The following is a 121,374-nucleotide window of genomic DNA, read 5'->3' on the forward strand; positions in this document are numbered from 1 at the left end:
TTCCTTTCAAGCCAAAGTCTAGAAAATATGATTAAGCATATGTTGCCTTTGGCTTCACCTGCAGAACGGTGGTACCAAGTGTGGGTTTCAATAATCAATTTTCCAATCGATTTATTAAAAACTGAATCGACTTTTGAATATAAATGTATTTTGCCCAAAACTTCAGAATCTCAGGTCAAAGCTCACAAAACTTTTTCAACAACCACCAAACAGCTAAAACAGTAAATGAGAGCAGGTACACGGATTCCACACCGACGTAAACACAAGCGCGAACCCGACGCATCAGAATCAGTGAGATGTTGGCTTTCTCACGCACAAGCCGTCGGTGCTGAAAGCCGACATCTCACTGATTCTGTTGCTGCACGGTTTGTCACTCTCCAATCAAAATTCACTGAACCAGCAGCAAAAGAAGATCATTAATTCCCTCTTACTTTTGCTATTTTGCTTCCACCACAATAAAAATCACACTTCCTGCACAGCTCTCTCTCTCTCTGTGTAATTCAAAAACAGTTTCCCATCTAAAAATCTCAGTTTTTTCCATTATTTGCTTGCTTATTATGCACGAGTCTACCGTTGTGTACTGGGCTGTCGGCCGCTGTATTTTATTTTATTTTTTCAAGAATGACCTCTGACGAGAAAGCCTCATTTCTGCTGTTCAATACTGAAGAAATGTAAACTTTTTAAAATTATGTCAAACAACAAAACACTGAGCTGTGTCTCTAATAAAACTTTGCTCTGCTTCACTTCAGCAGCATCAGGTAATGTTCATGTGTTGATTCATTGTTTTCTTCAGTTTTTCATCTACTGCAGAACATTTTTAAGGTTATCTGCTATAAAAAGCCAGGCCAAGAAAATCTGCTTCAATGTTTTTCTGTTTTATCCTCAGTTACTATGACACAAAGACATCTGCTGTGACGCTTATACCTCTGATGAAATCTCACAAGTGTCAGTCATGATAAATGATCAGAATTATAATATTTCTGACTGTCTGAGTCAAAATGGAATCGAATCAGAATCCAATTGATTATGAAAATCAGTGACGATGCCCTGCCCTAGTGCCAAGGCAGGTCTCCCTGACAGAGAGGCATTTTTTAAGAAATGTTGATAGCAGTGTTGATTATTCTTACACAAAAAAACCCAACTACACGAACAATAATTACACCATAAAGATGGTTTGTTCTTCTGTTATTTAAAAGAGGTAGTGGTTTATTTTATTGCTGTAACTGTAACTTTTTGATTTTCTTGTAAAACAAGGGGGGAGGCTAGCAAGGAAAGTCTGAGAACCACTGTGCTATGATAAATCCTCTCACCTGCCAATATCAATCCAGTTCCCAGCCTCAGTTCAATTACAGGAGCTTGTTGCTGCATCAGCCACTCCAAGGAGTCACGTCTGCCCTTCTCTTCCTCAGGCCCTGTCTCCTGGTGCTTCTGCTCGACTCAATTCTTCAAATGAACATAAAAGAACCAGGAAGTACAGCTATCACAGTCTGCAGTTCTTGCTGCCAAGGCTGGCAAAAGCAGTTATTAGGTTATCTTTATCAGGTTATCTTTCAGAAACTGTATTTTGCATTCGGGCTCTTTCAGTGCTGAGTGTTGACTACAGCTGCTCAAGGCAGAGCAAGCTATTGGGTGAAGGTAAGTACAGAAACCTGCATTTCTCTGCATGTGTACATTTAAAAATGAACCAGCAGCAAGTCCTCCAAGCACACGCACACTAAATATTGCTGTATTTAATAGTTTGAACTTATCCCAGAAGAAAGCACCATTAGGAAATATAGACGACACCTCGTATTTACACCATTCCAAAACAACTGAAGCTGAACGTATAACTTTATACAGAAAAAACCTGTGAGCTTCACATAATTCAGACAGTTTTTTAAAGCTGGAAAACAAAACTCTAAAAGCCCAAATCCTTTTAAGGATCTGCCACAAATGTTTTTTCTTAAATGTTTTCGGAAATCAAACATCTGGTACAATTTGTTCCTGAAGTTTGAACAGCCCAGCTGTTGCCCCGGCCATGACAGAGGCATGTCTCTGTGGATGGCAATGTTAATATCTCAAACTAACACATGGACCACCATGACATTTTCTAGAAATGGGTCCCTTGAAGAATAATCTTACTGACTACCCAAAGACAGGATTTTACCAACATTTTCGCTCATCCAAATTCTGTAGACGTAGTGACACCACATTTTTAAAACTGGCAAAAATCTCCATGCAGCATAGTTAGAGTTAAAGGCTGCGAGAAAGCTCAAAGCAGCAGAATGTCCTCCATCTGGATGTTTTCACAGAGGAGAGCAAAGCGAGAGAGAGCAGCAGCAGCAGCAGCTTTGTTTATGGTAAAGTACTGACCATGGGTTTTGTGCTACATGCTTTTTTGGGAAAGTTAATTAATTTAGTGATGAAACTGTTAAGTTGTGACACTGAGATGAACAATCACCGCTGTTAGTGAGAGATGTGAAGTGATCTAACTGAGATGGCATTTCCAGATGAAAAGTAAAACACAAAACTGGAATCCATCCATCATATTCTGCCGTTCCAAAGTCGGGTTGCAGTGGAAACAGGGTAAGCAGGTATTGCAGTCCTCCTTCCCAGCAACACTTCCTAATAATAGAACTCAAGGCATTCCCAGGCCAGATGACAGATATAATCTGTCCGGTGGGTTCTGGGTCTACCCCAGGACCTCCTTCCGGTTGGGTGTGTCTGGAAAACCTAGAAAGGGATGTGCTCAGGATGCACTTTAATCAGTTCCCCAAATCACCTCGACTGATACGAAGGAGCCAGTTGAGGTGATTTGGGCACCTCAACTGGGCTTTGTGTTAAAGGAAGCCCATACTGGAATATTGAAAGCTTTATACCAATTCACTGATTAAAAGTTTTTTTAATTACAATGTTAGTCAAGCTATTATTTATAGCCTGTAAAGAAAAATCCTTAATATTAACTACATTAAATGACATAACAGGAAGCTCTGTGTTGAAATAGGAGTCATGGCTCTGCAGCAGAGAACCGGAATAGTTGCATGATCCCCAAAATAAACCCCAAAGGTCTGAATGTCTTCGGTCGGGAATGTGCACTATGGACACCCTCTAAGCCCGGGACCAGATTCCTCCTTAAAATAGCATATTGGGTGAAGAGAGACGTTCTGAAGAGGGAGAGGTGTTCTCTGAAGGTATTTACACTTTACACTACTTCATAGCTTTGGTGGACTGTAATGAGACCCGAGAATATTTGTGAGCAGTGAGACTTTAAACTTTGACCAGCTTTTGCACATGTTGTTTTTGCAAAAACAGCAGAAATAAGTGGGATATATTTTATCTTCTATATTGTAAATTAAGTAAAGATTTTGGACATGTCTAACATTGGTTAATAACAACTTTCCAACAAACAAAGCACATGCCCACACTCTACATCTGTATCCAGCTCATTTAAATCCTCTTTAGCTGTAATACCTCTGCTTTCATGAAGCCTGTGAAGACTATGAGGCTGTTAGTCACACAAAGCAGCCTATACTGGAGATCCAGGGGCCACAGGAAGCAACCTGCAACTTAAAGTTATCCTCTCACTGGTTACTCTCAAACTACAGAGACAAAACACTCAGCGTATATGATGTAGGCTTTTGCTAGGTATCTCAGCAATAAAGATGAATGAGCCAGTGTGGGAAATGTCACCTTAAAAGTGGACTGAGAAGCTCTAAAGGCCTAAAAGTCACTTCTATAACTGAAAAAGGGAAGAAAAAAGAATATGTGGTGCAGGGTTAACATTTTATATTTTTATTTTTATAGAGCAGCTTTACATTATGCACATCTGAAAACTAACATTTTTTATCAGATATTTTTCACAGTGCATGTTTGAGGTATATTCTTATATTTAACACAGTTTAGCGGACTACATACTGAACTTAGAGGATAGAAACAAAAATATGGTTAATATCACTCTAGTACTGATCTGATATTTGGTTTGATCTGCTTTCCTGTACTTCGTCTGATTAGCTGACTGTAAAGGACAGTAATGCTGTCTAAACCAGGGACACCTTACGTTCATTCTAATAAACCCCACAAGTTCAATCCATTCGAATGCTGCATGAGATGCAAAAGAGGGGAAACCTGGTCAACCAGTTACCATTCTGTGCTGCTCAGGATACAGATGCGTGTGAGTATGGAGTCTTTCTCCCCAGAGTTTTTATTTTTTTTATTTCTTACAATCAACTGTATAATCTACTTTAACCCTCTCAGGCTCAAATTAAGTTTTTGTTGCTAATGCACAAAAGAATACATGCAGTGGTACTTCTGAGTAAAAAAAACTCATAAAATATGTATGTGGGGTAATCAGGTTGTTAGTTTTTAACTGTTGCAAATCTGCAACGCCTGCCTTGAGAGGGTTAAAATACCTGTCAACAGTTGTCATGAACAGAAGATTCTAACAGCAGAAAAATAAGTGACTAGAAGAAGATTACACAAACCCTGTACCTACACCGTTGCCTTAAATGAAAAGTTGAAACTTTCCAGTGACTCCACCAACCTGATTTCTGTGGTTTCAGAGCCTGACTGCAAACACCTGTTTAGTTTTCAGCTGAATCAGACAAAAGACCTCAGCCAGAAGATGCATGTGGTAAAGTTATGGCTACAGGTTCTCTTGCCGCTTCCATACACTTGCACACCAGCAAAACAAACAAACAAACAAACAAACAAACAAACAAACAAACAAACAAACAAACAAACAAACAAACAAACAAACAAACAAAAGACAAACAAACAAACAAAAGACAAAACAACACTCATTAAATAAAATTATAGATGAATTATACAGACAGCTTTGCCACTGTTATTATTTTTTCAAATCAAATTCTCTAGAGATATGATGATAATTCACTACGTATATACATAATTTACATGTGTCTATCCATCAGGATCAGTCAGGGCTGTTAACGGCTCACAGTGAATCAGAGCTGTTATATGTTTCACAGATGGGCAGACACCTGTTATACCGAGACAGGGAGCCACTGTTAGCAGGTCAAAGGTCATAAGGAAATGCAAACACTATGAATGACTTCTGAACAGACAGAAATACAGGCATACAAATATAATTCATCTTTACTGAATTAAGAACTCAGAAACAACACAGAGAATATTATATGTCATATATATGTTAGACATATACTGGATAGTGCCAGATACTGTATATTTGCACAGAATAAAATAATGGGGCTGCTAGAGGAAATCATCTTTTATGATGTTACTGCACTTTTGTCCACATTAACTTGGGAACTTTCAGATTTTTGTCTGGAGGCATTCTTATTATACATTCTTGCATATGCACAAGGAATATGGATATCTCAAAGTAAATAACTGATTTTATGACAAATAAATAGAACAATCAGCCTCAGCTTGTCACTTGTTGCACAGTATGAACGACGGAGATTGTGTCAGACCAACAATATAAAACCCTAAACTGAGGATTAAGTGCACACAAACAGACCAAAGCTGCAGTGTCAGCAGTCCAAACACTGGTGGAGCATCTGGAAACTTCATCCACTTCCACCTCTGACACTGCTGCCAGCCTGCAAACACCCACCACCCCCTTTACAGGCTGAAGGCCGCAGGTTGAGAGCCTACAGGGAGGGAAGGGGACAACAGTAAGCTTGAGGACCCGAGGGAAGTGTGCAAGGAGGAAACTCCCATGGGAGGCCAAACGATCGTGCCATGTTACCAATCAGGGTGACGTGACCTGGAAGTCTTGTTTTCTACATCAGACTCAATATGGTAGACCACTCTCTCCACAACCAGCCTGGGAACCCAAAACATCAGCAAAGCACAAGAGAAAGTAGGGATCCTACAGGGGGAAAAACTGGACACAGCACAGAAATGACGGCAATTTATTTCATTTTTTCATTTAATGCCAGTAAGAAAACGAACAGTAATTTAATAAAAGGTTCAAATAAAGTACAAAAAGTACTAAAGAAGAAATAACAATGAAACACACACACACAGAGACACATATATTCCTACTGGACCCACTGTATAAAACACTTAAAACTGAACTTCATGAAGCGCTATCAGTGAGTGAAAAGCAGAGACCAGGCAAATTTTTTAAATATATATATATACATATATATATGCTTGAGATAACAAAGCACCAAAAATAAAAAGCACAATAAAGAATTTAAACAAGGTCAAAGGTGTGAGCAGAAGTAAAAGGGTAAAATTAATTCAAGCATCCTTTCTGCTGTAATCATGAAACAATAGAAACCAATAAAACAATCTTGAAATCTATTCTGAAGTTGACAGGAAGCCAGTGCAAAGACTTTAAAACTAGTGCTATATGTGCTATAATGCAATGAATAAAATCCTCCTGATACTGATCAGTATTTTTAATTACAATCAGCTTTCATTTACAGGTTTATTTGTTAAGTTTCAGTACTGATGCTTTTTGACTCACTGTATCTGGACTCCATGAAATAAAAATGCCTTGTTGATGTCAGAGGTCAGAGGCGACTGTTGTTGTGATTTGGCGCTATATAAATAAAATTGAATTGAAATAGTAGAATGGCCAAACAGTTTCCAGCTGATAGGAAGGCAACAATAACTCAAATAACCACCTGTTACAACCAAGGTGTGCAGAAGAGCATCACTGCAGCAGAAGACCACACCAGGCGCCACTCCTGTCTCCGAAGAAAAGGAAACTGAGGTTTGAGGTTCACACAGGCTGACTAAAACTATTGAAAACTGGAAAAATGGGATTGAGGGTTTTTTTTTTCTGCTGCGACATTTGGATGAAACAAGTGCTGTCCTCTGTCTCCTCACATTAAAGAGGAAGTTTGAGTCAAAACACACCTGAGGCTGCAGTCTAATTCTCCATGCCTGCTCAGGTTACACCCTCAGACCCTGCAGCACTGCTCGATCGACTGATTCTGTGAGCTTCAGTAGGTTTGATGTTAAACCCGAAGGCGACTGGTGGTCCTGCCGTCCAGTGCTGATGCAAAGTCTGAGAAAGAAATCAAGTTCCTCAGAGTCCACCTGTTAACAGAGAGGACTTTAGAGCAGGTGGGATTCCAGTTTGATTTGGCATATATGTTTTTTTAACAACTGAGCTTCCTTCTTCAAAATCCCCTTTCTTTGAGCCATGGTGAGAATCACACATATTTATATCAAAATGATCCGGTTCACTGAGGGGAAAGTTCTGACCACAAACGCTGGTTCAGGAAAACTTTTGTTTTCCGGCAGCCAGCCCAGTTCTCACAGCTTCTTCATCTCTATCATCATCTGGACCCCACACTGCACTCCCAGATAGCCTGTCGGGTGGGTGTGTTCCTGTTGTCCCTGGTTGGTTCGAACTGGGGACCCCCCACCCTGCCCCTGGCTGAGTGCCGGACTGCGGAGGGCAGTACGGCGCCTTCACTACTTAGAGAACGAAATTCACCAGGTTCAGAGCTCTGTCTGCGAGTGGAAAATGGGATTATGTCCTGCGGTTTGTCTAAATCCACTGACTGGGGGAAAAGCAAAGCTCTCACTGTGTTTTTTCTGCGGCTGGTGTCTGATTAAGAGCCTGAAACACCATTACAGAACATTTGAGGTATTCAACTGGCGAGAGAGCAGAGCAACAGGCACTGACTGCAGCAGGTGGAGCTTTATGAGGCTGAAATTCAAACATTTTAATGATATAAACAGTTGAATGTATGAATGAACTGAAATCTGACCTGGTTATGATGAATAAAAAAATAAAAGCAGAAACACTATATATAGAAATGCACAAGGACAGCGGAGACCTCAGCCAAAGCCAATACACTGATCAAATGTTACAGTTATTTATTCAATAACATGAAATCCCTGAACTTTGGTCGTTTTAAGTCCAAGGTAATGTTTTTTAATGTTATGTAATGTTACATATTCATATCATCACATATTCACTCTTATTTTCAGAGAATGGGACTACTGTTGTTTCTGACAAGTTATTTTTTGATGCTACAGTTTACAGATCTTCCTTAAAAGAAAAACATGGAGGTAACCATAAAATTTGTGTTTTTAAAAGAGGAGTGCTATGGATAAAGTAAATGAATGTTTCTGTGGGAATGTGTCAATTTTCAGTGGAAAAAAATATAATAAAAACACGAACAAATGAATAGAATACATAAATATGTAATGTGGAGATGGAGATGAAGCTAGCCACTGAGGTATGCGGGTGCATCAAGCAACGACTTGTAACTTTCCACAAGCACTTATTTATTTTTACATATCAAAAGTAAAAGTGCCAGCTTTACCACACTGGAGAGCACACCAGTGCGACTACAGGTGGAGGAATCCGTTACATGAGGGTTAACAATGAGGAAGAGTGAAAAAAAGGTGACCTAATGGTCATAAGACAAGTGGCGCCACCATGTGGCGACACACTGTATTGCAACAGCAACAGTAGCAACTGTTACAATATGTATTCGTTGATCTGGGGGCAGGGATAGCTCAGTAGGTAGAGTGGTGGCCCCATGATTGAAAGGTCGGGGGTTCAACTCCACTGAATGGCTACCCCGAGGTACCCCTGAGCAAGGTACCGTCCCTACACACTGCTCCCTGGGCGCTGCATTGGTGGCTGCCCACTGCTTCACTGGGTGAATGGGTTAAATGCAGAAGAACTATTTCCCTATGGGGACTAACACATACACATTATTATTATCTGTCCAATTCAATTTTATTTGTTGATAATATTTTACTACAGCCTTTAGAGCATGTCATAGGCATTAACGATACTGCGCTGCAGTGGTTTGAATCATATCCATCTTATAACTCCAGTTTGTTCATGTAAACGGAGACTCCCCGGAGCATAGACCAAGCTAATTATGGAGTTAATAATAAATAATAATAATGGATTGCATTTATATAGCGTTTTTCGAGACCCTCAAAGCACTTTACAATTCCACTATTCATTCACTCTCACAAGTTCGAGTTCTACAGGGTTCCATGCTAAGAACAATCGTGTTTACATTACGCATACCTCCCCTAGCCAGAATCATTAGAAGAAACATACATACAAAGCACATTTTCAATGCTATGCAGATGATACCCAGCTTTACCTATCCTTTATCTGTAAATGTATCTATAAAGCTCTCTATAACACTGCAGGTATGTCTTAAAGACATAAAGACCTGGATGACCTCTAACTTTCTTTTTTTTTTTTTAAACAAAAAAAACTTTTTTTTTAAATTACAATCAGTTTTCATTTCATTATTGGTTTATTTCAAGTTTCAGTACTCTAACTTTCTGCTTCTTGTAAAACTGAATTTCCAGTCTTACCTTCACCCTCCACATCTTCTCGAGCTCTTCTCGGAGCCCTTGGTATTTCTCCAGCTTCTCGTGTTCCTTCTTCCTGATGTTGCTGACTGCTACATTGATCACTATGGACATTTTCTTCTGTTTGTCTACCACCACTGTATCCGGTTGGTTAGCCACCACCATTTTGTCTGTCTGTATTTGCAAGTCCCACAGGATCTTAGCTCGGTCATTCTCCACCACCCTTGGGGGCATCTCCCATTTTGACCTCTGGACTTCCAGGTTATACTTAGCACAGTTGTTCCTGTACACTATGCTGGCCACTTGGTTATGGCGTTCCATGTATGCCTTGCCTGCTAGCATCTAGCACCCTGCTGTTATGTGCTGGATTGTCTCTGGAGCTAGTCTCTGTGATAGACCCAGCCTCTATGGATCGTGCACACAGAGCTTGTTCCTGTGCTGCCATGATTAGTTCCTCCGTGCTGTCTTTCAGTCCAGCTTTGTCGAGCCACTGGTAGGATTTCTGGGTATCAGCCACCTCCGCTATATGCCATCTGCAGGGGCCTGTCCTTCCATGATGGTTCCTCGCCTTCCTCCTCTTTCTTGGGTTTCTGCTGCCTGAGGTATTCACTGAGCACGCTGTCAGTTGGGGCCATCTTCGTGATTCATGGATGTTCGTTGTCTCATCCCGGACTGTGGTGCTGACATTCACCAGTCCCGGCCTCCTTCCTTCCGCTTAGCGTACAGCCTCAGGGTGCTGGACTTGGGGTGAAACCTTCAATACATGGTCAGGAGCTTTCTTGTCTTGATGTCAGTGGCTTCTATCTTGTCCTTTGGCCAGCTTTTATATATATATATATATATATATATATATATATATATATATATATATATATATATATATATATATATATAAAACATCTTTATTACAAACTGTTTAGATATCAAATGGGGGAAAAAAGCAAACAAGTCATGTCATTTGCCTCGGATCACGGCTCGTTGCCGTTGACACAATTTGTCTTCTAGTTAAAATCCATTGGCTGAACAAATCTCGCTAAGTCTAACTTGATAAGAGTAATCTCTGTAGCCCTTTTCAAGTTTAAGAAGTGTAGTCGGATGGTAACAAAGAGAGGGAAGGTAGTCAGAACTGAGGGGATTGAACTACCAGAAGGCAACATTGCAGACATAGAGGACAGTTACAAGTACCTGGGGATCCCGCAGGCAAATGGGAACCATGAAGAGGCCGCTAGAAAGGCTGCAACCACCAAGTACCTGCAGAGGGTCAGGCAAGTCCTGAGGAGTCAGCTGAACGCTAAGAACAAGATCCGGGCCATCAACACCTACGCCCTGCCCGTGATCAGGTACCCTGCTGGGGTAATAGGCTGGCCAAAGGAGGAGATAGAAGCCACTGACATAAAGACAAGAAAGCTCCTTACCATGCATGGAGGGTTTCACCCCAAGTCCAGCACCCTGAGGCTGTACGCTAAGCGGAAGGAAGGGGGCCGGGGACTGGTGAGTGTCAGCACCACAGTCCAGGATGAGACAAAAAACATCCACGAATACATCACGAAGATGGCCCCAACTGACAGCGTGCTCAGTGAACACCTCAGGCAGAAGAAACCCAAGAAAGAGGAGGAAGGTGAGGAACCATCATGGAAGGACAGGCCCCTGCACGGTATGTATAGATAGATAGAGAAGGTGGCTGATATCCAGAAATCCTACCAGTGGCTGGACAAAGCTGGACTGAAAGACAGCAGGGAAGCACTAATCATGGCAGCACAGGAACAAGCTCTGAGTACAAGATCCGTAGAGGCTGGGGTCTATCACACCAGGCAAGACCCCAGGTGCAGGCTGTGTAAAGATGCTCCAGAGACAATCCAGCACATAACAGCAGGGTGCAAGATGCTAGCAGGCAAGAGATACATGGAACGCCATAACCAAGTGGCCGGCATAGTGTACAGGAACATCTGTGCCGAGTATAACCTGGAAGTCCCGAGGTCAAAATGGGAGATGCCCCCAAGGGTGGTGGAGAATGACCGAGCTAAGATCCTGTGGGACTTCCAGATACAGACGGACAAAATGGTGGTGGCTAACCAACCGGACATAGTGGTGGTAGACAAACAGAAGAAGACGGCCGTAGTGATCGATGTAGCGGTTCCGAATGACAGCAATATCAGGAAGAAGGAACACGAGAAGCTGGAGAAATACCAAGGGCTCAGAGAAGAGCTCGAGAGGATGTGGAGGGTGAAGGTAACGGTGGTCCCCGTGGTAATCGGAGCACTAGGTGCGGTGACTCCCAAGCTAGGCGAGTGGCTCCAGCAGATCCCGGGAATAACATCGGAGATCTCTGTCCAGAAGAGCGCAGTCCTGGGAACAGCTAAGATACTGCGCAGGACCCTCAAGCTCCCAGGCCTCTGGTAGAGGACCCGAGCTTGAAGGATAAACCGCCCACAGGGGCGTGCTGGGTGTTTATATATATGTACTAGTAATTAATGGATGGATAAAACTTCATTGGCTCCACGTTCCACGTTGGCCTGTCGATATCAATTACTCTCCTTGTCAGGACACATCAGGACACATCAGGACACATGCCAATTTTGGTAGCAATAACATGGATTCCCTGATTAGTAACATGCTTGTTTTGGACTGACACATTATTAGTCAGCTGGATTTAATACTCTGGTGCATTGCTCTATAGTTATACAACTTCTCCTTTTGAATTTGTGAGTCATTTTTTCTCTCTTTGTCGTCAGTTTTTGGTTGTCACATTGTGTCCCAGAGGCCATGCTGTCTCTCTTTGTGGTTATTTTGAATCTCTTAATGCTAATTTTCTTACTTTTATTGGTCATTTTGGACCTTAGTTATCATTTTGTCTTTTATAGTGTTTTTTTTTGTTTCTTTGTGGTTTTCTTGCATCTTTTGAGCTCCATGATCTTTTAAAATAAAAAGTAAAGGTTTGATACAGAGGTTCTGACTCGCCCTCAACATTTAGTTTAAAGCACAACTATATTCTCACAAAGCTGCAGTTTTCTGACTGAGTTCTAAATAAAGGCAGTCACATACACCACATACAGGAATACGCACTACATTTATAGAGATGCTACACACACATGTGACATTTCCTGTGTGAAGCATCTTGCAGTAGCTTAAGCGAAGATATTTGCAGTGTCTGCATCCCCGAAGGGACTCAAACCCTCCACCACAGCCGTGCCTTGCTCTCCTCGTGGAGCTGCACAGGACACTTGATCCGAGTCATATCAGAGGGTTTAAATGGCTTTAAATGAGGGCTCTGGGGAGTGGTGAAGGGGTAAGGAGGTGTGTGTGTGTGTGTGTGTGTGTGTGTGTGTGTGTGTGTGTGTGTGTGTGAGGGGGTGGAGGGTGGCTGGCGAGGGGGCATTCTGGGAACTGGTCATGCTGAGGCCTTCCTTATGGCTCTCTATGAGAAATGGAGAGAGTGTGACAAGAGCCAAATGGAAATGACAGCCAACTGGTTTGACTTCCTCTGCCATTCACACACACACACACACACACACACACACACACACACACACACACACACAAACTTCCATCCTCTATTTTTTTGTTTTTGTGTTTTTTTGTCTCTTCCATAATTTTGTTTTGGAAATACACCAGCTCGTGTTTCGTCTCGCTGAGAGCCACCAGCTCTCTCCAGCTTTCATGTGTCCATCCTGCTCCAGCCCTCTGCTACTTAAGGACCTTTGTTTAGCCGCCGCAGAGCTGAGGGCAGATTTTGGCAGACAGGCAAGTGCTGATAGGGACAAACTCCATAATGCAGAGAGAACCGCGTGCCAAGAGGCTAATAGCAGCTTTAAAAAAGTAGAAGCTGGAGGAACAAAGCGTCAGCTTTGGTGGGTCTGCCAGCGGAAAATATCTTCTGCATGCTGTTGTTCTTCAGAAGAGTGATGAGCTCATTATATGTGTACTGAGGGGCGGCTCAATCTCTTAGGACAGGTCAGAGTTTAAAACCAGAATCATTACCTTTGATATTACCATCACAGTATTCAGTTCAATTCAATTCAATTTTATTTATATAGTGCAAAATCTCAACAACAGTTGCCTCAAGGTGGTTTATGTTCTAAAATAAAGACCCGACAATAATACAGAGGAACCCCAACAATCTAATGACCCCTTTTGTGCAAGCATTTGGAGAAAGTGGGAAGAAAAAACCTTTTTTAACAGGAAGAAACCTCTGGCAGAACCAGGCCCTGTCTTGATCAGTTGGGGGTGATGGACAGAAAACAGGACAAGAGATAGCACTTCTGTTCTTTCTAGAACAGAACTGTGGCTATATTAGATTAATCACAACATAATGAAAATCCAGACCTCCTTGGGTTAAACAGATGTGAAGGAGAACATTTTCTACTCATTTGTCAAAATTAAGAATGAACTGAGATGATCCAAACTGCTCAAACTTCAGAGAAGGTACTTTAAATTCACCTGACTAGCTTAACCTGCCTGCTTTAAAGAGAGACATTAAATCTATTCCTTCAAGATACCAAATGCTGACACTGGGCACAGAGTACCAGAAAAGGTTCACTGCACAAGCTGTTCTTGCAGAATAGAATAGAATACCTTTTATTGTCACTATACACATGTACAATGAGATACAGAGCATCTCCTAGGCCAGACCATCCCAAAGTGTGTGTGTGTGTGTGTGTGTGTGTGTGTGGGGGGGGGGGGGGGGGGCAGAGCCATTGCAGGGGGGGGGGGTTGGACACTGCTAGCACGGGGCGCCCACACAAACGCAAAGCAGGAGATGAAGCATCACTGAATAATATATCTGCCCTTTGGTTTCACCTGCACAAGTGCCGAGGTAGGTCTTCCCTGCAGGGTTGGTTTTCCCTTCGTCGGGAGCAGCGCTGGGCTGTTCAGGTCACGGACAAACAGGATCCTATATTCTTGATCTTTAGTTCACAAACACTTCTTGTAATGACTAACTACTCCTGACATTTTGGAGATGTTAGCTCTTTATACAGTAAAGTTACACCGTTCAAATCACAGACAAACAGGATCCCACAGCTGTTTATGTTTTTGAACCCATTTTGCACAGAGAGACATTTTTTGAAAAATGTATTGATAGCAATGTTGAATATTATTACACAGGAAAAAAACATGTACACATAAAATATCACACCGTGACGCCTCTGCCTTTCTAAATGGAGGGACAGTAACTGCGTGTAAATGTAAGCATGTAAAACCTGCAGACAGTCAGTATTTTGTCTCTATCTGCCATTCTGCAATTCATCTCATGCAAACAATAACGTGGCGCACAGCATGACGTGAAAAAAGGCACATACCTTTGACATTGCGTGACGAACTCTGTATTCCTCGTCCACACGTAAACGCAAAAAAAGGAGTTTTGAAAAATCTCGGTGACTCGAAACGGCGTTTACGTGTGGACGAAACAGCTTCAAAAATACCCGTGTAGGTGTAGACGTAGCGTAAAAGAGTTAGTAGTTTATTTTATTACTACCTGTAACTTATTGCAGATTACTTGTATTTGAGGTGTGAAATAAACCACAATGGAACAAAATAGGGGTGTGCGCGCGGAGGGGGGGGCAACATTTTTCTTGTAAAACAAAGGGGGGCCTAGCAAAAAAAGCTTGGGAACCACTATCCTAGGCAGTTGTGTAGTCTCTGTTCTTGTCCTTGGATTGGGGGGATGGAATGTGTTGTCAGTGCATGTGCGAGTTCAGGGTGGTTATGGCTTTTAGTAAAGACCTTCCTCACTATGTCCTGGAGACACAGTGAGGAAGGTCTGAGGAAGTCACTGGAGGACTGCGGGAGAATCGATAAGCTGGCATTAAGTGCTGAGTACTTGGAGTGTGATAAGCTGCCATTGGCATGTCGGGCTGGAAAATCAAAGCCACAAAGTGAGAGTAAAGTTAGAGCTAACCATAGCACCAAAACAAAAGGAAAAGTTGCCCTTGAGGTTTAATAGCAGAGAGAAAAAAGGAAGGGGAAAAAGACACCAGGCAGTACTTGTATCATACAGATGTTGGAAATTGGAAATGATGTCATTCCAGCCACCTTTTCTCCTTCTGTGCGACCCCGCCTGCGGAGGCCTTGCGTAGCTTGGAGATCATTTGGGGTGTGTGGGTAGTGTAGCTGGTCAGTGCAATGGTAACACATATTTGGAATGATAGCTTGGAGTTTGAAGTTAAGCACACATAAGAACAAGGCATACACAGAGAGGCGTTATATGTAACACATGTAGGAACTATGGGTGGATTAGATCATTATTCAACAGTGAAAGGTGATGCTACAACTTTTCAGCAAGAAAATGATGTTTGTGCCTCCCTAGTCACACTGGGAAGAGAAAAAGCACCGGTGAACAGGAGGTAAGTGGCACTGGACTGATGTTTTGCTGATGGGAAAGTTTCATTAATGCTACTGAAATGCAGACAGCGGTATAATATTAGACAAAGCAGTGCTTAGTGATGTAGGAAGGACCTCTTCCCAGCAAGCGAACACGTGTCTCTGCTATCCAAAACTTACAGCACATATTGGTCAACAGTATATCGTTGTGCTGTCTTGGGAGGGAGACAGGACAAAAGCCACACTGTGTCTCTGAATGCATTCCAAGCAAGAAAAAACAGGAGGTGTTTTGATCCTTAGCAAGGTGGACCAGTACATGCATCATGTTTCTTAGTGTGCATGAAGGAGATTTTTAAAATGCAGCTTCAATCTTAAGCTTAAAATTTGATGTTCTGTATCCCTGCCTGTTCCTTCTGCTGCTGGTTTATTTGCTGTTAACAGCAGGTTGTGTCTCCCTCTCAGACCTCAGGATGTAGAATTCATCATGGTGCACATGCTGAAACCAGATCCCCATTGGTTCCTGGGGCCTCCCTTGTCCTCACACCGGGCGTTTATGGCAAGCGTGCTACAGTTACAGCACTGCAGTTGAGGCTAGACGGCCTTTTACTGCCAAAGGATGGAGCATTCCTCCATTTTTGTCACAGCTATTTGCTCCTCGCTGCCCCTCTGTCCCAAAGGAGAAACCAGAAGAAAAAGAAGAAGGAGGAGGTAGGAAATTGAGATGATGCAAAGAGCTGGATCACACTCGCTTTGCTTTCCAGGACGAGGGAATTCCGCATCCATGTAAAAGAAACATATGAGCAGCTCTGCTGACTGGCATGTACACAGCACTGCATCATGAGAGAACCACACTGGCATGCAAATGACTCCATTTTACATTTCAGGCTTTACATTTAACCAAGCAGATGCAAGATTATTCCCATCAAACATGCAAATTCTGTGCAGGATGTTAAAAAGTGTATAAAACTAAAAAACTGTCAGAACAACTCACACAGTCTCCACAGGCCTCAGACAGCATGTTAAATATTAAAGTTCATGACAGTAAAGTTATAAAAAGACTGAAAAAGTGTGGCTTTGCTGCAAGTTATTGCTGCTAAAGGTGTTTCTACAAGTAACTGACTGATGATTCAATGATGTATTTAGTTTTTCACTGTAGTGCAGAGAGTCCTCTGAAAGCGTGCTTTTACCTATCACACTTCAACTGAAGTGATGTCAGAGACTCAAACTGTGTCCAACTGTCAAACAGGAAAGAGGTTTGGAGGTGTGATGAGTCCTGATTGCAGCAATTCAGAGGAAGTAAGTTTGTTAGCCACTCAACAGATGAAACAATACTTAACTACTTATTTCCTACCCTTAACCTTTGGATAACAAATGAGAGAAAAGAAAAAAATGGAAAATGATGTAAATGACAAGATAGAGCTCGCTCTGTTTGAGATATGAGGAATGCAGGAAAGAGAGAAACATGATCAAATATAACAAAAGAGCTTTTTTTCTGTCTTTTGTGGAACATTTGAGTCATAAACCTCAGTATGTCTCTTTTTATTGCCTATCTATAACAGCCTGTTTGTAAAAAAAATTAACGTTTTTCTATTCGAGTGTGTAAGCTGATGAAAGAGTGCTGGAAAACTTTGAGTACTGACAATAATTCTTGTTGGTTTTCTCTTTAATTACCAGCTTCATTATTAACAGTCAGGGCTTGCGTGTGTTTGGTTATACTGCAGTCCTATTTTTTATGATAATGTTAAAATAAGAGTCAGTGATAGGGTTAGGATTGTTCCTAAAATAACTCTGCTTATTGACTCTGGTGACACTTGGTGTACAATAAGTTTTTCTAACCATCGAAAGAATGTTTGGATCCAAACTGCCGACTCTCAGCTCATCAGATGATCAAATGGTCCTGGAAGGGTGTTGATGTTTGATGGATACTTCACCATTTGTACAGAACAAGAATGTAACAAAGTGTGTGGACCACCAGGACAGAGATTACAGGACACCTTTGAGCCATCGTTAGGCTCTGACATCCAGAGGACGGTCATTCTTGGCTTGGATCTGTGTCCGTGTTTGGAGTCCCATCAGATCTGTTGGAGACCTCCTCTTGCTGTGAGTCCCCTCTGGCAGCTCAGCTGGAAGTCTGAGAAGACGCAGGGACTCAAACGGTCAGTAAACACAGGTTTCTGTGATCTTAGCTGCAGGTCTGCTGAGCCCCCACAGTGCCAAGCATCCAGGGGAACACCCTGTCCGCAGGGACCAGACCAACTCCAGTAGCACACAGGTCACCTCTGAAACTGCCTGCACATGTTGTGTTTCTTCTTCATTCACCTCTTTCACTCATCATGTTTACACACCTCTCTGCATTTAAATATGAGTTATTATTATTCTTTCTCCCAACCAGTCACGGCAGATGGCCACCCCTCCCTGAGCCTGGTTCTGCTCGAGTTTTCTTCCTTTTAAACTGGAGTTTTTCCTTCCCACTGTTGCCAAGTGTTTTTTCATAGCAGGTCATGTACTTGTATTATTGTAAGATATCTACCTCTACTGTTGTTGTCATTTGGCGCTATATAAATAAAGTTGAACTAAACTAAATTCTCTTGAATTGAATAAAGACTCAAAGTTTCCTCACTTTGAGGAGAAAGGGCAATTTGCACCTACGTCACATATCCATCAGGTCACCCCACCATCATATTCTCCATTCTGGACACATTAGCATACATGAGTGCCCCTCGCTGTAGTATAATCTTCAAGTTATGGTTGTAGCTTTTCCCTAATAAAACCACTATTCTTGCATGATTTCATTGTATAAAGTGGCCCAGAAGGAACACACAGAGATGATGTCAGTCACATAGAAGAAAAGTCACTCTGACATCTGAATCTCCACTCTGCTGCTTTCTGTTGTAAGTGGAAGCTCAAAGGTGAACACGGTTTGGTGTGCTTAAAGTGTGAAGCGAGGCTCTCAGTGTGTTGACTCAAACTGTGGAGCCTCCTCATGCCTGCAGGTTAAAGGGTGACAGACCACACAGACGGAGCCACTTCATGACCCCCCCCCCCCCCCCCCCCCCCCCCCCCACACACACACACACACACACACACACACACACACTGCAAAACCTCCAAACACTCGGTGTAATCTGAGTCTCATCTGTGATTTGCTCTCTGCTCATCACAACAATAAATGCTGTGTCACACAACAAGACAACAAAGTGTATTTACTGCTACTGGTGTGTTAAACATGCCCAAACACACATAGACAACACACTGACACTGTGAGCTGTAACAGGTGGAGAATTTCGGTGGAGATTTCCAAAGACCTCAAACCATCATGAGAAAAACTGAGTCCTCCTTTACGGTTCTAATAAGAATTAAGAAGGAGGTATCAGCCAGGTGCTGCTTATCAAATGCACTTAATTACCTGATCATCAGGAAACAGATGTTTTAGAGGTTTGCTGGTCTGGAGAATTCATGTGTGCTCCAGTCTTTATCCCAGCCCATTCACCTCAAGGTCAAGGCTTCGCAAAGCTACAGCTGATATAGATACAAGATTCCCACAACAAGTCTGTGCACACAAATGTTTCCCCCACAAATCTGTGATTTATCAATATTTTTGTCCCTGGATTTGTTCGTACTTCAGGAACAAATCAGAAGTCAGTCTGACCAGGCTTACAAACAAATACCAGCTTGGCATCCTTAAGAATTTAAACATGAATTCAACAAACATGTATTCATTTTAAATTTATCAATTTAAAATGAACACTACTTTTAATATTGCAATAATTATTGTTGTTATTTTTATTATTGCCTTTTATTGGTTGTAGGTCATTGTTAATAGTTTTCCAAAACAGTCGCAAAATTCTCAGAATTAAAATTTTTGAAAAGCATGTGAATAAAAAAACCACTAAAGGCCAAAGGTTTATGGTTTAACACTTGAATTTAAACATTTTATTATTTCTTGTCTTAACTTATTGTCAATGTTCTTAAATGTTCTTATTGCTTATTAAAAATGACTTTCATCATTGCTGGACGTCGTCGCTCACAGTACCATTTCTTGGCATTATGTCATCAATGCTGGAGAATCTGGATTTTTTTCTCACTTCTGGCTGACAAACCACCTTTACTCTCTTTTCTTCTTTTTCTTTGAAGTCTGTTTGTCTTTTTCACAACTACTTTGATTGCAGATCTTTTTTTTTTTTTACACTAACCAGAGTGAGTGTTTCAGGGGAAATAATTGCCGTTGTTTCAGCTCGTCACTTTTTATTTATTTGCTTTAAATTTCCATCACTCCTGTAGAAACACTTTGGAAAGCTACGCCTCTTCTGGCTTCCTCCTTGGATCTCAGACACAATCCTTCCTGTTTTCTACAATCACAGTATCCAAACTCTATAGAGATTGCACAAGAATGCTGGTTCTAAATGATTCTGATCAAAACAGGCCAGTATGCATTTTTCATACATCAGATGGTATTTTTATGCTTTTGGTTTATTTTTTTTCTTCTAGGCAGGAATGCTTTAATGCAAATATTAACCAATAGAAAGGCTGACTGAAATGCTGTGGTGTGTATATAAAAGAATGCTTGTGAAAGTAAAACTGATCCAGAAGATGCCCAAACTACCAACATAGTCACAATGTCTCCTTCAGTTCAGCAAGTTGACTAAGCAGAGAAGAACTCTTGTAGATAATGATAATAATAATGATCTGCAGCTGCTTTTATCAGCACAACTCTCAATCATCCCTAACTTTAAGCCTTCACTTTAAGCACCAACCAGTAGTAGATAGATATCTATAAGATAACTAATCCTCTGCAAGGTTTTAAAAGGAATAAATTAGCTGAAACCAAAATGGGGTTTTTTGTAGCAGGATTAAACATGTTTACTTCTGCTGTAAAGTTGGGACATTTTAACATGCGTGTCTATGGGGACTGACAAGCTTCTATTCAATTCAATTTTATTCAATTTTATTTATATAGCGCCAAATCACAACAAAAGTCGCCTCAAGGCGCTTCATAGATACAGAGAAAAACCCAACAATCATATGACCCCCTATGAGCAAGCACTTTGGCGACAGTGGGAAGGAAAAACTCCCTTTTAACAGGAAGAAACCTCCCGCAGAACCAGGCTCAGGGAGGGGCGGGGCCATCTGCTGTGACCAGTTGGAGAGAGAAGGAAGACAGGATAAAAGACATGCTGTGGAAGAGAGACAGAGGTTAATAACAGATATAATTCAATGCAGAGAGGTCTGTTAATACATAGTGGGTGAGAAAGGTGACTGGAAAGGGAAAAACTCAATGCATCATGGGAATCCCCCAGCAGCCTACATCTATTGCAGCATAACTAATGCTGGGCTTACACTGTGCGATTTTTGGCCCATTTTGAGCCGATTTTTGAGTCGTGCGACCGTTTTGGCGATCGGCCCAATTTTGGCCTTCATCGTGCGTCGTGCATCGTGTAGTATACGTGGGGTAACGAGAAGCGATTAACACCTCACGACCAGCTCCCGATCATCAATCGCTTGGTCGTGAGGATTTCAAACCTGTTTGAAATCCTCCCGACCGTCGTGAGGGTGGCACCGCAGTTTGTCACACTGCGCACGCGCAAACACAAATGTCAGTGAAAAAGACGGCGCAGCACGGCTGTGCAGCGTGTGATCTGGACACAAGCGATGGAGGCACAACTTGTAGAACTTTGGAAAGCTCATCCGAGCCTTTTCGATGTGGCCTCACAAAATTATCACGACCACAACAACCGTGAAAATAGTTGGATCTACACTGCTGCTCAATCACAGCTGCCTGATCAATGTTTTTCATTAGCAATTTAGCAAAGTTGATGGTGGTGGTGGCGTGTCTGTGTGAGTGAAAGACAGAGAGAGAGAGCGAGCGACAGAATTTCTGTTATAACCTTCATTTTATGGACGCACAGTGTGAGCACTCAGGTCGCATCAGAGCATCGGGTCGTATAGTGTGAGACCTGCATCGTGACCTATGAACTTCTAACCCCTGCGAGTCAATCGTACAGTTTGAGCAGGAGCTGAATCGCGCGACTGAAGAAATCGCACAGTGTAAGCCCAGCATTAGGGAGGATTCAGGGTCACCTGGTCCAGCCCTAACTATATGCTTTAGCAAAAAGGAAAGTTTTAAGCCTAATCTTAAAAGTAGAGATAGTGTCTGTCTCCTGAATCCAAACTGGAAGCTGGTTCCACAGAAGAGGGGCCTGAAAACTTCTGCATTCACCTTCAAATGGACATAAAAGTAACTGCAGCTTTTGGCTTTTGGTGGCTCCACTTGGTTCCACTTTGCAGCACTTAATACAAATGTCTGTGAATCTTCTTTTGCGATTTTGAATTTGAGTCAGAAACCTGAAAGCTGAATTTTCCTTCATCATGGTGGTCTAATTTCCCACAGACACCTCACATACGTAACAATGTGTTTCTGCCATCTCTTGAAATAGTTCTGGTTTTAACCTGTCCCTCCTCTGAGCATCATCATTCATCATTGTCTAATTTCTGCTACATAACACCACAGCATCCATTTACCCTCCATCCCTTGCTGGAACACACCACGCTATATTTGTCTCTTCAATGAGGAAGGGGGCATTCCACAGGCTTTCTGGGTAATCACAGCGTCTGGCTCAAAAGGCATTCGAGGAGTCTCGCTGGACCTCAGTGCCAACCTTGGATTTACTTTCCTCCTATTTCAGAGGGCAACAACATCTTTTAAATGGTGGGGTTTATTCATCCACAACAACAACAAACCGAACCAAAGGCTCGTGAAATCAGGGCCAGCACTGAGACGGGGTTACGGTCCCTGTAACGAGGCAGAGTCTGGTGTCAGGTACCAGCAGTGAAACGGGGCACCACTGTGGGCTCGGCTGTCCCTGCTCTCTGATCAGTAATTGTATTTACCTTGTCTCTCTCTTCCCTCCATTAAGGGCAGTAATGAGAGGAGTTGTGAGTTGAGGAGTTTGCTGCTGATGACGGTCCTGAGGATTCTTAACAGACAGCTGCTGGCTCGGTGTCAGGAGAAGTCCTGCTGATCGGTTTGACAGCTGTGACCCGCTGCAGGCTGGGCCAGCACCGGCGCTGCTCGCTGATTTCCAAAACAAGAAACTAAAATTTCTGCAGCTGGCTAACACAACTAATATTGATATTAACTGTACCTAAATATTCTCATTCCATCTCTATATTGTATTATTACTTCTGTCTTCTTGTTATGTGGGACTATTCCCTGTCTGTGCATCCTTGATGAGAGATTTCTCCTTACGTTAATCTTTTGTTATATGTTGTAAAACGAGTCTATGACTCTGTGCTTGATACATAAACTGCACCTAGAATTGAATTGCTATTTTTTAAAACCAATATTGGACTTGTAATATTTCTCCCTGTAATCTACTGATTGATAATGTAACTATAACTACAATTTGCTATGCCTATATGATGGAAAGAGTTTGGGGAAAAATCCAAAATTTAGCCCATCTGCATGTCAAGGTCTTCTGCTCGGGCATGTCCGGACAGCTTCCAGCGCGACTGCGTCGTGTGGATCGCAAACTGGAAACTCAGTTTTCACCACCTGTGTGCACTTCACAGATTCTTTCAAACTGACCTAAATTCACTGTGGACTGTCACTGTTGATGATTAGAGTTGAGTCACTGGTTACATCCAAGCATTTTTCCCCAAGGAAGAGACCAGAGTGTCAGGTTTTGCACCATGTTTTTGTTCCCTGGGGTGAGGCTGTCAGTATAGACTTCTACTGTAATGTCCTGACCAAACCATTTAAACTAAACAGTGGTGCTGGCTCAGTGTCATTTGAAAACTTAGCATAATCCTCAGTCACCATCTGGATCCTTCACCAGATCTGCCATCCTGTGACATTGTTAACACGTATAACAGAACTTCTGAGAAATCTGAAAATAGCAGCCATGTTGAAAATAGTACAGAGACGCACACGAGAATGAATGTGAAATTTAATATTTTTTTTGATTTTCTTGGATATGTTCTCAGAACATTTTGATCATATCTCATACATCTTTGATAAAAACGATGGAGATTTTGCCAACATTCAGCAGGAAACTTACAGATTTACTTCAGAAACAGCCCCCTGGGACAGAGTCCTGTAAGATTATCAGCATGTTTCCAGCTCAAAAATTGAGCTTATTGAATCAAAATCTTGCTCAGCCTCAGCAACAGCTCATAAAAAGTTATTGAAAGCAGAGGATTTCTGGTGGTTTGCTGTTATTCTTTGCTGTGGTTTGCTGTTAACACAACAGTTTCAGTTTCACTACTGTCTTCCTTTGCTGTAGTCTCCTGCATTGCTGCCACCTACTACACTGGAGTGGAGCAACCTGTTGCATCGTGCATGTATAACTAAAGTGTAAAAAACAGTTGCTAATTTTTCAGATGTAAACAGACTCTGATGTCTCGCCTTCTAGAGTCTTTAGACTGTGATAGGAAAAGTTAAGTGTCAGAGTGTTTAGATGAGGTCAAAGATGTGCCATCACACTTTAATATTCTGGTTTCTCTGGTTTCTTCTTTTAATATATTACAGGAGCTTGCTGTCATAGATGGGCTTTGTTCAGAATGAGATGTTCAGAATCTTTCAGTAATTCAGCCCCAAAGGGTTGCTTGATAAAGAAAACTGATGGCATTTCAAGGTCAGACTTGTTCCAGGAGACTGAATCCTCTTCATGACTTTTGTTGTGTTGGGTGAACATTGAACACAAATGTTCACCCAACACAGCAAAAGTCAGAATGTAGTTTGGGGGAGTTTTTGTTTCCCTGCAGGAGTCAGATGATCTGTTTTTGTTGTGTTTAGTGGCCCAGCTGTTCGGTCTAAAGCATGAAAACATGATGCCTGACATGAGTCCAGAGCTGGGACGTATTTATAAGCTGGGTCATGTGATGAGAGACAGGAATTCAAAGTGAGGGCCGGCGTTCCTACACAGCCACGAGTCCACTGGGATCCTCTGAACAAAGCTGGATCCCAGATTTCTAAGGAAGCTGCGGGAATCCGGAGAGGCCGGCATTAATAATCTGCCATGGTCAACATGATAAAACTACAGAACAAGTTGATCTGCAGAGGTTAAGTGAAAGAAAGAAGTATGCTTTCTTTATCACACCCACAGGATTGATATCACTTTCAGTCTTTGGCTGGAAAACGTGCTGAGCCAACCAGAGCTTTGTTAGCAGCATTAGCAACAAAGCTCCGGCTCCCCACACTAAGGTGTCTGTTGGCTTTATATTTAACTCCAAAGATTGTGCAGAGTGTGTGAAAACAAAAATAGTGGTTTAATTGCATATATAACACAATATAAAGCACGGCGCTGGTATGTCAATGCTTTGAGTGGTCAGTAAGACCAGAGAAGCAGTATGAAATTACTACCGATGTTTGCGACTAGGCGTCGCTATTTTTACTAGTCGGGAGCAGAAGTACTAGTCCTTTAATCTAATTGTTTTACATTTAATTGATTCCCAATGATGGTAAATTGCTGTGTCCTAATGTTATACAACCATTCATTAATGAAGAATGTGATTAATGGTTAAAAATGCCTTTGTTTAATGACTATTTGACATTAAACAGTTCTCAAATATAACTTGATATCTGTTTCTTAGTTTTAGACTTTTTTCCCTCATTTAGCTGACTAAGAAATTAGTCACCAGGAACATCTCTAGTAAAAACCATCTTATTTAGTATTTAGACTCCTCCCTGTGGCAGAGAAGGAACACAGTGACAAGAATAGGCATCACAAATGTCTCGATGCATGGATAGGTTCATCGTGAGCTGTTGTAAGTAGAAAAGTACAAATAAAATCTCTCATCTGTACAGTTCAGACTTTCCCCAACCTGATCTGTTACCACGTATTATGGCTATTCAAGCTCCATCATACTAACTCTGCATTTTCCACCTTTGCCACAGAGATTCAGGAACTATAACTATAAAAATAGCTTCCACAAAACTTGATTTTTACACAAATCAATTTCTTTTCTCGAGTCTGCCTTCATCCTTTGAGTCCCCTCTTCTGTCTAATGTAGTTCCCTCTCTGTGAACTCCAGTTGCAGGAAAGTCAATCATATTTCGAAGGTGCTGGTGCCACCCCATGTACCCCCTTTGGACATGTCCCTGCTGTCTTCACAAAAGAAACTTTATACATAATGTAAACTATGTAACTATATGAAATAAACCAAACTTGCATTTCAATATATGTCAACTGAATAAATAAATTGTGCTCTTCCTAAATGTTCTTCATAAACGTCTGGACAAACTGAGTGTATGTTTATGTTTTTCACATCATGTTTCAGGCTAGACCATAATGACTCACATTCTGAAGTATAATTAATGCAGTGTCATTTTAGGAAATAAATACAATGCTTAAAATACAACGAAACAGCAATAAAACCATTGGTGGGCGTGTCTAATATGAAATGCATAACTCAGAAAAACTCTCCAGACATACCTGTTTATTTTATTGTGTCTCGTGACGTCTTTTTCTCGGCTATTATGGCATGTACTTTTTTATTTACTTCACTCTTTTGTGTTGAACAACATTTTGTGACAGTTTTTCTGTTAAAAGCGCTCAATAAATAAACGTTACATGAAGTCAACCTGGGCTTTATAGTAGAAAAGGACGTTCAGTCTAAAGTCTCAGGCTTCAGTCCACAAACACAACAAACCCAACAACTGTAGAGCAGTAAATCTGTAGCTCCGACCTAATCCTGTTCTGTGTGTGTGTGTGTGTGTGTGTGTGTGTGTGTGTGTGTGTGTGTGTGTGTGTGTGTGTAAAGCAATCTGCCAGCAGTGGGGGACAATGCAGTAGTTGTAGTGTTGGTGGTTTACAGCAGGCAGCAGGTGTGAAGGCTGACACCTCTGCTGTCAGTCTGCAGGTCTGGCCCTTTTTATTTTTGTTAGAATTAGAAGTCCATTATTGTCATTAATAAAAATATAAAGTAGAATTTGGTAAGACAAAGCAGTACTTGTTCATTTTTTTATTTGTCGTGTTTAAGACTTTGAAAATGAAATAAAAGATCCTCTGCCAGACCTCCTTTAGCACAGCATCACCTGGTGGAAGCTGAGCGGCCTCCTGCAGTGTGTCTGTTGCAGTGGGGTCCAGCTCAGGTGATAACTGATGTGTCTGAGGGTCAGGGGCAGCTATATCGGTGGTGTGAGTCCTGTTGACCTCGGTCCCAGGCTGACAATCAGCCTTTATTTCCTCCTGGAGACCAACCAGCCCCTCCTGTCACTCATCCTGCCGAAGTGAAACAACAGAGGAGGATGAACGGAGGGTGCTCAGCTCTGAGCCAGTGAGAGGACACAGACACAAGATGAAAAAGATGCAGAAAATTCAGAAATATGGCTGTAGGACCCATCGTCTACTCATACTTAGTTATGGCAAGTCTTGAGCCGTCTCTTTCCGAAGGTCGTTCCAAGTTTTCCTTTGGGAATTGGCTGCTTTTTCTCTCATTTTCAGTCCAATCCTTAAGTTACTTAACACCACAAAAGGACACTTAAATGAATAGATGAACCAGTGGTGTGTCTACACACACAACTTAGCAAAGTATGCTTTCATATCATGTTGATATGATAAAATGTTTATCGAATTTGAATTTTTGACTACATTTCAATCACTTCGGTTGTTACAAAAAGCTAGAACTCTATTTATGAGACAGGATGTTTAGTTAATTAAAAACATGGGTGTTCCCATCATTATATTGATTGGTACTCTAATAAATTTATATTATAGGAATTTATATTAAACCTGAATGAAAAATATTAAATCTGACTATTATTTAGTTTCCTGTCATGTAAAAATCTAACTTGAAATCAGAGCTACAAACACGTCTTCTAAGTCTTTTGCAGATCTACACTCGCTCCACCTGATTCAATAAGTCAGGGACATAAGTTAACTGTTACTGTCCGTCATATTAGTGTTTCACAATACTTTCATTGCTCAGCTATATGAGTAGTTTATAGGATTATTTAACACATCCTTGACATGTTTCTGATGAATTGCTTTAATAAGAATCTTCTTTTATGTGACACAAACTTGTGTAGTCTCATTTTAGTGTTTTGGTGACAGGACAGCCTGTAATGTTAAGTTGTCTTTTAAAAAACTACTATTTATCATGATGCATTAAATGAATCACTTCAGTAAAGTATTGCAGAAAAACCTGTCACATGTGGAGTGTCATACCTTGATTTTTAAGACTTGTCCTCGTATGAAGTGATTTGCTCATCAAACATCACTTTTTATCACAGTTAGTCATTAGTGGACAAGCCAGGCTCTGGTTGTGTCGATCACCCTCCGTATTTCCGACCTGCCATCTGTCGACCAGCAGCCTCCTTTGCTCCTAGCCGTAGCTTCAATACTTCACTTCAAATTTGCCAGCCGGGTACACATCACTGTCTCTTATTTCACGTATTGTTGCTACACTAACTGCTGGTCTCTTCTGTAGTTTGGGCATTTCTTCCACAGCAGCTCAAAAGTTTTTCATTTTATATAGAAACAGGTCTGAACTCATAGTCAGAGCCTCTGAGCAGGAGGATCCACATCCATGGATTTATCTATCACGCTTTTTCTACATTTTGCAATAATGCGTCTTACTGTCTATTCCACGTTTAACGTCAAACATACAGTATTTAGCAGTACTTGAGTTAATGTACTTTCTCACTTTAAGCCATGGAAAAAACAGACATTACCCGGAGGTCAGGGTCAAGAGCATTTGCTGCCCAGGGACACCTCAGTAGGCACGAGATGCCGTGATGAGCACTGCTGCTGTGGTAGAAGCCTCGTGGGTCCTGATGGCCATTTAAATTATCCAGTATGAGGAGCTGACTTGTGGATCCATTTTGAAACAATATTTACGACCTGAACTTTATCTGTGAGACAGAGAAGCTTCAGTCTGCAACTGCCTTCTCGTTTTACTCCGACAGCAACCTCACGTTCATCCCGGAACGTCTCAGCACGAGGATTTATTTCCCCCCCGCTATCCGTCATTTTGTCAGAGCAGGTGTTTCTATCTCTGCGTTTCTTTTCTTTTTTCAAACGGCAGATATCTCATTTTAGAATGAAGCTCTTCATTTGGGGCAGGCGTTAGTGATCGGACGGAGTGAGGCGGTGGAGGAAAGGGTGAGGGTAGGTTAAACCCCCGGAGACCTGCCCCTGACTCTGGCCATAAGCCAGTCAGGGTGTACATTTCCCCCCCCGAGTTCCGGAAAATTGGCGAGATTAATGCTGTGGCAGAGGGATGGTGGTGCTGATGGCGTTTCCAGATGGCCAGTGGATTCGGCGGTGGTGGCGTTGGCGCGTCACAGCGTGCCCTCCGACCGCAGCCCCGGCTTTATGAGTCGTGTAAAATTGCTTCAGGCCTGAGGCCCGGGCCCAGTCAGCAGCAGTTTGGGACACCTTGTTATCTGTCTCTCAAATACTGTGTCCCTCCACAGGACAGCATTTCCCATTAGTTTGGTTTTTATGTTTCATTTCATTCAGTTAAAGTGCAAAGACTTCTGCTGAGGATCATTTTGCTTTGAAGTGACATAAATAACATCCCCAGACTGCTTTAAATACAGCAAGGATGCTTAAATAACAGGAACATATCATGGAGAAAGACTCAGTTACAAACACTGCAACAAAAGTGGGTCAACTTAGTTGGAGTGTCAAGTGTAAAGAAGGTCTGCCAATCTTTGATACCATATGAAAGTTTTCAGTGAAAAACAAAGTTTACGAGTCTACTGGCCTGCCTCAGAACCTTGAGCAATATGTATCGGTGAGAGAACCATGTTTTTGGAGCCTTGTTATGAAAAGAGTGAAAAATGTAAAGGTCTCTATGAGAGTGGATTAGCACAACACCAGAAGTTCAGCCTCTGGGAGCAGGAATGTGGAAATCTGCACATTAGATTCAAAAGTAGAAGTTCAGATTAGCAGAGGTGAAGCTTAGCCAATAGCTCGAGCTACACCCACCTGTATTTCCACCCACCTGTCATTCCATGTGGCCATGCACCTCATAAACAGAACTGTTTTTGCAGCAGCTTGGAAACATGTTTATTTCTGCTTCAACATTAGACATTTTAATTTCTACATCTTTTGGCTATAGGGAGTCGCCACCATGGATCATTTGCTTCTATCCCTAGCATCTTCCTCTGTTACACCAACCCCCTGCATGTCCACTGCATCCATGATGGATGATCCAACCGCAATTCAGTTAAATTCAATTCAATGAAAATCAATTGTATTATCCAAGCACAGTTACCGACAATCAGACAAGCACTTAGCGACAGTGGGAAGGAAAAACTTCCTTTTAGCAGCAAGAAACCTCTGGCAGAAGCTCAGGGAGGGGAAAACATCGTCCATGACCAGCTGGGGATGAGGGAAGGAAGACAGGACAAAGACATGCTGTGGAAGAGATCCAGAGATTAATCATAACTAATAATTAAACACAGAGTGACAATCCCCCAGGAGGGCTCAGTGTCACCTGTTCCAGCACTAACTCTATGCTTTATCAAAAATGAACATTTTGAAGGCTAATCTTAAAAGTAGAGCTAGTGTCTGTCTCTTAGATCCACATTGGGAGCTGGTTCTACAGAAGAGGGGCCTGAGTGCTGAAGGTTTTGCCTCCCATTCTACTTTCAATATTCTAGGTACCACGAATAAACCAGCAGTCTGAGAATGAAGTGCTCTGCAGGAACACAATCCAACATATTTGTTGAATATTTGCACTGAAAGACACATCCTGGTCAAAAATGCCTCCAAGATTCCTCACAGTGTTCATGTTCTTGAAGCAAACTTCATGTGTATAAGGATCTTTCTCGGCATGAAGCTGTGCTGCTGCTCACTGATCAACGCCTCTTCGCTTGTTAGTACATGTCCATCTCTATTTTCAGTCACTCTAACCTGTTCTCTAAGCAGTGTTTCTGCCTGGCCAAACAATACAAAAACACGGGAATTAGTCAATTAACTCATATTTGAAGCCTCAGATGAACATTGGAGGAACTGCAGGTTCTGGTTTTAATTTCATTTCCTTCATTATTATTTTTTTCACCCTAGAGATTGAAGCTTGGATTAAAAAAGAAAATAGCGTGGAGTTTCAGGGGTCTTTGTGATTCATTTTAACTGGTGCATTGTGTATGTCACAGAACTGGAAAAAAAATGTGATAAAAAATAAAAAGTATTCTTTGCATTTTCCCCATTTTATCGCGTACTTATAGGAAAACCTACTTTAAGCATCATCTCAGCAAACAGCCTCTAACAACTGTTACCTCTGGATGAGTTCATAGCCTGCAAATTTCACCTCACGAGTAAAGAAGAGCGCAATATTCATCCTGCACACTGATGGCTGCTTCTTCGGCGCCCTCCAGCTGCTGCAGTTGTGCACTGCAGCTGCACAGCTGCCGGCGTGTTTTGGGAAAAGGGATAATGCGCATTTTGCAGTTTGTGGATGCAGCGGGTGCAGCGGTGACAGCTGAGAGGAGGAGGTCAGTCCTGGGTGCAGACAGTCGCAGGGGAAACACTGCATCTAAAAATAAACTCGGTGACATTTAAGTTGATTGCTCGGTTCACACTTTCATGCAGTATTTACACTTGAAAAGCGGCGCAGCAAAGACACGAAGCCTGATCGCTGTATGGAGACTTTCTATACAGTTGCATGAGTGATGCATCACTTATTGTGTTTTAATATAAATATATATTTGTTAATACTATTAATTGTTTTTTTGTGTGTGTGTGTTTTAAGCTGTATTTTCCCTTTTTCTTGGAGGAATAACTCTGCTCTGATAGGACGGTACAGAGGAGGTCAGAGGTTACAATTATATCTACATGCATATCTACATTCGACATATTTGTCGAATTAAATGAATAAACAAACAAATAAATACACAGATAAAATAATGAATAATGAAATATGAAATAATAATGAAATAATAAACCCATACCACATTATGACAATAATAATAATAATTATTATTATTAATATTAATTGTGATTTTTTTTCCTACATCAGTTATATTTAGCCTTTAATTTGTGTTTTTTTTTTGTCAACAGTTTTAACCTCCTACCACCAAGTTTAAATCTTCATTTTTTAATAATTAATTTTCAAAAATTGTTCTAATTTCCGTTCTTTGTTATTATTATAATTGTAAACGCCAGTGCATAGACACGTTTTTTACTTTGGTTTACAAAGGCGTTTTATAACTGAACTGTATATATTTTCATTTTTTATATGTTTTGTTATTAATTAACTCGAACATGTCGTCAGTCCATCTTGCAAATTAAATGCATTATAACGCCGTGAATAAAACTATTTAATTAATGACGTCATGATTCCTTAGAGGTCATTAATATTCATTCAAATTATACAAATAAAGCATGACAATGAACCAATACACAGAAAAGTATACCACATGGAATAATGACAGCTATTTAACAGATGCATATTTACTTTGCTGATATCGATACGCATTTTTTAAATGTATGTATTAAACTTACATTTCCCACACGCCCCCCGCCGTGTGCAGCAGTACATTACTGCCCTGTGAGGGGTAATCGGACACTAATTACCGTGAAGCTGTAAACCCCTCCTGCCAGCAGCTGATTGGACAGACCTCGGTGGACCCCATTATCTTGAACCCGCCCTCCACTGTCCCAGGTATAAGGGGATCCAGGTCAACGGCTGGAGGGCAGATCAGTTTGTGACAGGACTGTACATTCCCTCAAAAGCCCCGAATCCTGCTTCACATTTCAGTTCTTCCCTAAAAAAGAGAGAAAAGTTTGGTCATCACTGGATTTTCTTCTTCCTGCTGTGTTCTGGACTGAACCATGGAGTTGTCGGATATCTCTTTCCCCATCCCCACCGCTGATGATTTCTATGACGACCCCTGCTTTAACACCAGTGACATGCACTTCTTCGAGGACCTGGACCCGCGGCTGGTCCATGTGGGGCTGTTGAAGCCTGACGACTCCTCCTCTTCATCCTCACCCTCCCCTTCCTCCTCTTCCTCCTCCCCGTCCTCCCTCCTGCACCTCCACCACCATGCCGAGGTGGAGGACGACGAGCACGTCCGCGCCCCCAGCGGGCACCACCAGGCGGGCCGCTGCCTGCTCTGGGCCTGCAAGGCCTGCAAGAGGAAGACGACCAACGCGGACCGGCGGAAGGCGGCCACACTGCGGGAGCGCCGGCGGCTCAGCAAGGTCAACGACGCCTTCGAGACCCTAAAGCGCTGCACGACGGCCAACCCCAACCAGAGGCTGCCAAAGGTGGAGATCCTGCGCAACGCCATCAGCTACATCGAGTCCCTGCAGGCGCTGCTGCGCGGTGGCCAGGAAGACGGCTTCTACCCGGTGCTGGAGCACTACAGCGGGGACTCGGACGCATCCAGCCCCCGCTCCAACTGCTCCGACGGCATGGTGAGTTCAAGGAGCGACAGGTGTGAGAGAGGCGCACGGAGCCGACCATCTTTTGAATTTAGCCAAAGGAATTGGGGATATTTTACTGTCTGCTCCAACTCTTATTTTAACTGATGTTTAATATTAATTTAATTCTTTTATTATGATGAATCGAGACAAATCAAGCAATTCGTTTTTTCTCTTATTCATGACGTTTAAATTTCATGTAAAATAGTGATTTAAAATAGAATCATTTAGCTGCCTGTGTGTAACTTTTTCATTACTGGCCATTTTGTGTCAGAATCGGAACGAAGCAAATTTAGTTTCAAAGTGTCTTTAAAACATTTTCTTTCGTCTCGTCTCACCAAACACACAGGAAACAGATTTAAACCGTTTTTAGACCCCAGATGTAACAAACGGAGAGACGTGGATGGAAAAAAATAATATCTGAGTTCAGGGACTTTATTAACGTGGTATGACACAAACAGCTACCGTGACTCAACCATTACCACACACACACACACACACACACACACACACTTATTTAGATTTATTTTCTAATCACTCTGCGGGGTTTCTCTGGTGGATTCTTTAGTGTCTCTGTCAATATTTAATTTTCTCTTTTCTTCTTCAGACGGATTTTAACGGCCCCACCTGTCAGACAACCAGAAGAGGAAGTTATGACAGCAGCTCTTATTTCTCCGAGACTCCAAACGGTAAGAAATGATTTTAATACGTGTTTAAAATAAACCACGCAGTAAAGTGACGGCAGTTAGCGGGGAAAGACAAATAGAAGACGCAATAAAAGCAGCAGGCCAATAAAACAGTTGATGCTGTGCTTTCTTTGAACTGATTCTTTATTTAATTGTTTACAACGTAAAAGTTCAATGTTAATGGTAATTTTAATGTTAGGAGCAACGTATAAAAGTAAGATTATAAACCATACGCTGAATTAAAAGCTCATTTTTAATTTCAGCTGATGTAAAAAGAGAGCGTTTCTTCGTTTTTTTGTTTTTTTTTTTAGATCTTTTCGACAGTAAATGATTAATATATAATACAGAAGCTGAAATAGTGAGACAATATTCTGAGTTAAATTAAGCTCTGTAAAGCAGCCTAAATACAAAACAAGCGTGAAAACAATTAAACTAGATCTGTGATTAATGCTAACAACTAATTCGAAATAATTTGAAAATAAAGCTAGATTATTATTATTATCATTATTATTATTATTATTGGTTTGGGGTTTGTTTTGATGATGATGATGATTTGATTATGTTTTTTGTGTTTCCATAACAACAGTTTTGTCACCTTTGTCCCCCAATATGAATGATAGAAAAAAAAAATTTTTTAAAAACTCATAGTAGCCTAATGATTTTTTTTATTTACTATGATGTCTTGTTTTTTGTGCAGGCGGTCTGAAAAGCGAACGCAGTTCAGTGGTGTCCAGTCTGGACTGCCTGTCCAGCATTGTGGAGCGGATCTCCACCGATAACAGCAGCCTGCTGCCGCCTGCTGACGGCCCAGGATCCCCACCGACGACAACTGTGCCGGTGGGTGAAGCAGGCACTGCCCCGGCGACCACTCAGGTCTCGTCTCCGACTGCCAGTCAGGACCCCAGCCTGATTTACCAAGTCCTATAGACCCTCACACATAGATATTCAACTCGGAAATTACAATAAATTAAAAAAATCCCCAAATCTTGTCAAGCCATCCAGCCATAAGAACACACACACACACACACACACACTGAAAATGATTATTTACACCAGCTGAACTGAGAAACCACCACTATGGTTGATCAGCTGCTTCTTATGTATTTATTCTCTTTAGATCAATGTATGGAAGCTCATTCCTGCCAGAAAAAAAGATCAGCAGTAAAAATCATTTTAAGTGTTTTCAATTGAGTTGCCAAGAAAAAAATCCCGTGGCTGTGAGGTCTAATTAAAAGTACACATACCTAAGATTTATTTTCAGTTATTAGATATATGTTTAACAAAGGAATGATAAAATCTAGAATTACTGATTTCAAACTTATATGTAAAGAAAGATTTTTTTTAAGCGTCCAAACTAAACATCTCAATGTTTCATGATCAGATGCGGTTTGTTGATTCTACACGGAGACGCTAATAAAAGGAGGAGCCTGAAAAAAAATGATTTTAAAAAGTCATAGTCAGGAGCTGAAGTCTTAATTTTGACCTTGTATGTCATACAAATGAAAAGTTGCTTTTATCATTCCAAAGTTACCTACATTAGTTAATTTTCCAAACAGGAATGAGCTTCCACAGCCACCCCAGATTCCTTTTCTTGTTTCTGAAATAAGTCGAGATCAGACCACTTAATTCTATAGTTACGTTTTAAATAGAAACCAGTTCGGTTCTTGCTGTATTTTTATTTAATTTTAAGTTATGAAAAATATTTTAAGCCTCAGCTTAGTCTTTCAGATGGATCCCCCACCTTCCCCACTCCAGCCTTCTGTGTATAGTCTAGCTGATGAAGGACGGAGGCCAAAAACCACCCATTAACATTCCTCCACTTTCGTCTATCTGAAGTCCGAAAGCCCCCAGCTGTTCGATTCCCTCAGGAGGAAAAAGGAACTACAGTAACTGTTTGACATTTTAGAAGGAAACTTGATGTAAAAGCACAAATTTCTGCAGTAAAAGCTTAACAGAATCCGGCCTGCGGGTACAGAAGTATTGTAGTGACTTTTTTTCCTCCCGTCAGTTTTGAAGTAGGTTCAGACCTCCTTCCTGTCCAAAACGGATTTTTAATTTCTTTCATTTGTCATTTCACTCACTGCAGCGGAGGACCACTTTTCTGTTTCTGTAAATATTCTGTAAATAAGAGCTGATTTGTTCCTACTGAAAGTATTAATTATGTATTTAATGTTTCTGTCTGTACGTGCTTTTGTTTGTTGTGAAAAATGTTAAACTTTATATTTATACATCTGAAAATGAGTGACAGTCTAAAGACAAATAAATGCTTATTTATACAAAATATATACATATGACTCTGACTTATGATGTCTTGTTTTTTTTTTTTTAATGTCCAGAATTTATTTAGAAAATTTTATAATTTTTTGTGGGAAAATTTTCAAGAAAACGTTTTCATTGCCTTGATATTTAAAATAATTGAACACATAAATTTCAAAGCAGCTGGTGGTTTTTGTCCATAAAACTACTCATCTAAGATTACCACAAAGTAAAAGATCTCTCAGCAAAATTAGCAACATTTTAGGCACTATTGCTCCTATCAAGTCAGTGAGCTGGGATTTTTTATTCTAAACATGAACTACAGTTACAGCAACAGACATGGACGACTGGTTCCCCACACAACAACTCAATGTCCACTATGTGAAGCAGCCAAACACATGCCTGCTCCTCTCGTTAACTGAGATAAACTGCTGGCATATTTGTTTTACATCTATACTGTCCAGTCTCTCCTGGTGGACATGGCAACACGTTATTCACGGTTACATACAATTTTAGACTGATGTGGGCCAAAGCCTCGCACATACTTGCACATACTTTTCAAAAGGGCTGGGGGGAGTGGTATACGTACAAAAAACTTCAATTTTACAATGTTTATTTATTGGATGAAAAAGTTAAATGTCACCGTTATTATTGTCCGGCCGGAAACAAGCTGGGGATGTCCAAATTCAGAGGCTGCGTCCACCTGAGGACCCGGTGTTGTGCCAAAAAGTGATTGTCTGCCAAAAACTGATTGCCTGTATTTAAACTGCTATAAATAACTTGTTGGTCTATAATATGTGAAACATATGTCAAGTGTATCCCAAATGTATCAAGTCATCCTGAGCAACAAACAACATTCCTGTAACAAGGTAGAAGCCGCAATCACTTTTTGGCAGTGACTTTTATGTATCCTTTATTTATGCAGTTAAAAAAAAAAATATTGTTGGCTTTAAAAATGTCTCTTTCAAGAGTAATCTGGCCAAGAGGACAAATGCAAAAATAGTTCTGTAAATATATTTTAAGTGGACAAACGGGAGCTGATTGATTATAATGTAAGTACAATAACACAGTTACAAAGATACTTGACAAACAGGTAAATTTTTAATTTGATATATAACCCCTTTGTAATACCTGTTCACCAAAGTCTATTTAGCAACATACATAACGATATTACACATAAAAAACACACGGAAACATTGGAAATCAGTTTTTGGCACAACACCGGCTCAGATATTTGAAGTTTACTCAGCTACTTTCTCCCTGGAAAATATGTTAAAAGTTTATTTTACGACCCAGAAAGAGTAATAAGAGCAATATTAAAACTAAGTAGATGCAGTAGTAGCCATTGTTGGAAACTGGAATTGGCTTGGCCGATATGGGATATGGTTTTTCAATTTTGTTGTCCGGGTGGAAAATCGGGAGAAATTCGGTAGAATGGTGGCTCCTGAAATTCGTGATTCTCCCGGAAAAATCGGGAGGGTTGGCATGTGGGCCTAGCATAGCCTGTAACGTTATTGTGACGGACACATTTTATGAGTGAACTTGACTTTAAGTGACTTACAGGTTTCTTTGAAAAATACTTTCTTATATCCAGGGTCTTCCTTTTTGCTGCCGTCCTCCTCTCCTCCTCGCAGGTCCAGGCAGCGCAGGCTTGCTGCTGCTAAAACTAAACAGAGCTCCCTGAAAGGCTCAGCCAATCACATTGGATATGTTTGTCAAATGAGGAAGGACTCCAGCAGAGAACGTAATTTAACTCTTTCTGCACCACAAGGTGAATGAGACGTTGACAGATCGGTTTTTATCTTTGTATCGGGTAAGTACTTTAGTTAAGAGTGATGGTGACTGTCACAATAACTCTGTTAACAATTATAATATTCAAGTTATTTTAAATCCCTAAATGACTAATGAAGGTTTGAGCTTTAAACCGCTTCTGAACAAACACAAACATTGTCCGATGCTGTTCCTGTGACCTTGACTTACATGCTGAGGCTCTGCTCCGTGGTACACAGACCAACAGCGCCATCATGTGATTCTACAGAAGAACTGCAGCAATTGGCACCTCCAGGTTTTGGTGTGTTTAGTCCTTTGCACTGCTGCCAACATCAGCACACGTGCATTTGTGTCATCACTGGTATTTGTGACTCCTCATACTTGTTTGTGTTTTTCCTTTTTGGTGAATAAAATAATGTTTAGCAATTTAGCTTGTCTTGTCTCCCGCCATTGTCACTGGCTGTGTGGCAGCTTGTGACAAAATAACAGTGAAAGTGATCTTTTTCTTTTTTCCACAAATAAATCATTTTTTCCAAATTTTTTTCTGTTCAGGAATGCAGGTAAATATCAGTAATATGAAAAAATGTAATGTGCTTTCTAAACTTTTTTCAGCTTTTCTTCTAAAACTAATAAAAATGAATAGATAATAACAATAATGATATTTAAATATAATTTTTAGTAAAGTTACAGTAAGTTTTGTGAGGTTATTTAGTAGAAAAAAAGAATATTTTACTCCTAAATATATATTGATTAGTGTGTAATTATGTCTTTCACCAAACTGATGCATTCTCATAAACAGCAGCTGGCACCTGTTTGTGAAAGCTGCCATGTTGCCATGTCAGTGGCCGAGCTGGACATCGCCGTTCCATCTTATCATGCTTTATGTATCTGACTAGATTTCAGACACATATGTAGAAAACCAAAGGCAGAGGAGACAAGAACCTGTGGGGATTTTGAATCCTGGAGTCAAATATTATTTTATAGCTGCACCTTCAGCCTCATGATATGAAGCATCATACCCGTGTTTCATTGTCATCAAAGAAGCGGAAAAGCAAAGGAAAGAGACAGTGTGACAGGCCTCTGAATAAGATGTTATCCTCTTCTGTCTTACCTCAAGCCTCATCTCCTGAACTGATGTCCGGGCTGCAGCTAACAGCAGCTAACAGCAGCTAACAGAGGCTAAATAGCAGCGGTTACCGACAGAAAAGTAGAGGAAATCCTCAACAACTCCCCTCAGCAGCACTGTCATTGGACAGAAGTGAGCTTCACTGACTCATTGACTCATATCAGACTCATGTCACAACATTTACAGCCTCCTCCAGAGTAGCTGGACAGATTGACTGCGGTAAATAACGGAATGTTCCTTGCATTAAATTCAACATTTAATATGCTTTCATAAGCTCCTATCTTAGATTAAAAATAAGATTTTTTTTTATATAAGTAGTATTATATATAAACTAGTTTCCCTCCCTCAGTTACAAATGATAATGTGCATACTGATCACTTGCAAAACCTAAAATATTTGGAGACTCTGATAAAAGCAGGGCCTCTGTTTCCTGCCGGGTCATTTAACAGTGTTGAAGAAACGACTTTAAAATTACACATCTAAAAATACTGAACTTTATTGATTTACTAAAGAACAACAGATCTACAGACATGGCTTGAAGTGTCACACTTTATTTACAAAAATACTGAGAACCAAACAGTCGAGGGTGAGGAAGCGTGACGGCAACAAAGTTTAATGGTTTTTATTCCTACTGAAGAGCAGCTAAAGGCTCCTGGTTGCATGTTTCATAGTGTGGTTGGTTGGCTGCAGGGTAAACCTCAGCATTACAGGCTTCTTCTGAGCTAAGACCTTTGCCACAGCGTGCATTGCTTCATCAGGCATGTGTCCGAGATTATCCTGGTTTGGTTTCTGAGCACTGGCGGGCCGAGTTGATCTACTTTCTGCGGCGGGCGGCTCCCTTCTTGCTGCTGTAATGCGAAATGCAAAGAAATTGGACATATTTCAGAACTTTGAGCTGTTCTCACATTGTGCGATGCCGTCGATGCTGATTTGCAAATTTATACTCAAACTCAAACTTCAGAGAACAGCAGTGAACAGCTCAAAGACTCCTTGGTAGAAGTCAAGCACGAGGAGAGTGCAAAAACATGTTTTGCATCATCACATATGAAGCTGAGAGCATTTCACTAGCTGCAAGCATGTTTGTCCAAAATCTCTTGAGGAAACTGGCTGCTTAAAATAAAAATCTCTTCTCAGTTAAAGAAACGGATGGGTGTGTTTTTATCCAACCGTACAGATTTAGATTTTTGTTAAAATTTTGTGCAGCAATCATTCAAAAAAGTAACTGAAAATATTAAAATTATCTTTTTGAGATATGAAAAATATCTTAATTCAGAAAAAAACATGAAAATCCTCATAAATTGTTTAGGGTCTGTTTAGTGTATGTTTTGAGTGGGATTTTGGAAGCAGAAAAAATTCAGCTCGCATGCACAACTCATGCTGTACTTACCTGCATGGGCTTAATTAATCCAAAGGCACTACCTCAAATCCATCCCCTTTATTTTCGATCGTGTATGCACCGTTACAGTCGTGTTTGCTCTAATTAAGACCTGTGAGTCTGTGAGAAGCTCAGGCTTTAGACTGCTCGAAATGTCCAGACAGTTTTTTTTCTATACTTAATAAAGAGCATATTTCCCAAATATGGTCAACGTAGGCACGCAGCTCAGTCTGTAAGCACCAAAGCTCCGCCCACCTGCTGCCAGAAAGAAAGCGAATGCAACTGACATATCGTGAAAGGTTTCATGTGTCATGTTTGATGTCTTAGGGTGAGTACTTAATGTTCAGGGTAGAAGCGTGATGATGCAGCTGCACCCTTCTATTAAACACCTCTGCATTAAGTACTTGTGCTCGTTAGTCTGGCTGACCAACAGAGTCCAAACAACATGACAGCTGAGATGTTTTTGGCCTGTGTCTGGACCGGGATTGGAACTGAACCATCTGTGGCATGTTACTGAGGTGTTCTTGTGTTTACTGTATGATTATTACTGTTTGAGGGATAAAACTAGTAGTCTTCTATCTAAAATTCATCATAAGATGCATGCTTGATTTTCTAAGACCTTTTCATGTCATTTTATAATGTTAATGATAAATTAAATGGTTAGGGTCAAGGCTAGGGTGTTATCACTGAAGGGTCTAAATCAGGGGTAGGCAACTCCAGGCCTCGAGTGCCGGTGTCCTGGAGGTTTTAGATGTGTCCATGATCCACCACAGCTGATTTAAAGGGCTAAATGACTCCTCAGCATTTCTTGAGGTTCTCCAGAGGTCTGGCAATGAACTAATCATTTGATTCAGGTGTGTTAACCCAGGGTGGGATCTAAAACCTGCAGGACACTGGCACTCGAGGCCTGGAGTTGCCTACCCCTGGTCTAAATTGACACGGAAAACAAATAATGCACTGTGATAACTCAGCTGTTATTCCTGCACACACAATAAAAGGCTGCTCTCTTAGACACTAAAATTTCCCTGCAGGGTGTCTAGTGTTTCATAGCTTGATGTACTCTGTCCCTATTAGTTTTCAGCCTTAAACCAACATGAACTGTCTCAGTGTGATGACAGTTATGTCTTTCCGAGGGGAGAGTTATCACATTATCACGTTATCATGTGGAATTAAATTAAGTTATACTTTGGGGGGGATTATTGGGTGCTGGCGAAGTCAGCAATGACAATACTCACTGCTTCTGCAACTCATCAATGCGAATCCTGTACGTGAGAACCTGGAAATGACACAGCAGCAGCTTTAACTTGCAGCAGAATACCTTTACCTCGGAGAACGACTCCTTCAGCTGAACGGGCTCAGTGGGCTGAAAGCTGCGGGCCAAAGCATCATGGGAAACCAAGGCAGCGCCGTGCATAAGAATCTTTTTGTTACCCAGAGTTTCTTCTGTCCTGTGATGTCACCAAATTAAGCACGTCTGCTGTGGTTTCCCACAAAGGAGCACAAACATTTAATTCCCCTTTAGCTCAGCTGTGAAACCTCACCAAACCCTGACTTACCTTTATGCTCGCTCAAACACATAGCTGAGGCTGTGTGATGTAAAACTGAGCATCACAGTCACTCAGCACCACCTTTACAGACACTTCAGATTATTCATCTGCTTGCAAACAGAGAGTTTGAGTCCAAAACTGGCACCGTGTTCATCCAGTTTCTCTTTGTTTCACCAACGTACAAGCAACTGGCTTACGACAAATATTGGAGTTTTACTAATTTAAAAGTGCGGTTGCAGTTCTCTGCAATGCATCCATTTAACATTAAATGCATGACATTAGATGTATATTTTACTATAATGCACAAATACTTCTACACGATCTGGAGTTGAACAACCAAACTTGGTATAGAGGCGCTTCTTGGGCCTATAAAGACTCTTGCCAAGCGTCTAAACGACATCTACCACCCCTACCTTTTTCTTTATTTTTCTCAGTAAAATATCTTATTTTTCTTTGCAGTTGTCACCTGCAAAACAGGTCAAACAGTACAGTATCATAGTCATGTAGTAGTTATAATAATATAAACAGAGAGCTCTTGTGCTAATATAGAGGCTATAAATAGATTTATATATAGATATTATATACAGGTAAGCCCATTTTTTAAAGTATATGCAGGCAGGACCTCTGTCCACATTTAAACTCACTGAATATAAAATCAGTTCCAGTCATTTTAAGACTGGTTCTCTGAGATCCTTGTTTTAAAAAAAACAATCCTGGCAAAAAGTTAAAACCCCCACTCTTATTCATAAGAGGTTCCTGGAATCCCATGAGCACGTGTCACCTTTTGGAAACAAACTCCTCCGTCCTCTTTTGTCTTTCTCGCTTTTTAATCAGGTGGTGTGTTGTTTCCTATGTCAGCCAGCGGGGGCGCTCTGCTCTGACTTTCCCCGTGCTAACATGCAGGGAGCCGGCATGACTGCTGCTCAGCTGCACTACTTACAATTTACTGAGCTCCTCGATTCTCTTACGCAGGGTAGTAACCTGGAGGAAATCAAGAGTATATCGAGGGTTCAAATCCCGAGGTGACCTTGGGATGCCAACCTCATCAACCAAAACCAAACTACAACAAACCTGGCACGTCTGAAGCACCGAGTCATTTGTGCTCTTAACTTTAGACTATTTATGACTATTTATCTATATTATTAAATGGTCAAATTTAATTTAATCAAGATAATTTGAGGTAAAGTAAAAGTCTGTAAATAAACATAATGTTTAACAACAATCAAGTAGATAAAAGTTCAACAAAAGCAAATTTGTGTCCTCTGTAGCTGAATGTTTATTATATACTAATTATTAATTTGCATGTAACCAATGATTAATTATTGTATGTAAAAAATTAATAATTCATTATATACAATAATTGATAATATAATTTGTTGCATAAATGATTACTTACATATATGATTTCTTAAGTCATAAAAAATATTAGGTGTCCCACAAATCTTTGGATTTAGTGAACTATAAAAAAAATCAAGAGAATCAAGTAAATAAGAACAAACTAGTAGTGAAAGAAATCCCACCTTCTGGTTTTTATGAAATTGTCCTAAAAACCTTAAATTTTTTAAAAACATAATCATATTTTAGCATTCAGTTCAAAACATGTTTAGATTAATGTCAGGATAAACTCATCAACTAATTATGGGAATAAACCAAAAAAATGTGATAAAATATATGGAAAGATAACTTTTTGTCTCATATAAAAGGGAAAAACCAGAAAATGAAATAACACATTTTAAACTGAAATCAAAGAAAAGCAGGAAAATAGTTTTATGGTATTTAAATAAGTATTAAATAATTCAAATGAAAGAAATGTAAAATATTATGCTTTTCTCATCCCACTGACCTCTCTCAAACCCGTCTTATTGTTCTTGTCTAAATGCATGAAATTGGCTGAGAAGTTCTCAGTCAGAGACGCCATCGTGGGCGCTCACGAGGACGCCGTCTCACCTCGTACTTCTGCCTCTTCAGTCTCTCCGTGTGGTCGAACTTCTCAGACTCCAGCTGGGTCATCCAGTCATGCAGCTCTTTGATCTTTTCCCTGCAGCAAACACAAGAACACAAATAAACCAAGCAGTTCTTCTGACAGGTGGATTTTGCTTCTGGCACATTCAGTTCCTTGTCTTTACTTTGTTGAGGTTTTTCACCATTTTCTAGGACATTTCTAAGACGTTCAAACTATTTTACACAGGCGTAAAAGTCTAAGGTTATAGTTTTAGTTTCACAGCCGAGTCGTACTTCAGCTTATCCTCGTTCAGATGGTCGATGTTCAGCTGCTTGCGCCTGGCGGCCAGGATCTTCTTCTTCTTCTCCCTCTCAGTCTCTTTCTTTCCTCCTCTCTTCTGGTCAGCCTGTTTGGACAGATGCAGGTCAACAGCTGATCCCATAGACACGTGTGTGTCTGTCTGCATGTATACTGACTCTCTGCAGGTGACTGCTGTACTGGGAGCCCATGCTGGACAGAGCTGACTTCTTCTTGGCATCATCATCTGCCTTCTTCTTGGCATCAGCCTCCTCTCTGATCCGCCTCTCCTCCTGATTTGACAAAAAATACCTCAGAGTGAGACCTCTGCATCCACCACCCGCTCTCTGATCGTCCCTGGTAACCACCAATTTGAACAGAGTACTTACAACATCGGGTCCCAGGACTAACATTAGCTGCACTTATTCATCCTGAACCTGGAAAAACTGGCTTTAAATACTTTGCTGCCTACAAATGGAAGTCACAAGAAACTCCAACTACGTTCGTTCTTTTCAAGGGAACATTTTAAAAGGTTATGTTTATATATCTGCACCAAGACATTTTGTCTTTGCTCCATATATTCATATAGCAGTCACATTTTCATAGTTTGAAAATAACACACCTCACGTCTGGCCTGGCGCTCCTTGTCCTTCTCAGCGCGGACCCTCTGCTGCTCGGCCCTCTCGGCACGACGCTTCTCCTGTGGGACAGGAGCAAACGTTGGGTTAGAAAACAAAGATAACTCACACACCACACAGTGAGTGTCCTTGTTTTTGCTTTGTATCTCTACTAAGATAATTGAAAGATTTTTTTAATTACAAAAATGTAAAAATTAAAAATATAGTGTTTTATTGTTCCCATGATATTTTTTAGTGTTTTTATTGTTGATGTTTTGTCTTTTCTCCATTTGATTTGTGTCATTATCAGCTTGTCTGTGAGCCAAATTTTATTTAATAAAATGAATCACATTGAGAAGACATGCAGAGCCAGCAGAGCTCAGCCTTTAGAAGCCATTCCTTGGCCAGAAATGAGAGCCAGTCACCAACTGCAAAAGGCAGGAAGTATTTCCTGTGTGGATGAATTATTGTGGAAGGCTTTTTGCAATTTTCCAGTTCCATGGAAATATGAACAGATAAAACTACCCATTAGCTAAATACTTACAATCCTCTCCTTGAGGGCGATCAGCTCCTCCTCCTCCTTCTTCCTGTGCTCAAAGTGAGCATCGATCAGGGCCTGCAGCTCCATCAGATCCTTGTTCTGACGTTTCTTCTGGATGTCCTGTGGGGCGGATCAACAGAAGCAGTATTCAGCTGTGCAAAGAAACACCCGGAAATGAACAAAATCTCTTCTACACTGCAGGCGGACTTACATCAAAGTCCACTTTCTCACCGTCTGGGATTTTTGGGGCGGTGGGCCTGCAAGAGAGCGTGGGGGTTTTGAGTGTACTGGCACACTAATTGGAACCTTTCTTTGTCTTTTTTGCCCAAATAACTCCGATTTAAATGTCTACAGGAATCATTTCAAGTCAGACTACATAAGAAGGAACTTACTTGAACTTTGGCTTCTCCTCTGCAGGTTAAGAAGTGAAGAGGGGATGAGTGAATTTCACCAGATTAGAAAGAAAACAGATTATTTCAGTAAACCCAAGCATTACTCAGTGTGGCTTTGGATCAAGGTGACAGATTAGACAGTTTAAAAGGATAGGCTATTCACTTTTTAAGTTAGGGTTAGAACAACAGTCAAATAAGAGCAAACATGTATTGCAAACAGTTTAAACAGGTGTGCAGTTAAAGTAAACCTGAATTGTTAACGTTGGTCTTTGGTTTCACACTGATACAGAGAATATGTCTTTTTTTGTTTTTGGCTTGACCCCAAGCAAAACATTTCCCTGTTTCCTTCATTTATCTGAACCCAGATTCTGGCGGCTTCATGCCATGCAGATGACAAGTGGCATAGCAAGAGTGTGGGGTTGCTGTGCAGTGAAGCACGTGTTAGCATTTCATATTCATTCACCCTTCCTTCTCCACTAGTGGTTCCAAATTTTTCACCTTCATATTTGGATGCCAATTAGGGCCAGCGCTCCTGGATTCACACAGACAGGTAAAATTTGGACAGACAGCAGGCGTTCCCTGAGTACAGATGTCAGACCTGGACACTGTAGTCCTTCCCAAAACCAGAATGACAGATTTAAGATTGAAGTTTTTAAATCTACATACCTTCCTCTTCAGTGGGGTCTGCATGCAGCAGGCATCCAAAACAAAAAGCAGAACAGAACAGCATTAGCGGGAAGCCTGGGAGCTGCAAACTGTACAGAGTCTAACTAAGGCACACAGCTGATCTACTCAAGCTTAGCATGTTTAAAAAAAATAAAGAAACTGGTTACCACAATCAACTGATTAAGAAAGCCAGCTGCTTATAAGGGCAAAGTTTTACCTTTACTTCGATAACTAAGATGGTAAAACAGTAGTTCAATTTGTACGGAATCACATTTATGTATAATATTTTTCATGTTAGCTTTAAATTACAAAAGAAAACAAACAAACTGTTTACTAAAGTTATAGAAGGGAATAAGCTGTCAAAAAATCCAAACTTATTCATATTTCTACTGAAGGGGTTGAGATAAATACATCCCTTAAATATTAATTGATCATTTATGATTGGCTGCACCAAGTCCTTGTTTTTATCGAGGTCTCAGCTACACCTTACCCTGCATTCACCCTTTTCACCATAGAGGCTGGACTGAGAAGATATAGGGATATGTACGTAGTTTTAAAACAAATTAGCATGTTTTATTTTTGGCATGTTTTGGCATATTTTTTGCATGTTACATGATTGAGCAGAATACAAGATTAAGAGGAAGATGAAAAATGAGTCTATTTTTTAAAATCTTTTTTTCCTCCTATTAGCACTAAGGGTTGTCTTCCCACAGGGAGCAATCAGATGTAGCCTATCCTGCAGGTATGGTACCAATTTTATCCAATTTTTAAATCCTATCAAAGAGAGTAATTGGTTGCATGTTGTGCAGTAGTAAACACAGGGTTGAAATAAAAAAAAATCTATTTTCTATTTTTCTATTGGTTGTCTTAGATTTTTCAACTCTCAAATGATTTTGTGGTAATATTTTAGCATACAGTGAGCTAGGCTAGTGGAAAAGCCACCTAGCAAGAACTGTAAAATTATTTGTTACTAAAGAAGCAGATGCAAATTTAATGGTGTTTAGAAAGATAACTCCAAAAACATGTCCCAGCTTCTCAAAGATAACATTTTTAGAATGGAGAGCTAATGGAAAGTTAAAGTATTAGCACAACTCTATTAGCTATAGCTGAAGGAGTGAGCTTATTAGCATGTTTTCACTTTCTGACCATAGTAGTTCAAACATAGCATTTTCAGCTTCTGCATGAACTCATGAACTCATTCTCTGAATTCATGTGGAGGTAAAAGAAAGGTAGTGTTAGCTTAACATTAGCAGACATGGAGAAGGTATAGACCAATCTCACAGCAAAATGTTCAGTGCTAAGTGTTCAGGATACAAACATGTTGTGTGTTTACAATACAGGGTGTATAACTGTGGACATTTTTTGTGGGAAAAGAAGTTGGGAAAAGGCTAAGTCTGTCTAAAATTAACCAAATGCTTTTAGTTTGCAAACATTGAAAGAGCATAGAAAAAAGTGCGGGTGTGAATGGGTGAAGAGGCAAGTTGTGTAAAGTGCTTTGAGTGCTCAGATAGAGCTATATAAGAAGCAGACCATTTACCTTTTACCATAACCAAAGGGTGATTGAACATAAACTAGAAATGACAGTAAAGTCAAATATAAATAAACTCAAGAGGTTGAATGTCATGTCAACTTTCACTGAAAGACTTTAGGGGCTTTTCAACAATCATGTCTTGTGGAGTTACATGTATACGAACATAATTACATGTTTAAAGCCTTTATTGTGACACTCATGGGGACCAGCATTGCTCCTGCTCATTTTGCAGTGAGACTGGGCTGCACATCAGGGTTAGTTATATCGAACTAACTGGCTGTAGCTGCTGGAGCGCATGTGACGCCTGGGAAAGGATCCAATACCCTCTTCCCCCCTTCATGCCACATACCTTCAGGCTCAGGCTCAGGTTCTGGTTCTGGTTCTGGTTCTGGTTCTACCACTGGTTCTGGTTCTGGCTCTGGCTGTGGTTCTGGCTCTGGCTCAGGGGCCACCTCAGGGGCCACCTCTACCTCCACTACTACCTCCTCTTCTACAGCTACACAACATGCAGCGAGTCAAAAGGGGAGAGGAAGGGCAGTGAGAGGGTTAATGGAAGCAGGAGAAATGGAAGAGGGGAGGAGGCGGTCAGTGGATGAAAGGAGGAGATGTGAGATATGAGATATGAGGAGGTTCGTGGTGAGGCAGTTCAAACGAACTGTCACCGGATGATGCTAAAGCAGGTGAGACCGCAAGCAGTTACAGGAAAGAAAAGGTCAGTCACTCATTGATGAAATGTGATCGATTCCTGGAAATACCTGCACTGCAATTGGATGCAGTCAAAGACAAAAGAGAGATTCTAACCTGTCGCCAACCAACTTTGTTTACAACCTGTGTCTTCACTTATCTCAGGTTATGTTAGAGTTAACTAGCATGCCACAAAAACCTGTTCAGGGACGACTAACAAATTAGTATCAGTGACGTGAGACTTATCATCCGGAGTCTGGAGGTTGTGTCTTACCATCGTATTCTTCACGTCCGTCCAAGAAAGAGAGGAGCAGAAGAACATTATCAAAAGATCCCATATGTACCCATTTTTGACAGAATACAAAAGCAAAATGTGGGTACACTGGGGATCCATGCTAAGCATACACAAAACAGTCCTCATGAGCTGATTGGAGCAAAACTTCCAAGTTGTTTTCAAAGTGTGTTCAGCTCAGGAGGACTGCACATTTGCAGATTGTCATGCAGAGCTGCAGGACTCTCTGCCAACAGGACTGCGCCGCTTTATGCGATTTATGTTTCTAAAAGTTTATATTTTAATCTCACAAAGCATAAAAGGCACTGTCCTGTTGTCAGTGCTGGTGTGGTCATTTGCTTGAAGGAGAGAGAGCATTATTGCACAACTTGAATCTGGAGGAGTCAAGCCAAACCTGCAATTTGTCCAGTTCAAATAACTCTCTACAGGGGATGGAAAGTCAGTTAGACAAGATTCAGAAGTAATCCTGGGCCTTTAGCATGGAACTCCCGACTGTACCTGGACCTAATTTTAGGAGTGGATCATTTTTTTAGATATATAATCAGGAGTGGTGGTGCTACTTACCCTCGACCCCACTGCAAGACAGAACACAAAGGAATGCTTAGAATTGTTGCAGCTCATCAAAATCAAACATGAAAATTTGTGGTTTACAGTGAAAACGGCTATTTGACTAAATCATCTTAGCTCAGGATCTTCTTTATTAGTGTTGTCCAGCAATTTAAGATTCTAGCTCACAAAAAGGCCTTAAGTCAAACGTTTTTTGGCCAATCTACTGCTAGAAGATTAAAATCTTAGAATTTGTGAATAAAAATGTGGGTTGACTTACACTTCCTCTGTGTCGGACATGATGACAGTGGACTTTGCAACCTGAAATCAGAAGAGAAAACAGAAACTTTAAGTGTGTGTAAGAAGCGACTGCCCAGCCTGCATGTATTTATAACTCAGGATTAAGTTGCAGATGTCTTAAATATGTCTCAGTGGCTCCACCCAGACCATACCTCACCCTGCCTGCCTGCACAGTTTTCTCCAACACCTCCACAAAATAATAATATAGAAATCTTTGAGTAGAATTATTTAGAAATGATTGTCAATAAAATTTATCTTGCATGTTGCATTAAAGGCATTCCTAAGATCTGTCGCTTCCAAATCTTCTTCAGTTTATAATTAGACTGTCGACTGAAATTTGAGCCTCAGGGCTGAATTTGCTTCTCTCATGATAAGTGAGAAGGAAGCCAAACATAGATTTATGCAAATAGTCTTTTTTCCAGCTGCTCAGAGGATAGATGTTGGGCTGCTGTCGGGTGAAAAAAAGAAACCTTAAAGAAACTTAAATCTTTTCCATCACCATGTGTCAAAGAATAAAGGATGCTGCCACTCTACAGTCATCAACAGTATCCTGATCCTGCTGGAAAATCCCGGTTTGGATCTAAGATCTAATCAAAAGCCTGCAATGATAAACACACATGACCTGGATTTATGCATGATTTAATTTCCCAGTGATTAGATTTCGGATTAGTTGCCCATTGGCCTCACTAGCGTGAGACCACCATGAAGGCGTCCGACATCACAGCTATTTCCAAGAGACAGCTGCACAGGTCCCACAGATCCAGTTTCAGTGCACCCACTGTTAAAGATTGGGTTCCTTCTCCTGGACCACAACCCATCATTCCACCTTCATTTCCTTATCAGGCTCTCCTCTCACATGGTTCCTTCAATCATCCTTCTGAGGATCCCTATCACCTGGGGGAACTTTGCTCAAGAATTAAAATAAACCCAGGAAGGCCGCCTTGAAGGTCTAAATCCCAAATGTCATAAATTCCAAGCTCGGTGTAATGACAAAATGACGATTCCTTTACATCCACTCGTGAGCCCCTCGGCTCCTGTTCGAGATGATAAACTGTTTATCCTCAAGCTATGTGAGGTTCAGTTTGAGAACATGCCACGCCCTTTCACAGCTTCACCAAAATGTAACGTAAATAAGAGAAAACCTGCAATCCAGAAAAGATCTGAGGTCAAATACCAAAAACAACAACGGGATTAGTCGCCGCAGTTCTCGTGGTGTTATATAACTCGTTAGTGTCACCTTCTGTCTCCTGAAGCGGAAAGCTGCTTCAGAGGCTTTAAGCCAACTGTAAATCCCAAAGGCATGAACCCCCACTGGGTCACTGGACTCAAACCAAACAGCAACAGGAACAACAACAAAGTCCAGCTGCTTGTCTGGTGAGAACCTAGAGAACTTTCAAACGTCTGAAACATCAGCTGAGGATTTTAGATAGATTACAAACTTGCTAAAAAGTAATCCAAAGGCTGAGCTTCTTTTGGGTGCTCACAGATACAGAAAGGCACTAAACACAAGTTGTTTACCAAGGTTTCAGGCACTCAGCACCGTCAAACACTGGACTTCATTAACAGGGTTCAAACACAGAAGAGGGAGGCCTTTTTTACTCCGAGATCCACTATTAATTGTTTCCTTCTCACACCTGCCCTCAGCAGCAGCCTCTGCTACTCATGGCAGTGATTTTAGCACATGTGGACTCAACTGTCCTGAGGCTGGGTGATGTTTGGGGGACATTAGGCCTAAACCTGAGCTTCCTCGCTACCATTCACACTCTCATTCACTCCCCTTACTTCCTTACCTCAGAAAAGCTGAAAGAAACGAGCTCCCGCTGGCCAAGACAGGCTGTAAGGTTCTGCAAACTTACCGCGCTGATTATGTCCTTCTGTTATAGTGATACTCGATCCGCTCGGCCTCCCTATTGGCCAAAGAATGAGCTCAGAGGCGAGGCCGTCCACCGTGGCAGAACATGGTCCACGCCTTTGCTGCCCCCACCTCCTTCCTCTGGCACTCAATAAGGAGATGGATGGGTCGAGTGCTAAGGAGGGAGGCTCAAGTTTGGAGAAGGGGACAGCCAAAATGACCCCAGGATGCTATTCTGGGGCTGCTGCATTAGGCAAGCAAATTTCATCTGAGAGCGAGAGATGTTGGACGTCAGGGAAGCGAGGCAGGTGGTGTTTCTGATCCTCCCACAGAAGTCTGGGACACATAAACATAATGTACAGCATACTTGTGCGAGCATGAGAAGCTGAGAGATTTGTCAGTTCAAGCTGTAAATCCAACATGTTGAACCACCTCTTGTTTTGAGGCTTTGATTCGCTGGTTTAAAAGAATCAATCTGACGGACAAATATAGTCCTGCTAAACAGTGGCTCTGATTCAGATCGTTTTTCTGACTGCAGTAGCCCAGAATGCAAAAGCAAATACTAGATGGAAATGTTTTGCCATCACTAGTGCATGGAAGTATAGTTAAATTTAATGATATAAATATTTAAATTACTACTTAATTAAATGCGACTTATGTGCTGAACTTGTGTGTCTCGCTTAGTTATGTAATTTATTCTGGGTCAGGGCTTCTGTGTTTCTGTGGGACCTTTGAGTTAAGCGACATTAAATTATAGATGAGTGAGAGCTGCATTCTTATATCCTCCAGAAATCATCTCCAGTCTGAACTGTGATGACTGTCTTTCCATTCAGCTGTGAAGTCTAAATAAGCTGCTGCAGGAACCCTTCAGTAAAGTCTCCACTAGTATATGGTCACACAGATACTGACAGAGCCTGCAATTTCCTCCAGGGGGTGCTACAGTAACAAAATTAAGGACACAGAGAGAAGTCTTGGTTACCTGCGTATGTGGGAGGTTCAAACCATCAGTATCACGAAAACACAAACAGATGAAACTTCATCAAGGATTTTATCTTTGATTTTGTTGATGCAGAGTTACAATTTACCTGACCTCCCTGCTGGGTAGAAACAAATGTAATTAATGACAAATATGATTAAATGCTTTTATATATTAGCTTTAAAAACACACAATTACAAAATCCTTGTAGGATAAAATGCATACACATCCCAACCTTATGATGCATGACTGTAAAACAAGTAGAAGATGTAAAAGGTATTTATGTTAAATTTAACTAAAGCTCTTAACAGAAGAAAACTAACCACCCTGGCTTCATGTTGGAAACATTTATGTACTGTTTTTAAGTGATCTCAGCTGAAGTCATAAAACCAGGGCTGGGCTGTAATTTCATGTAATACAAATTTGTAACACAAGATGGCGAAACAAGTCAATCTAACATTTATTGCCCAGGTAAGTCACTGAGAATTCATTCATTCTTCCTAAAACAGCAGCAGCACACATCAGGAAACATTTCAACACACCAGTGTGGTAAAACAGCGCCCCCGTTGGTGACATGTTTAGAGTTATATTTGTGGAGGGCAGTTAAATTAAATACCTTTAAGAAAATGGCAGCTTATTAGAGAAACATTATTGATGAGTGTAGAAACAGAGATATTGATCTATCTATCCATATATATATATATATATATATATATATATATATATATATATATATATATATATATATATATATATATATATATATATATATATATATTTAAAAAAAATTCCCCACTCGCCCCTGTGGGCGGTTAATCCTTGAAGCTCGGGTCCACTACCAGAGGCCTGGGAGCTTGAGGGTCCTGCGCAGTATCTTAGCTGTTCCTAGGACTGCGCTCTTCTGGACAGAGATCTCCGATGTTGTTCTCGGGATCTGCTGGAGCCACTCGCCTAGCTTTGGAGTCACTGCACCTAGTGCTCCGATTACCACTGGGACCACCGTCACCTTCACCCTCCACATCTTCTTGAGCTCTTCTCTGAGCCCTTGGTATTTCTCGAGCTTCTCGTGTTCCTTATTTCTAATGTTGCTGTCATTCGGAACTGCTACATCGATCACTGTGGCCGTCTTCTCAGGTTTGTCTACCACCACTATGTCCGATTGGTTAGCCACCACCATTTTGTCCGTCTGTATCTTCTTGCTAAACATTCCTCGACATTTTCAGTGCACATGTTGCTGACACTATAAGTGCAAGTAGTCTGACTGTAAAGGGCAATCATGGCAGTCCTCCTGGCAGCTCTGTGAGACCGGAGATTGACTGTTGGTTTCCATATTGTTCAGGTAAGGAGCTATCAGTCATATAGTATAAAACTCGTCATCCAAAGTTATCGGTTAGAAAAAACATGAATGGTTTTTGGTCACTGCCACATTCTCTACACAGCACTTAATATAGAAGAGGACAGACTGAGTGAAGGTCTCTAGGTCCTGCTTTTTAAAGATGGACCAGTCCAAGTAAATTCAGGAACTAATGAGAAACAAATAAATTAAATCTCTCTCTCTCTGAAAAGGGTTATAAAGCCATTTCTAAAGCTGTGGGAGTCCAGTGAACCACAATGAGAGCCATTATCCACAAATGGCAAAAACAGAACAGAGCTTAAACTTACCAGGAGTGGCCGCCGAACCAAAATTACCTCAAGAGCATAGCGACGACTCATCTAAGAAGTCATTAAAAAAAAAAAAAAAAAAACAGAACAGCATCCGAAGAACTGCAGGCCTCACTTGCCTCAGTCAAGGTCATTGTTCATGACTCCACCATAAGAAAGAGATTGGGTCAAAATGGCAGGAGCAGGAGTTCAGCGAGCTGGAGGGGCTCGTGCTGCCCGAGCAGGAGCCCAGCGAGCCGGAGGAGCTCAGTGAGCTGCAGGAGCCCAGTGAGCTGGAGGGGCCCGTGCTGCCTGCAGAGGAGCTTGGCGAGCCGGAGGAGCTCAGCGAGCTGAAGGAGCCCATGCTGCCCGTGGAGGAGCCCGTGCTGCCTGTGGAGGAGCTTATTGAGTGGGAGGGCCTCAGCACACCAGAGGGGCCCGCGCTGCCCAAGCAGGGGGTCAGCACACTGGAGGAACAAAGTCCATGTCCAGCACAGCCTGCACGGCCACGTCTACGTTCTGCTTGGCTGGCACGTCATGGATTTGTTGCAGTGCTACGCCGGTAGCCGCCGGAGCTGCCACGACTGTGGCCGCCGGAGCTGCCACCCATGCCGGGTGACATGACACGGGAGTCTAGAGAGCTAACGGGATTTATTGTGTTCTTGTTATTACATTTTTCTAGTTACAGAAATTTTAGAGGGATATCCCTCAATACTGTAAATGCACAAGAGTGTCTTGCTAATTTCATTTTTGACATACACTAATTCTTATATTATTGTGCACAATTTGCAAAAAACAGCATGTGCATTAAAATACACTATGTCCTAGGAGCCATACAGAAAGGCAAACATGAATTTCAATAGCAGCAGTGAACCTTCGATAGGTTCTATAAGGAAAAAAATACGACATCATTTTTGGTTTCTGCAGGTAATGGCGGCCATATGACAGTTCCTGTTGACAACATGATGATGTTTATTCCAATGTAGAAAGTGCTATGAACACCTGATGTTTTTGTTGCTGCGTGCACAAAGGAAACCACAACCAGAGACATGTTGAATGCATATGTAATTACATTTTCATATGCAATAAAGTTATTCCTCTAGCTTATTTGGTTGCAATTCTATCCGGATTTAAAATTACTTACCCAAGGGCACCATTTTTGCTCACTGCGTTGAGTCCAACCCGCAGCCCTTTACTGCCCAACTTTCCAGTCAAACATACAAAAAAATAGGAAATCTGGGAGGGGGCAAACACTTTTTCACATCATTGTACACATCAAAAGCACTAGCAGTGAAACCAAATAGAAACCAAAAACAAAAAGCAACACAAAACCCAGGACCAGAGAGTGGTGACGAGTGATAACAGCGCTGAGAGGATGCTTAAATAAAACCTGTTTGAAGGTTTTAAGGTTAGCCACTGGGAGACTTCTTTTTTCTGACTAGAAAATTAAAATGAGGTCTGATTTTTAGATTTAGTTTCACCATACACAGTTCAAAAATGTCAAAAAATTAAAAGTCCCATCAATAAGGACCCTTGAAGCAACAAGGATGCTAATAGACTGATAGAAAGTTAAGCATTTGTTATTCTTGGGAGCACACTTCACAACCCTCTGTTGGACCTTTGGTGCACCCCTGAAGGACCCCTGGGAGGCCCTCAGACCCCAGTTTTAGAGCCCTGAGGTGGTGAAACCTAAGGTGCCGTGGTCTGTCAGTGATGCATCTCGCCTCAGCTCGCCTTGCTGTCACAACTACGCTGCTGTCACTGAGCAGCTCGCAGGGCTCAGGATTTATTTTTGGATTATCATGGCGCCTGTTCCTTCCATTTGCAGAAGGGGGGTCGAGTTGGGCTCAACATGAACCTGCCGCTCTGACACTCCGGGCTGGGACAAGCAGGCAGCAGCCGGCCGGCCGCCCCCCAAGCAGCAGTCGCACAGGTAAACACACCATAATTACGCCTTTTGTTCTCCAAATAGAGCGTAGGGACACTGTTCGCAGGGTTAGTGAGGCAGAATCAACCCCCCCCAACTCGGCACCAAGGTGTCTGATGTGATTGGGGAGCTCAGGGTGCTTTTTCTTGTCCTCAGTGCAACATTAAAGCACCAGCAGGGATGAGCTAGGTGCTAATCACGCACTGTTTTGGCTTCAAAAACACACTCTGTCCTCTCGGTTATTTGTCCTCTTCTGCAATGAGGTCAATGAGATTGACTGTACTCTTATCTTCTTTTGTGTAGTTCTTGAGAATAAAGCTGCTCACTGTTTTACAATGAGCTTGAACCTGTGCTCTGTTCTGTTAAGGGGAACCTGCCTGGAGTGCTTTTGAACATCAGCAACAAGTTTTTACCTGGTAAGCTCTCCCATTTTTCATCAAAAACCACTGTTTGCTGTGATTGATCGTCATAACTTCAGGTTAATGACTTTTTGGGGTGGATTCATTTGCTTAAGCAGGGCATTGTGGAGCAGCTTGGCCTTTATTACACAGCTATTATTACTCTTTCCTCTTTTGAACTAGCATCCTGAAGGCACTCCAAATACCAAAACTACCAAAGCCTTAAAAGGAGCAGTGAGCATCTCATGTGTCAGGCAGGCAGCAGGTTCAGACAGGGAGATGTGTGCATGCAAGGGTGGGTGGGAGGTCTAAAACACAACCAGCACTGGCCTACATTTCACTGAGGTGACACACATAGTAAACTGAGGGTATCAAACACTTGTTTTTGCAGACTTCATGATGTCAGCGTTGCTTTATTTGTAACACGAACCTTCTTATTACTTCTTATCAAAAACATTTCTGCATCTTATTTTAAGCTGACCTCGACTCTGCTGTCTCATTTTCCATTAATTAAAAAAGAACTACAGAACAGTCCATTAGAAAATATATCTCCTAGTCTGAGGTTCATGATCCATTTCTGTTAAGTGGTGCTGTCATGTGATTGGACATTCTCAGTGACAACATATTTCCCAGGCCCTATCAGGCGTCTGGGAGCTGTGATGTCATAAGGTCAGATGCTTTGCATTCACTTTCACCCTTCAGCAGAACTGCACATACACGTCTATATGTGTGCTTTTATTTATGTGGGGTGAGACATGAGAGGATATGTGATGGAGCTGCCCTCCATTTCTGTCTGGTATTAAATATCAAACTATGATTTATGGCCTGACTGGGAAAGCAAATATAACCTTTTTTTTTTTCAAAATAATAACACCAACACAAGGTAAATATGTTGAATTCTTAAATTTAAAGAAAGAAAGAAAAGTCTACGTGCAAAGTAAATCATCTCACTAAATAATAGGGAGATACCCAAAAATCAGCCATTTATTGATTCTACTGGTTTTGACATTGGAGAATGTACAGGATTATTGTGACTCCATGACATGTTCTCTAGCATCACTATTACCAAGAAATATCTATGCATGAAGCTATATGACACAAGTCAATTAGTTAGACTACAATAAAATAAAGGCCTGGATGTAATAACTTTTTCTATATTCAGACAAAATTGTTCTTAAAAATCTAAAAAAAAAAATCACAGAAACATGTTGTCTAAATACACTGGACGGTATTACCTTAGTCGCCGGCAACACTATGGAACCTGGGAGCAATTTTTGATCAGGATATCTCCTTGAGTGCACATATTCAGCTAATATGTAGATCTGCTTTCTTTCTTTCTTTGGAGTATCTATAAAATTAGAAACATCTTGTCTGAGTATTGCTGAAAAACAGGGGCTAAAAATAGGGATCACATTTCTCCCACATTGGCTTCTCTTTGGTGGCTGAACAATTGGATTTAAAATTCTTTTAAAATTCTTTTTCTCAAATACAAAATTCTCAATAATCAGTCCCACCTGATCTTAAAGACCTTCTAGTACCATAGTATCCTAACAGAGCTCTTTGAGGTTTCTTGAGTTTCTGAGAGTAGAATGGGAGGAAAAGCCTTCAGCCATCGGGTCCCTTTCCTCTCCTGTGGAACCAGCTCCCAGTTTACCTTTCAGCTTTTGTTCAGACCGCTGCGATACGTCATGTGAATCACTGTAAGCTTTTCTTTTGCACTCACCTCTTTTCAGTCCCCATGTTTATATCTCACTTAAGCATGTCAATCGTCTTCATCTCCCTTGGTCTGTGTTTTGTCCTTGTCACCTCATTATTTTGTTCATCCGCTTTCACTTCCACCCCCCAACTGGTCGTGGCAGATGGTTGCCCATCCCTGAGACTGGTTCTGCTGGAGTTTTTTTCCTATTAAAAGGGAGTTTTTCCTTCTCACTACGTGTTTGCTCATAGGGGGTTATTTGATTGTTGGGGTTTTCTCTGTAGCGTCTTAATACTGTAGCGTCTTTACCTTACAGTATTAAGCCCATTTATGTGGCTGTTGTTGTAATTTGGCACTACATAACTGAACGTGAGGTGAATTAAAACTAATACACATTATCCTCCATCTATGAAAATTATCATATTGCAACTCCCCACATTTTATAACCTTAAATCTTGAACATGTAGAATGAAAGCCATAATAAACTTGACATTATTAGCTCTGATATTGATGTATAGCAAACTGTAAATAATGTATTGTCTATTGGGAATCTACAGATTCAGTTATAAGATTTTAAGGTCACAAATTGACAGTTTCTTCCCGTTTCTTTGACTTTCTGTTGAACTCTGAAAATACTTATACTAAAGATACTAAATACTAAAAAATACTAAAGTGACAATTCTTTAAGACAAAGATATAATTTTGTGAAAAGATTTCTGTGTAAGTCAGTAAGTTTACTAAGAATAGACTACGCGGCTGCAGTCAATGGAGAAATATAGCTTGCATTTATATACATTCATCTTACTCACTTCTCCTGTTACACCAAGTTTGTATCTGATGGCTTTAAGGCAGCTGGTCCTGCAGAGACTCCATCTGAGAATCCGCATCACAGCTCTCTGATTTATTGTATTTAGGAAAGTGATGCGGCCTGTAAAAAACCAGGAGTCTTAAAAAAAGAAAGCAGGTGATTGGCCAGCGTCCGCTTTGCCTTCAAACTAAAATTAGGCTGTGAAACAGGCTTCCAGCATCAGCTGTGAAGGGGTATCATAGAGCAGGAGGAGTTCAGCTTGATTCTTTGGGTGGGTGTTTCAGCCTGAATTGCCAATATCCGTCTTCCATCAGGACATCAGTGTTTGAGGCACAGGAAAAACTTTTCGAGAGAAGTTGATGTATTTTAACTCTTGCCAGACTAACGCCTTGTTCATATGCTAAGAATGCACATCTTTTCCATCTGTCTCCAATGGAATACCTTTGTATTGCTAAAATTGGGAATAAAATATTTCTGAAACAGACTGAAACCTTAGTAGTCTATAGTAACCCAATATCATTTTACCATACTTTGTACACTATAGGTGCCTGGTTAGTGGATAGTAAAAGCATGCTAGCTCTCTGGTTAAAGGGGTTATTTTTTGCTGTTCATTGCCTTTAATGAAAAATGTAAATAATAATAATGATAATATATTTGTGGTAATAAGTAATGGATCAGTATACTGCTGCCTGTCCAACTGGTTGCTCATCCCATGGATTCCATTTCTACCAAGACTGGAAACAGTCCCTCCCCTGCATTATAGCCGTGTTGAGTTTGGCATAAGTGGGACGTGAACCAATTATATGGTAGTGTTATTACCAATTATAGACTTTACTGAGCAACGTTGGAGAAGCTTCCAAGTCTGAACAATAAAGAACAATTAAAAACTGAATACTACATATTTGTTCAGAAGGCTAACGGAGGGTGACTGCTGTGGTTGCAAAAAGAGTCACATTTGCATTCTTACTAAACACTTTCCAGATGAATTCACGGTCTCAGGTGATAGTTCCAAATTTAACTGCAATAAACAGCAAACTAAGCTAAAGTGAAGACACAACTCAAGTAAAAAAAGAAAGAGATTTTAATTTAATCAAGAAAATGACTTAAAAACACATACAGGTAAACATTGCAGGACATTAAAGGTGAAAAATGTCATTTAGTTTGGATGTTATTAGTCTTCTGAATTGCAGTATCAGTCCCATACACACCAACTTTAACTGCCCCCCTTTATCTTCCTGCAAGCAGAACAAGCTGCTGCATTGTAATCAAAGTTAAACAGTGGAACAGATTATGTAGACATCTAGTGGTTTTGTGAAGAAGTGTATACTGAGGCAGTAAATGTGAAATTAAGATAGCAAATGTCAGCTGTGTTTCAAATCTCTCCCAAGTCCAGCTTCTTTTCAAGATTGTTCTTTAGCAAAGGTTTAAGTTCAGAACATGTAACACGTCAAAGGGTGAACCAACACTTCTATGCAATTTCTAAAATGTAGATGATTTCTATAGGACCCCTCCCCCATACATTTAATATTTCACAAAACATCACCATTCAGTGATCAACTAGACTTGAATTATGATTTACCAAAAACTGCAGAGGAGAAGAAAAACAAATAGCAAAGTTTACAGTCAGATATATACACAATACTAGAAATGCAATGCAAGAAAACATGGAAAGAAAGAGAAAATCGGTTAAATATAAACATTAAATGATCAAATGGTTTTGGGCTTAAGCTGATGCTTTCTTGTATAATTGTACAACCTCCACAATCTTGAGAAACCTCTATTTAACAGTTTCCCTGTAGGTATTAACAAAGTTTTTCTGGTTCTGGTTACTTGTGTTAGATGTCTGTATCACCAGCACATTGTTGTGAGATCAAGATGGAAACCACTTGAAGAGCAGCGCCATTTCAGTAATCACTGTGACATAAATCTGCAAAAAACAACAAGAAAATTGTTGCAAAACAGTCAAACTCCCATTTGCGCAATTTTCAGAAACATTTTCAGGACCAACTTACTAAATCCTTCATTAATTTAAGTTAAGTTAAGATAAAATGCTGTGAGTCTGGTTACATTTCTGAAAGAAAAAGCTCAATGACCAATGTTAAAGACAGAATTTAAATCAATGATTGACTTACAGTCAGAACTAAAGACGAGGAACCAACCATTATTATAATCTTATTTATTTATTGGCATCTGGACCAGTTTGGTATTGTACAGGTCCAGAGCTGTAATCTTTGTTAGTTTTTGACAGCTTGTGACTTTTTTCTCCTTAGGGTGCTGAAGCACTCATGGCTGTCGCTTATGGTAGTGTCACCCAGCCAGGCCTGCTTTCCCAGCAGTACCCCCCACCCCTGCTTCCCAAGCCTGGAAAGGACAACGTTCGGCTTCAGAAACTCCTCAAAAGGACTGCCAAGAAAAAAGCTTCTGCTCAAGCATCACAGTCTACCGCACTTTTCCGCTCCAGCCTCTCCCCTGTAAATGAAGCAAGCCCTGACCTCGAGCACAGTGACCACTCCACCCCACCTCGCACTCCAGACACACCACAGAGCATCTACAGCAACCAACAGCCACCAAGGTTCATCATCAGGCTTCCGTATCAGCATGTGGCATCGCCATACCCACAGCGTGCAGCTTATGGCAGAGGAGCTAGGATGTCACCTCCAACAGTGGCAATGCCTTCATACTCTTACTCTCAACATGTCACCACAGTTTCTTACCCAGTTTACCCTGAAGGAGTCTCAGCAGCCCTGGGACAAGTCACTCAGCCAGGGCCACCCAAAGTGCTGCTGTTGGCTTCTGAGGTGACAGTATCTGCTGCTGAATTGGACACAGCTGTAGCAACCGCACCTTCAAAACCTCGAAGTCCAGGTCCAACTCCATTTACAATAGCTGGGGGTCAGCCAGTGATTAGACCTCTCACTGTGTTGACCCCACTGGTCAAACCCAGAAGTCCACGTCCAACATTTAAAGCAACCGAACCCTCAAAATCACCCAAACCCATGTTTGATGTCCCTCAAATTAGGATGTACACTGCAAGCACATCCTTTTACGAGAATTCCAGGATGCCACCAGTGTATGACACAGCTGGATTAACTGCTATTGGTAGTACATTACCTCAAAGTAAGACACCAGTTGAGACAAAACAAGCTACTCAGAGAACAACACCAACTTCAGATATTAAGAGAGGCATTACACCAACAGCAGAGATTAATGCCACCATTGTTCCTGCTTTGGAGATCAACACAGCCACATCAATATCTGAAATCAAAAGAGTCACGCCAACTGCCGAAATCAAAAGAGTCACGCCAACTGCCGAAATCAAAAGAGTCACGCCAACTGCCGAAATCAAAAGAGTCACCCCATCTGCTGAAATCAAAAGAGCCCCACCAACAACAACTGAAATCAAGAAAGTCACCCCAACAGCTGAAATCAGAGTTAAAACACCAACTTATGAGTTCCAAACATCAAGAACTGCAGCAGGAAGGCCTAAAACACCAGCGCACCATGTAAACCGCGCTGCAACACCAGTATTTGAGATCTCAAGACCCAATCCTCTCTTATTTGCAGTGTCACCAGTCACAGTAGAGTCAGAGTGGTCGAGGGCACCTCAAACAGTGGTAAGCAGTTCATCTGCTTCCCAAAGTGTGAAGACTACAGTGCCTCTTGAACAAACATTAAATAGGGACATCCACTCAGACATGATGCCTTCAGCAAAACCAATACAACCAAGTATTAGAAAGTCAAAGTCGGAACCCATGCTGTCAAGCAGAAAGAGTTCAACTGGGTCTGAAGAGCCCAAAACTTCAATAACACCAGCAGTGACTGGGTATCAGAGGGCTAAGACTCCAACATATGAGGCATCCCGACTTATTACCACATCACCTGGCTATAAAAGACCAAAGACACCCACCTATGGGACATCACCTTTAAGTGGGTCACCTATAGGCTTTCAGAGACCTAAAACACCAACTCAAGTGTCTCAAAAGTCAAAGTCTGGTTATCGTGGACTCACACCGGCTGAATACGCTGCTTATGGAGGAATCAGAACTTACTCTCCAGCATTTGATATTTCAGTTTCAACTACGCTGACTAAAGAGGATGATAAAGCTAAAAGAGAGATCTCTGAAGAATCAAAAGCCCCCAGCCAAGAACCCTCTGAGCCATCTACAGTCAAAGAAACACCAAAAAATGTTGCTCACTACCACCAGAGAGATGAGAAGGTTGCTGCCACACCTCCAGTCCCTTTTATTGTTGTTACACAAGCATCTGACTCACCTGGAGCGATGTTAACACAAGAGAAGAGCACTGTATCTGGTCTGGTTGCAGCAAAAGGAGATACAACAATCATTCAAGAAATGCCAAAAACTATACTTTCAACAGCAGAGAATGAGAAAGTGGAAACACTTATTCAAGAAACTAAACCAAAGACTCCTGAAACCAAACATCCTTTGCCTAAAGGTGGAGACCAAGATCCCCTGAAGGCAGTAAAGAAGCTTCTAGGTAAAGAAAAAGTCCCGACTGCTGAGCAGAAATCTATACCTGAGAAAAATGCTGATGTCGCAGAAATAAAGGAACAAGGAAAACCTGTAAATGTCACTAATATCACACCTAAAGGCTCAAAGCCAAGTACTGCAGCATTTCCTCTGCTTAAGGTTTCTGCTGCTGTAGCAGACAAAGAACAGGACAGGAAAACAGAATCACCTTCAGGAGATCAATTGGCACCTGAGAAAAAGGACAGTGATGAGAGCCTACCAGCAGGCGAGTCTCTTCTTAAAGCCATATTAAAGCCGAAGGGATTGAAATCTAAAGCGAGCGGTTGGTCAAGGCTCAAGACACACATGGTGGTGGAGCAGGCGGAGCCCAAATTCCCAGATACAGGCTCTGAGAAGGTGGTCACGGGGCAGGACCAGAAGGAGACAAAAACAGTGGAGAAGGCTGGAGACGAGCCCAGCACCCAAAATGAAAACCAAACCAAAGACTCTCCCAAGGCGACACAAATGTGGGACGCTGTCCTCTTCCAAATGTTTTCTTCCAAGGAGAACATCATGCACCAGATTGAGTTAAATAAAAGTGAGGAGGAGAAGAAAGAAGAGGGAAAAGATGAGCTGAAAGAAATACCGTCATTCGCGTACAGGTTGCCTGTGCTGCTTTTCAGTCCAAAATTTGATGCTAAAAAGCTCAAAGAGGCAGCATCGAGGCCGGTCACAAAAATTTCCACTGTATTTGAAATGGGCCTGATTGGGCGAAAAGGTAAAGATGAGGAACCAAAAGACTTTAATAGAACAGCAAGGGGGTTCACCACTTCTTAAGCTACACCCAAGATGAAGTGCCAAGACAAAAGTGTAAAAAACAAAAAACCAAAACAGGATTCTATGTTTAATGTACAGATGCAGAAAATCTTAGCCACAGAAACAATGTAAAAGTCTGGAGTCTTAGTCCCTTGTTGCTGCAGTGCTGAAGAAAACTTCGGTCAGAACTTTATACTTGACAAATGCTTTGTGTGACTGGCTGTCAGGGTGTTAGCATACATGTCTGTATTTGTGGATTAGCTTGAAAGAGAGCTCTCTTTGTCTTAAAGTCATTGAGACATCACACCAAGTGTTGTAAGAGCTTCTCGTTTGTTCTTTTCTTCAAAGTGTTCACAATAAACAGACACTGTTAGATTATGAATTAGCGAGATTTTAAAAGTGCCCTGTGGAGTTTTCTATTAAGAAACATACATAGGGGAGACCGGGGATAGTTGTAACATTTTTGACATTTCTGTCTGTAAATTGGAGCTCTTTTAAGGTAGTGGATTCAAAATGTAATGCAAAGTATTTACATGTCTCGGCTATTAAATAGTGCAACTATTTTCTCTGCAGCACAATTACCCATTGCATGGTATGGTCTCAAACACAAAGAGTGAAATGTTACAATTAACCCCATAGTCTGGGTTAGTTGTAACATATCCTGGGGTAAAATGTAACACAATGAAATAAGGGTACTAACAAAACATTAACATGTAATCTTTGTTTATTCAACACATGAATGCACTTACATCCATTTATGTAGCTGTGTGTGTGTGTGTGACAGAATGCAGAAATCTAGCTTTTGAACATATTCCAACCCCCCAAAAAAGACAAATTATGGAATTTTCTGCAACTGAATATTTCATTAATTTTGGTTGGTCTTCCTTGAGTTTGGCCTCATTGGCTCAGTGGGCATTATAACCTACAACTCTTGCACCAATTTTGAACATAACAATGAAGCTGAAAAAATGTAGTTGTTCACCAGCATCGCAATTCCATTACTTTTTATCATGGCTTACCTTGGTGTGGTTTGCAAAGTGCTTCAGAAAGATGAGGAAATCTGTTTCGTGCACCCATCCTGATTTATTTCCACTACCAGTACTTCCTACTGGTCCATCTCTGACACAGTGGTCTGCATAATGTATGTGTGGGAACACAAACAGTGGAGGAATTGTGTTGCCAATGGCATTAACCGCATATACAAATGCGACCAGTGAACCTCTCTCTGCTGATGTCGTTGCCCCAACTTGTTTAATATAAGTTAAAGTAATAGTGTGGTAAGTTGTAACATCTGCATTATTGTTACAACTGACCCAGACTGTTGCTGTTACAACTGACCCAGACTCCTATAGCCATGAACTAGCTAACATTACAGCCAACGGCTAAAACACTAGCACTAAAGACTTACACAGAATATATCCCCATAGACATACAAATAACATAATTTAAGTTTGATGAGTTTAACTGCAAAGCAGATAATGCTATTAGAAATTGAAATAAAGTAGAAAAACTTACTTTTTGGCATACAAATTACTTTTTTTCGTGTTAAATTGTTTGTGTTTGACAAAATGTGCTGATTTTTCACATGTGATAGCAGAACTGAGTTGGGCATGCACAGGATGAGTCACATTCAGCTTCTTCCCTCAGGACGGAGGTTTCTATTTCCGAGATGCAGGACAAAGCGTTATAAAAATAGCTTTGTCCCCGTTGCTGTCACTGAATTAAATAAGAACTGTTTTTGATTCGAAATATTAAAGTATGTGTCACAGTGAGTTTTATATATTTACTAGGTATGTGTGTTTTTAAAGGGATGTCAAATGCTGTCATTTTTCTGTAAAGCAAATTTACCTTGCCTTTAGGTATAAATAAAGTTACCTTACCTTACCTTACCTTACCATCATTTGAAACTTAGCCCTGATTGGAGAAATTGGAAGTGTTACAACTGACCCACGTTACAACTATCCCCGGTCTCCCCTACTGTTAGGTGTTTAAAAGGTCAGGGTGTTGAGTGTAATTTTCATTTGCAAAGCATTTTGAAAATATGGTTCTTATATTTCTGGTTCTTAGCTTTCATCTTTTCTGCTTTGTTGGTGCATTGCTACAAATTTAGGCTTTGGCTTCACTCTACCAACTGTATTGAAAAGGACAAAACCTAAGAGAGATTAAAATTGAGATATTCTAACTGCATGAAACAGGTCTTATAGTGTATGTAAAAACCACAACATACTGCTAATAGTGATCAGAAAACTCCATAGGGTACTTTTATTACAGAAATGTGGATGCTTAGAAAAATAAATTAACTTTTAGTGAATAAAAATATGTTTTTATGGCTAATAAATAAAATGTAAGTGATTTTATGATACATAATTTGTTCAATTATTATTCAAATATGCAGTTTTATTCAAACTGGTGCTACTTACCTTAGGGTAAGACTTCTCGTTATGATTTTGTTTTTCAGGCTGTAGATGGTTGTGTTTTGCGAATAAACCCTCTTAAAATCACACTGCATGAACATTTTTGAGATAATTTAAAATCACTATGATCTAACAAAAAAAAGGGCAAATTGGAGGGAGTTTATTTAAATCTGACTAATATTATAATTTTCATGTTTACAGGTTACATATTGAGCCGCAGTACATTTTTACACATGCTTACTGGTAGCTGTATACGGTGGTAAATGCTGCATAAATAAAGCACTGGGCTTTGCTATGAAAAATATAATTCCCATATAAAGTTCAAATTACTATAAAATAATTTTAGTGATTTTCAGCTCAACATGTTAAATTTTACTGTGACTTAAAGACGGTTGATGAGCTAAAAGCGTGTGAAAGTTGTTTGAAGAACGATGAAGAGCAGCCTCCACTGTGATGGAGGTCAGTGGGATAGTGATCTGTGAGGTCAAAGGTAAAGATGCACAGAAGGGATTTGACTGTAATGCATGGTAGGCACTCCAAACTTTATTTTAAAAGCTTTGTTTGTTTTTTGTCCAGCCCGAGTCAGGAGAAGTCTTTCACTAGTGATCTTTTTAACGTGTGTGTTGGAGCTACTGATTATTCTAGGTACAGCTTATAAAAGTCATCTTTAGTTGCTGACACTGTCAAAATAAATCTTAAGCAGAGTTACCCTCATGTTCAGTTTATTTACAGTAACACAGGAAATAAAAACTGCTCTGATTTTTTACTTTCCTACAGTTGGAAAATGTAAAAGAAATCTTTCTCTACCAAATTCAGTTCTTTTCATTTTCATATCTCTATCTAGGTTACTCTGTTTGAACATAGCTTAGCATTTCATAATAAAACCAAATTGTGACTTCTGTCTCTGTTGCTGTATTTTCGTTATCACTGCTGTTTTATTTAAAGTGAAGCACTTTGAACTGTTTTCTTTTTCTTACGTGAAGCTTGCTGTACTGCCGCCCTGCACAAAAGGTAATGAAAAATAAACAGTCTGACTTAAATGTTTCTCAACATGTACATTTTTCTTGCCCATAGGTTCAATTCAGCGTGGAACATCAGGGGCAGAGATAGCTCAGTAGGTAGAGTGGTGGCCCCATGAAGGTTGGGGGTTCGATTCCCCTGAGGTACCCCTGAGCAAGGTACCGTCCCTACACACTGCTCCCCGGGCACCCAGTGGCTGCCCACTGCTTCACTGAGTGAATGGGTTAAATGCAGAGAGGAATTTCCCCACGGGGAGCAATAAAGTATACATTATTATTACATCAGTATATTTTTAAGTCATGCAATGAATTGAATGAAGAAAAGAGACAAGCTGAAACAGCTTCCTGCTGATCACAAGCTGAAAGACACTTCTGAACATCACAACAGATCAGCAGTTTACCCTTTACCCTGATTCACACGCTTACATGCATCAGCCAGCTCGCCAGATGGTTCAGGCATCATAGTGGAATCAATGCTTAGAGTTTAATGATGCTTTGATGTAGAATAAACTTTAAACTGCCAGGGCTGCACACTGCACATATATTAAATACAAAAATGCTACTAATTTTGTTCTGCCAGCAAATTCTCTAATGAAAGTCACTGAACCAAGCAATCCAATCTGAAAACAGGCTCCCTTTGTGCTCTGTAGTCAAGATGGTGACCACTGAGAGTAAGAACAGAGTGCTTACCATCTTGCTACTCAGAGGACTTTGTGTCATCATATCTGTAGGAACGGTGGTACACAGTTTAAGAGACAGCTAGCTCTTAGTCTTTTACTTCCTTGTCTGTGATCTTACCCGACTTTCCATTGGTGAACGTCCCTTCGTTCTCGTCGTCCACAGGAATCTTCTCATATTTGCCGTGTCCAGTGACGACAAATTTGTACTTTTTATTAGCCGCTGAGCTCTGAGGAGATAAGCAAGAGCTCATTTTGAATATTTTTTACAGATTAGAAATCTGAAGATGAAAATCCAGGTCAAGATTTTCATATCACCATCACTGATGACATTTTTAAAAAATGATTCCTTCACCAGGTGAGAGTGGTGGAGGCCTCTGAAGTGTTCTTCCCTTATAAAAAGCACACTAGATGAGGAATGATGTGCCAGTTTCTCTAAAATGAGAAAACTGACTAACTCAGGCATCAGATAACTGTACCGTGAAGTTGTGAAAGGGACTTTTTTAAATTAAATATCCTTTTCCAGTGTTATATAGACCAAACAATGAACACTTCTGATGTACACAATAACAAAAGAAGCGAGGTAAATGCAAAGAAATTATTCTTAATTGAGCTTTACTTTACATTTAAGACTCTTCTGTGCTTGTATTCTATGTTTATACCTTCATGTTTTGTCCGGGCCTCCCCGACGAGTCTCCGATGACCTCCCACATGTTCTTCTTCTGCATCACATCTCCGGGTCTCAGATCCTGTTTTGTTTTTTAAAAAACATGACTCAGGAGTCTTCCATGAAATCTGGTGCATAGACTGAATAAATATAGCTGTTCTTGATTTGCATTCCACTTACATAAAAAAGGAAAAGACATACTTTTATTGCTTTTTTTCTTAGTCGTTTCTAAATATTGAATTGTTTATGTAATTTCCTGATTTATTTTACATTTTTAGGATAAAGGAAATGGAGAAATCCTGTTATATAGAGTTATCTCTGACGTTGCCACTAGAGGGAAACCTCACATCGCAAACTGCACCTGAACGCATCACTGTGAGCTCAGCTATTACACAGGAGAGGCGAGTTTAGTGCAGCTGCTCTTTTCCTTAAAACCGCACACACACACAGATTTCCTTTGAATACATAAAAAACAGCTTAAAGGACAATCACGCTGCCTGTGAATGCCAAACAAAACTGCAGAAGCATCATTAACATCTGAAACCACTCTTGTTAGAGTGAATGTGACTTACAGCGGGTCTGCTGCTCAGCTGTCTGCTGCCGTCTGAGGGGCCTTTCACCCACTGATTGATCAGATTGGCCACGCCCACCTTCAGACCCTCAGTGTCCTGATTGATGAAGCACAAACAGGATGAAACGTTTCACTTTCATCTTCAGCTAAACTCAGATGTTTAGTTGAGTATTTAACTTTGTTTATTCAGTTGTTCCGCACTTTCATTAAAGCAAACTAGGTTCATTTAGCTGGATAACAGCGTCCTGCTCTGTGGAGGCAAAACATGCCTCAAAGGGAGAGGCATAATAAACCTTCAATACAGCAATATATTTAAATAATAATGATGATGATAAGAAAATATGAAGAAAAGATAGATGAAAAATTAAGTAAAATACAAAAGTTTTAAATTATGGCCTGTTTACATTTTTTAAAGTATTATTTTTAATAGATTACATTTTTTATGTAATGTATCTTTAAAAATACATTAATTTTCTTTCATTTATGAAATTGTTAATGTATTAGACTTTTTAAATATAAAATTAAAGTAAAAAATATATTTTTTTAATTTCCTTGGGTGGATAAAATTAAATGTGATTATTATACATATTAAAAATATAGTATAAAAAATTAAAAATGACAATTCAATTCACTTTAGCAGTAATTTTGCTTCTTTTTAAGATATAAAATGTTTAATTGGTGTAATTAAATTGCAGTCAGTGCTGGACCTGCAGAATAAATTCGATGAAAACTCCTTTGTAATATCCATAATATGTGTTTGATAAATAAATATATCTCCCTTAATTTGGTTCTTCGCTTTTCTCTTCATGACCTGCTGAGAAAAATCAAAGCTTGGACAAATTATTTTTAGCCCATAATAACCGCTCTCTGTTTCACTAACAAGCGCCTGTTTGACCGTTCACATCAAAGAATTCCCGTAAAACAGAACATATGAAACAGGTGAGGATGGATCTGTTTGCCAGACTTTAAATAAACACGTGAGGTTTTAGCCGTTTGGTCAGACAAACATGACGATCAAAGAGGCTTTAAATGGGTAAAAATTTCAATAATCCTCCACAAGCACATGCAGAAAAACAGCATGATCGGGTGAAGCAAAAGGGATTTGGTTCTAAAGTGCAGTGTTTTAATGTGATGCTAGCAACTTTATGGTCATCCTTAAACCCCCTAAAAAGCTTGTGATTACCTATTAAAATGACCAAGAGAAGTTCCTTTTAGGTCAAACTGGCTCTGCTTTAACTACATACCACAGATCATAGCTTTACATGCATTTACATGAATGTAAAACAAAGCAGAAATCTAAAGGTACCCCGTTAGATTGTTTCCTCTCACCTTGCAGGTGGCTCCCTTGCTGGGACTCTGGCTCCAGGCCTCTCCAGCCTCAAACAGGTTCTTCTTGGAAGCGACAACCTCAGGTGATTGGGGCAGGTCATTCAGTGATGCCTTCACTGCCCGAGCCTCCTGAGAGTTCTGCACAAAGACAAACCTCACAGTTAGCAACAAGTGGCAGCATCCAAGGCTGAAAGATGAACATCATCTTATTGACATCTTATCTTATTATCATGTCCTGATATTTAAAACCTTAGAATTTATTTCAGAGAGGGTGTATTTGTTAAAAACGTTTGCTAGAATAAGCTGGAATGCTATGTTTCTTTGCAATATACATCTAACCGCATTCAAATTGTGGTTTATATAAATGACATAGTTTAGGCAGATTTATGTGAATCACAGGTGTAATCTCAATCTAAAAGATTTATGGTGAGAATATTCTCTCTCCTGCAAACCTTTAATTTATGTTCTTTTGTTAAACCTGTTCTTGTGCTGCAGTCTATAAATCAGCATGGGAACCACCTGAGGTGAAAAGGAAAACGAGGAATGGAAAGATAAAAATAAAAAGCTGGGATCACCACGTTTTCCTGTCATGCATCCGTTTTACACGCACAATTGAAAATATGTGCGGGTGATGTAATCGCCCAGGTGCTGCCGAGGTTTGTGGCCGCTGCACAAAAAGGGTCAGAGCAGCTGCTGCTGCCCCCAGCTGAGTCCAAACAATGTGAGTGCAAAGTTTCAAACCTGCAGCAGAGCAACCATCATGCGCTTCTCGCTGCGGAAAACACCCAAGGGTTTGCAGAAAATTCAAATCAGAGGAAGGAAGCAACTAGTGCACAAACATTATCCTGACGAGTCAATGCTTTCCGCATATTGTACCGAAATTATCTCAATGACTTTTTATTTTTGTGCCATCCTCACGCTTAACCAACAGAAAGGATAATTGTCAGTCTGTTGTGAGGCCGTGCCTGTAATGAACACTGCAGCGAGGCAGATATGAATGAGACCAACAGGCTGTGATAGATATCTGTGGGCAGGAGGGGGGGTTGTGGTTCGGGGGCTGATGAAAACATTCATTAGCTTCATCAATGCTCCCTCTGTCTGCATGCGTCTTTGTACAAGTCATGACTGAATATGGTTACGTCATGTCTCCCAGAAACATGAGTGGAGGTTTCATGTGAACACGAGGAGAGTCTGTGGGGTCTTAACAAGCAAGTGAAAAAAGACGGTAAACCTTGAAAATCAATAAAATATTAATGCTAAGCGACCTGCCAGTGAATACTGGTATCATTAAGCTGTTTGAGGAGCGGCTGGTGACAGTGAGGGATGGACCTGGAGAGCTGAGAAATTATTTGAGGTTACAAGTAGAGTCACGGACGTGTGTGTGTGTGTGTGTGTGTGTGTGTGTGTGTGTGTGTGTGTGTGTGTGTGTGTGTGTGTGTGTGTGTGTGTGTGTGTGTGTGTGTGTGTTGACCTCCACAGCGTGGGCGTACTGCTCCAGCTTGTCGTCGATCTTGGATGTCAGGAGGAGAGGCTGCGTCTTCTTGAAGCTGTTACTGAGTCACACAAAGCAGCAGGAAATTAAAACCAGAGACACGGAGTCTGCGTCACATTAATTTTAATAGATTGCTCCCTTAAATTTAAAATAAACATTTTCTATGTTAGAGAGCATTACTACCTTAAACTAATTAAAATGTTTCAACTCTAAACTTTATTTTTATGATCCTGTCATTCATGTATCGTCTGCTGCTGATTATCCGGGTCACAGGGGGGCACAGTCTCCATGGCCAACTCTTCCAGCTCGTCTGGGCCACACCAAGATTTTCCCAAGCAATAGGAGAGATATAATCTGCGGGTTTAACTGGAGGTCTCCAGATCTCTCATTTGAACAGATCTTACCTAGGAGGAGTTTCCTCAATTGTGAACAAGTCCCTGAAAAACTTGAACTCTTTTATTTGATTAGGAAGGGCAGAAACTCCTTCCCATTCCGGAGTCGCCATGCCATTGTTTCCGGACTCGGACCACGTCCTAACACTTGGTGGTGCTAATTTTTTATGTATGTTTAGATCAAAGCGCTCCCGGGCATCAATATAATCAATATATTGAAAAATGGGATATTGGGGGGTGTCAATAATGCAGTTAATATGATTTTTTTTTGGGGGTGGGCACAATCACGGAGTCCAAATTACCATCAGGGTGTATACCTCACCCCTGACGTCGTTGCCCACCTCTCAATTTTAAATACACTTAGTCATTGAGGGCTAGCAGGAGGGACCATGCGCTTACCTGCTGCTCCTTGGCAGGTAGCTCCATGCCCTCCTGGGTTTTAATTGCACCTTAGAACACACATGCATCAACACTACAATGAGCGGGTGGAGGGAGGTTTGGAGTCTTCTCCCACCCCCATTCTCTGCGGCCTGCTGGAGCGGGAGGGCTAGTAGGAGGAGTTGGCCGTCCGACTGCGGTCTGGGGTGTGGGGCCTCCCTGCTGCTGCGGAGTCGGGGTGGTCTGCCTCTCCCCACCGCAGGGAAAAGGGTAACACCACCTGGGTCTGGGTGCAATTCCCCCTTCCAGGGGCAAGGGTACCTAGACCCGGTTTGTAGAGTACGCTTGGGGAGTGTGATTGTGTGTACAGCGTCTCTTTATGTCTGTCTCCACGTTGGTTGAGTGTGGAGTGAGTGCATATGAGAGCATGAGGGTGGGAATGGATGTTTGTGTCTGTGTGTGCCTGTATGTCTGTGTCTATATGTCAGGTTGGGTATCAGACGCCACCTCTCTGGGGACACCTCAGGCCCTCCAAGGTTTGGAGGCCTATCTCCACCCACCACCACTTCCCCTGCCGGTGGCGGACTCCCTCAGGTGTCGGTGTGTTGGTGGTTCTTTGTGTCTGGGGGTGGGCGTCCGGGTACACACCGGCTCACTCCTTGGCGGCCGCTTGTCGGGGCCTGGGGCCTGGGGCTCGCTCGGGCCCCCTTTGGAGGTGGGGTGCCCCCGGCCTCTCGGCCTGGGGCTCGGTCACTCAGGCACAGCTGGGGGCCGGCGGAGCTCACGGGCGCGTCACTGCAACTCCCCCTGACTTCTGCTCCGCGGCTGCTGGGCGAGCCCTCATCTGGGACTTTCCTCAGCTCTTTCTGGGACAGTGGCGCGGCTGCCCCTCTGTTGGTCTTCCATGGTCTCTTGTGTTCTGGGGGCCTCTGGATGTCTGGAGTTTTGATCTCCTCCATACCCGCTTCACACCCTGGAGGACGGGGCTGTGGCCCCCCCACACTCCCTAGCAGATCATTACATGGAGAAACCTTTGGAATGCAAGCATGCTGATCCACACAGGTATGCACACATGGGTATTCACAGACGCGGACTAAAGCTTTCTTGGCTGCTGCCTCAAAGCACACTGTGCGCTGTCTATCTTGCGTGCTGCACAATATCGTTTATTATTTAGTAAATATTGATATCTATGACTAGCTAGTTTATTGTGATGGTGCTTTGTTTTCTCTATTATTATGTTGCTCTTTGTTGTTTGCTGTCTCCTCTGTTTGTTTTTTTTGTTTGTTTGTTTTGTTTTTTCTCCATACAGGTGACCCAGGAGTTCTTTTTTTTTTTCTCTCTCTTCCCCCCCCTTCTCACCGTCTCTTCTCCCCTTTGGTTTTCTTTCTTTCTCTCCCCCTCTTTCTCTCATTCATTCCCCCTGTCCTATTTATTAAAAAAAAAAAAAAAAAAAAAAAAATGACAAAGGATGAACTGAAGCTCTGCCATCACGTAATGTCGCATACTGCTGTTTCTGATGTCATTTAGAAAAAAAAAAAAAAAATAAATAAATAAATAAATAAATAAATAAAATAAAAAAACGTGACAACTCTTCCTGTAGGCCTACTCTCTCAGCGCACACACTTGTACGTTGATTTGAATAAATTGGCCAAAAAAGACAACGCACACTTAAACCAAAGTTATGGTCTGTGAAAATCTATTGTTGTGACAGCTCTAGTCCAGTCTGAGAATGTATGGCAGCAGGATTTCATTAAGCTGAAATATGACCTTTATATTTAAACCTTAAAATTTGATTGCTTTATATTGTCAGTTCAAAACGTGTGGCTCTCAGGTTTGGCCTCATGGTTCACCTGATGATTTTAGAACCTCCGAGGCATTTGCAAAATAAAGTTTGTGTCTGTCTGTGTCTACATTTTTACAACTTCCCAGTTTTCCATGTTCACACTATAATCAAGATCAAAAACGTTGGGTCAGACCAACTCACGTTGGCTCCAGAAACTGAGTCAAAGCTGGATTTGCGGTTGAATAAATTAAAGTCTGTCTTGTGGTCTTTGCAGATCCAGCAGATCCTCCTCCCTATTTTTTGGCTTTCCCCGGCTTCAGATAAGAGCTCTGACATTATTCTTTCATGGCAGGAGGGAAAAACTCATTTATCATCTGAATCTTTGACTTTGACATGTCTGAGGCGCCATCATGGGGCAACACCCGCTTTTAAAAGGAGGTTTGACCTGATGATGTCATGCAGCTGAGCAAACATCAGAGGCTGCTGCTGAGGTTGTCATAGCTGGAAGCCGTCACTTAGTTTTAACTTCTGCAATAAATTTTAAGGAGGGAAAGTTTCTACCTGTCAATAAGTCTAGATGTTAAATTCAAACTTTCAGCTATGTAGTAAACCACATGTCCGTAGCACTAAAACCACTACACAAACGTAGTAATAAATAAGTACAAATCCTTTACAGAGGTTTTTATGAACTTATACACCTCTGGCCATGACACAAGATGTACCAGACTTAATTTATGAGGATGATCAAAAAAATGTATGGCTACCTCCAGGAATCCTCCCTCCTGACAATACTGCAGTCATCACACATGAGCAAAGCTCCTGCTTAGAAAAAGCCCCTCTGGCATTCATCCATCCAGACCAGACATGTTTCATTAAAGGCAGACACTTATCAGCACGGTTGGATATGAGCAGGGCTGCACATAAGTGGTCCGCATATGCGCATTCGCTGTCAAAATAAAAGACGCGCACCAGATAAGAAGTTGCAATGCGCGTTTGTGTCCATAAGATTTTCTGGAGGAGGACAGACATTTGTTTAGAACTCTTAAAGATGTTGAAGAAGCAAGCTCCTTTAAGCAATTACTTTGGTGTTCCTCCACCTCCAAAGAAATGTCAGAAGGAGTCCGAACCACAAAAGAAGCGCGTATTCTCACGTAAAATGGGTTAAATTCACAAAACTTCACTCTTCATAATTGGTGCCAGGCAAGGATGTCCTCTCTCTCCATTTCTCTATGCACTATTCATAAAACTGCTATGTGCAATCATAAAGATAGTAAACTTCTAATACCAAACATAATATTCTCCTTTATGCAGATGATGTGCTCTTATTTCATCGGGACTCCCATTCTTTGCTGCCACAACCGTTTAAGTCCAGCTGCTCTGTAAACTGGTCAAAATCCATCATTTTACTTCTTTGTATGAATGAGAGGGTGTGGAAGACCTTTCAACTCCTCCAATTGCTTTAATCGCAGACTAAATTCAAATGAGCACCCACACACTCACAGTTACACCTCTCATTTTCTGTACCACCTCTGCCCAGCCTGTAAGTTTCTTGCTTCATGTAATTAACTATGTATTTTAACTTCAGCAATTTACAGTTCACGAGTACTCTGCAGGCATTAACACTGTGGGAGTCAAAGGTTGAGCTGCCTGATGCCATCACACCTCTTCTGAACACACAGTTGTCTGTAAATTAAAGCATCCTCATAGAAACGTTCCTCCTGCTCAGAGCTGATAATATCCTGCTGCAGACTGCCTGGAGCCACCATACCTCACTAACCACGAGAGAAAACACAGCCGCCTGCATCTGGACAGAGTTAAGAGGAGCCATAAATCACAGCTTAGGAAAGGCGATGCACTGAGAGAGGTGGAGAGGTCACCTCCAACCCTTTTCATCAGGGTTTACGTTCAGACGGTGGAGAGTTAACCAGCAGCCAGAAAACTGAAAAAAGAAGCGGGTCACTTACGTCAAAAGGATTAGCTACTTCTTCAAGTTTATCAGTGGAAATACTTGCTTAGTTTTAGCATAGCTAGTCAGAAAAAATAACTCCGTTAAAATATGTAGACACGTATTTTATCTGATAACATCTGAATTTGACTCTCTGTGGATAAAGTTGAATATCACATGCTCCTCCACTATTCAGATGCTTGGATAAAAAATTCTGCATTTTTCTTTGATCTGGAAGATTCTGAACAACATTCAAACTGAAGCTACACTCAAGATTAGCTCATTTGTACATAAAGGCCACAGTTCTTTGACTTGTATCCTTCCATTAAGGTAGCATTCAGATAACACTCAGTTGACCTGATTGACTCAGTAGAAACTTTGAAATCAAGCTGCGCTCTTTGTCTACCTGTCAGACTGTGTCTCAGGCTTCTAGCAGGACATTGCTGACTATGCAGCACTGTGATAGCATGAAAATCAGAGTGTGTTGGGAATGCCAAAAACAACTAAGGTACAAAGGATTATATAAAGATGCAACCATTGCAGATGTAAACTTCCCTAAAGTGCAATCCCTTGGGTGAACAGGCTAAAATGTGTAGATTGGTGTAACTGTGGCATTTTTTGTTTCTACCCACAAAAAACAAACAAAAAGGAGCCAAAGAACTGACATTGCAGAGTCCAGAGTGTTATATCACACTCACTACTTCCATCCTTTATATACAGTTTTATAGGAGGCGGAAAAAAATTAATTAATAAAAAATAAATAAATAAATTAAAAAAAAGGCTGCCTGCATGCTGTCAGGATAATGAGCCCAAACACCATTTATTAGGTTGAATTATTTAAGAGATTTTAATAGTTTTAATATTTCTATTTGGTGAAATAATGCATATGTAAATCTGATCAGGATACTGATAAAGATCCTCACCTTTTCTTCAGTGAGCGGTTCAGGGACTCTGTTCTCTCTGTGATCTGAAACAGAAGAAGAAGTATGACGCCTTTTGTTTTTCCTTTCGGATGAACACGTTTCTCTCTGTGTCACTGCTGCAGTTCATGAATGTGTTAATTAAAGCTCAGCTCTGGGTTTGGCCTTGGACCTCCCAGTCCCAGACAAACAGCGCTGAGGTGGCTGGCCTTCATCAAACCGCACGAGTCGTCAGAGAGTCAGAGGATGATGGAAAAATGTGGCTTTTTAGAACATAAATTTATAGAGTGTTACATTACCTTAAGGACATACACCTACAATAAAATTGACAGAGTCACTGGGTTAAAGATGAAGAGCAACAACTGAGAAAATGTATTATACTCTGAAGAAAACTTGAATTCAAGGGCAAAATCATCTCTCTGCATTACTCTGTATTGATTTTCAGTCCATGTTCTTTTTATTTATCCCCAAACTTTTCCATCAAAATGCCCACACAGAGTAAAAGATCTGCTGTGGGAGGTGACGATTTTCCTTTAGTGTACAGGCTCAAAGGGCCTGCATTATTCAGCATTCTTACTGGTAATGCTTGTTTCCCCAGTCTAAGTAAATGAAACTGGCCCTAGATGGACACCAGCACTGGTACCATCTGTCGACAGAGCTCATCCAGCTGACCTGGACAATTTTGCTGTTTTTTTAATCTGCACTCAGGGGTCCGATTTTTAGGACAGGAGCAGTGTATCTCTGACCTCAGAGGTCAAACATCAAAGTACACACACACACACACACCTTTTGTTACTGTTTTATATATAGTTATAGTGTTGTGTGTGTGAAAGCCTGTTGTTTGAAATTAAATTAAAAAATGACACTGCATAATTTCTTCTGGTAAAGAGCCATAAAATGTGCTTCCAACATGCAGCAAAATGCATCAAACACTGGACATAAATGACAATATTTAATGTAGAGGTGAAGCCTGCCTAATGTGAAGCATGGCTAGATTTGAGTTCTGTGGGGAAAAGTCACAATGTCAGATTTAACAACTTAAAATAACACACAGGATGTTAATCTTAGTGTTGTACTTACGTGGTGCCATTAACACAACTGAGAAAATAAACCTGAGGATTTCACTTAATCTCATAAGTTTTTACCCATTGTTGTAAATGTCTCTTTTGCTATTTGGATTCATTTTTTTTCTGTGTCCTTGGACATTTGGTTCGTTTGAATCTGTTCATGTTCACATAAATTCAGGAATAGAAGAAGCAAAAGACATGCCAACATGCACACAGTCATGCACGTGGACGAGCCACTCATCAAAAATTCAAATACAGAACCCCAAAGTCTCAAACATGGTTTGGTTTCTTAATCTTTATGAACCAGATTTTTTTTTAAATAAGAAAAGAAATGTCTTCCTGGACTGAGAGGGCTCCATAAACGACCGCAACGTGCTGAAAAAACACACATAGGCATTTACAGTTCACACAGATCATCAAGCGCAGACAGTGAAACATTTCGAGTGGCAGTGAGATCGAGGACAACACCGCATGCTTTTCCTGGTGCAGTCAGGCTGAAGTGGCTTTGCAATCACACACACACAGAGGTACACACACATGCAACTTACAAGCTGAGACTGAACCCATCTGCTGGGAAGATAACACACAGCGATTAGTCACTGAGTTACTTGTTTTTTTAACCCAACAGGTCAAACAGTAGGCTGCATTTTGTTAAATCAACATTACAGTAATGGGCTAGACGGAAGGACGGATCACCCGAGACAATTAAACTTTTCTTTTTCAAATTCCTCTTTATCTGCTCACATGATAGCTCTTGCTGACCTGAACAGGTAAGATTAAATTCTGACAGCATTCATGGCTGTGCCAGTGGGTTCTTAAGTGAACCTTTGATGCTTTTTCTCTCATATATCCATTTTATATCCACATATATAATGTGAATGTGAATTCACTGTGAACCACAAGCTCAGGTTCAGACTGATCTAAATGCTCAGTGCTGCAGCGCCTGTTTGAATATTGGATCTGACTGCTATTCATGATCATCTCAGGAACATAGCTCTGCCTGTGAGGACAGAAGTCCACCCACCTCAAAACTTTTGTTTGAACTTGACTTGTTTGCAAATATGATTTATTAACAAGTAAATACAACCAGCTTTCGATACATTAGGGTTTTATGACCAAGTTACTCAATCAGAAATGTTGTTTAGGCCTCCGTCACATCAGCCTAGAGACCAGGTGGTAACCCTCTGGCACACCTGATGACTAGGGGAAAAATACGCATATCCCAACCCACCGGTGGTTGCTGCATGTTCTTGCTGTCACTGAGGGTGCTGCACCAAGGCCCTCCTTGTGGTTTGCTAGCAGATTTCTACTGTTACCTGTAGTTTGCATGAAAGATGCTGACTTGTCTGCAAACACTTGGCATTTAGCGTGATGCCAAAAAGAGATAGAGAATGTTTGCATTGAAAGTAAAAGAGTAACACCTTTTTTGTCGCACTCTTCAGACTTAAAAATACTCTCTGAGCAGACATGTAAGTCTTTATCTTCTACGCAAACTGCAGGCAATATGTTAAAAACCAAAGCAAATCTAAGGAGGCCTTCAGTGCAGAACCGTGTGTCTCTTTGTGACCATTTTCAAACTAGCAATCACCAACCAGCTGGGGAATACACATTGTTCCATAGCGACCGGCTGTAGCCAGATAATAATAATAATGATAATGGATACTTTATTGATCCCCATGGGGAAATTACTTGTTTTTCTCTGCATTTGACCCATTCACTGGTCAGATGGTTGCTGACCAGTCTCTAAGTTAGAAAAGTGAAACAGTCAAACAAAAGAAGAAGCAGTTACCAACAGATAGATTTTATAACCAGCGTTAGAAGCCGGTACACGCTCTTTACCTTCTGTGTGGAAACTTTTGGGCTGAAGGGACTGAACATCTCGTCTTCATCGACACTGGACGTACTCAGGTTCTTCATCCTCTCTGCTGCCTCCATCCTCCTCCTCTCGATTTCTTCCTTCATGCGTCTTCTCTCCTCCTGGGAGTCGGATTAAAAACACTCTTCAGCCCCAAAGCCATATAGATCTAACAGCTGCTAATACTAGAGACTAAGTAGCCATTGTTTTACTCTTGAAGCTGAATTAGTTACTTTTAGGCAAGGCCGTGATACCTCCATAATAAGCTAAAGATGTCCCTACTGTATATCCCTGATATATTAAGAATTTAGTTATGAATTTTAGACATTTGGCATGCTGCATTCTTCTTCTTCTTTCACATTATACATCCTCACTGATATGATAAACATATGGATAAGACCACAAAGATGATCTTTGTAACTTTCTTAAAAAAATAAATCTGAGGTTCACAGGCTAGTAGATCTTTTATTACTAGCTCTTAAAATATGAAGAAAAAATATGAAGCTTGCACTACATTTAAACCCCAAATAAAAATGTTTTACTTGAATCTGAGCGTCATTTACCAAATTCCTAACCCCCCTCCTGCAGTTGTGTATATATCTCTGTGCATATAGCATTTCAGATACTGAGCTTTTATTGAGACATGGTCACCTCTTCTTTGGCCAGCCGCTGCAGCTCCTCCTCCTCCCTCCGACGTTCCTCTTCCTGTCGGACCTGCCGTCTATCCTCCCTCCTTCTCTTCAGCTCCTCCAGCTCTTGCTCAGCCTCAGCCTGTCGTTGTCTCAGTTGCTCCATCTCCTGGCTCTCCTTCTCTTGGAGGCTCCGCCGGATCTTCTCCAGACGTTGCTCTGTCTCCAGGATGGCCTCCGACTCCTCTGGTTCAGCAGCTCTGCTACACACAGCACTACTGTATAGGATATAAAATGCTTTGATTTATGCCCTGGCTGTGGAGCTGAAATAAGATCTAAATATTTTTGTCCAAAGTCTTTAAAGTACTTTTGGGATTCTGGAAAATGTAAACTTGATATTTGTAGGTTTTTTTGTGTTGTCTCAAGAAATGATTTACTTCTGCTTTGGCTTTTAAAGTCAGTGTAACAAAAGCTACATATTCAGGTGAGTGGAAAGGCACATAATAAGATAGCAAACAAAACTTGTTACACACATGGTGGATCTCTTTGTTTTGGTGATAATTGATGTCACTTCCTCATTGGCTGCATTGCCGTTTGAGTTGCTGTGTTTTGGCTCTTGGTGAAGAAAAACCTTGGATGTGTAGGAGATTTTGACTTCTTTTCTTTTCTCCACCTGTTAATGAAAGATCGAACGAAATAGATTTTTAAATGCATGTAATAATATATACGCTGAAGTTTGCTCTTCTTTCAAAGTAGGTCTTCAAATCTTTTTGAACACATCAACTCTTTTCTTGAATCAGTTGAGACTCAGACTGTTCTAATATGATTTTAGACCTTATATGAACCGTCTTTACCATCTATCAATAACTTGATATTTGAATAAGTAAAATCCTTATCTAGACTAATGTTGAATATTTTTATTTATGACACTTCCACAGAAAACTCAGTTTTCCAGTACGGAAGTCCTACCTCTGGATGTGGCCTTTGACTCTCCTCGCTCCTCCTCGAGATCAGTTCATCCTTCTTTCTTAGTTCCTCCTCCCTCTCTTTCTCCCTCCTTGCTCTCTCAGCTCGAATCATTTCTTCTTCATGCTCCTTCCTCCTCTCCATCTCCACCCTGTCTCTGTCTTCCTGCTCCTGCCTCTGGAGTTGGAGAGAAGTGATGGAGGCCTTCGTGCTCTTTATGGGCACAGCTTTTTTTATCGTGTCTTCCTCTTCGTACTCGTCTTCATATCCTCCCTGGCTGAGCTCCTGCAGGCGCTGCTGCCTTCGCCTCTCTCTGCGTTGGGTCCAGTCACTGAAGCCTTCGTCCTCCTCCAGAGAATGAGAACTATTTGGCTTCAGGCTGCTGCCATACCTATGGAGAGAAGAGATGGAAAAAGAGTCAAGACAGGCAAGATCATGAGATCCCAAACGTGTTTAGCAAAATTCCAACCCTCGGACATATCCCATTTGCATCCTCAGGCAGTACTCAGGCTTTCAGTGTGATGTGTATTATAATAAAATACAACACAGCGTGAGACAAATTGAGCAATGCTTTGCTTAAACCGTGTTGTTATTATGGATAAAGTGCCCATTAAGTCAGTTAAATCTACCAGATTTGCTACTCTGTGGTCTCTGTTAAAGTCTCTGTTTTTCCATTACTCAGCAGCTAAGTCAACAAACTAGCTGATTAGTTCCCAGCCGGGAACTTGGCTGAAGTTCCTCAGGTTGCTCGATTCCACAATTTATGTCAAACCTCAAAACAGGGAATACAAATTTGATACTTCAATAGCTCAACCCCTGCTTTGTACACCTCTCTATTAAAATTGAAAGAAAATAACGACACAACAAGAATATCTTTAAATTAAATCTGGAGACAACTCCCCTTAAAAAAGAAGAAGAAAAATCAGGTGCAGGATGTCGCCATGGTGGGGAAAATAGTCCCTGTAGATTTCTAGTCTGGAAATAAATCACGTGCAGCCACGTTTCAGCCAAAATGTGACGCAGTCCACTCAAGACAATGCATGCAATTTCACCTCCATCTTAAATGGATACAAAAGTAAACCCTGGAAGAAGCCATGACTTCACCCAGTTTGAACAGTGAATGCATGGTGGAAAACGTCTGCTTTCACGTTCCAATACGTTCATTTTGAAAAACAACAAGTGTACAAATGCAGCATTAATCTTGAAAGTCCTGTTCCTGACGTAAGGAGCAGAGCTCAGTTTCAGTCAATCAAAAGGCATTAAGTGATTTTAGCAACAAGGTCTGTAGTGCTTTGTTGAACACAAGTTTCGACTTGCTACAGGATGGCATTAGTCTGGGAATCCTCTTGACTGGGAAAAAACCCACTGCACCGAATGCATGGAAATCATCCTAGCCCAAAAAATTGCAGGATACAAAGATAACAGTCACTCGTCAGAGGTAATCCATCACATTAAGTGTCCTTCAGTAAAATATTTTGGGAAGCAGTTGGCAGACCACCATATCATGAGAGGACAGATCACCACAAGCAAAAAAGACAACATTTCCTACAAGACCTAAAAATATAATAAGCTGAATGGCCGTAGAGCCACAAACAAATTGCATGCAGATGCCAACTTGACCCTGTTCAATCGCAAACTGATAGCAGGCCGATTTTGCCTTTTTGCCATTTTCTGTCGCTATGCAGACAGAAGCTGATTACGAGTGGTCACAGACGTGGTCCCAGTTTTTTAGGCAACCACTTCAAAAACAACGTGCAAGTTCACTGCAAGTTGTTGCAATAACGTCAGCCGTGCAGCCGTCTTCAATCACTGTTTTCCCTGGTATGACATTAACATTAACCTTAGACCAAAGAACACTAGCTTACTGCAAACACATTGACACATGCGTTATTTTTAGCTCGTTTTGAATTAAAAGGACAGGTTACTGCAATACCATCCTACAATATAATTCAGACCTTAATGCGTCATTGAAAAAAATTCCTGAATAATGCACGAATCCTTATCTTCTCAGGGACACCAACGTAAACAGGACATTTGAACACATTATGAAACACGGGGTTGAGATCATCTCATTCCATAAAAGTCAGATTTTAAAACACAAGTGTGTGCACTTTAATGCTGAAGCTATTCCACATTTCCAGTCTAGAATATTTGTCACATCTGCAGCTGCTCACACAAAGGTGCGAGGTCCTCGCTGCCTGCTTCCCTCTGCACACATCGAACAGCCACAGGAGGAAATCAGCATGTAACATGCTATATACGATCTCATATTCTACTATGAAATATTTGAACTTCAATTTAGACGTTAATTATTATGGAGCGCCAGTTATGTTTTGTCTAAATGGACTTAGCCCTGAACACTTATTCAACAGTCAGAAGATCTCCCACTCGATCCTGCTGATTAAACTAATAAGTGTGCTTCGTGTCTTTGGGAGCTGGCAGAGAGGAATTCACTCAGCATTCCCCAGATGATTAAGACATTCTGGTCCGTGGGGCCCCAACTGTAGAGTGGGAGCCTCCGCCTGAGCTCTCAGAAACTAATCTGTCCAAACAAACAGCAAAGTTTCTACTTCAGAATAAAGACGTCCAACATGAAGTCATCGAGTCCTGATAGGCAGCACTCGGTCACGCTCGATGACCTCTCCTGATTTACTGCATTTTATGAAAAATGGTACCGTTCCCTCTGAATGAAGGTAAGTGCAGTTAACGGCTACTCGAGGCCGGCTCTAAAAGCGAGTCGTCACTCCTCCCGCCTAATCAGTTTTGGACAGCAATGAATTTGTAAGTGCTCAGAATATTTCTTCTCATCGATGTTAACAGAGTGGACAAAATATTATTAGATGATCGACAGAGCTGATGTTTAACTAATAAATATGAATTAAATTGTATTTAATGAATAACAGATTGTATATAAAAGATTGGACCTCCTCAGTGTGACCAAAGCAATTGATTGATGCCATTTATAGCCAAAACCCCCCATAGCTAATGGCTCTGGCCATTAGCTATTAGCTATGTGGCTACACCCCTACTTATCCAAAAGAATCAGAAAAGAAAGCAATTCCTCATACTGATATTAAGGAGGGAAATCATGTGCAGAGCAGGCAGTAAACAGGGCTAATCCTTCTGTAACTTTGGACACTTTAACATGGGAGTCTATGGGGACTGACTTACTCTTGGAGTCTAAAGTGGACGTTAGAGGAACTGCAGCTTCCACAGTGGCTTCATTTTTCTGCCCTGAAGGTTGGTGCCTTGTATCAGTGCACTAAAACATATAGCTAATGTACATCAGTCTGAAAATGTATCTGCAGACTTAGAATTTTCACATCTTTTTGAATAAAAGAATATATTTGAGTTGTTTCTGATCATTTTTCTTCAGTGGAAACCAATGGGCTTGATGCTTAGAGCCACAGAGAGAGGCTAGTGGAATCAGAAATGGAGTCACTGTAGATCCAGTAAATGATAAAAGGCAGCATTTGCTTCAACCAACATTCACAAGCTCAAAATCTGTCAGCGCTTCTGAGCTCACTGATCTCGGGGTGAAACCAGCATTACGTCACCTGCATCTCACAGAACACCTTTCAATTACAAACCACAGCAGTGGAGCTACCTCATACTGACTCACCGCAGCCTGAATCCAGCTGAGCCTGTGACGTGATGAAGGAAAAGGTGTTGAAGATGCAAGCTATAATTAAGAGCCTGAAATTAAAAGTCAGCTGAGAGACCACGAGCTCCGACATGGAGGCTTGGTAGTAAACATTCTTTGGCGGTTGTGTAATGAGAAGGCAGCTGCGTGTTGGTCTTCATGTCAATACGACAGGATGGAAGAGGTTGTTTGTGGCATTTCCCAGTGGAAACATTTGTTTTATGTAACCAGACGTCTGTGAACCCCTGTAAAGCAGCCAGGCAGGCCGGGGGGAGCGTAACCGCTGCAGAAACAGGCTGAACTTTGAGGTTCGTGACTGGGAAACGTGATGACAAAATCTTTTAACTGCATCATCAGGAAATTAAAGAAAAACAAAACATGCAGACACAGTTAGCAGCTTGTTCAGGAAGTCATTGGACATGAGATGAGTGAATGAATAATGTTTTCACTTAGTAGCTTCCTGGGTTCTCATGACTGCATGGAGAAGGAATTCCACCATATTTAGATTCCTCCTACTTCCATGATTTAGAGTGAGAACATAGCCAGATTAAGCAAATTCAGGCCTTGAAATGGAATTGGATATCTAGATATCCACTGAAATCTACGGACTCTCAAGCTTCAGACCTTTTTTTTTATTATTTGTTAAAATTAAATCCTGATACCAGGGTTCATCTACGAGTGACTATGGCTAGAACGCCAGTGGTTCCATAACTTTGAATAAAACCTAACAGAGCTTAGTGCAGGGCAGGTCGGAGATGTAATTATACCGTTTCTTGAGCAGGTCTTGAATAATTGTTGAAGCCCAGCACTATATGGGGAGAAGATCACTAACTCATCTGCATAATATTCAGTCAGTCATGTTGTTGAAAGGTTAAAAGCTCAGTTTGCAGCTCCGTGATGAAGACCCATGTGTGTCCTTCACATAACACAGTGAGAAAGTGCTTTAAACCTCCATTTTCTCTGAGGGCCAGCAGGAGGTGACTGCTGAGTGGCAAAACAAACTGCACAAAAGTTCTATGGGGAACAATGTCCCCTTAGCTTATTAAGCCTTTCCTGTGCAGTCTTAAATCATGAATTTTAAGTCTTACCAACGACAACATGATGTAAATTTTGAACTTTACGTCACCCACTAGAGTCAAAAAGGAAAAAATAAAGCAGGGTGTGATTTCGTGCGGGCCTTTGCAAGTATTGAAAGAGTGTGTCTCAGTATCACAGTCAAATCTATCTCATTGCGTCATTGCATCTGGTTTCAGTGATGACAACATTCAGCTCGAATCTTCAGAACGAGACTTCACTAAATAGAAAAAAAAAAGGGGGTGAACACAGACACTACGTCCCTTATATATGAGCCAGAGCTGCTTATAAGCAAGAAGTCACGTGTTGCAAACTGTTTAAAGAAAGAAAAAATTCTTTCTTTAAACAAATAAATATTCCAAAACAGCAACTAAAACCCACCAGCATGTTCCAGATGTCCTACTCGGAAAAAGGCTGCTTTTCGTACAAACACCATAACCAGAGATCACATTCTTTATATTTTAAAAGGAAGCGTTTGGGATGTAAAGGGCCTCTGCAATATTTTCTGTACTCACGTGTTCTCCTCTGGCGGCATCTCGCCGTCCAGTGATGACTCTCCGGGTGCTGAGCCGCTGTTCCTCCGGCGTAAAGACTCTCGAGCTCTCCGACGACGCTCCCTCTCCACCTCCTCGGCATCCTCGATGCTCCTCTGGGCCGTCAGCCTGGAAAGAAAGGAGCACTCCATTTCACTAAGAGTGCAGGCAGGTTTGAACACGTTCCATTGCCAACCATGTCATGATCTTTGGGACTTTTGTAATATTTCCTATTATGTTATTCATCCCTAAACAGCACAGTTTGGTGCACATGAGCGGGGAGCAAAGACCGAAACAAAAAAAACGAGTCTACCTTTTTTCCCTAACATACAGTCTGAAATGTTTACACCAGTTTTGTACTTCAGTAATCAAAAATACTGCCTGTATTTTTCAGTCTTATTAATGTGTCAGATCAAAAGACGTGAATTTTTCCTGCAGTAACTGAAGTAATTACTGCAGTAACTTTGAGACTTTTTGGGGGAATAATTAGTACTTTTCCATGTGGTATTGCTCCACATGGCGTACTTCTTTCAACAGAGGAGGTTGGGAAATGTCACAATCTTCATCATGTATCACACATGACCCAGATTCCTGACTCGCGGTCGTCTCTTGAGCCTCCTGGGTTTCTGAACAGTGAGTCTCTGAGGCCAGAAGAACATCTGCCGGGCCTCGGATGAGAAACACCGCCGTCTGTTTGCGCGTCAGATAAACACAATCGTGCTACGCTTCATGTCAACATGGGATCACAGTATTTATTACAAACACAGTTGATCTTTATTTATCAGAAGACAGCGAGCCAAACGCGAGCACTCTTTGCAACAACGCTTTGATTTACACCAATGTCGGGGGATTTAAAGACAGCACCTCCCCTCACACGGAAACGGCAACATAAGAAAAAAAAAGTGCAACGTTTTCTTTGTTTATTTGATGGCCAACAATGAAAAAAAAAAACACTAGATATGTTGGTTTCAATTAAAAGAAGCAATTTGCAAATCAGCTTTCAGAGAAAAATGAGCTCACTGGTTATACAGGATAACGAATAACAAAATGAAGCAAAGTAAACAAATTAAAACCTAAAGAAAAGTTAATGTAAAGTGAGTGACATGAATCAATGATTTGAAAAAAAAACAAAAGGGACCAAGTGATAAACCATAGAGGTTGAAACACGAGCAGAACGGTGGTCACCTGTGACTTCTGCCCTCGCTACCTCTCCAGGCTCCTACCTGTAGTGTCTGATTAACCATCGTTTAACTATCTGCCTGATTAGTCATTGTTTTTGGCAACAAGTATGGCCATTTCCTCAGTGGCACTTATATTATATTCCATTGTTTTGACATCAGATTTGATAGAGCTGTAGATTTTTCTAATTTAGACTGAAGGGCCTAAATAAAGTGTCTTTTTACTCTTGTCCAAGTTTCTAGATAAATAGCTGAAAGCATTTTTTAATTTTTTTGAATTATAAAGTATATTGCTGAGAGTCTTGTGTTTATCCAGCTTCTTTCCCAGAAGAGGCATGTGGAGGACTAACAGTTGCGCGAGCTCAGGTGTCGAGTTACTAAGCTCACATTTGGCTTCTGTGTCACTAATAGATTGCTAACGGCTCCAAGGCTCCATCTGCTCCTCCGCCCTCATCTTTTCTTCAAAACAATGGATTGATGCAGGAGAACCGGCTGCATGATCTCTGATATTTACAGATAAGACTTATTTTAGGCACAGTTTGGTCTAAGCTGCGTTGTCAACTCCTTTGACTCGTCCTTCTTCCTGAGATCTCAGAGATTTAGTCTATATCAACAAAGTGAAGCTGCTCTTTGTTTTCAGCTCCAGTTTACTGGGAATAAACGTCTGTTCAGAATGAAGATCAGCTTTGGGTTCGGTGTTTTCTTTATGTTAATATCCTGCTCCTGCCAACTGAGAAGCTTCAACACTTCAGATTTCCTCTACTCTGGCTTTACTAAAGTCTTTGCAACTGAAATGTGCAAAGTTAGTCATTTAATTTCTGTAGGTATTGAAGTAGGAGGATGTTGGTGCAAGCCTCGGGACTTAAATTAAATGCGGAACAGCTCATTGGGATGGGTGCAAACTGCAAAGAAACAACAAAATCTGCAGATCTCCTCACCCTCAACGAGGTCACTTGAATAATGTGTTTCCCACTCTCTAAAAAGCATGGTTGGAAACTGGCTGGTTGACCTTTTCACAGATCATTTCCTCAAGGGTGGGTGGACACCAAAAGCATTTAGTACAAGCACTTCAGATGAATGATCGTGTCTCTGACGTGGCATGTGGTCACACTGATGGCTCAGCTCATAGCTTTGAAGTGTTTTATACTCCACATTGATGTATATTAGTATACATCTTTGTATATTAATACGTCTGTCATCCTGACATCGAATAAACTGTCCTGACACAATGACCACTGCTACCTGCACATTGAAAGCAAACACTGCTTCCCCTCACTTTCTCCATTTCAACACACAGACTATTAGTTTCTGGGCCACCTCAGCAAAACACCCTGCTGACCCACATCCATCTATGCTCGGGCCTCTCCACCCCTTTCCATTCTTTCATTTCCTTTTGCTGCTCCCTGCCTACAGGAAGGATGAAAAACTGACTGAGGGAGGAAGACATATCAGAGCTGATAAGAGCAGAGTTCATCAGCACGCTGGTTCAGGAGATATGATTCAGCACACACATCTTAGGTACTTTTCAAAGATTCTATGTTTCCTGTGCAATAAAGGGCCAAGTATCACAGATTGGATAGTGGCCTTAAAAAGAGGAGGAGCTAAAACAGCTAATTTTAGATAGAGGACAAACTGACTGGCTGGACCAAGGCCCAGTACAATATGGGCAAGGATTATTTTGAACTGTGAATCATACAAAATGACTTTAGAATTTATTTATTTTTTTAAAGTGGCTGTAGTCATTATCATGGGAGGAAAGGAGGTTGGGGTGGATGGGTCATGAAAATAATCAAGACGGCAGAACTTAATAATATGACTTTCCAACTCCAACAGGTGGAATGTTTCTGAGTAAAACTATCAGCACAGTACCTGCGTGTAATATCTTGTGGCAAGTATAAACCAAAATGACCTACAAATGCCAAAGAACTATTCAATAATCCTATGTGAGCCCTAAAGTGGAGCACAGTTGGCACATAAAACCTGGCTCTGCTTGATTTGCTGCTGTCAGCAGTTTGGGTGTTGAAAACTGCCGAGCTTTGACCCAGCAGACTGTTTGAGTGAAACTCACCACGCTGTCCTCTCATTACGTTTCCTTTCTGCAGTCAGCACTGTGGGATTCTGTCATGCCTGGCAGCTGCTCAGACTGATTCGGGCTAAATGATTAATCTCCATCAGAGTGTTTCTAAAATACCGGGATTACAGTTAGCTTTACTTCCTCCTTCTCATGATTTGTGTCATCAAAATCAAATCATTTGCAATGTTTAATCATTGCTGCAGAACAGAGATGTCTGCGCTGGTCCTAAACCTGGCTCACAGCTTGGAGTTGCTCTGTACTCTGTATATATGTTCATAACTCTATAAAATATAATGTTGTAACAACTATGTCTATGGCTATTGATGGAATTTTGGAATGTTTGACTATTGAGATTATGAATGAAAAAAAGAGAAATGTTATAATAAGTTGCATATATCGGACACCCAGTTCAAGTATTGACACTTTTAATGAATGGATAGAAAAAACGTTTGCTTCGGTGAACCAAAAATTACTATTTATCTGTGGTGATTTTAACATTGATTTGCTAAATCCAACAAGGTTAAAAGCCATTGATGACTTTACTGACACAATGTACAGCTTATCACTATATCCAACAATAACAAAGCCAAGCAGAATAACTTCACATAGCGCCACTATTATTGACAACATTTTTACTAATGTCATGGATTTCCAAATTAATAGTGGTCTGCTTGTCTGTGATATAACTGACCACTTACCAGTTTTTACTTTGTGTGACTGTGATTTAAAAAAAATAGATACCAAGATCATGATAGCAAAGCGAACAATAAATGAAGAAGCAATTCATGCCTTCAATTTCGATTTAGCACAACAAGATTGGAGTTCGGTGTATGAAGAGTCAGATGTGGACAAGGCTTATGATAATTTTCTAGATATTTTTACTATGTGGTACAATAAACATTGTCCTGTAAACGAACACATGACAAACAAAAAAAAGATAAAAAGTCCTTGGCTCACAAAAGGAATTATTAATGCTTGCAAAAAGAAAAACAATCTGTATAAACAGTTTATCAAAGTAAAAACAAAAGAAGTGGAACAAAGATATAAAGCATATAGAAATAAATTGACTGATATTATAAGAACGAGCAAACAACTTTATTATAGAAGAAGATTATATGAAAATAAAAACAATATAAAAGGAACTTGGGATGTGTTAAACAACTTAATTAAACAAGGATCTTCTGGAACATCATATCCTGAATATTTTACTGATGCAAATGGTGAAAATCACAACATGAGTAATATTGTCGATGGGTTCAATAAATTCTTCATAAATGTTGGCCCTGAACTAGCAGCGGACATCCCGTGTCATAAAAATGAAAATATCAGTAATATAAAATCAAATCCCTTTTCACTGTTCCTCTCAGCTACAAATGAGCAAGAAGTAATAAATATCACATTAAAATGTAAAAGTAAGTCTTCAATGGATTATCATGACATAAATATGTCTGTAGTTAAACAGGTTATTCTGAATATTGCTAGTCCCTTAACATATATCTGTAATTTATCATTTCAGTCCGGTTGTTTTCCAAAAAAAATGAAAATTGCGAAAGTAATACCACTATATAAAAGTAATGACAAACATAGTTTTACCAATTATAGGCCTATTTCTCTACTGCCTCAATTCTCAAAAATTCTAGAAAAACTTTTTAATTCAAGATTAGAAAAATTCCTTGAAAAACATCAAATAATAAATGTTGGTCAGTATGGTTTCAGAACGCAAAGAACCACTTCAATGGCGATAATTGAGGCAGTAGAAGAAATTACTGATACACTGGATAAAAATAAATATGCAGTTGGTATTTTTGTTGACCTCAAAAAGGCCTTCGACACAATCAATCACTCAATTTTACTGGATAAATTGGAAAGATATGGTATTCGAGGGAAAGCTGGTAACTGGTTAAAAAGTTACCTAACAGGTCGGGAACAATATGTTAGCATAGGGCATTACCATTCAGAGAAACTTGGTATTACATGTGGTGTTCCCCAAGGGTCAGTGTTGGGACCAAAACTTTTCAATGTATACATAAATGATATTTTTGATGTTTCTCTAGTACTTAAACTCATACTGTTCGCAGATGACACCAACATATTTTTCAGTAGCGATGATTATACTGATCTTGTAATGACTGTAAACAGGGAGCTAAAATTAATAAAAAAATGGATGGACATAAATAAATTATCATTAAATATAAATAAAACTAAAGCAATGTTTTTTGGTAATTTAAAATATAATATAGAATTACCAATTATCATTGAAGGTGTACCAATTGATAATGTGAGTGAAAACAAATTTTTGGGAGTTATAATTGATAACAAAATTTCATGGAAACCCCACGTCAGACACATAAAAACCAAAATTTCCAGAAGCCTCGCAGTTTTGAACAAAGTGAAACCATACCTTGATAAAGATGCACTTCGTACTCTGTACTGTACCCTGGTTCTTCCATATCTTACATATTGTGTGGAAGTGTGGGGAAATACATATAAAAATACAACTAATCCATTAGTCACAGTACAGAAACGAGCACTGTGTATTATTCACAAGGCTGGTTATCTAGATCATACTCACAAATTCTTTCTTCAGGCAAAGTTACTTAAATTCCAGGATCTGGTTAATTACAATACATCCATAATTTTTTATAAAGCTTTTACTAAACTTTTACCGGCAAATTTACAAACTAGATTTGAAATTCGAGAAAAGGTTTATAATGTGAGAGGCTTTGGAGAATTCAAATTACCCAGAACTCGAACAACCCGTAAAGGTTTTTGTGTGTCTGTATGTGGTGTGAAAATCTGGAACAGTCTGAGTTTACAATTGAAACAATGCAAAAATATTCATAGATTTAAATTTCTCTACAAACAGTTGGTCTGGTCACAGTATACTCAATGATGGGTTTTAGTGTGCTCTGTAATGTCTGTCCTCTTACCATTGCTGGTATGGATTCCAAAATAAAAAATAAAAAATAAAGTGTGCGTATGTATGTACATATATGTACTTGTGTGTGTAGATATATATGTATGTATATGTATGTGTGTCTGTTACTTGTAGTTATTACTGCCTGTTACCTGTGGTAATGCAATTTATAATTTATATATTCTGTATTCAGTTATGAAGGCTCTAATTGTTGGTTGCGAGCTGCCGCTTAGATGCTTGTATCTGCCCGGGGCTGTTGATGGGTCTGTATGCAATGATGGGCGTAGCTGCGGGAAGTTTATTGTTTTTTTTTGTTGATGAGTGAGTATAGGGGTGGGATTTAATAAGTTTTCTTCGTCCCACTCCTTTTTCAGGCAAGTTTTGTTTTTTGTTTTGTGTATTTTATGTTCAATATAGGTATTTGTTGTGCCTGAAAATGAATAAATAAATGAATGAAATGAAAATGAATGAAAAGGGTAGTTTTGCTTCTCCAGACAATTAAAACAAGCACAGCGCACTTGTTCTACCTCAGCAGGAATCAAACAGGTTTTTCTCCAGTCTTGTGTTGCTCTTCTGTAAACTGACACCACAGGCATAACCGAGCACGCCGCTTCCCTGAACCGGTCCTCAGATAACGGCCGACAGAGCGCCCTCCAGCCCTTGAGGTCAGTGTGATTGACAGATTACACAAATAAACAAGAGGGAACATATGAAAGCAGGTTCAAGTGAGGAAAGTGGTTACAGTAAACAGAGCAGCAGATGTGCTTCATGAAGGTTTTTATTAAAACATTTATTTCTTCGCTCTTGTGGTGTGTGGCGTGCAATGATATTGGCATTTCCACTTTTTCCTTCCATAATAAATATCTGTGCATCCATTCTTCAGTTTTCTTAACCGCTTATCCAATCTAGGGTAGCGGGGAGGCTGGAGTTGTCCCAGCTTTCACCTTATGTGGTCAATCGATATTTTTGGAAGAAAAATGAAAAAGGAAAAGCAACGATGGCAAATCAGCCATCAGAAAAAAGGTCACAAGGTCAGCCAGAGGCAAGACCAAGCAGGCAGCTGTTGGCTACAGCTGCAAGAAATCTAAATGCATTAGTTACAGCCAGATTTATTTTTTGTATTTCTGCTGTAAAGTTTGGCATTTTAACAGGTAGTCTTTGAAAACGGACTCACTTTTGGAGAAAACCTCAAGTGGCCATTAGAGGAACTGCAGCTGTGTACACTTCACTTTCATTTGGATGAAATTAATCCAATGCAACTCTAACGGGAAGAAACTTAAAATCGTCGCATCCCAAAATGCTGTACTGCTTCTTTAAGAATAAACTGCTTTCTTGTGTTTTGGAGACACAGCCGGTTGCTAGCGGATCTAATAAGAGAAAAAGAAACCCTAAGCTTTGTAATCACCAGCATTTGTAGCAACCAGCAGAAAGAACCAGAAACACGACACACAAAGCCACAAACCAGATAAAAGCTTTGCCACCTGCCAACAGAGTCACTAAACTGCACACTGCCATGCTCTCCCTGTCTGCACTTGTCCAGGCTTTAACTTTATTGTCCAACCATGTTTCACCGGAACAAGAACAAAGGAGGGATTCATCTCAGGAGAAGTGAGGTTAATGTATTAAATCCTCCGCTGCTCTTTCGCAAGCACACACTTTGTCATCGCAGGGCTGACTGGCTTCAGTGGCATAATAACATGGTTTGCTCTCAGGCTGAAAGAGTGCCAGGCCTCGTGGGACAGGCACGGATGATGGGAAGACGTTTGCAAGATGAGGTCATGGCAGTGTTGAAACAAGTCAGGACAGCGGATCAATTACAACAGAAAAGATTTCCATTTTCCTATTTGAAAAAAAAAGTTATGGGAGTCACCAGACGAGCAGCGAAGAAGCAGCCGAGCATCACAGAACCACAGGGTCAAAGTTCACAGAATTTATGAAGAAATATCCCCCATCTGTCCAAACACGGGTTATTTATATTTGAGGCCCCAGATATTTAAATACAGTGGAAGCCCGACTTACGAATGCCCCATTTAACGAAAAATTCAAGTTACGAAGGTACTTAACGGCAATATTTCTTCCCGTGTTACGGCAAAATGCCCGTGTAAAGAAATCCGCTGGCTCTGATTGGCTGAGCCGACAATGCCCACAATGCCTTCCGAATCATGTGACAACCCCCTTGGCTTTCGTACTTGCGCTTCGCTGTTCCCCTTGAATGACGTATTGTTGTTGCAGTTAGCAATTAGCCGATAGCCTATCGTTCACTCAAAAGGCGCGACGGGTGCTTCGACTTACGAAAGACCCTCGGGAATGAATTAATTTCGTAAGTCGGGGTTCCACTGTATTATGATTTAACCCCTGAAATTATTGCCAAGTCTGCATTTATAGCTCAACCTCATACCTGTTCTTAAAAATGTTTCGGTACATTTATAAAAAAATTTTAAAAAACTGAGTGTTGTCCGAAATAATGATTGCATGTCACACAGAAAACCTCTCAGCACAGATTCTGCAGCTTAACCTGACCTTCAAATATTTGTTTCATCAGGGAAGTCCTAACGAGGTTAGCAAACTCCAGGACATCAGCATTACATACTCTGTGCATGCATACAGACAAGATGACACTAATAGACACACATGTCACACAAAAATTATGACATGCATGAAATTGTATCAATCAAGCAAATCGTTATTTCAAACATAAGTATCAAATATATTAGAAAAGTGGTGATAAAAGAGTTTAGAATTTATCTTTACAATAAATACATATCAGTGTTGTTTTCCCTTTGTTTCTATGCAAGAGACAGGGCGCTAATGCTACAGTGTCACAGTCACTTAGTCAATGTGCTCGTGTCAGAACAAATTCTTTGGTAGGGCAATCAACGGTTTCATAGGAAAGAAAACAGATGATTTTACAGATGATCTATTCATTCAGAGGTCTGAGAAATGGACTACTAGTGAAAAACAAGCCCAAGTTTGCGCAAACCAAACATAACAGTGACATCTGGCTTAACTAATGTTTGCATCTACATGACGTTTCCTCTAAGTAGACTCCAAATTCACTGACATCATGTTAAACATTTCTGTTTTATTAAAACTGATTGCTTAAAATTAATATTTTCAACACATTTAACATCAACACTGGAACACTCTGTTTATGCTACGGATTGTACCTGTAATGTGATTACTGCAGGAATTGCTTTGTGTTGATTTTTAACTTTGCTTTGTGCCTTCAAAGAAAGATATTCTGTATACTCATTAGGGAAAGTTGTGAGTGGAACCGTACCCACAGGTGTTTATTGTTAACTGGTAATTAGGTGACATTTCAGGTCATTTTAAAGAGAAACAAGAAAATAAGGTAACAAAGTACTTTCTTTGGTGTACTGCATTACTTTAAGTACTGATTAATGCGTAACACTTTTTGATTAACGACCCCAACACTGAAACTGATAGTGGTCCCAGCACAGAGCCTTGGGGCACAACAGTAATCCAGTTTCAGCTGCACCCATCAACTTTCACACAGTGAGTTCCTGCTTGATGGACAATTTGAAACAATATTGTGACTTTAACGAAACAAGTGTTTAATTAAAGCCTCAACAATATTACAGCCGGCCATCTGCCTTGTTGGAGTGAAAGAACTCCAACAAGAATTTATTTTTTATTTTCTCCAAACAATAAAATTGATGTGATGATCCAAACTTTTTCCTGCAGTGGCATCAGCAGGTGAGAACTCCAACATATTGGCAAATGTCTTAATAAGTCTTCAGCGACTAGGAACTGAATTATATACATTAAAGGGCTCTCAGAGATGAACAACAGTTACCAGTATACATTCAACTTTGGATAAACTGGTGATCTCTGGTGATCCTCTTATTTTTTCCATCCAGCAACATCATTAAATTCTTAATTTTACCATTAAATCGGTGCTTAAATCAGGACCTAAATCCCGCAAACCATAAGCCACAGCTGCACTAAATTTATAGCATGCAAACACAGTAATCATTGCCCCTGTTCAACATCAGAATGTTACCTTGATGTTTTGCTTAGATCACTGCTATAGTAACTACAGGGGCAATAGCATGCCAGTAGACTCTGTAGTGTGTTATTTGTATTAATTCCCTTCCAAAACCTTGCATCATTACCTGGTACCCATAAAACGGGTTGTACTGAATTTATTTCTAGAACTGTGTCCAGGGAAAGAGAGGAAACCAAGGAAATAAACTTTATGCTTCTTTGTGCATTTAAATGGAGGATTGCAGCATCTGAAGCACATGTGCCTCTTGTTCCTCACCATGACAACGGCTCAAACATTTTTGACAAGGAAAATGTGCCTAAATATTTCTGTTCCAGCCTGGGGCTCTTGAATCAATAAACCTATGACACTCACTGTCCCTGGAGGAGAATATTAAACAGGCTAGAGCTGCCAGATCTCTTTCGAACTAGAAACAGAGCCGCCATGTCCTGATTCAAGTGATTCAAATGTCCTCAGCTCTATTCTGGTATCTTTTCATTCAGAAAAGGTTCAGTCAAAGACACCTGGACCTGCAGGTGTTTCTTTAGTTCAAAACAAATGATTATTTTAAATTTGAAGAAATCTACAGACAGACCGGCAGCTTCAAAAGCACTTCTGAATAACTGAGATTCTGCACAGTGTTTTGTAAGGTAAGTGCTTTCTCTCTTCTTTGTTTCAGGCATTTTAATTAGTTTCTTAGTTAGTGATGACAGAATAAATGCCAACTGAAAGTAAAGCAAAGAGATAAGAGAAGATATATTTCTGCATTGCAGTAAAAAAGTGGAACAAATCATCCCGCAGTCAGACACAAATAGTCTCGATTAGAACTCCAGCAACATCGCCAGAGACAGTAATCACCATGTTATGACTGGATCTCTGGGTGTCCAACCCCCCCATGCAGAGCACAAACAGACCACTTATCCCCGAAGTCTGGGAATCCTGCAGGTTTGCTTGCACACAGGCTTTAAAGGAGAGGGCGAGTGAGAAAGCTCCTGCCAGTAAAATGTAACCCAAAAAAGTAACTTCAAGCAAAAGTTTGTCATTACAGACCTCAAACTATTCTATAAATGTGGATCAATGGAAAATTAAAAGAACACAGGGACGCAGCAAAAGTGGAAAACAGAATCTTGTGCGATCGCTCCATGAGAATCCAAACAAATCCGGAACCCAGCAAGACCATCTATCCCCAAACAAACAAACACAAACTGTGTATCTGATTGCATCCAAACCTTTATTTTACATTAAAGAGGCAGAAAACAAAAAAGCAACAGGCGGAGAGGTGAGTGGCCTGAGAACAGAGAAGCTGGGAAAGCTTTTTCCATGTGAAAATGTCAGGGTGGACTTTTAACAAAGTTCAAATTACTTGAGTGATTCATGTCTCAAAATTACAAGATTTATCCTGAGAAATTAAAAGGTTATTCTCTGTGTCTACCTTAAATGGAACTTTTCTAACATTTTCCATGGAATTTAACACATGAGATGTTTTTACTGCATACATGTGTGACCGTGAACTTATTTTACTGCTAACAGTAAAATAAAAATGAAGCCCATGGCTCCACGTGTAAAAGTTCACCATCCACTGGCATGTAGCACCAAATCACAACAACAGTTACTTCAAGGTGCTTTATACTGTAAGGTTAAGACCCTACAATAATATAAATAATACACATCATCCGGGGAAGAAGGATTTCTTATCTAGTGTTGAATGCTTTGTTATGTTTTAATGTTGAGTGTATTTTAGTGTTGCATGTTCTTATTGTATTTATTGGATCTTCTCCTGGAGAGACTCCGCCCCCTGCTTTCCCTAATTACCCTCGCGGGGTAAGTCCCGTTGTAAAAATGCATAAAGACACCCCTGGTACATTAGGATGGCTGACTGTTGCTGCTTCACTGTGTTTAGCGGAAGCGGAGCTTGCGAACTGCGGAATCGACCTTTATTGTGCTTAGTTTTCTTTGAATTATTCTTTCCCCTGATCAGGATACATTTTTTTATGCTGTAAACAAAATATATATTTTATTATTTTAACCAGATCTTACCAGATCTTTTTATTTTTTTATTTTTTTGCACATGTCGAGGAGCGTGTCAGGCTACATTTCACTGTGTGTTATACTTGTATAACTATGCATGTGACAAATAAAGAACCTTGAACCTTGAACCTTGAACATGTCTTTCTGTTCCCTTCTAACTTACACCCTTGACACACATACTCTGATAACTCAACTTTTAGACCAACAGAAAATTGCTCAGTATGTAAACTTCAAGTCTGTAATAATCTAAAAACAGTACTTTCCACCTTTTTTACTTTTCCAACTAAATTTAGATGTAAAAGGAAGTTTTGGGGTGTTTTAAGGCTGTGACTGGATTAACACAGACAACTCTCTGCTACTTTCAGGTATAGTTCTCGTCAAAAGACCGCATTGATATATTGAACGTCCAAGGGAACTAAAACCTAGGTGATGCTACAAATGGCTCCTAACAAATTTAAATTTACAATAATGGGTGCAGTTTATGAGCTGAAAAAACAGATGTTGCCCTCACATGAGGGCAGATAGCAGGAACGTTTTTGGTTCCTGGGTTTTTAGGCTATCATTCGATGTTTACTGAAGTGAGAGCGATGAAAACCTGTCATCTGTTCTCAGAGATACGACCCCTGGAAACAGGAAGCCCCGCTGTGTTTACTTTCCCTCCATCCCTTTAATGAGGACAACCTGCAGAGGGAGGGAGAGTTCAGGGCCCCCATCACTCAGCAACTTACGCCACTCCAACTCCCTCCAAACATTCTTCGCTCTATCTCCCTGCACCATAAACACTCAGGAAACCCACCCAAGTGTGGGGGATTCGAAGGTCAGAGGTCGCAGCACTCAGGCTGTTTTGAGGCAGGTATGCCTCCTGGGTGACATCACTGCTGCGGGCTGAGCCAGGCCCCACCAAGCTGGCAGGAGGAGGGCAGTGTTTGTCTCCCACGCAGAGCTGATTAAAAACAGATCAACTGCCTGCCTCGACCCGATCCAATGATTTGAGCTCACACTGATGACATATTCTGTGTTTGTGTCCCTGTTGAGATCTATCGTGAAATAATATTTGTATCTAGTAAACAGTGTCAGCTTGTCAGATACACCAATCCTGCTCAGGTGGAGGAGAAAAGCTAAAATATTTCAGAGGTTTGCTCGCGTGGCATCGACAATGTTTTCCCCTCACGCCAATCGGTTGTTCCTTTAAGCTATGTTACGTGCTTATTACACAGGTATTTTTAAGATTAAACCTTTTCTTTGAGTTCTTCTGATCACACACATCTAGTGTTAGTGCCACTGAAAAGGGACATTATGGAGAAGTCTCTGCAGAGCTTGCATTTCTGATTGGTCTGGGTGATGTCACTGCCTGTAGTCCTGGCATGCTTTTGATTGAGTTTCAGTTTTGTTTCTATGCATACAAAGACTTTTTTTTTGTTTGTTTTAAACTTAAACGTTTTAAGCTTATCTTTATATAACAAACATGGAAAACACTATAAAGACTATTCATTGTTATGAGATAGCTCATGCCCAAGTAATCCTGAGTTGGACAGAAGGTTAAGAAAATGGATGGAGGGAGGTCTGGTTGCTTCATTCTTGGCAATGTAACATCAGTTTCCAAATTGTGCATGCCAGATTTTTGAATAAACTGTCCCAGAAGTTTCATGTTTTTAGATTCTTCTGTTTAAGAGAATTTTAAGAGGGCACAAAAGTAAAATGTTTGCATAAACAAGCGCTCCACCCCTGTGCTGACTGAAGGTGCACACACAGACTGTACAAAAGATGTTGCTATCAGATTTTAAAAGGGAAGAACTTTGATTTATCTTTAATGATCAGAGGGGGCGAATCTTCTGGTTGTACTGTCGTCAATAAATACTTCCAATTTAAGTTATTTGATAATAAATTTGTTATGAAATTTATGATCAGTCAAAAATATATTATCACGAGTAAGCTCACTGGCCAATGACCAGCCAATCAGTGTGGAATGCGTTCATTTTCTCAGTCGCACACTTTGCTCATCACATCCATCCCATTTTTAATGTGACCATGATGCTCAAGTTAAAAATGACTCTTTTATATACAGTCTGTGAGTGTTACCTATCTACAAAACAAAAGATTGATTCAGATTGTTGCCAACGAATGTTAAGTTGATCTAAGCTAATCAGTTAATGTTTTCCATGAATAAATTGACTCACTTTAAGTCACTCGAATGTTAATAAATTCCTAAAACATATGTGGGAATCTCTGAAATGATTATAGATCAAATAACAGGAGAACACATTTGTATCTGGAAGAAGACACTGGTGTAAAAACTCAAGAAATGTCTAAACAGTCTGGATGAAACTGACCTGTTTGATAACAAAAGACACAAAAATGCCAAGTGAATCACTGCACCTTCAATTTTGAGCTGTGCAGTCTTTCTGGTATTACGTCATTGCTTCCGTCAGCTCCCCAGACTAAGGACATCTGCTAAGTGGACTGAATCAGAGTGACACACTGCCTCCTCCAGCTGTTATCTGTGCATAAACAAAGCCTGAATACCGTTCTCACTGTGACTCAGAGGTTTACTCTGAGCCCCCTGATTACGACACCTCTAGAGTCGCCGAGGCACCACGAACGCTCGTAAGTGAATACTCAGCAATGTCAGGACAGTCTATGACAAATACATGCATCAGTTCTCTGTGGAGAAACTTTGAGTCAATGGAAAGTCTCCAAATAGAGAGATGAGTTCAGACATTTGTCAAGCATATGATGCATTTCCTTACACGACTTCAACAAACACAACTGGGACTTTTACAACACAGAAACACCTACTCAAACTCCAGCGTTCACAGATGGAGCTCAAACACTAGAGACCTGAGGACAGTCATCAATACATGCAAGGATTGTAAACCCAATCCAGATCACAGTGGACCCAAACAGATGCAAAATGCATAATCTCCACTGGGAATTCATTAGTTGAGCAATACTGTTATCCCAGAGTGACACATTCTCAAAGTTAAGAGTCACACATGCTTACAGGTTACGCTGAAATGACCAAGATTAAAACAAATCCACCTAAATGTGAATATAAAACATGGCATGAAAGAGCTGGATCTCAAATTTGCTTGAGAGGATACCTCTATGGACTGAGCTAACACTCGTTAATATGGGTCATGACTGACTTTATCCTGAGTCGCTGCAGAGACCGTTTTGGATGATGTAAAGTTTTGTCTTTACTTTGGTTTCCCTCGCAGCTTCCGTGGTGCACCAACTGCTCTGAAGGATGTTACCTCCTATTTAATTCAAACCGTCTGTTTTAAAACTCATCTGTACAGATGTGGCAAAACTGAAAGCCAAGTCAGCCAATAATTTATGTCTATGAGGGATAAAAAAAGATAAAACATCCTCCCTCTACCGCGTGAGTACCTCAGCATGTGAGCGTGCGTTATCATCTCTGTTAAAAACCACAGTCGCACTGGAACCTCACACAGGATGAAAAACAAAATCTTTCCCAATAGACAGGACGTGCTGCCACCCGTACGAGCCCAGAAAACAAAAGACTGACTCAGGTGACCTTTCAACTCTGACACTGGTCACTGACACCACTTCCCTTCTTGGTGAAACAGAGAAGCCCTGGGCGTGGGGCTCGCCTCAAACCTCCACACTTTACAGTCTTACATTTCCTTTTAAGTGTGTTTTTAATAGAAAATAATAGAGTACAAAGTAGATTTTAATATGATTCCTTTGTTCTTTTTTAGGTACACTGAAAGGAGGTAAGGCGATTCAAAATCCCTAAATCCCCCCAAAACCCTGCATGACCCAAAACACTCCCAGTAATCCCACTGTTCCCATTATGTTTACAGTACAAACACACACACTCTTTATCTTGATGTGCTGATATGAAACCCTTCAGTCATGCTCCAGAGCTTTACGGGAAAACCTCACATGTCCTGTTTATTGACTGAAGCAGAAAAAGAATGAAGAACTGAGTGAGTGAAATGTGAGTGTGTTTGTGTGGTGTTTAAATATTAACCCGATTCTTTCTCTGCGAAACAAACAGGAACCAGCAACACGAACGGAAAAACGGATCGACCACATACCTCATCAGGTTTTGTAAACCCTGTTTGCTGGAGTTTCTCCTCACCAGAGCGTTGGACATGCTTTCGCTTCTTTGCTTCTTCTGCTGCTTGGAAATCTTCTTTTCTCCCTGTGGTAGAAATAAAACAGACCACACCGGCCGCTGAGATTAGCTTTCTCCTCTTGTTCCAAATCGACAGTGAAGGCAGCTGTCTGTCCTGCAGCCGTATCAAAGCCCAGAGCTCAGAATGAGTGAGAGAGAGAGCGTGTGTGATACACTGTTAAAGACTCTTCACACACACACACTGTCTTATTGTTGTAAATCTCACCACAGTGCTCTCCCCTGCAGTGCTGGTTGGGAATGTCAGCAAGGCTCAGAGGGACTCCCTCCTCTATCTCTCTCTCTCTTTCTCAGAGGCTGGGTTTTTAGTCATTACACTCCCCCCCCCCTCCCACACACACACACACCTCACCCCCCTCCCTCTGTCCTACATGTGGTTTTCATTGAAGAGCTCAGAGCAGCAGGGCCCAACATCTCTCTCTTTCGTCTCTTTCTTCGCTGCCTTTCCCTGTTATTCTGGGTCATGTGGTCTCCCCCAGGGGGTATGAAAGATGATACCCTCAACACCCCACCATCAGCCCCCCCAAAATATTCACTACTGAAACATCCTCAACTCCTCCCCAACATTTCAATCCCCCTCCAAATGCCCTAACAGCACTTTATCACAGAAGAAAACATGGAATATAATAAAAAGTGTACACAAAAGTACTGATATTGGAGACAAATACAGCTTCTATGGATGCAAGGAGTTTTGTTTGGTTTACATACTATACTTGAATGTTCTAGTGACTTTTGTCCACCAGCACTAAAGCAGGAAACTATTCTGCAGAAAGGTGATAAGGCTGGATGACGTGCCCAAAAGGTGATATTCTCTGGTATTACAAAAAGGTAACTTGCAGTGTTGCAATTTCATGAGCTGCCACTTGAGGCCAACTCCAAAAAAAAGAGTCAATTTCAATAAACTCGAGTTTTAAAATGTCCAACTTCACTGGAGAAATAAACTTCTTTACAATGTAGGGAAAAAAGAAAAAGTGTTTTGGCTTCAGACGATTCATCTTGGAACTGATGTGGATTCCCGCCCTGGAGTGGATCTGTTCTTCACAGTCACAGGACCTGTGGAGGGGTCATGGTAAAGTCTGCTGAGGAATGGGGAACATCCACCTTTTAAATACCACGGGTGGTTTATTGTCTGTTAATTTAAGTCTACACTGAAAGCTGTCAATCTGTTAACCATGACTGTTATGATCCTCTAAGTTGCAGCTCCCTGGTCTCACAGGTACAGAGTATTAGGGCCACTTTAAGAAAAAGAAAATATTTTGCTTGTCATTTCAAGAATAAAGTTGAAATTTTGAGATTAAAGTCAAAAATTTATTTTGAGAAAAAAAGTTGAAATGCGTAACTGCCACGACTGCTGTGCCCTCTACAAAATACCTGGTGTGTGTGTGTGTGTGTGTGTGTGTGTGTGTGTGTGTGTGTCCAGTACTCTTAGGGGCCCTGGATGGCCTGGTTCTCCTGGAGACATCTCTTCTGCCTCTGGCTCCTGGGGGGGGCGGGCGCACACACACACGAACACACACACACACACACACACACACACACACACACACACACACATACACATACACACACACACGACAAGAACTTATGTGCCTGTGCATTTTCTAATTTTTGTATTCTAGGTGCTGTATGTTTGTTTTTCTTGTAGGTGCGGCAGTTGCCAAAATATTGTGCATTTCTGTTCGTACTCTATGCTTTTAATATCATCTCCTATCCCCCCCCACCCCTCCCTGCCTGACCTTTCTTAGACATTTTCATACTTTATACCACAAATAATGTAATACCTAAAATAACAAATAGAATTGAATACATGAGGAGCCTATAGAGGATTTATGATCTTGGAAAAGCAAAATGTGTTTGGCACAGCAGTGAATTCAGATCATAATTCTGATTGTAAAAGCAGCCACACAGGATTAAAAAGAAAAAAAACTTTTGTGCCACAAAGTTTGTGTGTAAACTACATGTGCCTACTCTCTTTCATTTCAACATGTATCCATGATCCTTAAAGGAGAATCACTACGAGCGATGAGATGAATGTGGATGGCAAGAAAGAATGTGGGTGCATGAGACCCTCAGTTGCAGACAGCTATACAGCCGATTGTTCCAAGTGTACTTTCAACTCCGCCTTTTTAATTAAAAAGCCCTTTATTCAGAAAAAGGTTTTCTCAAACTACTGTTCATTGCTGACAGGATACAGAGGTTTCATGAACCTTAACATATACTGTCAATACTTTATTTTAATTTTAAATCATTGCATCTACTGCGCTCATTTAAATATTGGTTTAATGCTACAGAAGAAACAGTGCCACAAGATTGTGTAATTAACAGTGCGAAAGACATGATTAGAGAAAATACAGAAAGAATCATTTTTCCCTTGAATGGAAAAAAACTGTTCCAATTGTGGAAATAATGATGGCATTGTAACCTTCGTCTGGACTGTGATGTCCACTCCGGCTGAACTCGTAGCCGTGTGCCCTTCAGACTCAGACAAACAAACTCTACGTTTTGGTCTTCGCCCACTTCTTCAAAACCCTCACACATTTACAACACACCGCTGTTGCTACAGTTACCAGCTCAAGCAGATCTTACTCAGTGGCACGTCAAACAAAAGGGCATTCTGGGAAGGGAATTCATGGTGTGGCGGCCCCCTTTCATGCTCAAGCTCATAAAACTGAGCAGAGAAGTGACTGACCTGAACAACCTTGACACTCGCACACTGTAAAACAAAACAACTCCCCCAAAAAACAGATCAGTTTTTTGCCAACTTACATCTACTGAGACTTGAAACCCAAAGCCTTGAAAAAAATTTAAAGAAGAAAAAAGGCCAGTTTTTTTTTTCTTTGAGAAACGGTGTGTACATCCTCTGGTCTCCAGAAGAAATGCATGAGAAGACAGTGCTTCATTAACCTTGATTAATGCTCTCAGTAAACTGGCTCCAAATACTAAATCCTCCAAGTGCTAAAAACTGCACTTATAACTGCCACCTGAAGCTGCCTCAAAGAGTCTTTCTCTGTACACTGTGCCATTTTAAAATGCCCAGTACAAATTTTTTGAGCCTATAGTTTTCCACTTTATAACAGCTCTATGATTAATGTGCTTTAATTAGTTTTAATTCTGTTTTTCAAAGAGTCTAATTCAGTACAGGAAGCCCTGGTTTTGTAGGCTATGAGAAAAAAAAAAGCAAGATTACATCTCAATTTTTTATTTTCTTATTTTAACGATTCATCTATTTGGATTTTGTTTGTGCTTCAAGTTAAGGTGATGACTCAATTTTTTAAACTGACACTCGTGCCAACACAGGGAGTTGTGGGGTGCGTCTTTTACATCCAGTATAGTTTAAGGTCTCATTGGGTAGTTTCAAGGTTTACTGAAACCAACCTCATTGGTCCATTGTAGCCAATAAAGTTGTTACTGTAGGAGGGAAACGGGCTTCATTCATTACATTCAGTCTCTAGACGCTAAACAGATGAAGGTAAAATCTCAAAAGTTCATAACAGACTTCAAACAATCTGTGGCATTAGAGTGGTTACATTCATCTTTTATATATTATGTTTATTAGAACTCTGAGCGTATAATTTACATCCACAAAATGTTTTAGTCCAACTGTTGCTGTGGAACGGATTCAACACAAGAGCTTACTGGAAGAAGTGGAGCCATTAATAAACTGTGGTGAAGTGTTCGAGTGTTTCCCCATCAGTTTCAGTCAGAATTCTCTCTACAAGCATGTGAGTGTTGGACTCTGGAGTGATGTTCTGTGGTAAGAGCTGTAGATTAATTCTCCCTGCGGTGGAGCAGCATGTTGGTAGATTTCTAATCTTTCCCATTTCATTGCTGGAGAAAGAGAAAAAAAGACTTGCATGAGGCCCGAAGTGTTTCGTTTCACAGCAGGATGCCAGGGCTGAACTTTTGTGGTTTCTGTAGAACTAAATGAAGCTCATGTGGATGATTTACACAAGTGGGGACATCCAGCTGTGAGTCAGACATTTGTTCTCCACAGTAAAATAGACTTTCTCCAACAAACATTATGAGAATAGCATTCATGTGACAGTTGATTGTCACATTTATCACATCTCTCTTTGCTATTTCAATTATCCAACATTTTAAGAAGTGCTTTAAGACTGATATGCCGACTTCTGGGTGGGTCTCGATGGCAGAGGAGAATGGCCAGACTGCGTCAAGCCAATAGTAAGGGAACAGTAGCGCGAACACTCATAACAATGAAGAAGATGCAGAAGAACATCTCTGAACACACATGTTGCATGCTACAGCAGCAGAAGACAGGACCAGACCAGGTCCAGGCTACAGCAGCAGAAGACCAGACCAGGTCCAGGCTACAGCGGCACAAGACCAGACAAGGTTCCACACATGTCAGGTAAGAACAGGAATCTAAGGCTAGAGTTAGAAGCTCACCAAAACTGGCTAATAGAAGACTGGAGAAAAACTCAGTGGGTTGATGACATTTCGATTTCTGCAGCAACATTCAGATGGTAGAGTCAGAATTTGGTGTAAACAACATGAAAGCATGGATGCACCCTGCCTTGTATCAACAGTTCAGACCACCGGGGGTGTGGTTTCAACCTAATAGAGCGCCTTTGGTATGTGATGGAATGGGAGATTAACATCATGGATGTGCATCAAAGTGCTATGCTATCATATCAAAATAGACCAAAATCTCTGAGGAACATTTCCAGCACCTTGCTGAATCTGTGCCACAAAGAATTAAGGCAGTTCTGAAGGAACAAGGGGTTCCGGACTAGTACTATCAAAAGGTGTGTCTAATGAACAGGCCATGGAGTGTATTTCAAGTCTGAGAACATCATCTTTGTCGTCTACACAGGGAGACCACAAAAGAAGCAAAGCAGCTCACATTTTTTCTTTTAAACATATTTTGGAAGCTTGTATTGCAGCTTTTTAAAGGTGGATCACCTCAGGAGAGGTTGTCCATTCCTACTGTATATCTCCTATTTGATTGTTTTTCAGACACAATAAGTCCTGCAAAAATATAAATTTCAATAAAAACCGAAATCTATTTTATGATTAATATGGACTAGATTGCACATGCAAATTGGTGATATTACTTCTTGTGCATTTTTTAAAATCAGACTGATATTTACATTATTAAATTAAAATTTACCATCAGCATACCACGCTGGAAGTGTACAGCTGAATATCTTATAGATAATATTGTACAAAGCCGCTCACAGACACAGGAAGCTGTGTTTTATCGCCTCCACCTTCCTCGCTGGAGAACAAACACTTCCATCCATCAGCAGAGACACAGCCCTCTCTCTGTGTTGGTTCACTTTCAGCTCAAAGCAAACAAATCTGAGCTGTGCTGTTTTGTATTTCTGAAGGTTATCTGGTTCTGCCAGGTATCGACCTGCCATTGGTCCATTTAGATTTACACTCTAGAGGTAAAATATCTTTCAGATGTCACACCTGGATTCAGTATCAGAAGCAGTTCTCACAGCATGATTTGCAAAGGTAAACTCATGGCTTGCTGGCTTACTCTTAAGATTTTCATTATGAAAGTACTTTTACAGAAATATTTAAGGGAAAAGGACAGAAGTCATTTTTGTTGTGTTGTTCCCAAAAGGAACAAGTTTGAACATTTGAACGTCCACATTTAATGGCAACAGTGTGTCTACCCATTCTGAATTTCCACAATAAAACCTGCAATTTCTCCTGAAAATCTCCTGTAATGTGTGTACCTCTCATGTCTTGTCTAATGTTACTCGGCTTTTCTAGACGGCATATTTGTCAAAGCGAACTAGCAGCAGGCAACCAAGATACAAGCAGAGCTGTATACCCTTATCGACGTCTCTTAATTGAACATGATTGACTGAAAGCAGGGTAAATGTTTAACATTTCAAAAGCAGATGAGCAAAATAGTCATTTCTAACATAAATAATATAATACAGCTCGCTCTGCCAAAACAATTAGTTATTTTTTCAAAAAGTACTACAAATCCTGCAGATTTTTTGGGCTGTGAGATTTAAAAAAAAAAAATCTGCTTATTTTCACAGAAGCAGGATTAAATCCGACTGCCAACTCTCCGCTTTCTGAGAGAACTGGAGAGATGTGTTGACCCAATAGTTGCAGGGGTCGTGCCAGCTCAGGGAGTGTTAACCTGCAACCCAGAATGTGTTCCTACCTCTCTGCTATCCAGTGCCAGGGCTGCTCTCATCACCTCCCACTCAGGGCTAGGCAGCGAATCTGAGATCTCCTCACCTGACACCAAAAAAACCTATCAACCCCAGGCTCTCCTTGACAGATGAGTTTAACACGGGAATTCAATCATAAGAAATTCGAGAACAGCAATCGGGAAGCACTGGATTTCATATAAGTGAGATGTCATATTTTTCAGGTTGTAAATTCAACATGTGAGGCCTTTTTGACTTCAGTGGGTTCAATTTTTCTTTTATTTTCCAGTTGGAGTCGAAAATTTTACAAACAAAACAATCAGCGCCGACTAAAAAAAATGTGCTGGGAGGTTTGGGTGCATAGATTTCTGGATGTTGTAGCCATCCACCCACAAACGTGGACAAGTCGCCAGTCTATCACAAGACTAACAGAGAGACAGAATCATTCACACCTACAGCAAATTTGGATCAACGATGAATCTAACAAGCATGTCTTGTTGGACTGGGAGCAGCAATGAGTTCCCTGAGAGAACCCGGAATTGATTGTTCCAGAATTAGTCTACTGATGTGACTCGACTACTGGACTCTCGTGAATAGCTACATTTCCTATGCACAAAATTTACATCGCATTGACCCACATGAATCCTTGCACAAGCTGCAGAAATAACTTGTAAATCCCCACACCCACAGCAACTCATTGTACAGCTGTGAATATCTGTGGAGGCATTGGGTTTCAGATTCTTCAGATGATTAAACCGTGGAAACAAACTGACAAGGGGAAAGATGATCCGAAAAAAAGAAAAAAAGATCTAAGGCTGAAGATGACGGAGTGAACATCTGCTTCTGGATGATACCGCCTCAGTTCTCTGAAGGGTTTGTGTGAAGGTATCACACATAAACCTGATATTAGGCCCATTTTTAAGCCCTTGAGGTGTTTTTACTCAAGAACATGATCACTTTGTTTTCTGCCTGTGGTGGTAAATAAAGACAAGTTTCCATGCCAGCAGAGATCTGCTGACACCCAGCTCATAATGAAACCTTTTTAGTCAGGATAAACTGCAGAGACTGTAGTTTTTCATTCAGCTGGGTGGCAAAGCGCCAAGGGGCATAGAAGAGATAGATCCTGAACTCTCAGCTTCGGACACTGTGGGGTTCCCTTGGCTGACATTCCTTTTCAGTTTTGCATGGTGGTCAGGGACATTGGCATGAGATTAGAACATTAGGGTAGTGAACCCAAACTTTAAAGAGAGGAACAGAGTGTTTTACAAACAGTTAAACAGTTAAGTTAGTCCATCGTAGTCATGAAGAAGCAGACCAGCTTTTTACCCTTGTTGGAATTGTGATGGGAATTTTATTCAGTCTGTGTTTTGCAGACTGGGAGAATGAATATGACAATGTTTCTTAATATTTTTTCAGAGATGTCGCAGGAGCATGTGGCGCAGGACCACTGCGACATAACATCACTCTCTAATAATCAAAGCAAGCATGGTACATCTATACTCATCACCATGGATTATCCAATATACAGTGCCCGGGTCATTACTCATAGAAAGTAATGCACTGTTTGTTTGTTTTTAAAGGTACAGTAAGTTTTTTTTGTTTTTGTTTTTTTAGATTAAGCAGAAAAAAATAACATTGTACTATACATTGCTTAGTGTGTAATTATGTCTTCCAACAAACTGATACACACTCGCACACTTAGAAATTATATATTAAAACAAACAGAGGGCACTGAGGAGTGCTACCAACTACTCACCTGAGCTCCTATACAAGATGGTGCAGTCTACACTCTGGGCCCAGTAGCTTTACCCGCATACTGTAAGTGTGGGAGGCCTCAGCGACGAGGGCTAACTTCCTGACAGATAGAGATAAAACTAACTCCAAACAAAAACAAAGAGTAGGTTTAATAATAAAATAAAAATAAAACAGGTGAATCTTTGAAGGCATTAACCAGGATCCAGCACAATCCAAACAAAAATGGGTGTCAACACACAGGTTCACAGATCTCAACCACTCTGGGATTCCACATATAGTACAATTTGTTTGACTAACATAAAGATCAAAGCTAAAACAAAAGGCAGTGAAATAAACATGAATGTGTATAAGGTTGTTTTGGGTATGTTAAATTATGTATTTCAGCTACATACCATAAACACCAGAGAGAGAAGCCACAGGTGCCTCGCATCAGGCCCTAGTTTGAGATTTGTTTGGGAAGGAGTTAGAACTCAGGGTGCGTTCATGAAAGCGTGTTCGTGGTAATGCATTCTCCACCACAAACATCACAAACAACAAGTACTGAAAACAAGCCAGTGGGTGTGTCTGTATGGGTTTTTCTTTTCTTGGTTTTCCAAGTTGGGATATAGTCTTTTTTGAAGTCCTCATCTTAGGAATAGTTACTGGTAAATATTAGTAAGTCCAACAGAGGGGGGATGTTACTGCTTTCCATGCAGCTCAGATTCCACTTAACTCAAACTCTGGACCAATGATCATGTTCATAAATCAGTTCTGTCTGAAGAGGTAAAGTTGTGTACAAAATACTCATATAGGCTCTGACCAACTGGAAAAAAGGCTAATGGCATCATAATAGTTTTTATTCTGTTTAAAGAATGAAATCTGAAGTAACTTATTTCGAGAAATTAACCTGGGTTATTTGTCTCTTGTGTTTCAAACAGCACAAGAACTGACTGCTTTGCTGTATTAAAGAACCGTACCGACTCAGTGACATGTGGAGGTGGTAAATTTAAACCGTTTGCATTGTTTTCTGTTTTTGTTCAGTTGTGCAAGCTGCAGGCCTTTATGGGCTTTAGTCAGGATGGCTTTTACTGCACTCAGACCCCACTGAGAGCTTAACAGCATGTATGAGAGTAGTGATAGCGCATTCAGGTAGAGGAATGCAGCCTCATTAGAGCAGCAGTAAGTAGAAACAATGCATTCCTGCAGAGTGAGGTAAAGATAAACCAAGCAAGCAATATCAAGCTTGAGAAAAAAATTAAAATACCCTCAAAGAATCGAGAAAATATATAAATGTTCTATAAAATATGAAATCAGAAATATCAGTTCAGTGAACATCTCATAAAACTAGAACATTTTGTAGCTCAGGTTTGGTCTCCACCAGCCACTAAAAACAACATTCATGATATTTCTATGACAGAACCAAACCAAGAAGAGGACTAGAAATATCCTAAGAATGCATATACAAGCCATTCTTACCCCCAGGTGCAATAATGATGCTTTGTTGCGTCAGTTATTTGATTCACCACCAGCTGTGGCGATATTTGCTCCCTGGAGAATATGGTCTTGCCTTAGAGATCTAAGAAGTCCGTGTTTGGAGGTCGGAAGGATGGTAAGTTGCTGGTTTACCTCCCAAAAGGCCATTGTTTGTGGCACGTTAGGACCAAGGTGTTTTGCAGAATTCTTTGCTTTTTTACTGCATATTATTTTTCTTTCCACCCACTTGCTTTTAGTCGCTGGTTAGGTTTACAAATGAAAACCACTTGGTTAAATATTGCATTTTTTGGTAAAAAGGCCACAGTTAAGTCATGGCAGCTGCCCAAGCATTAGCTAGATACGAAGCAACTGAGAACTAGCACGAATACTCAAGAGATATCTCATGGACTAACGTGATTAGTCAAAAAAGATGTGCATTATGGGAAATTATGAGATATTTTCAGTCAAATTTAATGGAAATAATGGGCACACAACAAACTGAAAAAATGTTCTCCAGATTCATTTATTGCTTAAGCTGTTAGTTGTGGCAGCACAGACACATGTGATCAATGTAATGACGGACCCAAGGTGTTACAGCGTGCTTCCTTACAGTTGTGTGTTCCATGCATGGCAGCACATCACCCAGCTGCATCACAAATTCCTTATATAAAAAAGAACATCTAAACTCGTCTTTATTAGCTTCAATAAGCCAGACCACAAATATCACACTGCTTGCTGTGGTCTGGACTCTCAGCAGGTATTTAGTTGGATTAGGGGTGTAATTAGTGGTGAATACCAAACTTATTTTGCAGGTAACTGGATCAGCCTTTAACAACCGAAGGATTTGTGGCATCTTGCTGATGGTGCACATTTTGTTCCAGATGTAAATCCAGAGGCAGAACATTATCTGTTATTATAATACATTTAGAAGATTGTATATTAACTGTCAGACTGTGTTCTCATGGAAAATTACATTTGTCTGAAAGGAGTCACTAGTGACGTGCGATGCCACTGATTTCCTGTCTGATCTGATACCAAGTAAAATTCCGTCTTGTATCGGCGATACTGATCCGATACAGATACTTTGTACAAAAACTCGATGTGCTTGGAAAATCTATTTTTAAAATTAGTGTATTTCAAACTCTGTCTTTATAATGAATACAAAACATTAGATTTCATCTTATTAAATATTTTGAGTTGTATTTTTATTTTTAGAGTGTACGCTGTATATTTTAAAGATACCTAGTCAATATAATGGCTTCAAATACTCTACAATTTAAACAAATACGAGTCTATATTTTTTTTAAAGCTGCGGTGAATTCCCATCATGTAAACATAGACACAAAACTCTAAGCCTGGACTAAGTCACTTTCCAAAATTCAGCAGTGTTACACTTCGCCAACAGCTCCACATTTTCTCCCTCCGTACCTGGATAGTGCCCGCCTGCAGCACCGAAGGACTCCACAAGCAACGTTTGATTCCCCCTTGCAGCACCTGTCGCTCTCCTCTTCAGTTCGCCTCATCATGAACTCATCATCATCATCATCATCATCATCTGTGTTATAATTTACTTTTGTTTGTGTTTGACAAGGTTTGTGTCACAAACTGCATCTTGGCTGTTTGTGGAGCTAAAGTAGGGCTACACATGACTCTGCTTACGATCGTACCAAACGTAGTGAGGAGGTAAAATTATTAACAAGATAATCGACCTCTGTTGGAGTAGTAACGGAAGAATCCATATTTTTGCAAAAAGAAAAAAAAGCCTTGTTAATGTCACAAACCATTGACAACACCCATTGACAATCTCACCGTCAAGAGATTGTTTAATGTTAGAAATCTCCTTGTCCATCCATCCAGTATTTTCAAACAGACTGATTTAGATTTTGGATGATGCCAAGATGAGTCATTACGCTGATGCTTTAAATGTTATGTCTCACCATGCTAAAAGCACAATCACTCAACAAAGTTCTACTTTGATGCCAAATCTGTACTACCCCGTTCATAATTAAATAATCACTAGATAGCAGTACCATCCACGTAAGGTGTGTTAAGGCTTAGAGTTAAGAATGTGGCTGGTTTAGGTGACGGGTAGATTTGTGCAAAAGTCCCTGTAGCTAGTCGGCATCACATGTGCCTAGAGACAAGCCAACAATCATCTGGGAATCACTGATCACCGTGGAAAATGCGTATTCCCCAACCAGCTGGCGAGTTTCACAGCGACTGCCATCATCTTCAACAACCACTAGCAGCGGGCTTGCAACCTGTGGATACCAGGAAGCCGCCAACAGGTCTCCAGATGTGTGTGATTCAGGAACTGAGCTGAACATTTTCACTGTGTTTCTTAACAGGAAGTTTATAGTCTTTAGCTTATTACAACTTTCAGCACCACTTATTAAAAGATTTATGTGTAGCCTATGCACATATTTGAGCTTGTATGTATACTTTTGAGCCAAACTTGTGAAGCCAATTTTTTCTTTTTTTCATGGTTGCAGGTCGGATTACTCAGAAAGTTATGAACAGATTTGCACAAACAAAATTACCAGAGGTTCTCAGGCTGGTGGCCTGTCCTAACACGGCACTTAACCATCCAAGTCCAAGTGCATTTTTACACATTCTCTAACAAATCTAGATTTAGAAAAATCTAGTTTTTATGCATTTTGTGGCTTAGCTATGAAAGTGGTGACACACTCTCCTCTCACATATTTATCAAGAACAAAACAATTTTTACTGCAGCAGCTCTCATTGAGGAAGCATCGTAGATCCGTGCTGGGGAACACATGTGGACCGTGCCGAGTCCAGCTGAACTGCACCCGTGCCCATCTTTTCAAATAGTTCCGGGCATTGTTTGATTATCCTCGAGCAGACACAGCATGCAAAAATCACACGAGTATAACAAACTGGAGGCTCAGATGGACTGCAGAGCACCCAGTCACCCCAAAAGTTTATGTGCATCTGGAAATTTTTGAAAGGACAATAACTTAACGAAGGCATATAAAACTCAAATAGATAAAACTGGGAGGACTAATCTGGAACCAAGTCTGGTTTCATGTATGTTGAAGGAATGCTAGGCTCTTGGTAAATAGATGTGTTTAATAAAATCAGCAACCAGCAAACTTTGGGCTCAGATAGCACCAATAATAAGAAGAAGTGTACTTAGTGGAGGGGTATTAATCAGCTCAAGCATTACAGTTTTGTCCACGTGCTTCCTTACAACCTAATTTAGCTTTATTTCCTCAGTTTAAATATCCATAGCATCTACAGCCGGCATCTCTCAAAGGCAGCAGTACAGTCTGAAATCAGATAAACCTTGTTCTGTCTGCTCTGACTGACTGATTTACACCAGTTCAACAGTCTGTCACATTCACAATATTAAAAATACAAAAACATCCTTCTCCTTGCAGAAGAAAGTGGACTGCAAAACTGCTCAGTTCAGAAAAGAAATCCATCACCTTCCATCCAGTTATGACAACTAGCGTGCAGAGAGGCTGTGGGCAGCTGTGGGAGGAAAAGGAGAACTGCTGCTCTCCATCTGAAGTGAAGCCATATGGGATCCAGGACAAATGGGAGAAAGTTAATGGGGTTTTGAGCAGGCACTAAATGTAACAGTGCTCCTTGAACTTTTACGACGACCTCCGGCAGGCTGGACATAATAAACCCAAATGACTTTACAGCCTGGGTCAGTTATTAGGACCTGCTTGGGTTACAGTCATGAGGCCTGTGGCGAGACGACCTGCTGCTGAGCGATATTTCTGATTCAGCAGAGTGAGGAGATGGAAAATCACCTCAGTAGCTTTTTTTAATATGCAAGAGTGAGTGATGGCTGCAGGAAATAACGTGAACTAAATTTACTTTAAAAAGAAAAGAAAAGAAAGGTGGCAGTAACAGACACGGTGCAACAGGAAAGGAAGCAGGAATTCACACCTTCAGCAGTGTTTTCATGCAAGTGCAGTTTCATTTCAAAAATGTTCAAAGAAATCATTTAAAAAAACCTTGAAAAAAAGACTCTTACAGAGAAAGACGATTATTATGATGTTTTTATCACGTGTTCCTGGATGTTTGGGTCCCAGCATAATAAACTCATTTATGTTAATCGATTTTTATAATGTGGGAAGGTTACAAAGAGAAACATTTCAGCCTTATGTCTTGATACTGGATTAATGCTGACACCCACTTGCATTAAAATTGTATATGTCAGCACACTGCATGACCAGGTTTTCCACTCCTAGCCACGTTCTCTCATCATGCTGCCATCATCTTTTAAATAAAAATTCATGACAATAAATGTCCTTTTTCCATGTGACAGGGAGGTTTTACAAGTATGAATCCCTGTGGATTAAAAAATCAGGCCCGAAAGAATAAAACTGTTCTTTCTGCAGACTTAAGAAAAACACACCAAGGTGACCTTATATTGGCGTGTTGCAATTTCCAGTGACATCGATCACATTCCCAAATCATTTAAGTTCACCCTTCAGCATCATTTTTAAACATACAAGTTAACTGTTGCATATTTTAACCCAGCAGTTTTCAAAGGTTTTGGCCCAAAGGACACAAAATATCAATATCAAAATATGAGTACACTTGTATTCATATCCATCTAAAATAGACACCACATTATCTAACATGGCTTCAGTCTGAAGGCTGTACTTCTGACAGCTAGTTTGTGGCATGATGTCTGCACTGTGAACACTACTGTACGCTGACAATTGTCTCCCTTTCTGAAATAATTGTTTCTAGAGGGGATTTTTGGTGCCTCTTTAGCTTGCTTTGCAGATTGGTGGCATTAGCTGATGATGACAGATGGATGCTGTCCAGGTAATGCCACAGGACAGGCAGCGAGCGCATGTGCAGTTTTTCCTCCTCTTTTCTTTAAGCGGTGGATTTTCTGGTGGTGAACCTCTTTTTCCTTCTGAACCTCCACATCTCCAAATTGGTACTCACAAAGTACTGATAATGAACCTTATCAAAGTTTTTTTCTGAAACCTATCTGAATCACTTCATACTTAAGTAAAACCAAAGAAGACAAATCAGAGTCTCCTGAAAAACAGGTCTGTAATCTGCTGCCTCATTGTGCACTCAGTATTTCTACACCTAGTGTGTCACAGCACCAACAGTGAGGCGCATCCTTTGTATATATCTCAGACATCAACAGCATCTGACAAAACACCCGTATTTGATGTGACAGACTGGGAGCAGGTTGGTCATGCTGGGTGGCTACACCTTACTCAGCTCTCTTCATAGATCCACACACTCATTAAAAAGCAATTTCGAGCAGCTCAGTCTGAGACTTCTTAACCTTTTCAATCAGTCGTCACTTTTCTGATTTCCCACCCAGATTTTTTATGGCACATACTTTTTTGGGGAGTTTATGTGGACTGGCTCGCTTTTGGAGTCTGCCTCAAGTGGACATTAGAAAAACTGCAGTTTCTGGCACTTATGAACCAGCAATCTAATTTCTCTAACCTTTGGGTCCCTTTGAGTCTGTAAAGTAACTACAAAGTATCTGATGAATAAAATGGGGTTAAATGAACATCTATTCTTTCTGAAGTGCTGTAAAAATAAAACAAACCGGGAACACTCAACTAAGTTATTTCCCCCCCATGAACAAAAGCAAATAGCAGAACAGAACAAAGAAAGACATACGCACATAATGCAGGCACAGTTTTTCTCTCACATGAAAAAAGGCCGTTTGCATTGAGTCAACATTTAAAGTCTGTCTGATCTAAACGGCTGCAGAGCCCTCGCACTGTTGAGCTTCCACTCAAAGCAAAAAGCGGTGCAAACACGCCCTCTTTTGACCACGAACCTCCATCTACAGCAGCGCCTCAGATTTGAGCTTTTTTTCAGCTGTGGGCAGGAACAGCATGGATTTGCTGCTCCTCAGAGACTTCAGACTTTTGGGGGGTTTCTGATTGTTGCAAGGGGGGGGGGGGGGGGGGGCTGTTCCATCCTCTGGATGTGTACCATTTATTGCATTGCAAAAGTCTGGGTCCTCTATATCTGAGATGTCAGTCAATGCCTCCGATGGACTCTTCATCCCATCCGTCCTGGATCATTTGTAGGGCAAGGTCCACAGGGATCCTAGCTGGCCTCATGGCAGCCATATTACTTTAGATATTAAAAATAAACATCAGAAAGGACAGTGTTTGAAATGCACAGAAAACTATAAATCATGTATGTTACTGTGTAAAAACGAATTCCTGATCCATCAGAAGTGTAAGTGGGACAGTCAGAGTTGCTAAGAATTAAAGTTTCATAGAAGATCCCATAGGAACTGCTTGGGGTCATTTCTGACCCACTTGTGGAAGAGTGGGGTAGTGATACAAAAACTGCATTTTTTTTAATTAACGAAAAAATAAATAAAAATGCAAATGGCCTCATGTTACAAACATATTTTATGAGGAATACCTGGAATATGAATATATTACAACTTTTCATTTTAAAGATGTTGAAGAAGAACAACCTGTGGGGTCATTTGACCCCACATGTCTACGGGTTAAAGAAAAGAAAGATGAACTGAAACTTCCGTTTTCATCGTCGCTAATCTTGAAGCCATGAGATAACATGTCGCCTCACTGTCCCTGTAGCCCACAAGACACAGGATGGTGTAGTTAGAGGACACCTGGTGGACAGATGGAGAACGGAAGTAAATCCAAGTAACTGCAGGGCTTCAGAGAAACGAGGGTGCTGGAAAGCTGAAATGTGGGTGAAAACAGGACGAGGCAGGAGCAACACCTCACCGAGCGCCACTGTTGTACTTTGTTTTACAGCTTCAAACGGTGTCATGAGGAGCTGCATTTATGTTTATAGTTTTTTTTTTTAATTCCCTATCCATGTGCGTTCCACAATACAGTCACAGATACATAGCGGCAGACAGATGTCATCGGGAAAAGCAGCTGCTTGAAAGCACTCAAACTAAATTTAAAAGCAGGTGTCAGTCGCAGCCCTACAGGCCGGTGATGGAGGGAAGACGCTGCAATTTTCTTTTCTTTTTTTTTTCTTTAAGGAGTCTTATTGAAGTCAGATGATTCAAATATAACTCGTAGGCATCTCCTTCACATTCCCCATGAGTCTCAGGGGATAAAGTTAGCCCCTGAAGAAACCAAAGCCTCGAGGGCCCCGGCAGGCTGGAGGCAGAGCTCAGAGCACCATACAAGGAGTGTGAGGGCATCTGAGGGAGGGTGGGGCGTGTTTGCAACCAGTGAGATAAATCATTAAAGTCTCAATGGAGTGTTTAACTGATTGATGGCTGTGCATGACTCTTATTTTTAATCAAATTTACCCTTATTTAAATTTACTTCACTCATTTTTTATGAATTTTTTTTTAATGCAACAACAGTCATGTCAAGGCACTTTAAAATATCCTATAAAGTTAGAGAGGAAACCTGAATGATCAGACAATTTGAGATGAGGAAGGACTTTGTGTTTAATAAGAAGAGTTCTCTTAATATTTTTTAAATACACTCAAAACAGTACTGATCATTATCAAACTTTACCGTCACATAAAAACATGACAAACAAGGTATTTTGTGCTGGTACACCTAAAAACACCCATCAAATTGCTCTTACTTAATTGCAGCAAATGCTGGATGAAAATTTGAGTGGCCAAAAACTGCAATTCTTCTAATGTCCACTTGAGGCAGACTCCAAAAGCGAGCCAGTGCATTTAAACTCCCAGGTTATAACTTTACAGCAGAAATAAAAACATTGACCGTTTTATAATAAATAAATAAGTAAAATGAAATAAAGAACCTCTCCCTGAGTAATGTCAGCAAGACTTTAAATTAGAGTTTTGGCTGCTTTGATTGACAGTGTAAATGTTTATGCAAAACACTTTTTTAAATGTGTTACAGTTAAATTTCAGCATTGTTAAGGATTGTTCCGAGTAGCTAGTGGGTGCTGTTGTCTGTTCAGCTGCATTAAAAGACTCTACAGAGAATGGCTCAGTTTCTCCAGGATGTACATTTCACTTCTCAGTAGTTACACATTTAATATCAAATAATGTCATATTATAAAAAGCTATCTACACAACATGCCTTCTTGTCTCAATATTGTCTGATCATTGTGGCGGCTACATCCCTTCTACATCCCTGCAACCCATAAAGCAGTTTATGTTTCCAGGTCATAAAAACATTAGAAATACTGAAAAAAACAGATACAATGTCAATAAATTAACTCACTGGTTTAA

General features: G+C 40.7%; 4 protein-coding genes and 1 long non-coding RNA gene across 9 annotated transcripts; 2 read left to right on the top strand and 3 right to left on the bottom strand.

The window, feature by feature from the left end:
• Window positions 1-21,649: 21,649 nt before the first annotated feature.
• Window positions 21,650-28,668, bottom strand: LOC146629663 (uncharacterized). The gene is made up of 3 exons (XR_014906426.1): window positions 27,762-28,668; window positions 26,951-27,054; window positions 21,650-26,816 (listed from the first exon to the last, which is right to left on the bottom strand). It is a non-coding gene; the product is annotated as an uncharacterized LOC146629663 (long non-coding RNA).
• Window positions 28,669-32,223: 3,555 nt separating this feature from the next.
• On the top strand, window positions 32,224-35,902 carry myod1 (myogenic differentiation 1). Its single transcript, XM_085360174.1, has 3 exons — window positions 32,224-32,966; window positions 33,580-33,661; window positions 34,356-35,902. Exons 1-3 carry the CDS (start codon window positions 32,379-32,381, stop codon window positions 34,583-34,585), a joined length of 900 nt encoding a protein of 299 aa, XP_085216300.1. The 5' UTR covers window positions 32,224-32,378; the 3' UTR covers window positions 34,586-35,902.
• Window positions 35,903-39,554: 3,652 nt separating this feature from the next.
• On the bottom strand, window positions 39,555-51,457 carry LOC146629665 (troponin T, fast skeletal muscle isoforms-like). 3 transcript variants are annotated; one of them, XM_085360173.1, is made up of 12 exons: window positions 51,397-51,457; window positions 49,521-49,561; window positions 49,259-49,269; window positions 45,522-45,540; window positions 45,341-45,386; window positions 45,133-45,249; window positions 44,594-44,671; window positions 44,151-44,264; window positions 43,968-44,080; window positions 43,680-43,770; window positions 42,673-42,713; window positions 39,555-39,658 (listed from the first exon to the last, which is right to left on the bottom strand). In XM_085360173.1, the coding sequence occupies exons 2-12, from the start codon at window positions 49,538-49,540 to the stop codon at window positions 39,625-39,627; spliced, it is 684 nt and encodes a 227-aa protein (XP_085216299.1). In that variant the 5' UTR covers window positions 49,541-49,561; window positions 51,397-51,457; the 3' UTR covers window positions 39,555-39,624. The 3 variants fall into 3 exon arrangements, with proteins under 3 accessions (XP_085216299.1, XP_085216298.1, XP_085216297.1); XM_085360172.1 differs by lacking the exon at window positions 51,397-51,457 and adding an exon at window positions 51,331-51,390; XM_085360171.1 differs by lacking the exons at window positions 49,259-49,269; window positions 49,521-49,561; window positions 51,397-51,457 and adding an exon at window positions 48,677-48,755.
• A 4,330-nt stretch (window positions 51,458-55,787) lies between these two features.
• Window positions 55,788-64,200, top strand: prr33 (proline rich 33). Its single transcript, XM_085360175.1, has 3 exons — window positions 55,788-55,942; window positions 56,304-56,352; window positions 61,109-64,200. The coding sequence occupies exon 3, from the start codon at window positions 61,124-61,126 to the stop codon at window positions 64,142-64,144; it is 3,021 nt and encodes a 1,006-aa protein (XP_085216301.1). The 5' UTR covers window positions 55,788-55,942; window positions 56,304-56,352; window positions 61,109-61,123; the 3' UTR covers window positions 64,145-64,200.
• lsp1a (lymphocyte specific protein 1 a) lies at window positions 59,942-104,105 on the bottom strand. 3 transcript variants are annotated; one of them, XM_085360179.1, is made up of 13 exons: window positions 103,745-104,105; window positions 87,460-87,606; window positions 82,231-82,618; window positions 81,795-81,934; window positions 81,284-81,539; window positions 80,617-80,754; window positions 77,714-77,757; window positions 72,272-72,353; window positions 70,801-70,938; window positions 69,473-69,568; window positions 68,896-68,982; window positions 68,355-68,463; window positions 59,942-60,765 (listed from the first exon to the last, which is right to left on the bottom strand). In XM_085360179.1, the coding sequence occupies exons 1-13, from the start codon at window positions 103,801-103,803 to the stop codon at window positions 60,743-60,745; spliced, it is 1,707 nt and encodes a 568-aa protein (XP_085216305.1). In that variant the 5' UTR covers window positions 103,804-104,105; the 3' UTR covers window positions 59,942-60,742. The 3 variants fall into 3 exon arrangements, with proteins under 3 accessions (XP_085216305.1, XP_085216304.1, XP_085216303.1); XM_085360178.1 differs by lacking the exon at window positions 59,942-60,765 and having other exon boundaries at window positions 67,233-68,463; window positions 81,284-81,536; XM_085360177.1 differs by lacking the exon at window positions 59,942-60,765 and having other exon boundaries at window positions 67,233-68,463.
• Between the last annotated feature and the right edge of the window lie 17,269 nt (window positions 104,106-121,374).

This window comes from Diplotaxodon limnothrissa, linkage group LG7, assembly GCF_057381915.1.
Source record: "Diplotaxodon limnothrissa isolate DT_005_m linkage group LG7, D_limnothrissa_male_GT1.1, whole genome shotgun sequence".
Taxonomy (NCBI): domain Eukaryota; kingdom Metazoa; phylum Chordata; class Actinopteri; order Cichliformes; family Cichlidae; genus Diplotaxodon; species Diplotaxodon limnothrissa.

Coding starts and splice junctions, on each gene's coding strand:
- LOC146629665 (XM_085360171.1), bottom strand. CDS start 48,740: ATGGGATCTTTTGATAATGTTCTTCTGCTCCTCTCTTTCTTGGACGGA. Junction 45,250..45,340: donor GTGAGAAAGTGGACTTTGAT/GTAAGTCCGCCT, acceptor TCCGCCCCACAG/GACATCCAGAAGAAACGTCA. Junction 42,714..43,679: donor TGAAGAGGCAGAAGTACGAG/GTGAGACGGCGT, acceptor GATTTCCTCCAG/GTTACTACCCTGCGTAAGAG.
- myod1 (XM_085360174.1), top strand. CDS start 32,379: ATGGAGTTGTCGGATATCTCTTTCCCCATCCCCACCGCTGATGATTTC. Junction 32,967..33,579: donor CCAACTGCTCCGACGGCATG/GTGAGTTCAAGG, acceptor TTTCTTCTTCAG/ACGGATTTTAACGGCCCCAC. Junction 33,662..34,355: donor TTTCTCCGAGACTCCAAACG/GTAAGAAATGAT, acceptor TTTTTTGTGCAG/GCGGTCTGAAAAGCGAACGC.
- prr33 (XM_085360175.1), top strand. CDS start 61,124: ATGGCTGTCGCTTATGGTAGTGTCACCCAGCCAGGCCTGCTTTCCCAG.
- lsp1a (XM_085360177.1), bottom strand. CDS start 103,803: ATGTCCAACGCTCTGGTGAGGAGAAACTCCAGCAAACAGGGTTTACAA. Junction 77,758..80,616: donor CAAAAGTTTCCACACAGAAG/GTAAAGAGCGTG, acceptor CTTCTGTTTCAG/ATCACAGAGAGAACAGAGTC. Junction 72,354..77,713: donor AACCGCTCACTGAAGAAAAG/GTGAGGATCTTT, acceptor TGTGTGACTCAG/TAACAGCTTCAAGAAGACGC.